The sequence below is a fragment of the Oncorhynchus mykiss genome, chromosome 11 (assembly GCF_013265735.2).
Source record: "Oncorhynchus mykiss isolate Arlee chromosome 11, USDA_OmykA_1.1, whole genome shotgun sequence".
In the NCBI taxonomy this organism is placed as follows: domain Eukaryota; kingdom Metazoa; phylum Chordata; class Actinopteri; order Salmoniformes; family Salmonidae; genus Oncorhynchus; species Oncorhynchus mykiss.
Window position 1 is genome coordinate 46,698,656 of NC_048575.1, and position 144,179 is coordinate 46,842,834.

Consider the following 144,179-nt stretch of genomic DNA (forward strand, 5'->3'; position numbering starts at 1 on the left):
ATCAAGCTACTCAAATTCACTCTATGCAAATGTTATAATCCACCTCATCTTTAAAGAGGTCCTGACTTTATGCAAAGTCCCATGTCAAAAGATTGGTAAAAGACGGCTAAAGAAAGGTGTGTGTGTGTTGGGGTGTGTGTGTGTGCGCGCGCGAGCGTGTGTTGGTGTGAATGAAATACACGTGAACCTTGACCATTTTGAACTCTTTAAGTACACAAAGTCCAGGGTAATGCTTTTGGTGAGGAGACAACAGCACAGAACAGAAGCTCTGTGGCTGAACTGAACTCGTTAGGGAAACCTAATTAAATGACCTTGTAATTGAATCCACCACTTTTAGCACTGTCCGATTTCAAAAGTCCTACAGAGTCATAACCAAATACACAGACTGTCATAATCTTGCAGGTCAATGAGTGGAGAGTGCACCAAATTAAGTTAGTTTGGAAAATGGATATGACAATGTGATTGGACGAGCAACATTCAACACCATCATGAACTTGTCACTTACAGCCAAATGGTAGTTCCTGCTGCCTGGCCTGTCTAAAGTGTCCTCCTCGAACATGCAGAGTCATACAGTAGGCTACTGATTCTATACTCTTGTTTTATACAAATCATTGAATTGAAAATGTTAGTAAATCGTTTTAGAGGGGAATACACAATAATAATCCCAAGGCTACATGATATTTGCAGTAGGCTTACTGTGAGTGTCAAAAGAGTTGGTCCCCTTTGCTACTATAACAGCCTCCACTCTTCTGGGAAGTCTTTTCACTAGATGTTGGAACATTGCTGCGGAGACTTGCTTCCATTCAACAAAAGAGCATGATTAAGGTTGGGTACTGATGTTGGGCGATTAGGCCTGGCTCGCAGTCGGCGTTCCAATTCATCCCGAAGGTGTTCGATGGGGTTGAGGTAAGGGCTCTGTGCAGGCCAGTCAAGTTCTTCCACACCGACTTCGACAAAACCATTTATGTATGGACCTCACTTTGTGCACGGGGGCATGGTCATGCTCAAACAGAAAAGGGTGTTCGCCAAACTGTTGCCTCAAAGTTGGAAGCACAGAATCATCTAGAATGTCTTTGTATGCTGTAGCATTAACGCTTCGAACACACCGACGTCCATCGGACTGCCAGATGGGGAAGCGTGATTCGTCACTCCAGAGGACAATTTCCACTGCTCCAGAGTCCAATGGAGGCAAGCTTTACAGCACCCGACGCTTCAGCCCTCGGCAGTCCTGTTCTGTGAGCTTGTGAGGACTACCACTTCGCGGCTGAGCCATTGTTGCTCCTAGACGTTTCCACTTCACAATAACAGCACTTACAGTTGACCGGGGCAGCTCTAGCAGGGCAAAATTTGACAAAAATTTGAATCCTATTTTTTTAATCCTATGATGGTGCCATGTTGAAAGCCACGGAGCTCTTCAGTAAGGCCATTCTACTGCCAACGTTTGTCTATGGAGATTGCATGTGTGCTCAATTTTATACACCTGTCAGCAACAGATGTGGCTGAAATAGCCAAATCCACTCATTTGAAATGGTGTCCACATACATTTGTATATATAGTGAATCTCATGGTGAGGACCTTTTTAGCAGCTCCTGTAGCTCAAACCTTATATTGCAAACATCAACCCACTGCTAAAGTTGTGACAGGAGACTGAGGATAGGGTGAACATCCAGTCAGGGAGAAACGCCATGTCTGCTCAGGCAAAGACTAGGGAGCCCTGAAGGCCAAACCACCACAGCCACAAATCCTTCACTATATGGCACTGGCAATCTTCTACATACAAGCCTGTCAATCTGCGTTGGCACAAAAGGGCAAAAGAACATCGGACTGACAGGGCCTTCCTGCACATGCCCTGGTGTCCATTAGAGACTGTCGACTCTGATCACACACGGACGTGTGCAAGATGGCGGCCTTGCACTCATATCTCAGGGGAGCTGTCACTGACATCAGTCCGAGCGATATGGATATGCACCGTTGTTGTTTTTTTTCTCGTCATTTTTTTGCACTTGTTGTTACTGGTCTTGTTCTTCTTTTGTGTCCCCGTCCTCATTTTCTTTTCCTATGCACCAGAAGCGCTGATTTATTTTTGGAACATTCTCCTGTGAATACATCCGTTCTGACTCAGAAGAATACCCTGTGTCTTGTTATCACTCTGAGTGGAAATTTCCGGCCATCTACTGGTGCTGTAGTCCACCTGGGCTTACAGTGGATTACAGGCAGGTGATGGTGTCATTTGGCAAAGTCATTCCTATGAGTTTTAAGGCAATTAGGCACCAAACACAAGAAAATGGACATTGCAAAACATTTTATTTTGTGTGTGTGTGCCTGAATTGTGTGCCTGAATGAATATAACAACCCTGTTGTGCTTTTTGTATTGCGCTGGCGTGAGCGCTGTGATGATGTGAATATCGATGGGCCTGCCATCCATGAGTAAGTGGATAGGAACTGGGTACACAGTGTAGTCAGGCAGAAGTCCTGGCATGGAATTAAGCTCACTACATTATCTAAAATAACAGTAATGAGTGAGTCATCCCAGGAAGGGAATCCCCGTGTTAAAAGTACAATGCAGAGTTTGTGCTGTCGGTCGACAATGATCATTCACAATAACAACATGATAATAACTCTCATTATCATAACATTCCTCAGAAATCAGTGGAAGAAGAGCACTGTCCAAATCCTTTTTAAATTTCACATAGGGATGGGGGGGGGGGGGGGGGGTATTAAATGGCACCGAGGCTGAGAAGAGCTATTAACAATAAAAATAATATTACTAGGCCTACAAAGAGGTATTAAATGGCACCGCCAGCATATCTACTTTGACAAGAGCCCTTCAATGACTATTTGATTTGTGAAATGAGAATGTAGGAGTATTGCTATTCCACACTCAGTTTCCTAGTTATCTAATTAAGACATCCATAGGAGATGGCAAAGAGTGTCAGGCTCTCCAGAGACGAGGGTTACAAAATCTCAGACAGTATCACTTTTCCTCTGGTTTATTTCAGCTGACCACTTTATGACCCTCTAGTATGTGAACATGTCTACATGTCATGATGTCAAGCATGTGTCTGCTCGTTGGTGTTTTGACAGGCATCAAGAAAGTAAAAACCCCAAGCTTCAGTGGGAGCGCGGGGGGAATCAAACATCCTCAGAGGGCGGAAGGGCAATGAGGGAGAATGATGGTCAAGGCCCACAGCATAGGAATAAGAGGCCTGTGTCTGGCCCTGCTAAGCAATGTCCACTTCCTCCTCTGTCATCCTGCATTACCTGTCTGCCCTTTCACCACCTGATCTAGCTGACAGGTTGGCCCCCCCTGGCCCCCCCATCTGCAGCCAGGGGCCAGAGGGAACCCAAGCTGCTCACACTCCAATGGGCTGCACCAACAAGGGTTTGGTCAAGTCCACACCCAGCACATCTACTGTACTACCGGTCCTCATCCTTAGACAATCCCAAACATAGAGGTTCACTTACCATGATGTCAGTAAATGATATATGAGGTCACCAAATGGAAGAAACTGCTGTAAAGTAGTGGTGGCACCTAAAATGATGCATAAGGAAACAATTGAGAATACTTTAGAATGACTTTTACATTAATTACAGTACATGCACCCAGGATTTGCCTCCATTTTGGTCTAGAAAAAAAGCTCCCTTTGGCACCTGAAGAAATAATTTCTAATGACACTATCACCATCTAATGGACAATGTGAACCATGCAAGTTGTTTCTTAAAAATGTAATTAAAACGTCTCAGGATTTCACTACTCAAAATGTTCCAAATTACATAAACTAGCGAATTGTTTTAGAAAACAACATACTTCCCATAGTGCAAAGACAATGCTGTAAGCCTACAAAAGCAGCTGATCTTAAGTAAATGCAGAATCATTCATGTTTTTATGATTTATGATAGCATTTCAGTGGGGGTATTAAATGGCCCGAGGCTGAGAAGAGGAATTATAATAAAAAGTAATATTATAGGCTAGGAAGAGGCATTAAATGGCACTTCCAGCGTAGCTACTTTGACAAGAGCCCTTCAATGACTATTTGATTTGTGAAATGAGAATGTAGGAGTATTGCTATTCCACACTCTCAGTTTCCTGGTTATCTAATAAAGACATCCATAGGAGATGGCAAAGAGTGTCAGGCTCTCCAGAGACGAGGGTTACAAAATCTCAGACAGTATCACTTTTCCTCTGGTTTATTTCAGCTGACCACTTTATGACCCTCTAGTATGTGAACATGTCTACATGTCATGATGTCAAGCATGTGTCTGCTCGTTGGTGTTTTGACAAGCATCAGAGAGTAAGGAAGGGCAATGACAGAAAATAGTGGTTCGGGCCCACAATGTAGGAGTAGTAGGCTGGTGTCTGACCCTGCTAAGCAATGTCCACTTCCTCCTCTGTCATCCTGCATTACCTGTCTGCCCTTTCACTACTTGATCTAGCTGACAGGTTGGCCCCCCAGGGCCACCCATCTGTAGCCAGGGGCCAGAGGGAACCCAAGCTGCTCACACTCCAATGGGCTGCACCAACAAGGGTTTGGTCAAATCCACACCCAGCACATCTACTGTACTACCGGTCCTTAACCTTAGACAAGCCCAAACATAGAGTTTCACTTACCATGATGTCAGTAAATTATATATGAGGCCACCAAACGGAAGAAAATGTTGTAAAATGTTGGTGGCACCTAAAATGATGCAGAAGGAAATAATTGTGATTACTTTAGACTGACTTTTGCATTAATTACAGTACATGAAGGTGTCAGCCTTCATCAGAGCGTGAAATGATTGTTTTTCATTTCAACGTGTTAGTTTTACAGTACATTTACATAGTCATTTAACAGACGCTTCATCCAGACTGATTTACAGTGCATTCCCATAGTCATTTAACAGACGCTTCATCCAGACTGATTTACAGTGCATTCCCATAGTCATTTAACAGACGCTTCATCCAGACTGATTTACAGTACATTTCCATAGTCATTTAACAGACGCTTCATCCAGACTGATTTACAGTACATTTCCATAGTCATTTAACAGACGCTTCATCCAGACTGATTTACAGTGCATTCCCATAGCCATTTAACAGACGCTTCATCCAGACTGATTTACAGTACATTCCCATAGTCATTTAACAGACGCTTCATCCAGACTGATTTACAGTTAGAACGTTCATCTTATGATGAGTAGGTGAGACAACCACATATCACAGTTGTAGTTGGTATGTTTTTTACTCAATAAAGAAGTTACCAGCAAGTTAGTTCTAGTAGGAAAAGACAAGGGAAATGATCAATTGTTTTGACTGAGATGTCTTCTTTAACATATTCTTTGAAGAGCGTTTGCCCGAAAATTGATTAATGGTTTAAAAAAAGTAAGGCATAGAGACACATACCAGCTCTACTGGTAATACTGCTACTACCAGAAGTACTGCACCTGTCGACGACACAAGTTGTTCTGCTTCCAAGAGCACATCCAATGCTAGCATCAGTAATTCTACATTTGTTGTTAGCCCAACTAGCATGGATGCTGACAGTTGTGAATCTGATGCAACCGAAGAGCTACTGCCCCCTTACCCAGAAAAGCACCAAACAACAGACAGGGACGTTGGACCACCGAAGAGGAGCAAATATGATGAGAACTACATTGATTTGGAGTTCACTTATATTGGAAGTAGTGCCTTTCTTCAGGCACAGTGTGTTATATGTGCAAAGGTACTCACAACTTGATGATTCCTTCACTCTTGCGCAGACATTTAGAAACAAAACATGCCAATTTGAAAAATAAGACACAGAAGTTTTTTGAGGGAGAATTAAGATGACTTTCGAGTAGTTAGACATGTATAAAAGCAACAGATATCATTAATAATAAGGGGCTAGAAGCGTCTTATATGGTGAGCTACCGAGTGTCTAGGACAGACAAGCCCCATACTATTGTGGAGGACTTAATTCTTTCTGCTGCCGCGGATATGGCTGGGACAATGCTGGGGGAAAAGGCCCAAAAAACTATACAGACAATGCATTTATCAAACAAAATGTTCCATGACGCATCAGTGACATGGCAGAAGATGTTTTGAAACGATTACTGCTTCGCATACAAGCCAGTGAATTCTATGTATTACAGCTGGATGAGTCAACAGATGTGGCGGGTATATGGTATATGCCCGTTATGTTTATGGGGGGTCAATTAAGGAAGGCATCCTCTTCTGCAAACCACGACAACAGGAGAGGATATTTTTTAAGTACTGGACAGCTTTGTGACATCAAATGGACTTTGGTGGTCAAGATGTGTTGGTATCTGTACTGATTGTGCAAAAGCCATGACAGGAAGACATAGTGGAGTGGTAAGTAGTTGGGGGTGCAAGAAGTTGCTCCCGACGCTACTTGGGTACACTACTTCAGCATCCACCGAGGGGCTCTTGCTGCCAAGGGGAAGCCTGTCAGCTTGAAAGACGTTTTGGACACTACAGTGAAAATGGTTATTAAAGCAAGGCCCCTGAATTCTTGTGTATTTCCTGCATTATGCAATTATTACCAGTTGATGTTATTCTTTAACAACACAGACCCCAAAACAAATCAGGAGGAGGAAAATAGGTTTATTCAAATAGGATCAAATCTAACGTACCTGGTAGTGACATGGGTCGACCTGTGACGACCTCAAACGGATTCAACCCTGTGTTTTTGTTATGTGTTGCCCGTATACTACATAATACCGTAGTCAGTGCATCTGGCCATGCCATCCCTCCTTTTGACGCAGCTTTGAAACTCTCTCTTTCAAAACTCGATTTGTGCATTCTACCTGTCCACTCGATTGAGCAGTTGCCGGTCTATGTTCAGAAGACAAGCTACCTGCTGACACACTTTCCCAGAGAAATGAGTGCCTTGGTCGGAATCTAATTGTTCCCGGAAGGGAATGATTTCTCGAATCAGAATTTTAGCTGTGTCTGGTGCAATTCCTTTCTTAGTAGGGTAGGTTTCAACCAATCGTGAGAAACGATCAACAACCACCAGCACATCTTTGTGTCCTTTACATTTGGGCAGCGTGATGTAATCATGCTCTAGACGTCTGAAGGGTCCTGGTGGGGCAGGCACTCGCCGTGTCTGTACTTCCACTGGTTCCTTGGTGTTGTTTTCCATGCAAATGTTGCAATTCGCCACAACAGCCCCACTTATGTGTTCACCTTATTTGTTGGATATGTAACAATTATTTACCTACATACACAGTGAGATATTTCTGTCCTGCTAATGCTGAGTTGTATGGTGTCCACTCTAGCACACTGCAGCCAGTCTGGGTGTTGAGGACATGGGTTCTACTAGAGATAGCTTGAAGCTGACAATTGATTGAAGTTGATGATAACCTAAAAGATGGCTTTCCAGTGACAGGATGTAGGGTGGTTGTAACTGGGGTAGAGAGGAGTAGAACAACGCCTCAGTGTCTAATCTTCCTGGCATCTGGGAAACTAAGTAAAACACCATCCTGTGTAGATAACCAGGGTGGCTTATGGGAAGGTTAGAAATGACTGACTAAGCAATCATGTTATCAGCTATATATGAACTGTGCATTGTCTGTATGATTCAGACTCTCAGCCTAACAGTCAGTCAAGACTGGTGGGCTGATGGTCTAATTATTGCAATAATTAAACCATATTAAATAAAGATTATTGTTTGAAGAAATGACCCAAGTCTCTGTCAGTACCGAATTTCCACAACAGTTTTCCTCCACAGCATCCATCAAACTCTGCTGCTGAGCCGGAGAGAGCTTCTTAAATTTCTGCATCAGCATTGTGTCATTGGGGCTGTTGTCAGGATTCCATTTTCCCAACCATCATGCATGGATTGCATCAGCTGATGAGTAATTGCCCCATTTTTGGAGGACTTGAGTGTATCTTCATCTTCCATGTCAGGTAACCCACTGTGTCTAACCACCTCTGTTCTAAACCTTTCTTCAAATTCAACAAACGCTTCTTTCGGTTTTAGAACACATTTGGTTATCTCTCCCCAATTGGTGGTTTCTTTGGTCAGACCCTTAAGGAAAACATGTATGGCTCTCCGTCCATCGGCCACATCTAGCTCTTCACCATCCACAGCTCTTTAAAACTTTTCTTCAAGTATACCATGTTCACGGTTGTTCCAAACAAAGTAACTGTAACCCATCATAAGGATGTAGATTGTAGAGATTCTTGTAACGCTTCAAATGGTCCCACGTTTTCATACCCACTTCTCGGGGATGTTTCAAGGTTTTCAACCATTCATCCAACTGTTTTGGAGATGCTGATTTATGTGTGATTACTGTCACAGGTGGGTTTGTCTTTGCCACCTTTAACAGCCAGTGTTTTGGTTGGCCCAAGACATCGTTCATCACCGCTGTCAGTATCTGTTGACTCAAAGCCAGGCAGTGCTGACCAGATGCTTGAAACCCGATCATCCTTGCGCAACTCAGCCTGAGGGTGGATTGAAGGAACAAAGGGTCCTCCACATGTTGGAGCCAAGTCTGGTTTTACAACCCTTGCATGTAATTGTATGACTTTTTTTTGTGTGCAAATGAACTCAAGCTTACGGACAATGTCAAATGTGATAAAGCGAAACACCTGAGTGAGTTGGGTGTGAATCTCTTCTTTCAAGGTCTTGATTTGTCCACCAAGAGCTTTCAAATTTTCTTTATCTCTCTGCAATGTCCTGTCATGATTCTCCTCAAAGATTTTCTCCTCCCTTTTTCTTACTTCGGATAATACAGTTAAAGACAATCGTGTCTTCGTCAAGGAATTAGACGTTCTCTGTATTTTTCAGGCAGATTCCATGTCAGACACACAGTCAGACAGATTCCATGTTCCATCTTTGTCAACAATGACGGAATATTTATTTATTATCTCTTGCCTACACTTCTCTACTTTGAAATGGTTCTTCATATCACCAGAGAGTGAATTTTAAATATTTGTCATGCTCACATCTGGAGGAGCTGTTCCGCCCCTTTCCAGATTGGTATTCTCACGTAACAATGGCATTATATTAACTTCAAACGTTGTATAGTATATGTCTCTATGTTTAGATATTTATCTAACCTCAAAATATATCCTCTTTTTTGAGGACTCAAACCTCTTCTAGAACACAAATTGTTTCTGTAGGGCCTGGCTACCCATAAAACCTGTGTTCACTTCAAAAAGCTTGTTGAAGCCTTACATTAACCACACGTCTAAAAAATTGCTACTCAACTAGAAACTCACTTCTATGCAACAAGGAGGTTTCACAACAAGAAAGGACTCTAACCTTTTAATAGGGGACTTGAACCCCTATAATAGAGAACAAACAAAACAGAGGACTCCAACCTTATACATCACTGGATTTAACAAAAGGACTCAAACCTTATATAGAGGACTCCAACCCCTATACATCACAGATACCTATCACTCATTGCATGCACTTATTTGAACCTGATTAGGTTTATTTAAAATGATGTTGGTCTAGACTCACCCAGCAATTATGCCATCAATGAGGAGATTAAGAATTGACTCCCAAAAGTGGGTTGTGGGGCAGCCTTCTCTCTTTCCTCTGGATCAACACATAGTTGATAGGTTTTTCTTGTTGTTGTTCAGACCAATCAATCCGGGTCATGGCACGAAATGTTACCAGTTGATGTTATTCTTTAATAACACAGACCCCAAAACAAATCAGGAGGAGGAAAATAGGTTTATTCAAATAGGACAAATAATTTACTGACCATCATTTTCACTTGTCTGACCGCTTGCATGATGACGAGTTTCTCACACCACTGGTCTATCTGGGTGATGTTTTTTCTCACCTGAATGATCTGAATCAAGGATTACAGGGACTCTCCGCAGCTACAGTATATTCAATGTGCGGGACAAAATTGAGGCTATGATTAAGAAGTTGGAGCTCTACTCTATCTGCATTAACAAGGACAACACACAGGTCTTTCCATCATTGTATGATTTTTTTGTGTGCAAATTAACTCAAGCTTACGGACAATGTCAAATGTGATAAAGTGAAGCACCTGAGTGAGTTGGCTGTGCAATTAACTTTCCGGAAACAGATGACAGAAACAACTGGATTCATTATCCCTTTCATGCCCTGCCACCAGTCTACTTAGTACCTATGTGAGAGTGGATTCTCGGCCCTCACTAGCATGAAAACTAAATACAGGCACAGACTGTGTGTGGAAAATGATTTAAGACTGAGACTCTCTCCAAAACAAACCAACATTAGAGAGTTATGTGCATCCTTCCAAGCACACCCGTCTCATTAACCTGTGGTGAGTTATTCACCATTTTCAATGAACAAATAAGGTTTTATATGTAAGATGCCTAAATAAAGAGCAAAATTATTGATTATTATTATATTATTATTTGTGCCCTGGTCCGATAAGAGCTCTTTGTCACTTCCCACGAGCCGGGTTGTGACAAAAACTCCCTCATTCTAATGTTTAATAAATGTATTGTATAGTGTGTGTGTGGCAGGCTTACAATGATGGCAAAGAACAATATTTGAGAGTGCGCTGACCCTGGTGCTAGAGAGGGGTATGCAGTTGGAGTTTCAATGTTTGAAGGGGTACGGGACTATAAAACGTTTAGGAACCACTGTTGTAGAGCATGAACCTGCAAGAGCAAGTCACTGCTTTGATGTTTGCAGAGAACGACAGGTGGTTTTCCAGGGTCACGCCAAGGCTCTTTGCACTCTGGGAAGGGGACATTATGGAGTTGAGGAATAGCAGCTCCTTCTTGTCGACGTTGAGCTTGAGGTGGTGGGCCGACATCCAAGCTGAGATGTCTGCCAGGCATGCAGAGATCCGTGTTGCCACCTGGGTGTCAGAAGGGGGGAGGAGAAAAAAGGTTGAAGGTCATCCGCATAGCAATCTTAGGAGAGACCATGTGAGGATATAATGGAGTGAAGTGACTTGGTGTAGAGAAAAAGGAGAGCAGTCTCGGTTGAATGACTCATCTTGAAGCCAGACTGGTTAGGGTCACAGAGATCGCTCTGAGAGAGAACAAGAGAGTTGGTCAGAGACAGCACGCTCAAGTGTTTTATAAAGAAAAGAAAGAAGGGGTACTGGTGTGTAGTCTTTGACGTCAGAGTCAAGTGATGGTTTCTTGAGGAGCAGCTGGCCATCTTGAAGTCAGAGGGGACGCAGCCAGTGGTCAGGGTTGAGTTGATGAGGGAAGTGTGAAATGCGAGTAGGTCTCTAGATATTGTCTGGAGAATGGAGGAGGGGATGGGGTAGAGGGGGCAGGTTGTCGGGCGGCCGGACATCGCTAGTCACAGGATTTCATCTGGAGAGAAACGAGAGAAAAAGGTCATAGGCGTAGGGTAGTTCTGTGTGAGTGGGACCAGTGGACTCGATAGGCTGAGTAAATGAGGTGAGGATGTCGTCAACCTTTTTTTCAAAGTGGTTAACAAAGTTGTGCGCAGAGAAGGATGAAGGAGGGGGAGGAGGACTAAGACGGCGATAGATGACAACAATGTTAAGCTTGAGTGAACAAGTGACAGTGACAGCATGGAATTCAAATTAGGACAGGTTGGTAGCTCACCACTCCAACCACTAGGCTACCCTGCCGCCCCAGATGCTCTTTGACAATGAGAGAACACGTAGTCAGATGAAGAGAGAGCAGCTGGAGTAACAGTGTTCTCTGGGGTAATCCATGTCTCCATCAGGGGTGCTAGATAAGGTAGGCTACTTAGCCCTACTAGCCAAGTACTCTACTAGCCAAGTGCTCTACCACCATCTACCACCCTCAGAATTACAGTTCAACATTTCACCACAAGATGGAGTAATAATAAAAGGAGAGGCTACTGACCGTGTGTCTAAAACAAATAGAAGTGGAAACTCCTTTTTATACAAACACATCAAGCGACATCATTTTGGTTCACCAATGAACCAATACTATCCCTGTGACATATTTCATTCATTCTAATCAATTTTAAAGGATGTTGTGTGCCCACTCTGCAACCTGAAGGCATATGGGATATATGTGGACTTGGATATCCTCACTAGACAGACTAGACTTGAGGTTTGTTGGCTCTCCCAGATTCTATTCACACCACTATATTTGTCCACAGCTTTTTGAACGATTCCTGACCATCACAAAGTTATTCAAGCTTAGAATACACCAAATGGTTCTTATGATTCGTATTGCTTTTTATAGTGCCCCAGGAAAATGGTGGATTATTTTCCAGTGAGCCCAGATCAATGTCTATAAAAAGCAATATAGATTTATCCAACAGTATATGATGCCATTTACCCCCAGAGATGGAAGCTGTAAGACCAGGACACCAGATCTACTGATGAGCTCAATTCGCTCTGCTAATATGTTTCAGGGGGTTGCTTAGCAAAATATCTTATTGGTGAGGGAAGGCTTCCGTGTGTTTGTAACCAAATTTGCTGCAGGACAGGGCCCAGTTATTAGAATGCTTAATTATTATGGAAATTAATGGTTCATGATACGCTCCTGACTTTACAGAAGAAGGCCATGTGAAGAATATGGTACCTGTTTGGACAAATTCAGGCTATTCAGTATTTAATAGGTTACATTATGCCTAAATGGCACTGTCTCTTTGATGAGTTAGACAATCCAAAAAGAAAATGTAAAAAATCTCCGCAAACGTATAAAATAGTCACTTTATTCTTCACAGGTATCAGTTTTATTTTGTGCTTCTGGGAAGAGTCTGTGGACCCGAGGAGGAAGAATCGAATTTAGTGATTGCTGTAGCTTTAAGAGGTGTGAGTAAAGCCTCAAGCAGTGCTCTCTGGTTCGATATAGTCACATAGAGCTGATGGTCTCTGTGTGAAGGAGCTACGCAAAGGGGACCCGATTCCATGCCAACAACAACAACAGCAGCAGCAGCAATGGCAGGTAAGAGAAAACACGACCGTTTAAAACATAACCAAATGATGTGTATATCATGTGCTGAAGATGTAGACGTATGGTAAAATAAATGACATGACACCTTTTCTGATATGTTTTAGAAGCAGAGATGCGTCAGAGGCTACTGTGCACCGTCAAGAAGGAGGTGGGTGTTACCTGACAGCCTGCAACAATGATCGAATCAGAAAAACGAACTATTTGGTTATGAGTTAACTTTCGACATTGCTAAAATAGGCCCGCTCTGACTAGATTGGCTATGTTTTTTTTGCGTTTTTTTTCAGTAACTTCAGTTACTTTTACAGTAACTATTCACATTTTCGTTTTGTGAGTACAGATTAGCCTACATACATTAATAGCTGGTAAAATAGCACTACATCCACTCATGTGTATTTGCTATCCATCATTGCAAATAAGATGAACATTGGGACAAGGTGTAATATCTATTTCAAAGTCGACCATGTTCTTAGAAATAATTAAGTGTTTAATTAGGGGTTTAGGGTAGGCTATATAGTATAAATAATATTTTTATAGGGTCCAGTCATGGAACTCTAGCCTATAGGGTCCAGTCATGGAACTCTAGGCTATAGGGTCCAGTCATGGAACTCTAGGCTATAGGGTCCAGTCATGGAACTCTAGCCTATAGGGTCCAGTCATGGAACTCTAGGCTATAGGGTCCATTTATTATTTGAGCCTTCATCAACAGATTGGCCCAAACTCATATGAGTTTTTGTGAAACATAAGGGAAATTGGCTGTTGTTAAACCCATTTATTGTTAATGTTTAACATCAAGTAGAATGCGTTATAATGCAGTCATTCAAGACTCTTAAGCCACGTTCTAATGTCGTAGTGACATCTAATTATGTTACTAACTAAATAAGCAATAGGTATGTTCAATCAATCCATTGAAGAGTTGTTGCATAGAAATCCATGTCATCTTAAAGGTATAGTGCATTTATTTTGCGTGGAAGCTATAGTTTATTTTTTGACATCCCAAACACGGCTCTTTACCCATGGTTTTGAATGCAATGCTAACTGACACAATCTGTGTTTACTAGTATTACTACCTTCTTCAAAAATATCTAGACAAGATATTCTGGAAATTAAAAAATGGAGGAAACAGCAACACCCTAGAGAAGTCTAAAATAAGCTAAAACTGCAACAACAACAAAAATGATTATCACTTCAATAATAAGTGTTTCTCCTACAGTATTTCTATTCTCATCATCGGCATCTTCTTCATCAAATCATTTCAATCTTTCCCAGATGTCTTTAGGTCAGATTGTTAAGCACCACTAACTTGGTGTAGTAGGCCGATAATGGATCAGAGAAACACGTTTACTTTCCTCTCCTGTCTTCAGGGGTTCTTTGAGATGTGATTAGTCGGTTTTGTCTATTTATCAGAGGACTCACTCTATCTTTATTGGTGTCATAAAAGTGCGAGACTTGTGTGTCACGCAAACAAAGACATCAAATCAAGTCTGTGTCTGAATGAAGGAGAGATTTCAACTCCTGTCACTTACTCCTGATCTTCATAAAGGCCTGTCACCAGCCTTATCAGTAGAGCACATACCCACCTGGTGATTAAAAACCTGCCTGTCTTGAGAGGCCCTACTGAGATTCGCTTCCCCCAAGATCCCACATTCGTTTCAGCTCCTCAGTGCTCAGCGCTTAAACTGCAGTGGAGCAGAGTGATACAGTGATGCAATATGATTATTATTAATATGAAAAAGCACAGACGCCTCTGACCTTGACCTTTGACCTTGAGCATCCTGCAGAGGAGGTTGCTGAAAGCAAATGGAACTTGAATCACTAAAAGTGAGCTGTTTTTTTGTTTTCCATTTCAATTCAAATAGTAGCTATAGAAGACAGGCAGTGGCCAGCTGTTGAGCTTTTAGCATCATGAACGTTCAGCTACTAGGCTACATGCATCAGAAGAAAAAATGGAATAGAAAGTAGTCTATGTAGACTTTGTTCTACAAGTCAAGTGTAGTGCGATGTCTGTAATCTGCCTTTGAGTCACAGCCTTAACTAGCTAGCTACATTGGTAACACTATATATTAAGGTCCCTTAATGAATTATTTATAAACGGTAATGTAAAGAGTTTACTTACCATTTATGAATCATTATTCCTACATTTACATCCATTTTTCATTTTCCATTGGTTTTGTCTTGTCTTCCTTCACACCTGATTTCATCAATTACATGTTAATTACATTCAATTACATGTTGTGTATTTAACCCTCTGTTTCCCCTCATGTCCTTGTCGGGGATTGTTTGGTTTGTGATGTGCTATTTAGTGTTGGGTTTTGTACCCACTTTGTTATTTTGTACATTTTGGTTGTTTTGGAGTTTTATCAACATTTATTAAACAACTCCGTTTGTACCAAGTTCGTTCTCCTGCGCCTGACTTCCCTGCCACCAACACGCACCCCTTACACCTAGCTTTGGGGTGAGTTGCTGCCGGATGCTTTAGCATTAGCTAGCCTAGCAAGCTGACGAAAAAGGCAGCTTAGTTAAAATTGTCTTTATATAACTTCTAAGAATATTTTCGACTTTAAAATGTATTTTACACCTTGTCCCAATGTTCATCTTATTTGCAATGATGGATAGCAAATACACATGAGTGGATGTAGTGATATTTTACCAGCTATTAAAGTCTGTAGGCTAATCTGTACTCACAAAAATGAAAATGTGAATAATGCTGAAAAAGGCAGTTCAATTAAAATAGTGTTTATAAATGCGTAAATGACATTTTACAAATGTAGGAACAATTATCAACAAATGGGAAGTAACCTCTTTATCGATGGTTTATTAAGTGACCTTAATAAAAAGTGTTACCACTACATCGGCTAACCTTTTTACAAGTAGCAAGCTGCCAAACTAATTATATCACCCACAAATGAGATCTATGTGCAGCACCAGTCTGGATCCGATCGTGAACGTACGCCTGGACATGATTTGTTGTACTCTACGCTCTGTTTGTATTAGTTTGTTCTTTCTCTCCTGTGTTAGCTTGGATACAGCTTGTCTAATGACGTGGCAGTGAATGCTTGAATGTTCTCCCTCTCCAACTGGCTACGTGCCACTTTGTACAATGTATACCTGGGTCTAGGCCAGAACATTATGCTTGTGGGGTTCAGTGAAGGAAGCATGTGAATAGCCTATACCGGACGTATCTGGGGCTCTCGCTCTCTTTCCCTCGCTCTCCCTCCCCCTCCCCCTCTCCTACACACACACACACCTGTGTTTACATAAGGTGAGAGGAGGAGTAGGGCACAGTGGGCAACAGCTCACCTTTCATTTGCTTTTCTGTATCAGACACCTTTTTTTGCCTGGCTTCTTACTTAGGATAAGGTTTCAGCAAGGTCGTAACCAATATATCGCATAATTATGATGCCCAGTCTCAGGGAAACCTCTCGCTGTGTCTCCAGGCTAATAGATATTTTTCATGGTCTCAAATCACACATGAATGGAAGACATTGTAGACAATCATATTATTACCTGGGTGCACAGAGACACATCACAAATAACAGGAAAGGAAAGCCTCTGTTGTCATTGATGAGGTGGTAATGATTGTGTTATCAAGCTTTGTGAATAAATGGTGGTTATTACTATTCTTGGCAACTGAATTACATACTACAAATTATAATTATAAAGGAGTAACATTTTGAAACGTACCCAACAATGCATCCATTTGTGATTATGAAATGCTGTGTTCAAACTGTCCATATTTAGCAAAGGAGACTGACAATAGCAAGGGAAATCGTTGAGGCCTTACAAGGTTCTTTGTTTGCTTCCAGTAGTAGGGAACTGACTTCAAGACATTTTGCAATAGGGTGTTTTGAATATTGAACTACCTTTTTTAACCAAGGCATTTCAATGTGAATTCATCTTGCCTCAAGTCTGTCACTTCTCAGTATTTGATTTTGGTGTATGAGTCATTCACTCTAATAATGCACAGTAGGAACTGTGAACAGATGATTTTAGCCAACGGCTTGGCTTATATAATTGCGCTAGTTGTTTTTCACTGTAACAGCCTATGGGGATTGGGAAAGGTGTATGGGCCTTAGTCTGTCTTCCCTCTTTTTCTGATTGTGGCTGTGTAGCAGGAGTTAATGGGAAGACTGTGTAAATCGACTCTATCCAAGCACCCTTATGCAGTAGTGGAGGGTTGCCAGGTTTGATGAGATTTTATCCTCACTGTGACAGCAGAGATGAAGAGTAATACTTGAAAGAGAATGACACCAGCGCTTGCTGTTGCAGAACACGACAGTAAAGATTCATATTGTGCATGGAAGTGATCTTGTTCTTTGGGCAATTAACAAGTTACCTATTAGCTGTCAAAAGTATTACTGCTCATAGGGGGCACCAAATATATTTAGCCTAAAGAAATGGAAGAGAAGTGTACTCTAGCGTCAAAAGTGCAAATAAGGTTAAACGTTTTTGGGAACTAGATTAATATACACAGTTTCAAGGGGCCAACATATTTATTGTTATAGAATTATAAAATTAAACACAGTCAGTATTACATGCTGATCAGACAGGACACGTCGCGTGCACGCGTGTCCATGTGATTCAATTATTGCACCCACACTGCTCGCGTGCGCCAAAGAGCGTCTGCGTTGCCAAGGGCTAAAATAGAAGTCCTTTGTATTTCTGACGCAGATCGCGCTGCAAGTCCTGCCTCTCCCTTCTCCTCATTGGTTTATAGAAGCAGATACCCACATGCCATCTCCTCACTGGTTATACCCACGTGGGTGATTGAAAGACAAAGTGTTTTGCCGGTTGTCGTGGTAATACTATGAAGGTGTAGATGCCAATCACCATATAAGTTCAAATATGAAAAAGCCTGGAAGGAGGAGAGATGACTAGAAACGATTCGGTTGGCCGTTTTATGTGTGGATTAATTGTCAGAGTAGAGGACCTTGTGCATTTCAGGTAAAATAACTACTCAATGTTTATATCCAAGGACAAATTAGCTAGCAACAGCAAGCTAGCTAAATAGGACAAATTAGCTAGCAAGTGCAAGCTAACTAGCTAAATTGCCATACATGTTTAATGCTTTTCGACCTGTCCCCAAATTAATGTCATTGGTTCAGTTTGTTTTAATATTTTAACCTGCGTGTTGTGATCGCGTTTGGTGTAGGGGGACAAAATACATTTATGCACGATAGAGCACGATGGCGCAAGCACACAGCCAGTTTGGGTTCTGTGTTAGAGGTCGAACGATTACGATTTTTCAGTGCCGATACCGATTATTGGAGGACCAAATAAAGCTGATGCCAATTTTATACATGTATTTATAGATTTTTTAATAATGACAATACTGAATGAACACTTTTATTTTAACTTAATATAATACATCAATAAAATCAATGTAGCCTCAAATAAATAATGAAACATGTTTTATTTGGTTTAAATAATGCAAAAACAAAGTGTTGGAGAAGAAAGTAAAAGTGCAATATGTGCCAAAAAAAATCTAACGTTTAAGCTCCTTGCTCAGAACATGAGAACATATGAAAGCTGGTGGTTCCTTTTAACATGAGTCTTCAATTTTCCCAGGTAAGAAGTTTTAGGTTGTAGTTATTATAGAAATTATAGGACTATTTCTCTCTATACCATTTGTATTTCATATACCTTTGACTATTGGATGTTCTTATTGGCATTATAGTATTGCCAGTGTAACAGTATAGCTTCCGTCCCTCTCCTCGCCCCTAACTGGGCTCGAACCAGGAACACATCGACAACAGCCACCCTCGAAGCATCGTTACCCATCGCTCCACAAAAGCCGCGGCCCTTGCAGTGCAAGGGGAACAACTACTTCAAGGTCTCAGACCGAGTGACGTCACCGATTGAAACGCTGTTAGCACACACCCCGCTAACTAGCTCGCCATTTCACATCGGTTACACCAGCCTAATCTCGGAAGTTGATAGGCTTGAAGTCATAAACAGCTCAATGCTTGAAGCACAGCGAAGAGCTGCTGGCAAACGCACGAAAGGGCAGTTTGAATGAATGCTTACGAGCCTGCTGCAGCCTACCACCACTCAGTCAGACTGCTCTATCAAATATCAAATCATAGACTTAATTATAACATAATAACGCACAGAAATACGAGCCTTAGGTGATTAATATGGTCAAATCCGGAAACTATCATTTCGAAAACAAAACATTAATTCTTTCAGTGAAATACGGAACCCTTCTGTATTTTATCTAACGGGTGGCATCCCTAAGTCTAAATATTGCTGTTACATTGCACAACCTTCAATGTTATGTCATAATTATGTGCAATTCTGGGAAATTAATTACGGTCTTTGTTATGAATAAATGGTCTTCACACAGTTCGCAGCGAGCCAGGCGGCCCAAACTGCTGCATATACCCTGACTCTGTTTGCACGGAACACAAGAGAAGTGACACAATTTCCCTAGTTAAAAGAAATTCATGTTAGCAGGCAATCTTAACTAAATATGCAGGTTTAAAAATCTATACTTGTGTACTGATTTTAAGAAAGGCATTGATGTTAATGGTTAGGTACACATTGGTGCAACGACAGTGCTTTTTTCGCGAATGCGCTTGTTAAATCACTCGTTTGGCGAAGTAGGCTGTGATTCGATGAGAAATTAACAGGCACCGCATCAATTGTATGCAACGCAGAACAAGCTAGATAAACTAGTAATATCATCAACCATGTGTAGTTAACTAGTGATTATGTTAAGATTGATTGTTTTTTACCTGCTAGCTAGAAACTTACCTTGGCTTCTTGCTGCACTTACGTAACAGGTAGTCAGCCTGCCACGCAGTCTCCTTGTGGAGTGCAATGTAATTGGCCACAATCGGTGTCCAAAAATGCCGATCACTGATTGTTATGAAAACTTGAAATCGGCCCTAATTAATCGGCCATTCCGATTAATTGGTCGACCTTTAGTCAGTATACCTCCATCTAACTGGTTCCTATGCTGATGAAGGGAAATGCGAACCAATGATCATGCATAATACCAGTTATCTGTTTTTCTCATTGATAAATGGGCTTGTTGACGTTCTCTGTCACTGTTGCCTCAGTCCCCACCAGCTACAGTATCTCTCAGATAGCTGGTGGGGACTGAGGCAACAGAATGACACGTGCCGTCGCCATAGAAACCTGCAGGTCGTCTGCTAATACCAGTTAGATTCTGTGATGACTGAATAGGATCATATCATCAATGAACAAGACATTATAGCTACATGCATACAGCATTATTAAAGCTTAATGAATGTATTTCATAGCATGTTGGTATCCATAAATAATAGATGATTAATAGAGGAAGCAGATTCTGCTTGATAACGTGATGTTATAAAGAAATATGTTTTACACTGAACGAAAATATAAACGTAACGTGTACAGTGTAGGTGTTGTTCACATGTTTCATGAGCTGAAGTAAAAGATCCCAGAAATGTTCCATATGCATAAAAAGCTTATTTCTTTCAAATGCCAAGATAATCCATCCACCTGGCAGGTGTAGCATATCAAAATGCAGATTAAACTGCATGATCATTACACAGGTGCACCTTGTACTGGGGACAATAAAAGGCCACTCTAAAATGTGCTGTTTTGTCACACAACACAATGCCACAGATGTCTCAAGTTTTGAGGGAGCGTGCAATTGGCGTGCTGAATGCAGAAATGTCCACCCGAGCTTTTGCCAAATAACTGAATATTAATTTATCTACCATAAACCGCTTCCAACCCCATTAGAGAATGTGGCATTACGTCCTACCTGCCTCCCAACCGCAGACCATGTGTATTGCGTCATGTTTGTGAGTGGATGTCAATGTTGTGAACAGAGTAACCCCATGGTGGCGGTGTGCTTATGGAATGGGTAGGCATAATCTACGGACAACGAACACAATTGTATTTTATCGATGGCAATTTTAATAAACAGAGATACCTTGACGAGATCCTGAGGCCCATTGAGAGGCCCAACAGATGCATGTCGTTATTCCCAGTCATATGAAATCCATAGATTAGGGCCTAATGAATATATTTCAATTGACTGATTTTCTTATGCAAACTGTAACTCTGTAAAATCTTTGAAATTGTTGCATGTTGCGTTTATATTTTTTCTCAGTATACTGTACATTACAACGTAGGTCTAGATTTGACATTTAATGTCCAGTTAGAGCTGACATTTGAGAGTGGAAGGAAGAGTTTGAGGCTGTGCAGGCTGTGAACCTTTTGTAGTAAGACGCAAGTTAGAGAAACAAGAGTAAGCCTTCATTTAAATACATCACAACATGTATTCCCATTGGTGAGAAGAGAGCAAGGTAATTATTGCCCAGGTATGCCCATAGGTTGTTTAGCATGCGTGATAAAGTTGCATTATTCAGCTGCTGTTCATTGGCCATAGAGTAATATGTGACTGACATTCTACACGTGGCTAAGGACTTGAGCATGTCAACATCAGATATTACTATATACCGGTATTGATGCACGGACTGGTTTGGGTTTTTGCTTTACCTTCTATAATGGTATTTTAATGTTTGGTTTGTTAAATGTGATATGCCGTGTGTAACGTCCATTTTTATAGTTTACTCCGCCACTTGAGTCATCTCTCTCTCTCTCTCTCTCTCTCTCTCTCTCTCTCTCTCTCCATGTTGCTTTCCACACAGATCTAGCCCCGCCCCCTGTCACTCAAGGAGAGCATTTGTTGACCATGAGACATTTGAGTTCAGTCTGCATGGTTAATGCAGCACATGCAACAATGTTGATGACAACGATGCTGTTTCAACTTTGCGTCTTAATATAAATCCACAAGCGTTCTATAATTACACTATTAGTTTCAGCTAGTTTGTATTTTCTTAGAAAGTTGTGGCTAAGCCGTGTTAGCCGCTAATGCTGATCGCTAGCTAGCTAGGCAAACATAGCTATACAATCTAATAACAGTGATGGTGTAGGCCTAAATCAGCATGTTGTTTGTGCAACAGTTCTAAATCAAAGAGGAATAGGCAAAGCATGAATATGTGTCCTACATGAAGGTGCTAAGAGAATGCATTTAATGTAGCCAAAGATAGGGCTCCCTAGGAAACACTGACCAAGACTTTGGTTCCAATTACCCTGTCACAATAACTCCTCCCTGGCATTTTAATTAATTGTCATGACAAACAACACTTTATTCAAAGTGCCCAATATTATCATCTAACTAGTTAAATAAAGGTTACATTTTAAAAAAAATGAATTCGAATATTCACTAATTTCCCATGATTCTAACAGTTCACCTCATTGTTTTGATCTAAGTTGTAATTGCAACATGTAGTTAAAAATAAATCCTGGATTTTTTTGCCCTTATCATACAGCCTTATGTGTCCGTGTGGAAATGATCTCAAATGAGTGCAGAAGTTCATGCAAATGCTGAAAGTTATTTTTGGTTGAAGTTTAATTGAACAGTATACAATCAGCAGGTCTGCTTGTACATACAATCAGAATGGAGAGGGACCCATTGAAATCACATAGAAGGTATGTGTTGCCACCCTAGGGTCACACACTACTCATAGAAAATGTGTAACTTTTATTATTTAAAAACATAAAATACCGTCAAAACAATTTCAAATGTGTGTGCACATGGAGAGGAAACAATGTGAATATGTTATTATTTTGACCTTTATTTAACTAAGCAAGTCAGTTAAGAACAAATTCTTATTTACAATGACGGCCTAAGAACAGTGGGTTCTGCCTTGTTCAGGGGCAGAAGTACAGATTTTTACCTTGTCAGCTCGGGGATTTGATCTAGCAACCTTTTGGTTACTAGCCCAACGCTCTAACCACTAGGCTATCTGCCGCCCCATAACCGACCGTCATGCGATCGCCATTTTTGGACACAAATGCAAGCCATTTAGACCGCCTTACCGATTGAACCAACATGATCTAGATCTCAATCGAGGACAGGCGATCTGAATGAACAACAAATACCAAATTAAAGAATAAACATTTTGTTACAATTGTTTGGGGAGGGGCCTCATCTCCGAGGGATGATCCTCGGAGTCAGATGTTGTGATGCTGGTAGCCCTGTGCGGGGCAGCTGGCATCGAAACACCCCCAGAAAGAATGTGAGTTACTCACCAGGGAGAAGGGACAAACCATGCAACATTTTAACCAGGGAGATGGGACACGTCCCAAGCAACGACTGGATCTAGAAATTGGAAACAAATGTATTAATTATATGGAAAAGATATCCATGCAAAGAATGAGTGCCAGAATTGAACATCTGCTGATGTGTTTAGATGAAATGCAGGTCTGCTTGTACATAGAACCTAACCAAATGCTATGTAGATGCAAGTAGAACCTAACCATGTATGTGGTAATGTGATTTGAATAGATAAATTAATTATGATGACGCATGGCCTGCTGAGCACCAGAATCTTAGTTTCAAATGCTGCATCTACTTCTACGTAGAAACCGACTGAATGCTACGTCTGCTCGTACCTAGAATCGAACCACACATGCTGTAATGCGAGGAGGTAGGGACACATGTCAATGCAGGCCTGTAGAGTGCCTAACATTGTTCAATTTGAGAATGTGTAATAATGAATAACCACCTTTTCATTTACTATCACAATAATCACAAATGTTTGTAATTGGATACTCAACAACTGTGGCTACGGAATGAGAATTATATGAACGAAGCAGTAATGAATGACCAACAACTCTATATACATGACTAATTATTATTCACATGAAATGACAAACTATCCAATAACTATAATTTGAGGTATCGTGGAGCCATTATGAAGTTGATTGATTGAGCCTAACAAATGAAAGGTAGGCAGAGGACAACCAATCAACCTACAGTAAAGTGTTGGAGAGTGAGGGTACATAGTCTACACCAGGTATCATTTTTCTTGAGTGTATGGTCAGGGGTCCGGAACAGAATTACAAATAATTTATAGACTGCCGAAACATATAAACTCAGCAGAAAAATAAACGTCCCTTTTTCAGGACCCTGTCTTTCAAAGATAATTCGTAAAAAATGCAATAAAGTGGTGACTGTGGGACCAGCCGTTGTTAGCTGGGTAGGATGTGATTAGGGTTCTTAGAGCGTATGTAATAAAAACACATAGGAGAGTGATGAGCCCTACGTGCAGCCAATTTATCCAGCTATACTAATTGTGATGTAAAAATAACTTTAAGACGCTGAAGAAGTTAATAATAATGCAACGTTGAAGAGAATAGCTATGAATTAGCGGGATCATGATGTTAGCTCACCCTTTTGAAAATGAAAGTACTAGAGTTCGTAATGCTTCCAAATACGATTTCACAAAATCGTCAACTAAATAGAGTCTTCGAAATCCAAATTAGTTGAATGAGTACTCAAGTAATCTTGAAGCTTGGAGCACTGGCCCCAGATATGGAAGGAAGTACGCCTTGTGCTGCAACTACTTTGGCGATTAACTACGAGACTGTGCTTCAAAGACGAGAGACATGATGTTCAGCAGTAACCTGTTTAGTGACGAGAGCTTGTGATAGAAGTTGGCCGCCAGGCCCAATTTGCGTACATAAATTATCAGTGGCATGACCGTGTGACAAACAATAAGCTATGATCACGCTAGTTACTTTGACATTGTATGGTGTAGACTGATAGCCGACCTGTCTATGCATGGTGTTTGGAAGATTCCCAAAGGTTGGAAAGCAGCATCGGTCATCCCCCTCTTCAAAGGGGGGGGACACTCTTGACCCAAACTGCTACATACCTATATCTATCTTACCCTGCCTTTCTAAGGTCTTCGAAAGCCAAGTTAACAAACAGATTACCGACCATTTCGAATCCCACCGTACCTTCTCCGCTATGCAATCTGGTTTCAGAGCTGGTCATGGGTGCACCTCAGCCACGCTCAAGGTCCTAAATGATATCATAACCGCCATCGATAAGAAATAATACTGTGCAGCCGTTTTCATCGACCTGGCTAAGGCTTTCGACTCTGTCAATCACCACATCTTTATTGGCAGACTCAACAGCCTTGGTTTCTCAAATAATTGCCTCGCCTGGTTCACCAACTACTTCTCCGATAGAGTTCAGTGTGTCAAATCGGAGGGCCGGTTGTCTGGGCCTCTGGCAGTCTCTATGGGGGTGCCACAGGGTTCAATTCTTGGGCCGACTCTCTTCTCTGTATACATCAATGATGCCGCTCTTGCTGCTGGTGAGTCTGATCCACCACTACGCAGACGACACCATTCTGTATACCTTTGGCCCGTCTTTGGATACTGTGTTAACTACCCTCCAGACGAGCTTCAATGCCATACAACTCTCCTTCCGTGGCCTCCAACTGCTCTTAAATACAAGTAAAACTAAATGCACGCTCTTCAACCGATTGCTGCCCGCACCTGCTTGCCCGGCCAGCATCACTACTCTGGACGGTTCTGACGTAGAATATGTGGACAACTACAAATACCTAGGTGTCTGGTTAGACTGTAAACTCTCCTTCCAGACTCACATCAAACATCTCCAAACAAAAATGTAATCTAGAGTTGGGTTCCTATTTCACAACAAAGCATCCTTCACTCATGCTGCCAAACATACCCTCGTAAAACTGACCATCCTACCGATCCTCGACTTCGGCGATGTCATTTACAAAATAGCCTCCAACACTCTACTCAACAAATTGGATGCAGTCTATCACAGTGCCATCTGTTTTGTCACCAAAGCCCCACATACTACCCACCACTGCGACCTGTATGCTTTTGTTGGCAGGCCCTCGCTTCACACTCGTCGCCAAACACACTGGCTCCAGGTCATCTACAAGACCCTGCTAGGTAAAGCCCCGCCTTATCTCAGTTCGCTGGTCACCATAGCAGCACCAACCCGTAGCACGCGCCCCAGCAGGTATATCTCACTGGTCACCCCCAAAGCCAATTCCTCCTTTGGCCGCATCTCCTTCCAGTTCTCTGCTGTAAATGACAGGAACGAACTACAAAAATTACTGAAACTGGAGACACTTATCTCCCTCAGTAGCTCTAAGCATCAGCTGTCAGCGCAGCTCACAGATCACTGCACCTGTACATAGCCCATCTGTCAATAGCCCAAACAACTACCTCATTCCCTACTGTATTTATTTATCTTGCTCCTTTGCACCCCAGTATTTCTACTTTGCACATTCATCTACTGCACATCTACCATTCCAGTGTTTAATTGCTATATTGTATTTACTTCGCCACCATGGCCTATTTATTGCCTTACCTCCCTTATCTCACCTCATTTGCACAAATTGTATATAGACTTGTTTTTCTACTGTATTATTGACTGTATGTTTGTTTACTCCATGTGTAACTCTGTGTTGTTGTATGTGTCGAACTTTGCTTTATCTTGGCCAGGTCACAGTTGTAAATGAGAACTTGTTCTCAACTTGCCTACCTGGTCAAATAAAGGTGAAATAAATTAAATTAAAAATACAACCGTGAAGGGAGATCTGTGATTGCTACCAGTAGTTGTGGTATGACTGCCATGGCGGGCGAAATCAGAGGCTGAAGCTTGCAGGGAGATGCATTCCCCCAATTCAGTACAGGAAAGATGAAGCCCGGTCCTTTGAAAGCTGAAGCACCACATGTAATGATAAACAATTTTATTAGACAACAAGCATGAAATCTAGCATGTAACAAACTGCAGCTCACAGCCACAATCGTTAATTCATAAATTCCAGTCAATGACAGCCCTGCCACTTGGTTTGCTACTGGGAGGGCTGAAACTAGGTTCAAGGAACGACATAACAAATTGAAGTTAAGTTGTTTGCTGATACCGATGAACGATTACTGCTTTTTGAGGTCGGTTCGGTTCTGGTTTGATTATAAAGAAATTGTGAAGTTTTTTTATTTTGGCTTTGATCATTTTTTTAAACATTTAAATGAGCTATGTATTATGTGGGTCGAATGCTGTAAAACCACAGAATAAAACAATTATTTAAAGTTCCATGATGGTATTAACTACACATTACTGCCTATCACTTCTAAACCATTATTATTCACATTACTTTAATCAAATATTTCATTTGTTTTATTTGATGACTATTATTTAATTCCAAGTCATCATCTCTGTAGAACTGCTCCTGTCTGACAAAATAACGATTTTAGTAGTTCTTCAAAGTAATTAAGGCACACTTTTATGACTGCTGAACACCAACTATCAATCACTTAGAGCATGTATTTTCAGTTAGAGATTCCTTGTGAAGCAACTACTCTCTCCAACTTGATCGCGCATCTTCTGTCTCTTTTCTCCCAGATCGGACAAGTAGGCACGCAATGGATTATGGTCATTGTAGTTAATGACCACGTGTTCTGCCCTAAACAATGTCAAATATTGGCCTGTTGGAAACTCTACTACTTTGCACAGTTCATGCTTGATCTCTTGAGAAACTGTGCATTGAGCTCACAGAAATAAACCGGTAAATTATAGTTGTTTAAAAATGACCGAAATATCAGTTAATTGGTAAATTGCTCAGATAAACACTTTGTTGGCAACAATGAATAGTGATGAGAAAATAAGCAGTAGGAAGCATACTGAGCTCATGAAGCATTAATTCAATATTCCCCACTGAAATGTTTTAGGTTAAAATAACAGCGATATTGCAAAACACCACTGTGAAAGTTGGCTACAATTAGACCTATGCATTTAGGCCAACATTACAATGTAAAATCTGGACGATAATGCCTACAGTCCTTTAGGAAAGGCTAGATGTTGCCACAGATAGCTAGCTATACAATACCGATCCATGATTGCAGGCCATAGTGTCAGCGCTATAGGCTACAGTCAAAGACTGCATAACGATTTTTGGACAGGGTGCAGGATTTTGTTTTGCCTGATTTAGATAGGTTTCTGCCAATAGTTTCCGACATTTTGGTAGGCTATTTGTTAGTCAACTTGTCTATAATTAGAAGCATGCAGCTTCTCTTTTGTCATTATATGTTGCCCTATTAGACTAAATATACCATTGCTCAACAGAATAATGTAATTATAGATTATATGATAGAATGAATGCTTCAATCTAGTTGACAACGGTAATGTTTCTGTCATCTTTTGCAAAGCAGAGATGAGAAAATAGAATAAAACAACAACAAACACAAATATTTTCTGTGCAAAATGTCCAAATGACATCAGTTTGACCAGTTGTAAGGAAAAAGAAAGCTGTGAAAATGACCGTGTTTCTGATAAGATTTCAGTTTGGCTTCGATGCACATTTTATCTGGTTGAAGTACTGTCAGCTTTTATGATGCTTTTATGATGAAGACAGCACCCCTACAGATCTTGTTCCCAAATAAAAAAAAATGCCTGCATTTGGTGTATCATTTTGCTGCAAGAAATGCTTAATTCTGCAGGAGTTATTATTAAGGCTATAGCCCTATTCGAATTAGGATTATTAGAGAACGTTGCTTATGTATGTATTACTCCAGAATGCCTGTTATTCCAGAGGACGATACAGACGGAATAAAACATTTTCCAAACGACCCCCCCTGTAATTCTATTTAAAAAAATAAAAAAGATTGACAGTTATGACGGCAGCCTGGAGGTTTTTTTTCTAGGTGTGAAGATATTTCTAGAAGTCCAGGTTATAACAGGATACACTGATAACTCAAGCTTGGTTTCTAAATCATACCAAACCATCGTTGGTATAGTGTCGCCATAATATTTTCTGAATTGACGAAGTGTGATCATAATCATTAGGATATTTTAGTGATCCACAGTAGAAGACGTCCTAAATGCCCCCCTGCCTTCAGATGTGAGCTTAAACAGCTAACTTGCACTTGATGCGTTTTTAGGCTATGGATGAGAAAGTGAGTTTGTTGTGTGCTGCTTTGTGATCTATAAACATCAAGGGTTGGATTATATTTTTTTATGATGCATTTGGTGATGTTCAATTAATTCACACAAAACATAAACACCTTCATTGTGAAGGTTGATACATGTAGGCCCTTCCATATACAGTTGCTGTCGGAGGTTTACTTACACCTAAGCCAAATACATTTAAACTCAGTTTTTCACAATTCCTGACATTTAATCCTCGTAAGAATTCCCTGTCTTAGGTCAGTTAGGATCACCACTTTTTTTTAAGAATGTGAAATGTCAGAATAATAGTAGAGAGAATTATTTATTTCAGATTTTATTTCTTTCATCACATTCCCAGTGGGTCAGAAGTTTATATACACTCAATTAGTATTTGGTAGCATTGCCTTTAAATTGTTTAACTTGGGTCAAACATTTTGGGTAGCCTTCCACAAGCCTCCCACAATAAGTTGTGTGAATTTTGGCCCATTCCTCATGACAGAGCTAGTGTAACTGTGTCAGGTTTGTAGGCCTCCTTGCTCACACACGCTTTTTCAGTTCTGCCCACACATTTTCTATAGGATTGAGGTCAGGGCTTTGTGATGGCCACTCCAATACCTTGACTTTGTTGTCCTTGAGACATTTTGCCACAACTTTGGAAGTATGGTTGGGTCATTGTCCATTTGGAAGACCTATTTGCGACCAAGCTTTAACTTTAACATCAGTATTAACTGATGTCTTGAGATGTTGCTACAATATATCCACATACGTTTCCTCCCTCATGACGCCATCTTTTTTGTGAAGTGCACCAGTCCCTCCTGCAGCAAAGCACCCCCACAACATAATGCTGCCACCCCCGTGCTTCACAGTTGGGATGGTGTTCTTCTGCTCAAGCCTCCCCATTTTCCCTCCAAACATAACGATGGTCAGTTCTATTTTTGTTTCATCAGACCAGAGGACATTTCTCCAAAAAGTACGATCTTTGTCCCCATGTGCAGTTGCAAACCGTAGTCTGGCTTTTTTATGACGGTTTTGGAGCAGTGGCTTCTTCCTTGCTGAGCGCCCTTTCAGATTATGTCGATATAGGACTCGTTTTACTGTGGATATAGATACTTTTGTACCTGTTTCCTCCAGCTTCTTCACAAGGTCCTTTGCTGTTGTTCCGGGATTGATTTGCACTTTTCGCACCAAAGTACGTTCATCTCTAGGAGACAGAACGCATCTCCTTTCTGAGCGTTATAGTGGCTGCGTGGTTCCATGGTGTTTATAATTGCGTGCTATTGTTTGTACAGATGAACATGGTACCTTCAGGCATTTGCTCCCAAGTATGAACCAGACTTGTGGAGGTCTACAAAATAATTTCTGAGGACTTGGCTGATTTTCTCATGATGTCAAGCAAAGAGGCACTGAGTTTGAAGGTAGTCCTTGAAATACATCCACAGGTACACCTCCAATTGACTCAAATGATGTCAATTAGCCTATCAGAAGCTTCTAAAGCCATGACATAATTTTCTGGAATTTTCCAAGCTGTTTAAAGGCACAATCAACTTGGTGTATGTAAACTGGAATTGTGATACAGTGAATTATAAGTGAAATAATCTGTCTGTAAACAATTGTTGGAAAAATGTATTGTCATGCACAAAGTAGATGTCCTAAACGACTTGCAAAAACTATAGTTTGTTAACAAGAAATTTGTGGAGTGGCTGAAAAACGAGTTTTAATGACTCCAATTTAAGTGTATGTAAACTTCCGACTTCAACTGTATATGCTATGCACTTCAATTTATCGAATCAGTTATTGTATTCTTGCTCAAACCGCCAGCAACAGCTGTAAAACTCAGACATTTCTCTCAAAACAGGGATGACGATTCGCACGGGACTAGTTTTATCAGAGGATTTTGGAGTTTGCCAAAATACAGTAGATTATTCTGGTTTGTCAATGTCCAGATTCCACTTTCCATTTAACCCATCTAAACAGTAGGCTACAGTTCCCTTGACATGCCAAGGCCTATTTGAAATCCCGTTTTGTGACTGTCGAATTTGTATTACACCTCACAATCATCACACATAACATAGCTGCAGTAGCGGATTTAGGTATAGGCGACATGGGCAGCCGTCCAGGGCGGCATCTTGCCGTGGGTGGCATTGGGCGCCCACACCCAAAAAAATCAGGAATGGTGGCATTTGCGCGATCGGTTTTCTATCGGTCATTTGCACATCACGTCGATGATATCATGTCACCGTGTGGGACTGTGGGTCACGTAACCTTGTCGGTGTGGGCGCCCTGATTCTAGTTTGTGAGCTAGGCAGGCTACTGCCTGGGAAGGTCTCCCACTCAGAAGTACGAGATGGAGAGGGGGGCGGGGTTAGGTTGACCTCGGGTCTCCCTACTGGAAGTCCGAGGTAGGGGGAGCGCGGGAATCTATCAGATAGCGCACCTCTAACTTTGTACAGTACTAATGCAATAAATAAAATCAGTCAGGAAGAGAGGAAACGATGTGAACATGGGATGACGTCAAAGCAGCACACCATTCAGACCGCCTTACTGATTGAACAACATACAATCAGGTCATTCCACTTAAGTAGGCAAAACAACCATAAACAGTGCATTCGGAAAGTATTAAGATCCCTTGATTTTCCCCACATTTTCTTACGTTAATGTCCTCATTAATCGAAACACAATAATACCCCATAATGACAAAGCGAAAACAGGTTTGTATTTTTTTGTGCAAATTGACCACATGTTGTTTTGAAATTCCTTATGTACATAAGTATTCAGACCCTTTGCTATGAGACTCGAAATTGAGCTCAGGTGCATCCTGTTTCCATTGATCATCCTTGATGTTTCTACAACTTGGAGTCCACCTGTGGTATATTCAATTAATTGGACTCGGCGTTGCCTTAGGGCATGAGGGTATACCACACCAGCTGTTTGAGCAGCTGCCCCTGGGCCCTGATGACACACAGCTCCACCACCTCATCCTCTCCTATGAAGAAAAGGTCACGTGGGCAAACCAAAGGGGACAAACAAGGGGTCAGAAGTGGTGCTGTTATTGATGTAGGTAAGCCATTGAGAACACATGGTCATTTGCAAAAATCAATATTCAATATTCAGGCCTTCATCTCAGTGGGAATGTGGGTTGTGGGGGAATTTTAAAACAGCTAGCATGTACTGTTAGTAAAACAACAAGGAGATGCACTTCAAAGCTTTCTGCAAAAATCAAGTATTTTCACCAACTTAACCTTAAATTTAAAAACAGTGAATGAGTAAATTCCTTGTATTGTCTCATGTTCAGTATTGACAAGAGGCCTGATGTTTGAGCTGCTCTGATTAACTGTGTCACTCTGCGGCCTCCTGAGCCTCTCTCTCTCACAGCAGGGTGGGCCCCTAATGAGCAAGGTGTGTGTGTGTGTGTGTGTGTGTGTGTGTGTGTGTGTGTGTGTGTGTGTGTGTGTGTGTGTGTGTGTGTGTGTGTGTGTGTGATCAGACTTTGGGATTGCTATTGTTATCGTGATGGCAGCATGAGTCATGTTTGTGGCTGATTTTTAACATTGCGGCCGACGCTGACAAGGTTGTGAACTCAGATGGCCAAAGGCAGGGCTTTTGGTTTGAAATTGGTATATAGCATTTCTATTTTAATGCTTTCAGGGGGCCAAAATTGAATATGCGCTGTATTTACACATTAGTATCATCAGTTGTATCCAAGCCTTAGTTAGCATACTTTAATTACCATGGTTCAAGTCAAATATCATATGAGTCACCAGTTTTTTTCCCTTCTCAGTAAACTATGTAAATGGACTTTGGGTCCTAGAAAAAAATCCTACATAAATCTAATGTATTTTTATTAGCATTTTTATAATGAGGAAGGATGAGTATTTCTGAGTGCATCTTGTCGTGGTAATTTCCTGTATTACTAAACATTGAGAGAGCAAACCACACACAAGTCAGAGTTATATTATAAAGTCCATCTTTAATTATATATGAGCTTCACCATAGCCCCGTGACTCTCAGATCAACTCAGTGTCTATAAATGAATTCTCTGAGAGTGCTTACAAAATAATTCTTAGCATCATTTATAGCCAAGACACACCCCTCTCAACGAATAACAGATCTTAGGAACATTACAAAGGAAGACTTTTAATTGAGAGAGGAGTATCCAATAGCCAGACAGCATTAGCTATAAATTACTGTTCTAATTCTAATCTCGTTCTTGCCACCACTTAGGACCAAAGCATTACCTCATCCAATGGCATATATCAATTGTCAATTCTAGATACCCCCATCTCAAATACAATCCCTCCTGGACAAGCTCACGGAGACAGTGAGCCTCTTAGGTCATATACTAGGTCAAGATAAGGGCAACCTCAGAGGGGACATACAATAGTTTCAGACACATTCCCATAAGAAGACAAGCCTCCATTCTGTCCTCCTCCCCTTCTGATATTCTTCATAGCATCACATGGTTTAACAGATACATTGACATATGAAGACAAGCCTGACCTCTCCCCTCTCTGGGCCCCAAGTGACTGAGCCCTAGCTGAGAAGGGATAACTGCAACTGCCAACAGTATAGTCCAAAAGAAGACATTCGAATGACAAAAATAAGATAAAACATCTTATTTATCTATGTTACCTAACTAATTCTGATTCAGCCACGACATTCCCCTCTCAAGGGACATTATCCCTTCTGGAGAATCAGAACAGTAATTACATACTCAATATTTAAAATAAAATAAAAAATAAAATCCCTTCAATGTCAAATATCTTAGCTTATATGTAAGCTTTTTCCCTTCTGAAACTAAGTTTGCAACCTTTATTCTACAAGACAAACTTGCACAGGTTTAATCACACAGAATAATCAATTGTTGAGAAAAATACAAATAAAAACATAACATAGAAATACTCCCTAAGTTACATGAGAACCAGTGTCTAAACACAGACGTCATCACAACATATAGGACAGGCATCCCTCTAAGTCCTTATGCTCAGAGATGTAGTCAGGAATAGAGAATAGGTCAGGGAAATCATTCATATTCCAAATCATAATTAAAAAATCTAATATTTATCCAACCAAAATGTAGAATGACATTGCTCAGTGATTCAAATTGGTCTAATCACTCTTAGTAAAAAACTCACTTCAACACACATCAATATTAGCAGAATTTACATTCATATTAACATTCAGTGTAATTATCCCATAATTCGACTATTAACTTTTTTAATCCCGATTATAATACAGATCAGTATCTCAATGCATTCTTAATCTAAATTACTATAATTTTACGTGGTGTAGACCTCTACAATCAACCTGATACCTCAAAAGTCTAAAACAATTTTATCGGCACAGTTGACCAACCCCCTCTCTCAGGCACTGATTCTTCTGGCGTCCTTTTCCTTCTTCTTCAGATAGCTTTACAGTTCAAAGTGGATGGCCCATGATAATGTCCCAATTTCAATGTTTCATCTTTACCACTCATTATTATGTCTTGTCCATTCGTCAACCATGATACCAGCAACATAAGAAAAGTTTAGAACAGATTTCTCTCCATCCTCACTCCACGTGGACTCCTCTCACACTCCTGAGAGAAACATGAAAGAAAAGCAGTTGATAGCTTAGATTGGATACTGTACACCGATTCCTGGCTTGGTTCCTTTCTCCCGGTAGAAGTGGTCCAGACAGGGCCTTATTCAACGCCTCAATAGCCTATATTATATGTAGCCTTAGAAATACAGTGTATTCAGGAAATATTCAGACCCCTTGACTTTTTCCACATTTTGTTATGTTACAGCCTCATTCTAAAATGTATTAAATTACACACAATACCCCATAAAGACAAAGTGAAAACAGGTTTTTAGAAATGTTTTCAAATGTAAATAAAAAACAGACCCTTTGTTATGAGACTCGAAATTGAGCCTCCCGAGTAGCGCAGCGGTCTAAGGCACTGCAGTGCTTGAAGCGTCCCTACAGATCCGCGTTCGACTCCGGGCTGTGTCACAGCCGGCCGCGACCGGGAGACCCATGAGGCGACTCACAACTGGCCCAGCATCGTCTGGGTTAGGAGAGGGTTTGGCCTGGTGGGATGTCCTTATCCCATCGTGCTCTAGCGACTCATGTGGCAGTCCGGGTGCATGCACGCTGACACTGGCTTCTGGGTTATGCGCCCAGTGTGTCACGAAGCAGTGCGGCTTGGCAGTGTCGTGTTTCATAAGGACGCATGGCTCTCGACCTTCGCCACTACCGAGTCCATACCGGAGTTGCAGCGATGGGACAAGACTGTAACTACCAATTGGATATATCATGAAATTGGGGAGAAAAAAGGGAAAAAATATAATTGAGATGGTTTGTGATGAGTTGGACCGCAGAGTGAAGGAAAGGCAGTGAACAAGTGCTTAGCATGTATGGGAACTCCTTCAAGACTGTTGGAAATGCTTTCCAGGTTGTCATTGTAAATAAGAATTTGTTTTTAACTGACTTGCCTAGTTAAATAAAGGTTTTATCAAATAAAAAATCCAGGGGAAGCTGGTTGAGAGAATGCCAGTGTGTGAGTGTGCAAAGCTGTCGTCGAGGCAAAGGGTGGCTACTTTGACGAATCTCAAATATAAAATATATTGATTTGTTTAAGACTTTTTTGATTACTACATGATTCCATATGTGTTCTGTCATAGTGTTGATGTCTTCACTATTATTATACAATGTAGAAAATAGTAAAAATAAAGAAAAACCCATGAATGAGTAGGTGTGTCCAAACTTTTGACTGGTACTGTGTATATATAAAAATATATATATAATTTATATATTTACAAAAATAATATGGGGGATTGGAAATGATGCAGACAATTGCATTGATGGAAGCCAGTCTATCTACAATATTAAATCTGATCTACCCCTTGTTCACCCATGGCTGCGTGGCCACATATGCCTCCAACTCAATCATCAAGTTTGCAGACGAAACAACAGTAGTAGGCCTGATTACCAACAATGACGAGACAGCATACAGGAAGGATGTGAAGGCCCTGGTGGAGTGGTGCCAAGAAAATAACCTCTCCCTCAATGTCAACAAAAACGAAGGAGCTGATCATGGACTTCAGGACTTCTTGAGAACATCCTGTCGAGGATGGTGCGGTCGGCCCAACGCATCACACTGCCTGCCCTCCAAGACACCTACAGCACACTGCCTGTCCTCCAAGATACCTACAGCACCCGATGTCACAAGAAGCATAAAAAGATAATCAAGGACATCAACCCCCTGAGCCATGGCCTTGATTGGAGTCCACCTGTGGTACATTCAATTGATTTGGACATGATTTGAAAATGCACACAGCTGTCTCTATAAGGTCCCACAGTAGACCAGTGCATTTCAGAGCAAACACCAAGCCATGAGGTCGAAGGAAATGTCCGTAGAGCTCAGAGACAGGATTGTGTCGAGGCAGAGATCTGGGGAAGGGTACCAAAACATTTCTGCAGCATTGAAGGTCCCCAAGAACACAGTGTCCTTCATCATTCTTAAATGGAAGAAGTTTGGAACCACCAAAGCTCTTACTGGAGCTGACCGCCCGGCTAAACTGAGCAATCGGGGGAGAAGGGCCTTGGTCAGGGAGGTGACCAAGAACCCGATGGTGGTTGGGAGATGGGAGAACCTTCCAGAAGGACAACCATCTCTGCAGCACTCTACCTTTATGGTAGAGTTGCCAGACGGAAGCCACTCCTCAGTAAAAGGCACATGATAGCCCGCTTGTAGTTTGCCAAAGGTGCCTAAAGGACTCTCAGACATTGAGAAACAAGATTCTCTGGTCTGATGAAAGAAAGAATGAACTCTTTGGCCTGAATGTTAAGTGTCACATCTGGAGGAAACCAGGCACCACTCATCATCTGGCCAATACCATCCCTACGCTGAAGCATGGTGGTGGCAACATCATGCTGTGAGGATGTTTTTCAGTGGCAGGGAGCTTGTCCAACTTGACAGATCTTGAGAGGATCTGCAGAGAATAATAGGAGAAACTCTCCAAAGACAGGGCTACCAAGCTTAGTGTCATACCCAAGAAAACTCGAGTCTATAATCGCTGCCAAAGGTGATTGAAGAAGGTATTGAGTAAAGGGTCTGAATACTTATGTAAATGTTATATTTCCGTTTTTAATTTGTAATAAATTTACAAATGCCTAAAAACTGGTTTTTGCTTTGTCATTATGGGGTATTGTGTGTAGATTGTTGAGAGTTTAATAAAAAAAACTATTTTAGAATAAGTCTGTAACGTAACAAAATGTGGAAAAAGTGAAGGGGTCTGAATTTTGTTGATGTTGATGATTCAACCCTTTGCGCGTCTGCAACCACAGCTAGTGAAATCTCTGCAACCCTAAACAATGAGTTGTAGTCAGTTTTAGAATGGGTGGCCAGTAATAAACTGGTCCTTAAGATCTCTAAAACTAAGAACATCGTATTTGGTACAAATCATTCATTACCTTAGTTCTAGACCTCAGCTGAATCTGATAATGAATGGTGTGGCTGTTGAGCAAGTTAAGGAGACTAAATTACTTGGTGTTACCTTAGATTGTAACTGTCACTGTAAAAAAATATTGATTCAATGGTTGCAAAGATGGTGAGAGGTCTGTCTGTCATAAAGAGATGCTCTGCTTTTTTGACACCACACTCCACAAAGCAAGTCCTGCAGGTTCAAGTTTGATCTTATCTTGATTATTGTCCAGTCATATGGTCAAGTGCTGCGAAGAAGGATCTTGTTAAGCTGCAGCTGGCCGTGAACAGAGTGGTGCGTTTTGCTCTTCATTGTAATCAGAGGGCTAATATCAATACTATGCATGCCAGTCTGTCTTTGCTAAGAGTTGAGGAGAGACTGAGTGCATCACTTCTTCTTTTTACAAGAAACATTAATGTGTTGGAAATTCCTAATGGTTTGCGTAGTAAATGTACACACAGCGCTAACACACCCGCTTGGGGTATTTTCACAGTCCCCAAGTCCAGAACAAGCATTTTGTGACACTCACAATAACATCTGCTAAATGTGTATGCGACCAATAGATTTGGATTTGAACACATTCAAGGAAAACATACAGTATTATCCAGAGCCATGACTGCAGGGAACTCCCTTCCATCTCATATATGCGCAAGTGAACAGCAAACCTGGTTTCACAAAACAAATAAGGCAACACCTCACGGTAAAACGCATCTCTCCCATGTAAACCTACTTTTTGTGTGTATGTACCATTGGAAAATAATTTTGGTTCCAACCAACCAATCATTTCATTCTGAACTGAACCATCATTTTTAAAAATTCTGTTTCATTTTTTAACTTTGAATTCTAGAGTTTTTTTTAACCTTAATCTCATTAAATGACTTCACCAATTAGTGCGGATAGAGCAGGCAAACTAGTTGTTTACGTACATGATGGACAGACAAGTGTAGCCTATGGCGCAAGATGCGACTGAAATGTTGCAGGTGGGGAGAGAGCGAGAGAGGGTTGAGGAGGAGGCTTGAAGAGCTGGGCATCTTTTTATGGCATGCATTATCTGAGTTAGGTCCACATAATTATACCTAGAGGATTGGCTTCTATGAAGGCACTTTGAATGTCCTTTTTGAGCTAGCTAGCTAACAAGCTTGTGTGCAGAGCTGCACCAGAATTGAAAAAAAAAAAGTTTTACATTTTAGTAGTTAATAAATCTAACGTGAAACATGATAAGTAGGATAATATAGTATAGTGACCACCTTCAGTGTTATGTAGCAAAATTTGAAATTGTGTTTTTGACATTGGATAAAAGCAGACACAGAGCTACAAAATGTTATATCATACACTGCATTTTATGAACAATGGGAAAGTAATTCTGCTTTGAAAGTTGATGAACTTGTAATCCCACTTTTGAGAAAGTGGCCATTGAATGTTTTGGTACACCTACTGGAGAGAGCTTTGTCTACACCTATTCAGCATTGTTCACACCCTCTTAAGCCAGACCCACCCATCTCTTTAAGGATTCACATGTGAGGTCATGTGCTAAACAGTGAGTAGTGTAGTAAAGATTCAGACTAAAAGTGGTAAAAGTTGTAGTCTACAATAAGAAAAATTTCCAGGTAAACAGAAAGTGTCCAGATAACAAATATTAGATGATTCTTACCCAGACACACTTGTCTAAATTGGTGAAAGAAATGCTCTAACCCCCAGCCACATCTAGCTTAGTGGATGGGTCACTACAGAAGGTGTAAACGGTACAGTAAATAGTTACTTGCATAGTAGCAATATCAAAAATAGATGGTGTCAACATAAAGAAAATATAAGAAAAGGTGTCAATGCCAGTAGAGAAAGAACAAAATAATATACAGTATGTACAAGAACAATAGCGATATCGTTGATACTGGTGATAGATGCACACAATCGGGTAAAGTGCCTGAGCAGCAGGATAACAAAATAAATAGTAGCCTTAATGTATGGCGTGTGTGTTAGGAGAGTGAATAGAGGCACTGCAGATCGTGCTGATGACTGGGAACTCGCCCCCCAGTGATGAACTGGTCCGTTCAAACCACGCATGAACAAGGGAATCTAATATTCGGAGAGCCTGTTTCTGTCCTGCCCTTGACTTTGGTGCAGGGCATGTGATGTCCATAGTCTCTTCATCGCAAAACTCCCTGATCTTCTCAGAAATGTACGTTTGTCTAGCTGTTTCCAGTCCAAGTGGTGCTTGTACAGGCAGACCATCTATGGGAGGAATGATGTCGGCGTTGCGCAGGAGCTGAAATCTGGTCCCGACTGAGTCCGAACGCTCCTTGGCAACAACAACACCAGGCTCCAGAGCATCAAAGTTGTAAAACAGGAAAAAAGAAAACAAATTGAGAAGAAATTACAACCTTGCAAAACATCAATTCACCTCTCAAGTTTAGATAAGAAGAATAACCTTATACAATGCAATGAAAATGATATTCTCCTGAAGTGTTGGTACTGCTTGATCTGTGGCAGCGGCCTGAAGTACGGAGTCAGGTGTTGTTGCCAGCCATAGCTTTCCACTAGTACCGTACAATCCTCTAGTCCAAACAGCTATGGGATGTTGACCTCTGTCGCAGTGCTGTCCTTCACAACACCAGCAATCTCGAGACCACAAACTTGTTATTTTTTTTCACCAATGCAGTTATCACAATTCAGGTCCACATGTGTTTCCCCAATTCCGTAGTTGGTGAAGAAATGGTGCAAATACAGAAATAATGTGAGATCAATAAAATTAGTGCCAATCATGTTGGATGTAAATTAAACAATCAAAACGTGTTGTTTATGCTGATGCTGAAAGACAAATTCTAGATACAAATATTTTAGCATAGCATTTTAGCATAGTAGCAGGTTGCCTAGTTGTTAGAGCTTTGGGCCAGTAACCAAAATGTTGCTGGATCGAATCCCCGAGCTGACAATGTAAAAATCTGTCGTTAGCTGGTTAGTTAGCTAACATTAGGCTATAACTAGCAATGCAAATGGCTTTCTGAGATAATATTACTTCACAGATCATACATGTAATGTTAAAGTGCCAGCCACCTAATGTTAGCTAGCTAGCTAACAGTAAGCTTTAACTTGCATTGAAAACAACATTCTGACAAAATTAGAAATGTATAATATCGGAAACTGTAGATAGACTCTTACCCGTGTACATGAATGAACGCTTCACAGCAGACTGCAATCCCTTTCATTAAATAAGACGTCCTGTGTAGTTTCCGTTTTGTTTGTACAGCTTGCTTGGCCCGTTTTGTCAAGTCACTCTGGTTCACACTGACCATGTGCAATGCCACAAAAATCGTCCTCCTGAAAGTAGTCCATCACAACTTTTTCCCACTGACCTTTGTCAATAGCGCCTGATAAATTCATAGCAGCAATATTATTGAGAGCAGTAGCAACACATTTGCAGTTTTCCATGGCTAACTTTATATCTTTTGCAAAAATGTTTAAAAAAAAACTGTTTTTGCTTTGTCAGTATGGAGTATTGTGTGTAGATGAATAAGGGGGAAAGCAATTTGATCTCTTTTAGAATAAAGCTGTAAATGTAACAAAATGTGGAAAAAGTCAAGGTGTCTGAATACTTTCCAAATGCACTGTCTGCAAATAGGTCCCGTGTTTGTGTTTTACACCTCCAGCAGAATAGTTACATTTGTGTGCATGATATTCAGTTTCCCTGGCATATAGTACGTTCTATGGATGGTCTTAAACTGCAGTCATTTATGTCTGGGATGATATAAACATGACTGGGAATTCAAACGTATCTGTATCCATTCATTATCATCAGTATTGTCTCCTAGGTCTTCCTCACATTTTTGTTTTACTTGTTGTGTGTCATCAGGAAAAGCCTCTATCAACCCTTGATACAGTTTGGAAATCAACTTTAGAGGTTTGTCAGACTGCCTTAAAATAGTTTGAAGCTTCTTGCTTGTCCAGTGTTTGCTGCACAGAGAAAATAGTGTTGTATCTGCAAAAATTCCCTTCAGCTCCATCACCAGACTGGTCTTCCCTGGCTGCCTGACCCTGATGAGACCCCTGTCACCATCTGATCCTGCTCAGATGAGGCATGACAAAGAATTACATTGGTGTACATTTATACGTTATATTATCCATGAATATAATCAATGGTTCAACAATCTAAATAACCATTTATCCCAGACTGTAGCCTACCCATCAACTCAAGATGGAACTTTGTATCCATTCACTGATTATAATATACTGCAAAATGTACCTGAGCTCTGTAGAGTGGTCTTCCCTGGCTGTCTGACCCTGCTAAGACATGATGAGCTTAGTGTTGTGTACTGACTGTGCACTATGAAAGTGACACCTGTAGAGCTGTTTATACCGTGTCTGTGTGAAAAGTAGGGAATTAGCTGTGAGGAAACTGACAGATTGATAACGTTACATTGCTATACTGACTAATAAAATGCAGAAAAACGTCAGAATATCGATCTTCAACCATTTGGCTGCTGGTTTCATCGTTTGATTCAGGTCTAGTGTAATTGAGTCAAAAATAATAGCTAAAGTCAGTGAGCTAGCTAGCTAGCTAACTTTAGCTAACATGTCAGTTACATTAGTAGCTCAGAACTGTGAGTAAATATGTATTTTTCTGTCAAACAGCAGTTACCTTGCTAGCTACATCAGTCAACTAAAGAGTAGCCTGTTTCAGCTCTGCTTGCTTTTACAACTCTGAGAAAAAGTGCAACACAGACAGCAGCTGCCTCTGTTCATGTCTCCTATGCTGGTCCTATACGCCAGCCTTTCCAAAGCATTGACTTCATACAGCTGGCTGATACCGGAAAACAGCCTACCTGACCTCACTGAGGTGTCCGCATGGTCCTAAAGCATACCGGTGCCACGTTTTGTATCACAGCGCAATTAGAAAACTATATCAGAATGTGGGGAGGTCATGTCACCCCTGTCCCTAGGTGAAAATAGACAACCAATGGCAAGTTGTTGATGCCTATGATAATGCTTGTATCATCCCAGTTAACCAAAGAGGTACCAAACTGTTGGACCTTGACACCCACTACTGTTCAATAGACATAGGCTTCTACTACTTAATCTCCACCACTTATCTGCGTTTCCTCATCCTGATGGGGTCCTTTACCTACCATCTCCTGAGATGGAAGGTGGTCTATGCCTACCACCTCTTCCTGGCTTGTCTCCACGATACAAAGAGGAGGAAGACACATGCGCCTCATTGAGGTCAGTACGATGCCATTGTCTCCTACAATGCCCACGATGAGCCTTGGGTCCTGGGGGAGCTTCTGCCAAAGCTGGAGAGAGAGCAGGGCTGGAGGTTGTCTGCACCACCGGTTCTTCGAGCCAGGCAAACCCATCATAGACAACATCACAGACGCCATCTCCGGGAGCCGCAAGACCATCGGCGTGATCAGTCGTCGCTACCTGGAGAGTGAATGGTACTCCCGGGAGATGCAGATGGCCAGCTTCAGTCTGTTTGATGAGCAGAAGCATGTGTTGATCCTGGTGTTTCTGGATTAGCTCCCGGACCAGCAGCTATTGCCCTACCATCGCATGATGAGGCTGGTGAAAAGACTCACCTACTTGAGCTGGCCCAGAGCTGGGGAGCAAACTGGGATCTTCTGGGAGAAACTCCGGGTGGCTTTGGAGACCAGGGACTGCCCTGCTGAGGAGAAACCCATCCTCTCCGGGGTAGAGAGGGCATGATAGTGACATTCTAAATGTAAAGCCAATTGACCTGAAGCTGGACAAAAAAATATGTATAATAAGTTAAATACAAGTCTAAGTGTATAAACTGCAATATTATTTCCAACAGAGGGATTAACTAATGTGTATATGTACTATAATGTACTATTATCAGAAACTGAGTTGGGCAAATGTTATGCAATTTCGTGATGAGATGTACAGATAATTAATTTGACCCATATTGCCAGAGCAAAATAATCCTGCAGCAACAGGATTTGAACGTTTGGTCCATAATGTTGCTTTATCGGTGGTTAAACTATTAGCTTGCCAATGTAACTGTTATGAAAGTTGTATTGTCAATTTGTTTTTTTATTTAAACGCCACTTTAAACGTGTACATGACACTGTATCGTTTTGACAATATCGCAATATTATTTTTGCAATCGTTGGCTGTACCTGCAACAAAACTCCATTATTTCTCCTTCATAGCTTGTTCTCCATCTTCTTTGTTTTCATCTCTTATTTCCATGACTGATCAAAACTCATTTTCACATGGCTCCCTTGTCCCTCTGCAGCAGACATGGTAAACAATATGTTTGGACCATGGAACCGCAATAAAATCTCAATGTTGCTATCGCAATACATATACAAGTGTGAGAATCGCACGTGTTAATGCGTTAGTGTGGGTTTTCAGTGAATTTATGTAAATCACTAAGCTCATCTGCATTTCCTGCAGTGCAGGAAAATTCTCAGCAATGAAAGAGTGATTATATTCAGGTCCTACATCTGTAGAATATGATGTTTTCACTTCCCTAATTTTCTCTTCACCTCCCTACCCTAATCTTTCTGTTTTGTCTCATTTATTTAATTATGCAAACTCTAGAGATCGGCAGCCTAGTGGTTGGAGCGTTGGGCCTGTAACCAAAACGTTGCTGGATCGAATCCCCGAGCTGACACGGTAAAAATCTGTCATTCTGCCCCTGAGCAAGTCAGTTAACCCACTGTTCCCCTGGCGCCGAAGACGTGGATGTCAATTAAGGCAACCTCCCCGCACCTCTCTGATCAAATTAAAGTTTATTTGTCACGTGCGCCGAATACAACAGGTGTAGACCTTACAGTGAAATGCTTACTTACAGGCTCTAACCAACAGTGAAAAAAAAGTGAACAATAGGTAAGTAAAGAAATAAAAACAACAGTATATAAGACATGGAAAAATAACAGTAGCGAGGCTATGTACAGTAGCGAGGCTATAACAGTAGCAAGGCTATATACAGGCACCGGTTAGTCAGGCTGATTGAGGTAGTATGTACATGTAGATATGGTTAAAGTGACTATGCATATATGATAAACAGAGAGTAGCAGCAGCGTAAAAGAGGGGTTGGGGGGCACACAATGCAAATAGTCCAGGTAGCCATTTGATTACCTGTTCAGGGGTCTTATGGCTTGTGGGTAAAAACGGTTGAGAATCCTTTTTGTCCTAGACTTGGCACTTCGGTACCGCTTGCCATGCAGTAGTAGAGAGAACAATCTATGACTGGGGTCTTTGACAATTTTTAGGGCATTCCTCTGACACCGCCTGGTGTAGAGGTCCTGGATGACAGGCAGCTTATCCCCAGTGATGTACTGGGCCATAGGCACTACCCTCTGTAATGCCTTGCGGTCGGAGTCCGAGGAATTGCCGTACCAGGCAGTGATGCAACCAGTCAGGATGCTCTCGATGTTGCAGCTGTAGAACCTTTTGAGGATCTCAGGACCCTCTTCACGACTGTCTTGGTGTCAAATGCGGAAGACACATTTCAGTTGATTGCATTCAGTTGTACAACTGACTTGGTATCCCCTTTCCCTTACTTGTTATCTATACAGTGGGGCAAAATAGTATTTAGTCAGCCACCAATTGTGCAAGTTCTCCCACTTAAAAAGATGAGAGAGGCCTATAATTTTCATCATACACTTCAACTATGACAGACAAAATGAGAAAAAAAAATCCAGAAAATCACATTGTAGGATTTTTAATGAATTTATTTGCAAATTTGGTCACCTACAAACAAGCAAGATTTCTGGCTCTCACAGACCTGTAACATCTTCTTTAAGAGGCTCCTCTGTCCTCCTCTCGTTACCTGTATTAATGGCACCTGTTTGAAGTTGTTGTCAGTATAAAAGACACCTGTCCACAACCTCAAACAGTCACACTCCAAAATCCACTATGGCCAAGACCAAAGAGCTGTCAAAGGACACCAGAAACAAAATTGTAGACCTGCACCAGGCTGGGAAGTCTGAATCTGCAATAGGTAAGCAGCTTGGTTTGAAGAAATCAACTGTGGGAGCAATTATTAGGAAATGGAAGACATACAAGACCACTGATAATCTCCGTCGAGCTGGGGCTCCACGCAAGATCTCACCCCGTGGGGTCAAAATGATCACAAGAACGGTGAGCAAAAATCCCAGAACCACACGAGGGGACCTAGTGAATGACCTGCAGAGAGCTGGGAACAAAGTAACAAAGCCTACCATCAGTAACACACTACGCCGCCAGGGACTCAAATCCTGCAGTGCCAGAAATGTCCCCCTGCTTAAGCCAGTACATGTCCAGGCCCGTCTGAAGTTTGCTAGAGAGCATTTGCATGATCCAGAAGAAGATTGGGAGAATGTCATATGGTCAGATGAAACCAAAATATAACTTTTTGGTAAAAACTCAACTCGTCGTGTTTGGAGGACAAAGAATGCTGAGTTGCATCCAAAGGACACCATACTTACTGTGAAGCATGGGGGTGGAAACATCATGCTTTGGGTCTGTTTTTCTGCAAAGGGACCAGGACGACTGATCCGTGTAAAGGAAAGAATGAACGGGGCCATGTATCGTAAGATTTTGAGTGAAAACCTTCCATCAGCAAGGGCATTGAAGATGAAACGTGGCTGGGTCTTTCAGCATGACAATGATACCAAACACACCGCCTAGGCAACGAAGGAGTGGCTTCGTAAGAAGCATTTCAAGGTCCTGGAGTGGCCTAGCCAGTCTCCAGATCTCAACCCCATAGAAGATCTTTGGAGGGAGTTGAAAGTCCGTGTTGCCCAGCAACAGCCCCAAAACATCACGGCTCTAGAGGAAATCTGCATGGAGGAATGGGCCAAAAAAACAGCAACAGTGTGTGAAAACCTTGTGAAGACTTACAGAAAACGTTTGACCTCTGTCATTGCCAACAAAGGGTATATAACAAAGTATTGAGATCAACTTTTGTTATTGACCAAATACGTATTTTCCACCATAATTTGCAAATAAATTCATAAAAAATCCGACAATGTGATTTTCTGGATTTTTTTTCTCATTTTGTCTGTCATAGTTGAAGTGTACCTATGATGAAAATTACAGGCCTCTCTCATCTTTTTAAGTGGGAGAACTTGCACAATTGGTGGCTGACTAAATATTTTTTTGCCCAACTGTATGTCACAGTGCATTTGCACTGAGCAGGGCTAGAACTCTCAACCTTCTGCACCACATCACACACCATTCACAGCCAACCGTCTTAGCCAACACATCAAGGAAGTGTGGTGCCACCAATGTACTCCAGCCATCATGTTATGGGCAAGATTTACATCCACAAACTGAAATGGCTGTGTGTTTGTTTGTGACCCGACTTCACGCCAAAAGACTCCCCACTGATCTAAGCCTAAGAATTAGGAAGTTACTGTACAGGTCTCAGGCAAGGCTACTCTGTTACATTTATGACAGACAATAATATTTCCACATCTGTTTAACCATACTAGATTTATAATCAGAGATACACAATCAAGTCATTTCTGCTTCTGCTTCAATGGAACATTGTGAACTTTTAATCCGCCCTCCGTAGTGATATTCAAAGCTCCTCTGTCTGCACAGCTGTGCGTGTGTGTCTGTGTCTTTGTGTTCTCTAGGCAGGCACCACCTCTCTTTGTGCAGGGTAATATCTCCTCAGAGGAAAGACTCATTACAACAGGAAATTAGTGCTATCTGAGCTTCTCTCTATGCAGGCTGATTTCCCAGATGTAGAGCAGTGGCAGTGCTAGGAGATGTCCCCGTATTCACCAGGGTCAGAGTTATCAGTCATCTGGGGTGCAGGTCTGATGTTGTCCCTGCGAGGACAGCCTGTGTCCAGGTCCGCAAGGGGGAAACCATGGTTTCGATAAAACCAAACCCTTCAAATGAGTCGTACTCTGACCCCCCCCCCCCCCCCCCCCCCTCTTGCTTTTTTTCCCCGAAGCTGTGTCTGCACGAGTGAGGTTTCTGCTATATCTGACGTCACTGACTCAATTGCAGGTGTCGTATGGTGCCAGCCTCAACGATACATGAAAAGCCGGCGACACTGTGCTCTCACGCTCTCTCTTTCTCCATTCACATCTCTAGAGATTTGATTATAAAGCCAGGCTGTGAGGTGGGCCCTAGAGGTGTGGGTATAGTAGCCCACTCACCTAACCATCCAACCTCAACCCTCTTCAGCCCTATCCATCTGAGATCAGCTTGATGCAAGCTGGGTGACTCATTCATCTAACTTGGCGTGTACTCTTGGCACGCACTCATCTCATTCTCTCTCACTCTCTCCTTTCCTCCTTCCCTCCACCCACCTATCTCTTACCAATGTTGAAAAAATGCAGTAGAAATTGACTGGTAAATCCTTTCCTTGTTTCCGTAGACTAGTGGTTTTATCGAGAATGTCTGAGTGTCTCCCTCTGTCATTCACAGGTGAAGCAGATCATGGAGGAGGCTGTCACCAGGAAGTTTGTGCATGAAGACAGCAGCCACATTGTCTCGTTTTGTGGTGAGTTTCGACTATTGGGACATATTTGTTCATTAATCACCTAAATATATAATCTTTGGTCATTGTGCCAATCAGAAGGAACAGGTCTCCTGTCGGACATGAGTCAGTCAGCTTCCATTGGCCAGGTGTTTTTTCAGACGTACACTGAGTGGACAAAACATTAAGAACACCTGCACTTTCCATGACATAGACTGACCAGGTGAAACCAGGTGAAGGTATGATCCCTTATCTATGTCACTTGTTAAATCCACTTCAATCATTGTAGATGAAGGGGAGGAGACAGATTAAAGAAGGATTTTTAAGCCTTGAGACAATTGGAGGCATGGATTGTGTATGTTTAGCATTCAGAGGGGGAATGGAAAAGACAAAATATTTAAGTGCCTTTGAATGGGGTATGGTAGTACGTGCAAGGCGCATCGGTTTGTGTCAAGAACTGCAACGCTGCTGGGTTTTTCACACTCATCAGTTTCCCGTGTGTATCAAGAATGGTAAACCACCCAAAGGACATCCAGCCAACTTGACACAACTGTAGGAAGCATTGGAGTCAACACGGGCCAGTATCCCTGTGAAACGCTTTCAACACCTTGTAGAGTCCATGCCCTGACGAATTGAGACTGTTCTGAGGGCAAAAGGGTGGGGGGTGCAACTGATTTTTTTGTTCCTAATGTTATATACACTCTTATTATATTTGGTATAAGAATAATATTGGTTTCCCATTTTCTGGTACCTAAAAATATGTCTATAAAACCTGACATCCCAAAGAAAATCTGTCAGAATCGCGTCATTGCAACTACTGCTGGGAAGCCTCTTATGTAACACAGGCAGGGAACAAGGTCGTAGAGCCCTGTGAAGAGTTTAGGGGATTTAACACTTTAGTAAAAAAAGGCTTGTTGTAAGCATAAGGATAGGTGATAATGACAATCTGTTGCACTGCATTGGGGTGTGAAAGAATCATCTCACAGTCACTGACGTGGGGGAGGGTGGGTGACATGTTAGTCATCAAGCCTCACTGACATCCTACCGAGGTTCGCAGGCTATTTTATCAACTGATAAAAGTGGCAAAGGAAAATACCAAGTCTGCATATCACGTCAACCTGTGGGTGGAACGTTTGAGCGGCTGCTAGCTGACAACTGTGAGATCCATCTCTAAGGAAAGGCTCTCCCTTCCCACAGCAACAGTAGAGTAGCTTGCCTTTTAACAGACCTGGAAGTAAGAGCTTTCCCTCGAGCTCATACACCGTGGTGGGTGTTAGCTCCCCCTTGCACCCCCCCCCCCCCCCCCCCCATGGGCTCTCTGTGTTGTTGTGGCTCTTTTACTCCCACATATTCTACTCTGCTCACGTTGTACACCAAGCTGTCACAATAGAGATGTGTCTGTGCAGAGATCACAGGATGGACCGGCAGGGCGAGGGGTGGAGGAGAGGACTTGCTTGGGAAGGTCACCAGGGAGTAATTAGCCTCTATCATCATGGTCACATTTTACAAGTCGCTAAGGCAGGAGCGCCTGGGAAAATGTCAAGAGTTAGCCGTTTGACACGTCTCTTCATCCTTTTCTCCTCACCAAAAGAGCTATTATTCGTTTCACTGCTGTGACCGAGATGGTCAACAGTCATCCAATTGTTAATTAAGCTTAGTATTAAAGGTGTGGTCGTGACGTAGCCTGAGTCCGATCTGTTTCTGCTCTTTTGCCAACTCCATAAGGCACCCAGGATTTTGGCACATTGAAGAATTCATCTAAACCAATATGGTGGTTGGCCATATTTAGAATGTGTTCATGTCATTGTGCTGAAATCGCCTGTGAGTGTAGCACTAGATGAGCCGGTCCGGGTCAGTAGCAACACACACGGAGTCCCCTAATGTGCTCTGTTGCCACAGACACATGCTGATTAGGGGTCATTACTTCAGTAGCTGTGATTACCTTTTTAATAAGAGTGCCTGTGTAGAGAGAGGACCGGGTCCAGCCACTCATTTCCTGTGACTGCTTCAACCACAGGGTATGTTTGACGCGGTGAATATTGCTTTGGCTGCATCGTCCCCGGGTTATGTTGAGCCAGAGTATCACAAAGCCAAGTAGGTTTCACCCTCTGGAATATTGTTTTCAATATTTGAAATGGTTTTGTAATAGCTGGAAAGACAAGGGGCATCCTATTGAGACCTCTTGAGTTTTATTACAAATGGCGCTTCTCTCTCCCCTGTAATAATAAGGAAAAGACAACAGAGATAATGAGAAAGGAAGAGAGAGAGAGTAGATACTGTATCAGTGAGTGTATGCAGAAAACTGCTCCAACATTACAATTTCAAAGCTACTGAACAACTGGAAAATATGATAACTCTGATTCCATGGTTTCATTTATTATTTGCAGATCTGTGTAAACTTTACAGTTGTTGCTATTTTTATACATGATACGTTATTCAGTGCAATAATGGACATGGTATGGTAATGATTTTCATATGGGCTATGTTATGAGGATACTGTAGAGCCGGTGGGCTAAGTTGGTAAAAAAAAAAAAATGCATCGCAGACTGACATTTTTTCAGGAAGTCATGGTCAGGTTTTATTATCTCAATATCAAATAGTTTTTGGTACCTTACTGTGATTGCTTTCAATTAAAATGGTTTTAAAAAAAGAAACCAACATTGCTTCTTAGCAAAGAGCAATTTCTCAAGCAAGAATTTAGCTAGAACTGTCTGGGAGTGGTCTGAGTGAAGAAGGGAAAATGGAAAACTGGCAGTTATTGGCAGAGGTGTTTGGAACTCTCTTACTTATTGGCCTATTTTTTGTCCCCGACCCCCAAAAAATCTTGGTTGACAGAGTCATCTGTTCTTTTGACCAATCGATTGGTTAAAATGTTGGTTAAAATGTTAAAAGTGAATTATTCCATATATAGATGTTTGAATAAAATCAACTATATGTAGGCTGCTTTGTCTGATGCTTTAAGCACTGCCATTAAAAATTAAGACACACAAAATACCCTAAGAGGGAGCCAAAGATAAATATAGCCTAACCAGAAGAAAAACAACCTGTCTCTCCTCCTCCTTCCGTTGCTACTGGCCTTAGCAGATTCTGCCATTATGCTCCTGAAGTTGCTGGGAATAGGCTACACCAGCGGTCGGCAACCTTTTGCATTTGGAGTGCCATGTTATCGTACATTTCTACACATCTGCGTGCCACTTATGATTTTCAAATGCACATTTCCTTGGAACAGTTTCATTTAATTTATAATAATGTCGAAATATCTCAATCAATGTCATGTGGTTAATCAAAATTCTATCTAAAGGAAAATGATACAAATGTAAAAGTATTGCCATTGCCAATATGTAATATGTCAAAATAAAAAATAAAAAGACTATGTAAAGCCAACAAATAAAAACATTGCAGGTAGAAAATATCCTGATAAAAATAAATATCCTATAAATCACATTGGCTACACATGGCCTGTCTGCAAGGAACTTGAAACATTGTATCAACTATTAACTTGGATCTGGCCTGAAGCTCACACTGGCAAACTTGGAACATTTTATAAAAATCTCTGGGCCCTGGAGACAGTGATCTCTGGACAGACACAGCTTTAGGCTAATTGCACAAGGGATTTTTTCATTTTTAATTTAACTAGGCAAGTCAGTTAAGAGCAAATTCTTATTTACAATGATGGCCTACTCCAGCAGTGCTGGGCCAATTGTGCACTGCCCTATGGGACTCCCAATCACAGCCAGATGTGATATAGCCTGGATTCAAACCAGGTACTATAGTGGCACCTCTTGCACTGGCATGCAGTGCCTTAGACCGCTGCGCCACTTCGGGAGCCCCATAAGAAGTAATAATAAGGGATAAGAAGTAATCAGGTGGGCCCTTTTTTATGACATGTCCACTGGATCAAAGCCTGACATTTTTTCCCCTTTCATGCTGAGTGGTTATCGAAAGAGAGAGCTGGAAAGATTTTTCAAATAGGCTATGTTGTGGAGCTAGTGTCATTCTCTATAGATGTGAAAACAGACTTTGTTTACTTGCTTTTTGAGGTGAAGAAAAAATTACTTTGAGAAGCTCCACGGTGATGGTGAGTTAAGTCAATCAGAAATAGTATCAGATCCCCAAATGGGCACATTTATAGGCCTACATTTGCGCGGAGGCCAGGTAGCCTAGGCCTAGTTCTATGCGTAATCCGGTGCATGTCAGTACTCAAGATGGACAGGAGCGCTCCAAACAACAGACAATGAAATAAACCCAAACTTTTTCCTCACAAGTGTAGCCTAGGTTGTGCGCTCTGCAAACAACGTGCCCACTTCTGCAATGACAACGGTAAGACTAATAATAATATAATTGAATTCATTAACAGAAATGTCTGTAACCCAAGCAAACGTTGTAGATGAGAACTTAAAATGATGGTGCACTAGTACTAGTGATACTAATTCTCCGCAATGGACAGGTGTCTCGTGTACCATCGTTTTGCTTTTAGATATTTGCCACTGCTCGACAAAAAAATCTTGATCGACCAAACAAGTGGACTAAATGGGGTCAACCCTATGGTCTACTCACTAATCTACCACATGACGATGTCACCATGGACTAAAAGGGCATTATCATAGTTTTCACAATATTATTCCAACCTCATAGTGTGGAAATGATATATAAAACATAGGGAAATCACGTTTTTGACTGCACTTGTCCTTTAACATGTATTTTTGTAGTCCTAAAAAAGACGCCTTTATCCTGTTGTAATCTAGTCAGAGAGAGGGAGAGAGCCCTCCACTGCTCTCTCAGTCCCAGTGCTGAAGCTCTCCATCAGCAGGGGTTTCCATGACGACCATGGCCTTCCCCATGTGAGCAGAACAACAGGATTAGTCCTGAGAGAGAGCTCAAATGTCAACACCGCTCAAGGCATGCCACATAGGCCTTATAGGAAGATGTGTGTCTCTGTACTGTATGGATGTGTGTGTCTGTGCACTTGTATTTACTGCAAAGCTCACGTTTATGGATAACCTGACAAAAATTATTGGCTTCTTTGAGCCACTCATAAGAGCCTCAAGCCGCAAAGCTTTGTCTGAAGTGTCTATCATGCGGCTGAGTCATAATTACACAGAAGTTAACCACTAGGCACAAACTGGTTGAATCAACACTGTTTCAACTTAATTTGTCATCCTATTGTGAAATGGAATCTACATGGAAAATTTGGATTTAAAAAAACGAACTTGTAACCAAAATTCTACATAGACAAACCTTGTTGAAAATATGCTGAATGTGTACCATTAAAACAACATCAGATCTTCAACGGTTAAATCCACTATCAGAAAAAATAAATAATTGGGCAGCACTTCCTACTGGAGCATTGACCTATCTACAGCAAACTTTTGGTCTCCCATCCAGAGTTTTAACCACACCCAGTTTAGCTATGCCATCTGTCACTGACTATTACCAATGTGCTATCGTGAGAATGATTGTTGAGCGATCTCCACTGAAAAACAAAATAGATTCACTGTTGCTATCGAAGTCATTCCAAAGGGTAGGTTTAACAGAGCAAATGAAATGTGACAATAGTTTATCACCCATAACATCAATGACGCAATTTAGGCCTGTATAGCATTTGTCAAGTCATCAACAGTTATTGTTTTGAATTCAACAAAAAAATAGACAATACAATTTGGCCAAGGCAATGTTCCCTAGCGCAGTAGCCCGAGACTGCCGCGCAGCTCCAGTGCAGAAATATCAACCCACAGATATTGAACTTTCTAGAGCAGTGGTCACCAACCGGTCGATCATGTTCCAAGGCGTTCCTAGTTGAGTGCCAAACATTTCTGTTAAAAACCCAACGATAAAGCCCTGTGTTCCTATTATTATTATTTGTATTCGTCTCGGGCGATCATGTTCCAAGGCGTTCCTAGTTGAGTGCCAAACATTTCTGTTAAAAACCCAACGATAAAGCCCTGTGTTCCTATTATTATTATTTGTATTCGTCTCGGGCGATCATGTTCCAAGGCGTTCCTAGTTGAGTGCCAAACATTTCTGTTAAAAACCCAACGATAAAGCCCTGTGTTCCTATTATTATTATTTGTATTCGTCTCGGGCTGTTGGGCAGGTAGGCGAACTGTTGCGATTTTGAACCATTTCATGTGTCTGAAGGTACAAGCTCTGCCTTCCCGGCGGGCCCAGAGCGCAAATCAAGTGCACTATAGGGCTACCGCTGGCCAATCGGATGGCTCAGATGCCCGTGTACGCAGTAAGGTGGCAGGCATAAGAGAAAGCTACAGCAAAGTTGATACTGTGAGATTTCAAAACGTTTAAAACCATGACTAGAGAGAGGCTGTCAACGAATACAACAAAGAGATGCTGTTTAAGATCTTACTCAGCACTGTCAACACTTTGTATTCAAAGACATTTTTTTTGTCTTAAAGGGGCAGTTTTGTATTTTGAGACATGCTTGAATAAGCTAAGTAGCGAATAGGCAGAGGGTAGCATTATTTGTCTGATTCTCTGTAATAATGGCATGGGAATAATAATGCATTTTATTTTGTCTGAAGGACAAGTGGATAAACAGGTTCATGTTTTCTCAAAAGTCTCATGGATTGTAGGCCTACGTTGAACAACACACATTGGCTGCTACTGTAGGCTGAATGATAGAACAGCTATTTCCATGTTAAAATGTTATGGGATGCGATTTTCATTGTTTTTGGTGGTTGACCTCTCGGGTAGGCCTACAATATGATCAAATAGCTACAATAGCCTACGTGGCCACTGTTAAAACTGTAACTTAAAGTGGCTACAGCCTCAGTGTTCACAGTAAACGCACGCTGGAAGATGCACAGAATTTTCAAAACAATCAAGTTTGCGCTCAGCAGACCTGAATATAAATGAGTGGGAATATTGGCCCTAGGGTTTCAACCTCTGATTTCAAATGTAATGATATTTAGTGGTATTGAATTGTCGAAACAACCATAAATCAACATTTGAAGGAGATTTATCTTCTGCTTGGATAACTCCGTCTGTGCCACTGACTTAGTCTGGCTTTAAGTCCAGTTTGTCTACAACCAAACACAATTCAATATCACTTATTACAATAAATATCCTATTAACTTGTCGACAAGTTAACAAATAATACAAGTAAAGGAAAATGCAGAACGTAACCTTGTCATCACGATGAATACTTTCAGTGAACTCTCCTGTGGTGTTTCCCATCAATCTTTAGAAGTTACTATTATTTGTGTGTGTGTGTGTGTGTGTGTGTGTGTGTGTGTGTGTGTGTGTGTGTGTGTGTGTGTGTGTACACAGCTGCGGTGGAGGCTTGCGTTCTACATGGGCTTAAGCGGCGAGCGGCGGGATTCCTGCGTAGCAATAAAATAGCAGCGCTCTTCATGAAGGTGGGGAAGAGCTTCACCCCGGCAGAGGAGCTGTGCAGGAAGGCTCAGGAGCTGGAACAGATCATAGAGAGCAAGTGAGAGCACACACACACACACACACCATATCCACACACACACACCACCGGATCCCTGTACAGACAGACTGTAGCACTCAAAATCAAAGAGCTGTTACTGTATAGTACTTCTAACAAGTCCTTGTCACGATTTCTGTCATACGGCATCTACTCACACATATTTATAGTTTACTGATGCAACAAAGATGTAACATACTGTAATACAAAGGAAACTGCTGGGTTCCTCCTTCCCTCAGGCGGAACCAAAGCATGCCCAACCAGGACAGCGTACGGAGACTGCCCAGGCTGTCGAGCCTCAGCCCGCAGGTGGTCAGAAACCTGTGGATCCGCACGGCCCTCTTCGAGAAGGTGCTGGACAAGATCGTGCTCTACCTCGTGGAGAACAGCAGGTGAGTCATATTGGGGGAGGGGGGCGGGGGGTGGAAATGGCATGGTCACCTGCAAGGAGGAGGAAATTAAAATGCAGAAATTCATGGCTCACCTCCATCACATCTTTATGTTCCAGTAAATTCTACGAAAAAGAGGCCATTCTGATGGATCCGGTGGACGGACCCATTCTGGCCTCTTTGTTAGGTAACATTGTTAAGCTTTTACTCACATGCATCTCATCTCAGACATTATATCAGTGTAGGGAAGGGGATTCTACTCACACAGGGCACCAATTGATGTAAGGGATTCTCCTCACGTGCATCTTTTCATGCCATTGTTCTGTACTCTGGCAGTGGGGCCCTGTGCCTTGGAGTACACGAAGATGAAAACGGCGGACCACTTCTGGACAGACCCCTCAGCAGACGAGCTGGTCCAGAGACACCGCATCCACAGTGGTCACTGCAGACAGGACTCCCCCACCAAGAGGCCTGCCCTTTGTGTAAGGTTCCTGGGAAGAGTAGGGGTCTGAATCTCCTCCAACAAGTCTACCAAACTCCCCCAAATAGGATTGGCCATGAGCACATTATCCCATATCGCTTTATTGATTATTTCACAACTTTGTTTGGCTGACACTGCACACAATTAGCTCAGTTATCAGTGACCAATCCTGTCATTGAAGCCAACCTCAGCTTCTCTCTTTCAGTGGAAGAAAGACCTGCTGTTGTCAATGCATTAAGGAGCACAGTGCGTCCCGTGAGAGAGGACAAGAGTGTATTTTCATATTGTCAATGACCCCTGCAACTAGAAACCTCTCGCCATCTATCCCACTCCCATGTTACGTTGACAATGGAGAGTTGCTTATTGCAGCATTGTATCCTTTTTTACCCCAGAGGCAAATGTAATGGGCGTTGTCAACACAAACAAAGTGGCGAGATGGTTTCCCATTTAGTTTTTCTTCAAGCAAGCAAATGCAAGTGTAGCAACCTGACTCAAATACAGGGCTTAAAGGGTTCTTACAGAGCTGAATAAGTTGAATCATCGCTAATTCATTCCCAGTGGATCATTTTTGTGGACATTAGTATCAAACAAACTAAATGCGCTAAATGAACAATATTTTTTACATTTAACTAGGCAAGTCAGTTAAGAACAAATTCTCATTTACAATGACAGCCTAGAAACAGTGGGTTAAGCTGCCTTGTTCAGGGGCAGAATGATAGATTTGACATTGTCAACTCGGGGATTCGATCTAGCAACCTTTCGGTTACTGGCCCAACGCTCTAATCACTAGGCTACCTGCCACCCAATATGGCACAATACATACATTTTGTACCATTGATGTGTAGGGTGTCCAATCAAAAATGCATATTTTAACCAATGGATAAAATGATATATTAATTGTGTAGATAATTCTCCAAGAAAATTAATGGTCCAAACCTCATGTCTCTATCATACCCCATTCAAAAGGTATCTGAGTTTTTACCTGTGTAGGGATGATCAAAATTAGGGTGACTAAGTTAGAGGCCAGAGGAAAAAAGTTTTAAAACATCTGTAAAATAGCAGCCCGTCAGCAAGGCTGGATGCTGTGTGAGAATTAAGGCTACCTGTGAGGCTCACCATTGAACTCATCATCTTTCTTCTCAAATCCAGAGGACATAAAACAATATAGAGTTAAGATATTAAATGCAGCATTTTCATGTTCATATTAAAGGGATACTTTGGGATTTTGGCAATGAGGCAGATGAACTCGTGGACATCATATTTATGTCTGTATGCAGTTTGAAGGAAGTTGCTAACTAGTGTTAGTGCAATGCGCTAATGCTAGTTAGCGTAGGCTCGCAAAACTACCTCCAACTTCCTTAGTACTGGCCATAAAAATGGTATTCAATGAGTTCATCTGACTCTGGGGAAGTAGATAAATGGCCTCCTTGCCTTAATTCTAAAGTATCGAATTAATGTGAAGTTCCTGTTCCTTTTCACAAAAACAAGCGTATCTCTGTGAAATGTCAGCGGAGCACTGAGCGTACCAAAAGCTTTTTATTTCCAAAGCCTTTTGCTCTTAATTCATGCTAATTTAGCTATTTGTGACCCACGGAAACAACTTGGAAGATGACGACAAAATGAAAAATCCCAAAAAGTTTCACTGCAACCCTCTGCACCATCGGTGCTTATTAGCGGATGTATTAGATTACGAATATATAAGGAAGTGAAATGTCGTCACCAAATCACGTTTTCACCTACAAACTAATTTGCCAATATAGGGAAGCTGGATGGTTGGATGGATGAATGGATGGAGTGGAATGGGGGTAAAAACATACACATGGTCTGCGTTTCCAGATCCAGAAGAGACATTCAAGTAGCAGCATTGATGAGCGACCTTCCCCCTCGCCCTCAGCCCGGGACTATGTGGAGTCACTGCACCAAAACAACAGAGCCACCCTTCTGTTTGGAAAGAACAACGTGCTGGTGCAGCCGGTAAACATTTCATCCTTCTCCCATCTCTAGGAGTGTTCTACGTACTGTACAAATAAGAAATTAGCATCTCTAGATATGCTCAGAGCCATATAAAATATGCAGAGAGATTGGCCATATTGTCGTTGCTTGTCAGTGCCCGGACTCCTCCATATTTATGATAGCTTTCAGAAACTCTCAAATATTCAGTGAAAGCGAATACACCCGTTGTTAACACCACAAAACAGTAGACCCATTCGGTGACACATTTCTAATGTCAATCTGTAACAAAAAGTGTTAAACTGTGAAAGTGTCAAACATTTCTTCATAGTTCACTATAGAAAACAGATCGTCAAACTAATATCCTTCTTGGTGTTACAGAGGGATGACATGGAGGCTATCCCAGGATACCTTTCTCTCCACCAGACCGCCGACATCATGACGCTGAAGTGGACGCCCAATCAGCTGATGAACGGCTCTGTGGGAGACCTGGACTATGAGCACAGGTGTGGAGAGCAATTCACTAACGATCATGTCTCTTATTTATGTACGTCAAGATGGCACAACAGAGCGATGACATGCACCACCTGTGTGTTGCAATTGGTGCAGCAGCTCAGTGTCACTAAATCATGCAGCGTGTCTGTCTGAGTGAGACTAAGGAGGGCTCTCTGTCCTGGGGTCAACTCTGGAGAGGGGGATATAATGAGGGTTGCTTTCAGGGGCAGCAGGGGAACGGTTTTGATGGGGAAATGTTCATGCATATTTCAAATCAACCAGTCTTATTATTTTAGTGACTGTGGTTCTTAGGCCGTAATGTTTGTGGCTGTATTAACCTTTTCACACGTGAGTTCCAAAATCTCTTAATGGTCACACCCAAGGCGCAAGTTTTTTTTTTTTATGTGGGTGATGTCAGAATGCACTCACTGTTCCAAAATGTGATTGTTATGCCACATGACAGTTAACCCACGCTGCCCTCAAACCAAGGCCCGCTGCCTGCCAATTATCTATAGGCGATGTTTCAACTTGTCAATTATATTTGAACAAGTTTTATTTTCTAACAACAATTTGAATTGAGGTGTGTTCCGCCTCCTCATTAATTCACATAGACGTAGCCCATTTCGCTGTTGTGGACAATTTACGTTTGAGGCATTACTGAGCTAGACAAACTCTTTTGACGAGAGCCCAAGCACAAACTTTTTCCTCCCTGGCACATTTTCCATCTGGCGCCCGCATTGCCTTCACTACTAATAATATGTGTGTGGATATGTGTGTGTTCCTATCAAAGTTAAGTGCCTTATTACGGTATCTTTAGAGTTTATGTATATCGTGTTGTCGTTTCTACTGTAGCACACTGTATGTATGGAGCATAATGTATTTACTGTTTTATTCACGTTTTCAAGTACTGGTGACAAATCATGCATTCCGATTATTGCATAGATTGTAATGGACACATATGATGTCTGTAAAATACTTTTTGGAAGGTTGTACTGATTATGATGAGCTTATGCTAAGCTAATTTCCAGCTATGTGTAGCTCCATATTTGTTGACATGCAATGCATTCTGGTTGTTACGTAAACGTCTGTCAGACCAAAGATGTTATAACAAAACCAAGTGAAAGGATGGTTCACTCGTCTTTCAAGTAAAGTGAATGACGGAAGTGAATGATGGTAGACCACACCCTCCCTTCAACATGCATACTGTAAACAGACCCAACTCATCTTGTAACCTCTAAAACAAAAAAAAAACGAACATGGCGGTGTGCACAAACGACGCATCGTCGGATAACTTTTGATTTTTAATCAATTATTTAGATCACTGGTGAGGTCACCCGTGATGTGATGAATTGTAAATAGTTATTGCTATTAGCTAATTCATATAATGTAGCCTACATTTTCCAGTTTGGATGAGAATTGTCTGGTACTGTTGCTACTGCTATGAATGTCTGAACATTGCATCCAAAAATAAACTGCTCACATTGAGGACATAACATTGTAAAGACTGTGCTTGTGCAAAATGTTTCTGTGAAAAAAACAGCGTGGCCAGCTCAAACGCTGACTGTTGCGTCAATCGTAACTAGACGTTCTAATGAAGTGTTCTAATCACAACGGATTGAGCGTACGCTGCAGGGACCACTGTAGAATGATCACACCTGTATGTTCGTACGTGTCAAAGCGTTAAAGAAACATGTAAAACACGCATCTGGTTCTTAGTTCTACAGATACCAAGAGTAATACAATACACATATCCCATTGGCCAACTTTGTTGTTCAGCTCATTGTTGCTAGGTGAGTGATGTCTCAATAACCCCAGCTTTGATTCCATCTCTTTCAGTGTGTACTGGGATTACGCTATGACCATCCGTCTGGAGGAAATTGTTTATTTGCACTGTCATCAGCAGGGTAGGTTCACCAGCAGAGGCTAGTGGAGGTAAACATTCAGAGGACAGGCTCAATGTAATGTCTGGAATGTAATTGGCGTGTCTTTTATGGAGCTAGTCTGCTAGCTACTGATATCAATAGCTAGTTCTGGTTTGTTTATAAAGTTGTTCATATCCTTACAATGGATAATCCATTTGCACATTTTCTTCACAATGATTTTCCCATAAAAACTGCAATAATAGGTTTAAAAGGTCCATAAAAGGTATACTATTGTCTCTGCAGTGGACAGCGGGGGCACGGTTGTGCTGGTGAGCCAGGACGGCATCCAGAGACCCCCGCTGCGCTTCCCTAGAGGGGGGCATCTGCTCCAGTTCCTCTCCTGCCTGGAGAATGGCCTCTTGCCCCATGGCCAGCTGGATCCTCCGCTCTGGTCCCAGAGAGGAAAGGTCAGCCCTGGATGTCTACTCACAAGGGACTATCTGAGGGGTGACACATGGGGGGATGCTCTGTTTAGTCATCCAACAGTTCAATACAACCATGTGAATGGGGGGTCCAAGACAGAGCTAAATATTATTTAATTGAATTATTTGATTTTTGGGGGGGGCAAATATTGGGTTATTTTGGAACATGCACATCAATGATATGTATATGTACTGTATATACACTTGACTGATAGGTGGGCGCACTATTGAAGCCACCGTGACTCCATCTTTGCACTCTTCCACTATTATAAAATATATTTTTAAAGCTATAGAAATGCATTTCTTAATGTCTACATTAGTTTTTACAACGTTTACTCTATTACAGACACCCTAATGTATTCTTTTAAATTATATTATGTGAACTAAACATACAAATGTAAATATATTTTTCAAAAATCCTTAATGTTAAATACATGTAATTTTGTCAGTTAAACATTGAATTGAAATGCTGTAGAATTCCATTCATTCCTATGGAGGACTGCTCCTACTGGGGAGTACCAATATGGCTGAATGCTCCTACTGGGGAGTACCAATATGGCTGAATGCTCCTACTGGGGAGTACCAATATGGCTGAATGCTCCTACTGTGGAGTACCAATATGGCTGAATGCTCCTACTGGGGAGTACCAATATGGCTAAATGCGCCTACTGGGGAGTACCAATATGGCTGAATGCTCCTACTGGGGAGTACCAATATGGCTGAATGCTCCTACTGGGGAGTTCCAATATGGCTGAATGCTCCTACTGGGGAGTACCAATATGGCTGAATGCTCCTACTGAGGAGTACCAATATGGCTGACCGGTGGCTTCAAAGCCTCTCAATGGCCAATACATAGCGTCAGCAATCCAGGGTTAAAACACCCCTAGATGTAACATTTTTGCTGCCTTAAAATTAAATGTAAAAAGGGATACAATTTGATGTTTTTCCATCAGATCTACACAAGCTGATCCACATGTTCAAAGTGAAAGAAAAAGTATAGAAAATTATAGAAGTACAGAAAAAGGTTTTCCTCTAGCTTTTTCCCTGTGCTTATTTATTTTGATCCTGACCAACTCCTGATGTCCCTACCAGTGAGAAGCGTACCTACAGTGGGGAGAACAAGTATTTGATACACTGCCGATTGTGCAGGTTTTCCTACTTACAAAGCATGTAGAGGTCTGTAATTTTTATCATAGGTACAACTGTGAGTTGACGGAATCTAAAACAAAAATCCAGAAAATCGCATTGTATGATTTCGAAGTAATTAATTAGCATTTTATTGCATGACATAAGTATTTGATCACCTACCAACCAGCTGGGACCACAGTCTCAAAGAAAACCATTAGTAACACACTACGCCGTCATGGATTAAAATCCTGCAGCGCACACCAGGTCCCAGAGCATGTCTAGGCCTGTCTGAAGTTTGCCAATGACCATCTGAATGATCCAGAGGAGGAATGGGAGAAGGTCATGTGGTCTGATGAGACAAAAATAGAGCTTTTTGGTCTAAACTCCACTCGCCGTGTTTGGAGGAAGAAGGATGAGTACAACCCCAAGAACACCATCCCAACCGCGAAGCATGGAGGTGGAAACATTATTCTTTGGGGATGCTTTTCGGCAAAGGGGACAAGACGACTGCACCGTATTGAGGGGAGGATGGATGGGGTCATGTATCGCGAGATCTTGGCCAACAACCTCCTTCCCTCAGTAAGAGCATTGAAGATGGGTCGCTGCTGGGTCTTCCAGCATGACAACGACCCGAAACACACAGCCAGGGCAACTAAGGAGTGCCTCCGTAAGAAGCATCTCAAGGTCCTGGAGTGGCCTAGCCAGTCTCCAGACCGGAACCCAATAGAAAATCTTTGGAGGGAGCTGAAAGTCCGTATTGCCCAGCGACAGCCCTGAAACCTGAAGGATCTGGAGAAGGTCTGTATGGAGGAGTGGGCCAAAATCCCTGCTGCAGTGTGTGCAAACCTGGTCAAGAACTACAGGAAACGTATTATCTCTGTAATTGCAAACAAAGGTTTCTGTACCAAATATTAAGTTCTGCTTTTCTGATGTATCAAATACTTATGTCATGCAATAAAATGCAAATGAATTACTTGTTCTCCCCACTGTATAACAAGATGCTACCACCACAACACTTACAAATATACACTGTGATGTGTTTTATTGGATTTGTCCTTAACCTGCAGCTTTTATTTTAAGCCAAAAGGTTCATTTATTTGCCATGATGTCTTCCAGTATTACTTAAGGGCCCTTTTGCAAACACAATGGATGACTTGAAATATATATTTTTAACACAGGCTTCCTTCTTTTCACTTTGTAAAAAAATCCAGTAATATGAAGTGAATGCAATGTTGTTGATCCCTTTTATATTTTCAAGTATTGTGGGGGCAGCATCATGTTTTGGGTATGCTTGTCACCAGCAGGGGCTGGGGAGTTTGTCAGGATCAAAATAATGTGAAAGGAGCAAAGCCTAGGTTTAAAGCTAGATTAAAACTTGCCCCAGTCTCCTGAATACACAACCCTGGGATATAATTACATTTTTCAGCAGGACAATTCCCCCCTCAAATTATGCCAAAGAAAGAATGGCTTTCCAAGAGGTGTTGAGTGTTCCTGAGGGGTCCAGTCTCAGTCCTGACATTTTATCTTCTTGAAAATCGAAGACAAATTTTGAATATTGCTGTCCATTAATGATTCCCAACCGAATTTACCGATATTGAGGAATTTTTACAAAAATAGTGCATCTGGAAAGTATTCAGACCCGTTGACTTCCACATGTTACGTTACAGCCTTATTCTAAAATTGATTAAATCGTTTTTTCCCCCCTCAATCCCCTTACCCCATAATGACAAAGCAGCCTTCAGACACTTTACTCAGTGCTTTGTTGAAACAACTTTGGCAGCGATTACAGCCTTGAGTCTTCTTGGGTATGACGCTACAAGCTTGGCACACCTGTATTTGCGTAGTTTCTACCATTCTTCTCTGCAGATCCTCTCCAACTCTGTCAGGTTGGATGGGGAGCGTCACTGCACAGCTATTTTCAGATCTCTCCAGAGATGTTAGATCGGGTTCAAGTCTGGGCTCTGGCTGGGCCACTCAAGGACATTCAGAGACTTGTCCTGAAACCACTACTGCTTTTTCTAGGCTGTGTGCTTAGGATCATTGTCCTTTTGGAAGGTGAACCTTCGCCCCAGTCCAAGGTCCTGAGCACTCTGGAGCAGGTTTTCATCAAGGATCTCTCTGTACTTTGCTGCGTTCAACTTTCCCTCGATCCTGACTAGTCTCCCAGTCCCTGCTGCTGAAAAACATTGCCTCAGCATGATGCTGCCACCACCATGCTTTACTGTAGGGATGGTGCCAGGTTTCCTCCAGATGTGACACTTGGCATTCAGGCCAAAGAGTTCAATCTTGGTTTCATCAGACGAGAGAGACCATCTTGTTTCTAATAGTCAGAGTCCTTTAGGTGCCTTTTGGCAAACTCCAAGTGGGCTGTCATGTGCCTTTTACTGAGGAGTGGCTTCCATCTGGCCACTCTACCATTAAGGACTGATTTGGTGGGGTTCTGCAGAGATGGTTGCCCCTCTGGAAGGTTCTCCCATCTCCACAGAGGAACTCTCTGGAGCTCTGTCAGAGTGACCATTAGCTTCTTGGTCACCTCCCTGACCAAGGCCCTTCTCCCCGATTGCTCAGTTTGGCCGGGCAGCCATCTCTAGGAAGAGTCTTGGTGGTTCCAAATGTTTCCATTTAAGAATGCTGCAGACAATCCTGTCTCAGAGCTCTACGGACAATTCCTTCGACCTCATGGATTGGTTTTTGCTCTGACTTGCACTGTCAACTGTGGGACCTTATATAGACAGGTGTGTGTCTTTTGAAATCATGTCCAATCAATGGAATCAAGTTGTAGAAACATCTCAAGGATGATCAATGGAAACTGGATGCACCTGAGCTCAATTTTGAGTCTCATAGGAAAAGGTCTGAATACTTTTATTTTTAATACATTTGCAAACATTTCTAGATGTATTGTGTGTAGATTGAGGAGTAAAAAAATATATTTCATCCATTTTAGAATAAGGCTGTAACGTAACAAAGTGTGGAAAAAGGGGTCTAAATACTTTCCCAATGACCAAAGGTATGTGGACACCTGCTTGTTGAACGTCTCATTCCAAAATCATGGACATTAATATGGAGTTGGTCCCCTTTTTTGCTGCCATAGCAGCCTCCACTCTTCTGGGAAGGCTTTCCACTAGATGTTGGAACATTGCTGCAGGGACTTGCTTCCATTCAGCCACAAGCATTAGTGAGGCCGGGCACTGATGTTGGGTGATTAGGCCTGGCTCGCAGTCGGCGTTCCAATTCATCTCAAAGGTGTTTGATTGGGCTGAGGTTAGGGCTCTGTGCAGGCCAGTCAAGCTTTTCCACACCGATCTTGACAAACCATTTCTGTACAGACCTCGCTTTGTGCACGGGGGCATTGTCATGCTGAAACAGGAAAGGGCCTTCCCCAAACTGTTGGCACACAGTTGGAAGCACAGAATCGTATAGAATGTCATTGTATCCCGTAGTGTTAAGATTTCCCTTCACTGGAACTAAGGGACAGCCCAAACCATGAAAAACAGCCCCAGACCATTATTCCTCCTCCACCAAACTTTACAGATGGCACTATGCATTGGAGCAGGTTCTCCTGGCATCCGCCGAATCGATTGCCAGACGATGAAGTGTGATTCATCACTCCAGAGAACTCGTTTCCACTGCTCCAGAGTCCAATGGCGGCGAGCTTCATACCACTCCAGCCGTCACTTGGCATTGTGCATGGTGATCTTAGGTTTGTTTGCTGCTGATCGGCCATGGAAACCCATTTCATTAAGTTCCTGAACAGTTGTGCTGCTGCCGTTCTGTGAGCTTGTGTGGCCTTCCACTTTGCGTCTGAGCCTTTATCGCCCCTAGATGTTTCCACTTCACAATAACAGCACTTACAGTTGACCGGGGCAGCTCTAGCAGGGCAGAAATTTCAGGAACTGACTTTTTGGAAATGACATTGCCACGTTGAAAGTCATTGAGCTCCTTAAAATAAAAAAGTAATTGAGCTCTTCAGTAAGGGCATTCTACTGCCAATGTTTGTTTATGTAGATTCCATGGCAGTGTGCTAACGGGTGTGGCTGAAATGGCCTCTTCACTCACATACTTTTGTATATATAGAATATGTTTCCTTAAGAGTTGTACAGAGTAGAATATTATTCAAATTGAATTGCATCTGTAAAAAAAAAAAGAAATTGCTGCCTAAGCTGCTTCCACCAAGTATTACATCTTGAATTTTAAATTTAGAAAGTGTTCTATACTTTTTCTTTTACTTAGAAAATGTGGAGCAGGTTGTGTAAATCTGTAGGGGGAAAAATCTAATTGAATGCCTTTTTTGACAATTGGGAAAGGAGTTTGTAGACTTTCACTAGGCACTGTATGAGTTAGACTGTAAAGACTACATCATGTCTACTGAGCAAAATAAATGATAAAAACTAACCACACATGGCTGCTTTAAGACAGACCTTATTAAATATGGCTTATATAGGCAGTCCTCCTGTTTGGTGAAAGTGTGGATGTTTAAGACATCTAGGTACAGATTTAGCTACAGTTTACCACCTTCTAACAATGTTTTTGTTGGCATTTATTGTATGTACTATTCACCTAATTTCTGATTACAGGGGAAGGTGTTCCCTAAACTGAGAAACAAGTGTTCACAGGGCTCCTCGGACTTAGTGTCCGATAAGGAGGAGGATGAGGCCACAGACTATGTCTTCCGCATCCTGTTCCCCAACAGCCAATCAGAGTTTGGTAAGTGACTTTGACCCCTCCTCCAGAGCAACGGTAATATCCTGGTTCTCATTTGCTCCATGACACCTATTATCCGACTGTTAACTTCAGGTGGCCCCGGAGTGAGGTTTTTTGTTTATTTTTGTTATCCAACTGTCCTCATTGTCCGTTCCAGTGACTATAACACACCCTCCCCGTGTTTCCCCGGGGGCTCCTCTCCTGTCCCGCTCCTTCTCCCTCCATCTGAGAGGACAGCCCCTGACCAAAGGGATCTTGGTGGTCCCTAAGCGCTCCTGCAGCTATCCCAGAGACCACTCCTCAACCACCACAGGGAACAGCTGTAATGTTGCCACACCTCAGCTCCTCCATCTGTCTGTCTGTCCACTTCCTTTGCTTCAATCACCGCCTCGCACTCTGTCTCCTCCCTGAAAACCTTACAAATGAGTCCCCTAATCATGCACTCTCTGTCCCCTTTCCTTAACCTCAGTCCCTCTTGGACAACAGGTTGCTGACCACGGGTCTTCCAATCAAAAAATCTAAACGTTATGTCAAGGTGCATAGTGGTTTAGAGTAGTAGCAAAATAGAAAATGTTGAAATTGACATGTTAAAGGCTGAATCCTAAGTTCAGGTGCACACACAACTCAGAAATGCATGCCTTGACGTCTATGAAACATTTGCGTGAAGAACTTTAGTATGTGTGGGCTAACAGAATAAAGAAAGCCCAATAAGAATGTCGCCATTACGATGCCAACAGACAGTTGTACACCCTCCACAGATTGACATGTTTTGATTCCCCAAATGTCCTTGGTGATGTGCTTGATTTGTTCTCCAATACCACCTAACCTCTATGGCAGCTATTAACCTATCCTCTAATCTCATGAAGGATCATGTCCAGTATCATACCCAATCTGTCTAATTCAGCTGTGCTCGTGTCTTGAGAATCATCTCCAGAGGTGTCCAAATCATGATGGTGCAATGTGACTGTGTCTGAGAGTTTGAGTCTGTGCAGTTACAGTATAGGTCAGAGTTTGACCAGGGTCAAATACAGGTATCTGCCAAAATAAAGGAAACACCAACATAAAGTGTCTTATTAGGGCATTGGGCCACCATGTGCTGCCACAACAGCATCAATGCGCTTGGCATAGATTCTACAAGTGTTTGGAACTCTATTGGAGGGATGCGACCCTGTTCTTCCATAAGAAATTCCATGATTTGGTGTTTTGTCGATGGAAAACGCTGTCTCAGGCAGCGCTTCAGAATCTCCCAGAAGTGTTCAATTGGATTGCAATCTGGTGACTGAGACACACTCACACACCCTTTAAACCTCACACGCCCTTTAAACCTCACACGCCCTTTAAACCTCACACGCCCTTTAAACCTCACACGCCCTTTAAACCTCACACGCCCTTTAAACCTCACACGCCCTTTAAACCTCACACGCCCTTTAAACCTCACACGCCCTTTAAACCTCACACGCCCTTTAAACCTCACACGCCCTTTAAACCTCACACGCTCTTTAAACCTCACACGCCCTTTAAACCTCACACGCCCTTTAAACCTCACACGCCCTTTAAACCTCACACGCCCTTTAAACCTCACACGCCCTTTAAACCTCACACGCCCTTTAAACCTCACACGCCCTTTATGCTCCTTTGAGACCCCTCTTTTGAAGTCACTAACCACGTTTCCATCCACAGTTTTTATGCAAGTTAAGATATACCTTTTTAAAAACAAAATCCCAACAGCTATGATGGAAACAGGATGTTTTGGTGCAAATTTATAAATGCAACAGATTTTTTTAGTTTGACATGGTGGGATCTTTTTGTGTCTGTAAAATGTACAGTTGGAAGTTTACATACACCGGAAGTTTACATACACCTTAGCCAAATACATTTAAACTCAGTTTCACAATTCCTGACATTTAATCCTAGTAAAAATTAGGTCAGTTAGGATCACCACTTTATTTTAAGAATGTGAAATGTCAGAATAATAGTAGAGAGAATGATTTAGTTCAGCTTTTATTTATTTCATAACATTCAGAGTGGGTCAGAAGTTTACATACACTCAATTAGTATTTGGTAGCATTGCCTTAAACTATTTAAAATTGGGTCAATCGTTTCGGGTAGCCTTCCACAAACTTCCCACAATAAGTTGGGGGAATTTTGGCCCATTCCTCCTGACAGAGCTGGTGTAACGGAGTCAGGTTTGTAGGCCTCTTTGTTCGCACACGCTTTTTCAGTTCTGCACACAAATGTTCTATGGATTGAGGTCAGGGCTTTGTGATGGCCACTCCAATAACTTGACTTTGTTGTCCTTAAGCCATCATTTTGGAAGTATGCTTGGGGGTCATTGTCCATTTGGAAGACCCATTTGCGACCAAGCTTTAACTTCCTGACTGATGCCTTGAGGTGTTGCTTTAATATATCCACTTAATTGTCCTTTTTCATGATGCCATCTATTTTGTGAAGTGCAGTCCAGTCTCTCCTGCAGCAAAGCACCCCCACAACATGATGCTGCCACCCCCTTGCTTCACAGTTGGGATGGTGTTCTTCAGCTTGCAAGCCTCCCCCTTTTCCTCCAAACATAACGATGGTCATTATGGCCAAACTGTTCTATTTTTGTTTCATCAGACCAGAGGACATTTCTCCAAAAAGTATGATCTTTGTCCGCATGTGCAGTTGCAAACCGTAGTTTGGCTTTTTTTAATGGCGGTTTCGGAGCAGTGGCTTCTTCCTTGCTGAGCGGCCTTTCAGGTTATGTTGATATAGGACTCGTTTTACTGTGGATATAGATACTTTTGTACCTGTTTCCTCCAGCATCTTCACAAGATCCTTTGCTGTTGTTCTGGGATTGATTTGTACTTTTCGTACCAAAGTACGTTCATCTCTAGGAGACAGAACTCGTCTCCTTTCTGAGCGGTATGACGGCTGCGTGGTCCCATGGTGTTTATACTTTATACTTATACTTGTACAGATGAACGTGGTACCTTCAGGAATTTGGAAATTGCTCCCAAGGATGAACCAGACTTGTGGAGGTCTACAAAAAAATGTCTGAGGTCTTGGCTGATTTCTTTTCATTTTCCCATGATGTCAAGCAAAGAGGCACTGAGTTTGAAGTTAGGCCTTGAAATACATCCACAGGTACACCTCCTTGACTGAAATGATGTCATTTAGCCTATCAGAAGCTCCTAAAGCCATCATCATTTTCTGGAATTTTCCAAGCTGTTTAAAGGCACAGTCAACTTAGTGTATGTAAACTTCTGACCCACTGGAATTGTGATACAGCGAATTATAAGTGAAATAATCTGTCTGTAAACAATTGTTGGAAAAATACTTATGTCATGCACAAAGTAGATGTCCTAACCGACTTGGCAAAATTATAGTTTGTTAACAATACATTTGGGGAGTGGTGGAAAAATGAATTTTAATGACTCCAACCTAAGTGTATGTAAACTTCCGTCTTCAACTGTATTATGCGAGAAATTGCGATGGAAATATTGATATAATAACCATCATATCAAAGTGAACTTGGAGTCACGTGATGATATCTAGTGTGGTCGTCCCACTACGACTCAATAAACCATGCAGTTTATTTGGCTACAGATTAAATAAATGATGATGAACTTCACGGGTTGGTGAAAGAGCAAGGTGATGAGTTTGATGCTCCTTTCTAGTAAATATCGAGAGTCTTATTCTGGTGACATGATGATTTATGCTTGTCTGCCGTTTTGACCACTAAAAATATGAATAATCTCATCATGTAGACCAGCCAACTCACGCAGCCTACCTGCACTGTATCTGTGAGCTGTTGGCTAGAGCGTACGTGTCAAGACCAGAGTGGTCACATTTGCTATTTTAACGCAACAGTTTGTGACAAAACTATCGTTAGACTTGAAAATGCAGTGGAAACACATTGAACTTTTGATTTTTATTCAGTACGTGAAAACTTAGTGCACACAAAATGTACCTTTTTTTGCTTATGTTATCACGCACTGATTTTTATCCGCAACAAGTCAGTTTGGTGGAAACACAACACTGGTGGGAAAACATGCACATTTACTTCATGCTGATTGTTTTGAATATTCGCCATGAAATGGATATTCGCCAAGTGGATGGAAACCTAGCTACTGAGATCTCTTCTAGCCATGGTAGCCAAAATAATGGGCAACTGGGCATTTTTATATATGACCCTAGGCATGATGGAATGTTTTAATTGCTTAATTAACTCAGGAACCACACCTGTGTGGAAGCACCTGCGTTCATTACATTTCCTTTATTTTGGCAGTTTCCTGTACACATAAGTCATATACTCACAAATACTTGAGCTTTGCTTGATATAGTTTGCCCAGTACAATGGCAACTCCAAGCTAAATCAGGTACACCTCAAATACTTTCAAGTATTTGATTTATGTACTTGACGTGGGGCTGATTTCGCGGGGATGATTTCAAACCTCATACTGTGCGCTAACCATGATGCTTGTGTGCGTTGTTCTGTGATGCAGTGGCTCCAGAGCTAATGGACCAGGGGGCCAACATCTGGCAGCCCATCCCCAGGAAGTCCTCCTACTCATCCTGTACCCAGGGCAGCTTCTCAGATGGAGGACCCGCCAACGGTTGCAACCATGAAAGGTCAGAGACGGGCACACACTGGTGGTTACCCAGACATCATCCCTGGCATTTACCGATTCCACTGACCTAAACTAGTGTTTGAACCCGGGTCTGTGGAGCTCGTATCCTTCTCAGGTCAGTAGGATCGGTAAAGGCTGAAGATCGAAGAGAAGGCATTATGGAGGACACTTTGATTTATATGCCGTTTCCCTCTACAGAGCCCCTTTGAAGCTGCTGTGTGACCAAATGAAGTATCAGATCATCTCCCGGGCGTTCTACGGCTGTACGTGATTGTGAACACAACTCTTCTATCTTTTCTACCCCTAGATGATTTGCAATGCGTTGCAATGTATTCTAATTTCAAACTGTTCATCAATTAGCCTAGCGTCCAACTAATAATTAGGTGTCCGATGTTTGACCGCCTTATTAAATACTTTATCTCAGAAATGAGGAGCATTTGAAAGCTGTTATGTTTTTATATTCCAGGGCTAGCTTATTGTCGTCAACTGTCCACTGTACGTACACACCTCTCGGCCCTGGTCAACCACACTATCGTGGCACCTGATGTGCCCTGCGATGCCTTCACGGGCCTCACCGCTGAGGTGTGGCAGAGGTTCCTTCAGGACTGCACTGTAAGTATCACCATCACATGATTAGCATTGTTGCTAACATCATCAGAGATACACACTGTACAGTACCAACCAGCCCAAACCCCCTGGCGACAAGATGCACGTGCACATACACACACACACACTCATCTATATTCACCCATTAATCATCAAATCACTCACCACATTCTTACTCACACAACCAAACGTATGCAAGGGTGGCTTGCCATTAAGATCAACAGCAGACATTTGCATGGGTGGGATTCAGGTGACTAATCAACCAATGAGAGGGATTCAGTTGACTAATAAACCAATGGGTGGGATTCAGTTGACTAATCAACCAATGGGTGGGATTCAGTTGACTAATCAACCAATGGGAGGGATTCAGGTGGCTAATAATCTATCTGGTTCATCCATGTGTGTCCAATCCTGTGTTTGTACAGTCCTACTGTCTGTATTCAATCTGGGCATTTAGCTAAAAGGGCTAGATTATGGGCTCCCGCACAGCGGTCTAAGGCACTGCATCTCAGTGCTTGAGGCGTCACTACAGACACCCTGGTTCGATTCCAGGCTGTATCACAACCGGCCGTGATTGGGAGTCCCATAGGGCGGCACACAATTGGCCCAGCGTCGTCCGGGTTTGGCCAGGGTAGGCCGTCATTGTAAGTAAGAATTTGTTCTTAACCGATTTGCCTAGTTACATTTTTTTTTTCATTATGTATTATACATTATTCAACAGTGAATTAGGACCCCCACTGACATCCAGTGTACACAACCATTCTGCAGAATAATTGATCTACTCTAGATAAGCCACTGGCCGGCTTTTTTTTGTTTTGTACACAATGTGTTCTTGTGAATTGTTTTAGGTCAGTGTACTGTATATGTAAACGTTAGTCTATTCATGTGTGGGTACGTCGTTGTGTGTACTGTACAGTATATTCCGACCTGGGCTCACCTGGCACAATAGAACCAATGGAATAGTTCTAAAAGTGAAACCCGCACTCTAGACAGGCTCGATCAAACTCACAAAACTAGTAACTTAAAGAAAACGACAACTACTGGTATTTGAACCCAAGTCTGTACAGAGGAATTTCTATATCTCATTGACTGAGGTCTGTCCCTCTCTGCTCTCCAGGCCTATAACGAGCAGGAGCTGCTGCGCCTGGTGTACTTCGGCGGTGTTGATCCTTCGCTGCGTAAGGAGGTGTGGCCCTTCCTCCTGGGCCACTACCAGTTTGGCATGTCTGAGTCTGACAGGAAAGAGGTTGGTGTCACACTTGCCATTTAGATGTCACCACCAAAACCCCTTGACCTCCAACCCCTGACCCTTGCCCTGTGACACTGCAGGTGGATGAGCAGGTGCGGGCGTGCTACGAGCAGACCATGAGCGAGTGGCTGGGCTGCGAGGCCATCGTGCGGCAGCGGGAGAAGGAGCAGCATGCAGCGGCGCTGGCTAAGTGCTTGTCTGTCTCGGCCAGCGTGGATAATCCCAACCCTGTCCAGAGGATGCTGCACCATGACTCCAGCATCAGCAATGAGGTGACGCGCGCGCACCTGTCCACACGCACACATAGCCTTGTGGCACACAAGATACCCGGTGGTCCAATATGTTGTTTTGACCAAGATGTTAGATCTCCAACGCCTCAAAGTACAAAGCATATAGTGAAGTGTTCACTTGGGTCACCAATAATACACGGCCTTTATGACAGTTACGTATCATTGCATGCAGGCCTACAGAATCACTTGTCCACATTAGAATGTTGTGTTGTGCCAGGTTTTTATTGACCTGTTTTCTCCCCTGTTGGTTCTCTGGTACTAACCATGCCAGTCCTCCCGGAGCTGCAGCTCAGACAGACAGAGCCTGGCTCGCCTGCAGAGTGACTCCAGCAGCAGCACCCAGGTACCCCTCATGCACTCTGAGAGTCCTATTAAATACTGTAGATGAAATGTTACATTGATTTTGTATATCATTCTATCCCCCTCTATGCTCACATAATTGAAAGTAGGAATTATTCCTAATAATTAACCATACGAATAATAACACACACAGGGCTGAATACACACTTGCCTGTATACAGGTGATTCTACAAAAGTTTAGCAAATTACAGTCCCATTCCCGCAAAAACAAATTAAAAAACGCTTAAGTCTCCAAACTTAGGACATTTATTTACATCATGATATGTTCTAATTCAATCCAAGGCAATAAAACATATTGTACAAAGTAATATAGTACACAATTTAGGAAAAAGTAATTGTTTATATTTAGCGGTGGCTGTCCCGAACCCTGACTCCTGAACTTCATAGAAAATAAAGCAATTAATGATTTGAGTTGTATCGTTACATTGAAATACACTGATCTAATAAGTAGTTTGGTTTCTTTTTAAACAGCTTTCTCAGAAAGGCTGTCCCAACTTTTGATGTCACTACTGAAACACACATGTTAGAAGACCTTAGAATAAATGTGCCTTAAGTCACACCCCTGCAGATGTCACCAGGTGACGAGACTGTACCCCACATGGTGAGTAGTCTGTCCTGCAAACCTTTAGGAGAAAATCAGTGAGCAAGTTGGTAAATCTTCATGTATTTTTTTACAGTGTCACTAATGTATCAAGAAGTATAAGAAGTACGCCTTTGTGACTAAAATATATGTTTGCTGGGATGTACATCCGTCCAAATGGAAGATAGCTAACTATGGGGATTATTTTAAATACAAAATAAGTCAAAATTGTACAAACTGAAATGGTCACAACAATTACTACCATTAGAGATATATTTGTATCTGCGGCAGTATGGCGTTTGTGACAGCATGGGCAGCGCCATTGAGGATAAGTCCCTTCTAAAGTTGCATGTGACGTGCTCTACCAACTGAGCTACAGAAGACCACCATGTGGGTAGGGGACAAGTGTACACTTCAGGAAAAAGTATTGTATTGAAATGTATAGCCAGCAGGGGGGCTCCCAAATCTATTTGGCCAAAACATAGATGTCTATAATGTGCTCTACTGTACTATACTGTATCCTACTGTACTCAAATTTACTCTATTTGAGTTTCTTACGATTGAAGAAAGGGCCTATGGACTCTTGATTTAGTGGTCTTGGTCTTGAGACATAACAAAAATAAAGTCTTATCTCACTGGGTCTGGATCTTGGGACCAATGTCCTGGTATAAATATTGGTATTGGCCTGGATATTACCTTAGTCTTTGGTTTACAAACCATAGGCAACCCAATTTGAAGAAGGCAATGCTCTCTGATGATTGGCTGATCACTCTCAACCCATAGCAATCCCCACCCATTGGACCCAAGTCATAATTGAAACATCTAACAACATCATTAATTGGATGTATAAGTAATTCAATCAATTAACACGTTTCAGATTCATACAGTCAACAGAGAACAATAGAGATTATATTTCTATAAATTCAATTTAAAAAATCTAGTTAAATGGTATGCAAATAGCATTTATAAAATGTACAGTATCAGTCAAGTTTGGACACACCTAATCATTCAAAGGTTTTTCTTTATTTTTACTATTTTCTACATTGTAGAATAATAGTGAAGACATCAAAACTATGAAATAGTGTCACAGTCCCCGGTTCGATTCCAGGCTGTATCACATCCAGCCGTGATTGGGAGTGTCACGGATCCCTCCGGAACTTTCATTACGCACACCTGTCCCCTATTCCCACTGATTAGTACTTGTATAAGTGTGCCCTTTGATTTCCATCCGTTGGTGCGTGTGAGTACCTGTGCTGTGTGGTTTGGACTTTTGTGCCCTTGTGGATTGCGCAGATGATTACGGGTCTCGTCCCGTGTGTTAATCATTGTGCACGTGTTATTTATTCGAGGTACTCCTCCCTCTTTTGTTTTGGGTTTCTACCTTGTTTTGTTACGTGTTTGTTTGGTCTTCGTCCCTGTGCCTTTACACGGGACGCTGTAATTTGGGCTTAATAAAAAACCCTATTATGCGTTCCTGCGCCTGTCTCCAGAATCTCTTCATACCAACGTGACAGGGTGTCTCATAGGGCGGTGCACAATTGGCCTAGCATCGTCTGGGTTTGGCTGAGGTAGGCTGTCATTGTAAATAAGAATTTGTTCTTAACTGGCTTGCCTAGTTACATAAATATTGGCATAAACACTCTTGGCATTCTCTCAACCAGCTTCATGAGGAATGCATTTCCAACAGTCTTGAAGGAGTTCCCACATATGCTGATCACTTGTTGGCTGCTTTTCCTTTACTCTGCGAACCAACTCATGCCAAACCATCTCACTTGGGTTGAGGTTGGGTGATTGTGGAGGCCAGGTCATCTGATGCAGCCCTCCATCACTCTCCTCTGTCAAATAGCCCTTACACAGCCTGGAGGTGTGTGTTTTGGGTCAAAGGATAGTCCCACTAAACGCAAATGGGATGGCATATTGCTGCAGAATGCTGTGGTAGCCATGCTGGTTAAGTGTGCCTTGAATTCTAAATAAATCACTAACAGTGTCACCAGCAAAGCACCGCACACAATCACACCTCCTCCTACATTCTTCAAGGTGGGAACCACACATGCGGAGATCAACCGTTCACCTACTCACAGAGACACGGAGGTTGGAACAAAAAATGTAAAATTTGGACCAAAGGACAGATTTCCACCAGTCTAATGTCCATTGCTTGTGTTTCTTGACCCAAGCAAATCTCATATTTTTGGTGTCCTCTAGTAGTGAGGCACTTTGAAGCAATTTGACCATGATGGCCTGATTCACCCAGTCTCCACTAAATAGTTGATGTTGAGATGTCTGTTACTTGAACTCTGAAGCATTTATTTGGGCTGCAATCTGAGTTGCAGTTAACTCTAACTTATCTCTGCAGCAGAGGTAACTCTGGGTCTTCCTTTCCTGTGGCGTTCCTCGTGAGAGCCAGTTTCATCATAACGCTTGATGGTTTTTGTGACTGCACTTGAAGAAACTTTAAAGGTTCTTGACATTTTCCAGACGTTCATGTCTTCAAGTAATGATGGACTGTTGTTTCTCTTTGCTTATTTGAGCTGTTCTCGCCTTAATAGCTATTTGGTATTTCACCAAATAGGGATATCTTCTGTATACAACCCCTTGTCACAGCACAACTGATTGGCTCAAACACATTAAGAAGGAAAGAAATTCTACAAATGAACTTTTAACGAGGCACACCTTTTAATTGAAATACATTCCAGGTGACTACCTCATGAAGCTGGTTGAGAGAATGCCAAGAGTGTGCAAAGCTGTCAAGGCAAAGGGTGACTACTTTGAAGAATCACAAATATAAAATACATTTTGATTCGTTTTACACTATTTTGGTTACTACATGATTCCATATGTTATTTCATAGTTTTGATGTCTTCACTATTATTCTACAATGTAGAAAATAGCAAAAAATAAAGAAAAACCCTTGAATGAGTAGGTGTGTCCAAACTTTTGACTGCCACTGTATCTGTAATAGAAGGTTAATAAAATTACTACTGTGCATGGTTCTCCCTTCATTGCAACTTTCTCACTATGTTTTGGTAGTGACAAATTTAGTGGGGTGATAAGGAATTCAAGTAAATATGGTATATACTGTATGTTGGAATAGTACCACTTCTGTAGCATGACTCATACACTAGACCTGCTTAGTCCCACAATACTGAAAAGTGTAGAACACAATCACTATTTATGGAAACATGTTGTATTATGGCTTCAAGATAAGCATCTTAGAGCGCCTCCAAAAGCTAGACATTGTTCCGACACACAATTTGTTGCTTTTTTTATACATTTAATCTTTCAATTTTTGTCGTTTTATACAACTATAATATTCCTAATGTTGCAAACCTATGTAAAAAAGAAAATGACTGGGATGGGTAAAAATCCTGGGATTCCAGTGTTGGTAGAAACAAATGTCAAATCTGTATCAAGTAAAGAAAAGCCAACTGTCCTAGGTGAAGCATTTGCAGTGGTTCGTAGATGTCAGCACCTGTATGATGAGACTTTGGGGAAAGTTAAAGGAGCGTGGACACGTTTTTAAAGAAAAAAGGGGAGTAAGGAGAAGCTATGGATGCAGAGTTTTCTCTGTATGATATGACAAGGGCGTTGGAGGGATACGGACGGACTGCTCCTTGAGAAGATAGGGTGTGTTATGTGATGTTTAACGTGCACCGGGCAGTGCGTTGGAAGCAGTGTTAGGGTTGTATAAGAAGGTGCTGAGGACTGGGGTGATACCTGCTGGGTGGAAACGTGTGGCGGTCCAGAATTGTCAATGTGGTTTGAAGTAGACGATGGTTCTTCTCAGGGACGTGTGGTTAGTCCTGTGTTGTTCACCCTGATGATAGATTTATATATTTAAAAAGGTGGGACAGGGACTGAGTGTGGCCTTGTATGCTGATGATGGGGCTGGATGGGAGAGAGGTAGGAATGTGGAATATGTGATGAGGAAGAACCTGTGGGAGTTGTGGAAGATCGGTCTCTAACATGGTGGTTTAGGACGTCTGTGGCCAAGACCTGCTTTATGGTGTTTGTATAGGAGGAAGGTTAAAGATGTTAGGCTGCAAATATACGTTCAGGATATAGATCGGGTGTCTGAGTCAAAGTATTTAGAGTATGTGGTTTGATGAGAGGCTTACGTGGAAGAGACATGTTGAGTATATTGAAAATAGGGGATGAAGGTGTAGAACCTCATGAGGGCAGTGGCAGGATGTGATTGGGGGTCGGATAGACAAACACTGTTGTATATGTATCAGGCATTGATCAGGTCATCTTGGGATTATGGGTGCTTTGTATATGGATCGGCAGCCAAAACGGTACTACAGCGCCTGGATAGGATACAGTCAAGGGCCCTGAGAGTGTTTGTTGGTGCCTTCAGGACGACACCACTTCTTGAGGCATTGCAGGTGGATAGTGGGGAACTGGCACTGAGGATAAAGCGGGACAAACTTGCATTAGCGTACTCGGAAAGGTTGAAAAGGAGTTCAGAAAGATTTCCTGTCATAGCAAATGGGGAATGTTGGGACCGAGGAGTGGGTAAGCAGAAGGGTGGACAATTGGGCAGAAAGTGGTAGAATATGGACCAGGGGAGAGTGAGAAAGGGCCGGCAATTGCATTGGGGAACGTTCCTCCGTGGTTGTTTCCGAAACCAAGTGTAGCTGTGGATATGATTGAGGGAAGGAGACGGGGTGTGGAGATGTATACATATATACACACTACCGTTCAAAAGTTTGGGGTCACTTAGAAATGTCCTTGTTTTTGAAAGAAAATACCTTTTTTTGTCCATTTAAAATAACATCAAATTGATCATAAATACAGTGTAGACATTGTTAATGTTGTAAATGACTACTGTAGCTGGAAACGGCTGATTTTTAATGGAATATCTACGTAGGCGTACACAGGCCCATTATCAGCAACCATCACTCCTGTGTTCCAATGGCATGTTGTGTTAGCTAATCCAAGTGTATAATTTTAAAAGGCTAATTGATCATTAGAAAACCCTTTTGCAATTATGTTAGCAAGGCTGAAAGCTGTTATGCTGATTAAAGAAGCAATAAAAACTGGCCTTCTTTAGACTAGTTGAGTATCTGGAGCATCAGCATTTGTGGGTTCGATTACAGGCTCAAAATGGCCAACAAAGAACTTTCTTCTGTATCTCGTCAGTTTATTCTTGTTCTGAGAAATGAAGGCTATTCCATGTGAGAAATTGACAAGAAACTGAAGATCAGACTTGTGGAGGTCTATGATTTTTTTTTCTGAGGTCTTGGCTGATTTCTTTTGATTTTCCCATGATGTCAAGCAAAGAAGCACTGAGTTTGAAGGTAGGCATTGAAATACATCCACAGGTACACCTCCAATTGACTGAAATAATGTCAATTAGCCTATCAGAAGCTTCTAAAGCCATGACATAATTTTCCAAGCTGTTTAGAGGCACAGTCAACTTAGTGTATGTAAACTTCTGACCCACTGGAATTGTGATACAGTGAAATAATCTGTCTGTAAGCAATTGTTGGAAAAACTACTTGTGTCATGCACAAAGTAGTTGTCCTAACCGACTTGCCAAAAGTATAGTTTGTTATCAAGAAATGTGTGGAAATTTGTGTAGTGGTTGAAAAACTAGTTTTAATGACTCCAACCTAAGTGCATGTACACTTCCGACTTCAACTGTATGTATGTTTTAGAAAATCATTTTATTTGTTTTTAAGGAGATACAGTGCCTTGCGAAAGTATTCGGCCCCCTTGAACTTTGCGACCTTTTGCCACATTTCAGGCTTCAAACATAAAGATATAAAACTGTATTTTTTTGTGAAGAATCAACAAGTGGGACACAATCATGAAGTGGAACGACATTTATTGGATATTTCAAACTTTTTTAACAAATCAAAAACTGAAAAATTGGGCGTGCAAAATTATTCAGCCCCTTTACTTTCAGTGCAGCAAACTCTCTCCAGAAGTTCAGTGAGGATCTCTGAATGATCCAATGTTGACCTAAATGACTAATGATGATAAATACAATCCACCTGTGTGTAATCAAGTCTCCGTATAAATGCACCTGCACTGTGATAGCCTCAGAGGTCCGTCAAAAGCGCAGAGAGCATCATGAAGAACAAGGAACACACCAGGCAGGTCCGAGATACTGTTGTGAAGAAGTTTAAAGCCGGAATTGGATACAAAAAGATTTCCCAAGCTTTAAACATCCCAAGGAGCACTGTGCAAGCGATAATATTGAAATGGAAGGAGTATCAGACCACTGCAAATCTACCAAGACCTGGCCGTCCTTCTAAACTTTCAGCTCATACAAGGAGAAGACTGATCAGAGATGCAGCCAAGAGGCCCATGATCACTCTGGATGAACTGCAGAGATCTACAGCTGAGGTGGGAGACTCTGTCCATAGGACAACAATCAGTCGTATATTGCACAAATCTGGCCTTTATGGAAGAGTGGCAAGAAGAAAGCCATTTCTTAAAGATATCCATAAAAAGTGTCGTTTAAAGTTTGCCACAAGCCACCTGGGAGACACACCAAACATGTGGAAGAAGGTGCTCTGGTCAGATGAAACCAAAATTGAACTTTTTGGCAACAATGCAAAACGTTATGTTTGGCGTAAAAGCAACACAGCTGAACACACCATCCCCACTGTCAAACATGGTGGTGGCAGCATCATGGTTTGGGCCTGCTTTTCTTCAGCAGGGACAGGGAAGATGATTAAAATTGATAGGAAGATGGATGGAGCCAAATACAGGACCATTCTGGAAGAAAACCTGATGGAGTCTGCAAAAGACCTGAGACTGGGACGGAGATTTGTCTTCCAACAAGAGAATGATCCAAAACATAAAGCAAAATCTACAATGGAATGGTTCAAAAATAAACATATCCAGGTGTTAGAATGACCAAGTCAAAGTCCAGACCTGAATCCAATCGAGAATCTGTGGAAAGAACTGAAAACTGCTGTTCACAAATGCTCTCCATCCAACCTCACTGAGCTCGAGCTGTTTTGCAAGGAGGAATGTGAAAAAATGTCAGTCTCTCGATGTGCAAAACTGATAGAGATATACCCCAAGCGACTTACTGCTGTAATCGCAGCAAAAGGTGGCGCTACAAAGTATTAACTTAAGGGGGCTGAATAATTTTGCACGCCCAATTTTTCAGTTATTGATTTGTTAAAAAAGTTTGAAATATCCAATAAATGTCGTTCCACTTCATGATTGTGTCCCACTTGTTGTTGATTCTTCACAAAAAAATACAGTTTTATATCTTTATGTTTGAAGCCTGAAATGTGGCAAAAGGTCGCAAATTTCAAGGGGGCCGAATACTTTCGCAAGGCACTGTATATATATATATATATATATATATATATATCACACACACACAGATGGTTCAAAGGATCCAGTCAGTGGTAGGGAGGGGGCAAGAGTGTATATCCCAGATTTCAATGTTAGAGTATGTAAGTGGTTAACTGATTGTGTCAGTGTAGGTGGCCGAGTTGATGGCCATGATTCTAGGTTTGAGATGGGTGGAGGAGGTGAAACCAGAGTGGTGATCTGCTCTGATTCAGCTGCAGTGTTGAGTAGTGTGAAGACGGGCAGGTCGGATAGGGGAGACTTGTGTATGGAAATGATGGAGCTGTTAATGGGATTGGAGAGGATGGGAGTGGTGGTAAAGCTTTTGTTGGGTTCCTCCCCAAGTGGGTGTGGAGGGTAATGAGAAGGCTGATGTGGTGGCTAAGAGTGCGGTGAGGAGAGAGGGTAGATATTCAGGTCCCGTTGGGCCGTAGGGAAGTTAAGTACTTGATCCAGGCAAAAGGGCTCAATCTTTGGCAAAGCGAGTGGGAAGCTAATAGTGAGAGGAGGCAATTTTATTGCATGCACCAGTCAGCTAAGGAAGAGGTGGGGAGTATGGGATGTAGTGCTGAAGAGACTACAGTTTGGGCACACGGGTTTGAATGCCATTTTGTGAATGATTGGGTGACATGAAACAGGTCTGTGTGATGAGTGTTTAATGGAGGAAACAGTGGACCTTTTGTTGATATTTTGTGAACTGTATGACGTAGATAGGGAGAGGTTGTGTGAAAGGGTTAGAGAGGCTGGACGGGGTTGGGGTTTAGGTGATGTAGTAGGGGAGGAAAGGGGAGGGAAATGTTGTCTAGGGCTCTATTTCATTTTCTTAGAGAAAATTGAATGAGGTAGGCCGTGACTGGCCTCACACTCCAGTACAGTAGGTGGCGGTGTATGCACCTTAAAAGTGGGTTGGTGGATCGCATCCAAATCTCAAAGAAGAAAAGTTTGGGAAACGCTGCTCTAGTCTATTACAGTTATATTTATATTGTTATATTATGTGTAAAGGGATCTTTTTGGAACCAGTATTCCTCAACCCCACATTATCTCGCCTGCTCAAAACCACACACTCTCGCTTGCTAGTTCTTCAGTTCACATCCTCCCTTCCCTTAGCCTGCTTCCCTCTGGCTTGTTCTTTTAGGTGTTTGAGTCTGTGGAGGAGGTGGATCAGATCGAGACCGAGCCCAAGAGCAAAGAGGCCAAGCAGGTGCCCAAGATCCCCAATGGAGGAGCCCTGCCCAATGGGACCAGCTCCCCAGACTCGGGGCACCCCTCCTCTCGCAACTTCTCAGTCACCTCGGGCCTGTCAGACCGCTCTCTGAGCACAGAGGACAGCACTGCGCCTGACACCACCCCTAAAAACATCACCAGCACTCCTCCACAGTTGGCCCCAGCCCCACAGAGCCCAGTCAAAGCCCATGAGGAAGAGTTGGAGGCACATAGCCCAAAAGCCCAACCCCCGGCCCTGCAGGAGGAGAAGGACCTCCAGGCCAAGGACCCACCAGAGAAGGAGGAAACAGAGAGTGCGACCGAAGTGACCCAGGAGATTGAGGGCAACGAGACAGAAGTGCCAGATATAGAAATAGACAAAAATACAGTGACAGTAGAGCCAGTAGAAACAGAAATGCGAGAAGTAGAACTTGACAAGAAGACAGAGGTGCTAGAGATTGAAATGGACAAAAAAACAGAGACAAGGGAGGACAAGGCAGCAGACTTAGGTGCGTTAGAGAGCCAGAAAATAGAGGAAGAAAATACTTCTGTGACTGGACCTGCCGAGACAGAAGAGGTAAGGATCAATGAAAAGGGGGACATTGAGTTACCGAAAGCAGAAGTGGATGCTGTAGAAGAAACGGTGAAGTCCAAAACAGATGAGTTCAAAACAACGGAGGCTAAAGAGCCTGAGACAGAAGTGGTGAAAATGTTGGATGGAGAGCCAACCATGCGAGCAGACACAGAGGAGTTGCAGTCACTGGAAGCAGAGACATTGAAAACTCAAGAGTCAAGAGAAACAGAGGACGAAGGATCAGAACCAGAGTATGTAGCTCCAGAAGAGAATGAAACATCCCAAACAAACCATAGAGAGCCAAAAGAGGAGAAGGCATTGACATCAACTATGACTGCAGAAGCAATGGAGGACAAGACATCAGAATTCGAGGTTAAGCGAACTTCAGAGGCTGGAGAAACAAAGAGTGCTGAAACATCGGAAGTAAAGGAAGCTGAAGGAAAGATAATGGAAAAGACAGAAACTGAGAAAGAAGTAGAAGCCAATGAGACTTTAAAATTTGAAGAGGTAACCGAAACAAAGGGGGTTAAGACGATGTCACACGAAGAAGTTGCAGAGGAAAATGTGGCGGACATTACAAAATCTAAGGAAGTGGGAAAAAGAGAGGAGGAGACCAAGCGGTCAGCGATGGAGAAGAATACAAGCTCCGTAGCAGACACCAGGGTGGCAAGGGCAATGGAAGCATTTGGTAGCACCACCCAGAGTGAGGAGGCTCTGGCCACCACGGAATCTGAGGAGTCTCCTTCAGCCATTGAGATGGCAAACGTCTCCATTGCCCCACTGTGGGACCGGATTGGTCCGTGCGACAGTTCTGGGGGCGGGGCTGCTCTCTCTGAGGGCTCAGTCCCCCATCTGGAGCTCCAACTGGAGGAGGAGGAGCAGAGCAAAACCAGCCCAGAGGGCACAGAGTCCAACTTGTCAGAGGAGCCTGAGATGGAGAGCATCTTCCCACAATTTGACTCCCTGACCGTGGGCAGAGAGCTGACAAACGAGGACATCTCTCCAGTGTCATCCATCAGAACCACCTATTCTGTAGGCACCTGCCATTTTATTTTCATAATAATCAAGATTTATTTTGCTTTTTGTTTTTACAGTTATGAGTAAGTTATGCTTAAACATTTTGTGTGTGTGTGGGGGGGTTGCGCCTTTGTTGTAGCAAGAGCTTTTGGACATGTACACGATGAACCTGCACCGCATTGAGAAGGATGTCCAGAGGTGTGACAGAAACTACTGGTACTTTACCCCGGCCAACCTGGAGAAACTGCGCAACATCATGTGCAGGTAAAATAAAAACCATGTCTTTCATGATTCTCTAGTGCTCTTTTGCAGAAAGGTTTGGCAATAATCTATAAGTCATTATGTTTTGTGTGGAGCTCAATGTCAAATGGGAAAATAGGAAGAATGAATGAGTTACACCCGCACGTGATGCCGACTTCTCTTCTCAGCTATATCTGGCAGCACCTGGAGATTGGCTATGTGCAGGGCATGTGTGACCTGCTGGCTCCCCTCCTTGTCATTCTGGATGATGGTGAGTTAACGCCGTTGAGGCAAGGCTGTGACTGTGTGTGTTCCTACCTCACTCTCCTCCTTGGTATTTGCGATATGAATTTTGCGATGGAAGAAAAATGTGTCAACCTTCATGACTATTTTGCCTTCCGAAATTTGATTTGATCAGTCCTTTTTTTTTTTACTCGCACACATACAGATGTAGGATCTTAATTTGATCACTCTTTTGTTGCTGAAAATTGCAGGAAGTGAAGATGAGCTTCGTGATTTACATAATTTCACTGAAAACCCACACTAACGCACAGTTATATTAACGGTATTTCACTTCATGTAGCCTACTTTTGGCCAGTTAATAGCCTAACCACCAATCAAGGAACATAACTGACTAAACATTCAAATCCTGTTTTGACAAGATTATTTTTCTGTGGCAATAGGTCAAATTAAGATTCTATATAAACTTAGTCAAACGACAATCAGTCAATGAGGCTCATTATAGACTCTCTATATCATACGGCAGTATTGGAATGTGAAGAAAGAGTACAATGAATATAATCTTATGAAACAGAGGAATGGGATACTGTTGGGCTTCAGGGAGGACAACAGAAATGGCGATGGAAGTGGACCGCTCAACATTTCTGTCTTTCCTCAATCTCTCTCCCGGTCTTTCCTCATCTCTCCCTGTGTCTTTGTTCTCTCTCTCTCTCTCTCACTCTCACTCAGAGGCCATGGCCTTCAGCTGTTTCACTGAGCTCATGAAGCGGATGAATCAGAACTTCCCCCATGGCGGTGGCATGGACACTCAATTTGCCAACATGCGCTCTCTCATCCAGGTGAGGCCACGGAGACACTTTGTAACTTCTATATATACACTAATGTATGTATTCAGACCCTTGACTTTTTCCACATTTTGTTACATTACAGCCTTATTCTAAAATGAAGGGAAAAAAACAATTGAATTCATCAATCTACACACAATAGTCCATAATGACAAAGCAAAAACTGGTTTTTAGAAATGTTTGCACATTATTTGTAAATGAATACAAAAATAAACTGAAATATCACATTTACATAAGTATTCAGACCCTTTACTCAGTACTTTGTTGAAGTACCTTTAGCAGCGATTACAGCAGAGTTTTTTTGGGGTATAACGCTACAAGCTTGGCACACCTATAATTGGGGAGTTTCTCCCATTCTTCTCTGCAGATCCTCTCAAGTTCTGTTAGGTTGGATGGGGAGCATCTCGGCAAGAGCTATTGTCAATGTCTCCAGAGATGTTTTATTGGGTTCAAGTCTGGGCTCTGGCTGGGCCACATAAGGACATTCAGAGACTTTTCCCGAAGCCAAGACAGCGCAGGAGTGGCTATGTGCTTAGGGTCATTGTCCTGTTGGAAGGTGAACCTTCGCCCCAGTCTGAGGTCCTGAGCGCTCTGGAGCAGGTTTTCATCAAGGATCTCTCTGTACTTGGCTCTGTTCATCTTTCCCTCAATCCTGACTAGTCTCCCAGTCCCTGCCCCTGAAAAACATCCCCACAGCATGATACTGCCACCACCATGCTTCACTGTAGGGATGGTGCCAGGTTTCCTCCAGACATGATGCTTGGCATTCAGGCCAAAGTGTTCAATCTTGATTTCATCAGACCAGAAAATCTTGTTTCTAGTGGTCTGAGAGTCCTTTAGGTGCCTTTTGGCAAACTCCAAGCGGGCTGTCATGTGTCTTTTATTGAAGAGTGGCTTCCGTCTGGTCACTTTACCATAAAGGCCTGATTGGTGGAGTGCTGCAGAGATGGTTGTACTTCTAGAAGGTTCTCCCATTTCCACAGAGGAACTCTGGAGCTCTGCCAGAGTGACCATCATGTTCTTGGTCACCTACCTGAGCAAGGCCCTTCTCCCCGATTGCTCAGTTTGGCCGGACGGCCAGTTCTAGGAAGAGTCTTGGTGATTCCTAACTTCTTCCAATTAAGAATGATGGAGGACACTGTGTTCTTGGGACCTTCAATGCTGAATACATTTTTCGGTACCCTTCCCCAGATCTGTGCCTCGAAACAATCCTGTCTCGGAGCTCTACGGACAATTCCTTAAACCTCATGACTTGTTTTTTTGCAATGACATGCACTGTCAACCGGGAGACCTTATAGAGCCAGGAGTGTGCCTTTCCAAATCATGTCCAATCAATTAAATTGACCACAGAAACATCAAGGATGATCAATGGAAACAGGATGCACCAACAAAGGAGGGACCAACTCCATATTAATTCCCATTATACTTTTAGTCAAGTATTGTATATTTTGGCATGCATCCAGTTTTCATGAATAGTAGGATACAGTGAATATAACACATCCAACTTTGTTCAACTAACCTCCCCCTCCTCTCTTCCCCGACCCTTTTCCTCTACTCCCCCCAACCCAACCCTCTTCCTTCAACTGTCTGTTTGCCCTCTCCCCTACTCCTTCCTCTCTCCTCTTACCCCTCTGTAGATCCTGGATTCTGAGCTATTTGAGCTCATGCACCAAAATGGCGACTACACCCACTTCTACTTCTGCTACCGATGGTTCCTTCTAGACTTAAAGCGTGGTAATAATTACATCCTGCTATTAGGGGATTTTATACCATAGAAAATGCCAATTAAACTGAGTGTTTTCATACCGTCAACCAAATGTCAAACAGCAAAGAAGAAGGCTAACAAGACCTAGTTCTAATGAGCCGTTTCCACATCAAAGATATGGCAAGATCACTCAGGAAAAACAGGCCCACCTGGGTAACTAGGGGGCCGTGCCTTGGTTGGGTAACTGATTCAGGGTCGGTCCTAGCCTTTTGGGGGGCCCTAAGCGAGAATTGGTTGGGGGGCCCACCCACCTGGCAAAATATTTTAGTCCCCCCCCCCCCCCTTGACGGCAGAGAGAGAGTTAATCTTCTCCAATTGTACACATTTTGCCATGTGGCGGAGAGTCATTTTCTTTTCAGTTTTAAAGCCAATTACCTGAAATCCGACACATTTTGCCATGACTTATGCCATGTTATTGATATCTGAGTGAGAGTGACGAACAAGATCAATGGGGGCCACCCGGGGGCCTATGATTTGTTAATCCGGCTCTGCCATACCCCAACCACACCTGACTTCTCCATCCACTGTATCTTTTTCTTTCTCAGAGCTGGTGTATGACGATGTGTTTGCGGTGTGGGAAACCATCTGGGCAGCAAAGTACGCCTCCTCTGGCCACTTTGTCCTCTTCATCGCTCTGGCACTGGTGGAGGTCTACCGGGACATCATTCTGGAGAACAACATGGACTTCACCGACATCATTAAGTTTTTCAACGGTACACCGTCTTAACAATGAAATCAACATTCATTCAGTTGTTTGTGGAGCATTGGAAGTCTGGAGTCTTTCTTCACACAGTTGCACTAGTTTAAAAGTTACCCTTCACCGCGACACAGGTGGTTTTTTTAAGAAAATCAAACTTAAAATTGAGCCTGCTCCCACAGTGCAGTGACGCTAGCAAAAGAAAAACTAAAACGTTTCAACCAGCATATGGAGAGTTTAGGACTGTGGAATCAGTGGAATCACAGTGGAATCAACACTACGTGTTGTTACTCGACTGTCGAAGTGTATGTATGAGTGAAAAAGACATGGGTGGGGCCTCATCATTCTTCCCAGAATGCTTTGTTGCAGGTAGATTTTTTTATAATAGATTGTTTTAGTATCTACGTTTCTGCATGCACATTGATTGATTAATTGATCTTATACTATACAAAGATAAGTAACTTACATTTTTCTAAACTAATCCAATCTGTAAATGGTTGGATTTATTGCACCTGTTACTAAAATGGTTGTTCCAGTTTAGATGGTTTAGGTCATCTTTGTTTATCAAGTCCTTCACCATTGCAGTCATTCTGAATGCAGGTTGTGGGTGATAAAATATTCATAGTGTTGAATATCCTCGCTCTGGCTGGATTCCATTAGGAATTACTAATCACTCACTAACCATCTTAGTGTGACTTGCAGGTCAGATGAGGCACTATATTCAGACCACAATGTTGGGGATAACCAGGCCACAACTAAAGGCCTTATAAAATGTATAATATATGGTCAGAGGGTTTACTTTGAATTTAAACTCACTCACTTGGGCAATCACTTGGTTAAGGCTTCAGGACTAGTTATTGAATGCAACAACCATGGCTCTGTCACTAACAACACAGTCATGGGTGGGTATCTCTCACATTCACTTGAAAGGCATGCTGGGAAATATGCAACAACAATCCTTTACTTAACTAGGCAAGTCAATGACGGCCTAGGAACAGTGGGTTAACTGCCTTGTTCAGGGGCAGAACAATAGATTTTTACCTTGTCAGCTCGGGGATACGATCTTGCAACCTTTTGGTTACGAGTCCCACTCCTCTTTCTATTCTGGTTAGCGCCAGTTTGCATTGTTCTGTGACTGTAGTACACAGCTCTGTACGAGATCTCCAGTTTCTTGGCAGTTTTTCGCATGGAATAGCCTTCATTTCTCAGAACAAGAATAGACTGACGAGTTTCAGAAGAAAGTTCTTTGTTTCTGGCCATTTTGAGCCTGTAATCGAACCCACAAATGCTGATGATCCAGATACTCAACTAGTCTAAAGAAGGCCAGTTTTATTGCTTCTTTAATCAGAACAACAGCTTTCAGCTGTGTTAACATAATTGCAAAAGGGTTTTCTAATGATCAATTAGCCTTTTAAAATTATAAACTTAGGTTAGCTAACACAACATGCCATTGGAACACAGGAGTGATGGTTGCTGATAATGGGCCTCTGTACGCCTATGTAGATATTCCATTAAAAATATCTGCCTTTTCCAGCTACAATAGTCATTTACAACATTAACAATGTCTACACTGTATTTCTGATCAATTTGATGTTATTTTAATGGCAAAAAATGTGCTTTTCTTTCAAAAACAAGGACATTTCTAAGTGACCCCAAACTTTTGAACAGTATAATTTTAACATTTATTGTAGCATATAAATGAATAGGCTACTTTATGGCCAACAGAGGCAAATGTACAGTATCAGTTTCATTGAGGACTTTTCCCTATAAAATGAACCACGCAAGGGAGTTCCAAAACTTCCATTTCAAATTTCAATTCGGGCAGCCCCCGAGACCCAAGAACTGAGCATGCATAAAACACTTAGCTTGATACCGTTTTTTTAAGCAAAGTCAACATTAGAATGCAGTTTAAACCAAGTCAACATTAGAATGCAGTTTAAACCACCTCAGAGCAAATGTATGTAATTCGCTACAAGTGCGCCCAAAGACGTTTCCCACTGTTGATTTGTCTCCACTAAGTGTGTGTGTGCTGCTCCCTCACCTCTCGCTCACACGACTCAGACAAGTTTCCCATCAAAGTGGAAACTTGTGGCCCAACATAACAATCCGGTCACAACAGACAATGCAAGTAATATTGTGAATGCTGAACATCGTGAATGGGATTATATTTACCCGCTGTATCCAAACCCAAAATTGTATGTGTACAGTACTACAGTATACCTTTATAGTAAACTGTCTACCACCTTGCAGCAGCTAATATGAAACACTCGAATAGGGCAAAAGCTGTAGATTACAGATTAATTTTTGATGTGGAGCGTTCCACTGCTTTAATTTCCTAGAGAAATCTAAAAGTGCTTTTAATTTTTTGGGGGTAATTTCCCACTTTGTCAATAGCTGAAAGGCAAATAATAATGTTGAATGAGTACCTGTGCTGAGTAAGTTAATGGTTCAATGCATAACACACACACACACACACACAAAATAAATATGGTATTATAGCCTTGTGCATCAATGTTGGAAGTGGTCCAGCGGGAATGAAATCTTCTCATCTCCTTTCAGAAATGGCTGAGCATCACAACAGCAAGCAGATCCTGACACTGGCCCGGGAACTGGTGTGCAAGGTGCAGACTCTCATTGAGAACAAGTGATCTCCAGGAGTCCACTTCCACTTCTCTTCCTCTTCCCCAACAGTCTTTCTCAAACATAGAGATAGATAGAGGACTCATATTTGTATCTGTTCTATTATAGCGTCTGTGACAGCATGGGCAGTGCCGTTGAGGCTATCTCCATTTCAAAGTAGTCCATTTTCTTCTTTACGATTGGCTGATCCCTCCTGATTACACGGTGCTGCCCATGCTAAAACAGCGTTTTGGCTAATAGAGACCTCTATCGTTCTCTATGGTCAGTTTGAACAGCTGCAACCGAACAGAGAGATCAGGGTCCAGTTCATTAGGCACCAAATGGAATAAAACAGACGTAGGGAGGCACTACTTAGACTAGTCCTATAAGAAACTGTCAATTTCATTTTCAGTCACAAAATGTTTTCAATTGCGTGCCTTGATGAACATGACTGAGATGTGCTCCACTGTTCACTGCCTTCTCCTTATCTATGTAATACCAGCCGGTACTCTGTCATTTCAGGTCATGTCATGGAACATCAAGGGAAGGGTCACTTTTACCTCCAGTTATTCTGTCAGGGAAACAGTTTGATTTATTTTTAATTGTTAACTGTGACATATACTTAGTCATCATAGGATGTATGTGGTATGCCTTGTAGACACTGGCCTGTCTTGATTGAAGTGGGGTTAGAATTAGAGGTCGACCGATTAATCGGAATGGCCGATTTCAAGTTTTCATAACAATCGGAAATCTATTTTTGGGCCCGATTTAAAAAAATATATATATATATATATTTAATTGTTTTATACCTTTATTTAACTAGGCAAGTCAGTCAAGAACACATTCTTATTTTCAATGACGGCCTAGGAACGGTGGGTTAACTGCCTCGTTCAGGGGCAGAACGACAGATTTTCACCTAGTCAGCTCGGGGGATCCAATCTTGCATCATTACAGTTAACTAGTCCAACGCAATAACGACCTGCCTCTCTCTCGTTGCACTCCACAAGGAGACTGCCTGTTACGCAAATGCAGTAAGCCAAGGTAAGTTGCTAGATAGCATTAAACTTAGCTTATAAAAAAACAATCAATCATAATCACTAGTTAACTACTGGTTGACTATATTACTATATCTAGCGTGTCCTGCGTTGCATACAATCTGACTGAGCATACAAGTATCTAAGTATCTGACTGAGCGGTGGTAGGCAGAAGCAGGCGCGTAAACATTCATTCAAACTTTTGTGCGTTTTGCCAGCAGCTCTTCGTTGTGCGTCAAGCATTGCGCTGTTTATGACTTCAAGCCTATCAACTCCCGAGATGTGGCTGGTGTAACCGAAGTGAAATGGCTAGCTAGTTAGCGCGCACTAATAGCGTTTCAAACGTTACTCACTCTGAGCCTTCTAGTAGTTGTTCCCCTTGCTCTGCATGGGTAAAGCTGCTTCGATGGTGGCTGTTGTCGTTGTGTTGCTGGTTCGAGCCCAGGGAGGAGCAAGGAGAGGGACGGAAGCTATACTGTTACACTGGCAATACTAAAGTGCCTATAAGAACATCCAATAGTCAAAGGTTAATGAAATACAAATGGTATAGAGGGAAATAGTCCTATAATTGCTATAACTTAAAACTTCTTACCTGGGAATATTGAAGACTCATGTTAAAAGGAACCACCAGCCTGTTCTGAGCAAGGAACTGAAACATTAGCTTTCTTACATAGCACATATTGCAGTTTTACTTTCTTCTCCAACACTTTGTTTTTGCATTATTTAAACCAAATTGAACATGTTTCATTATTTACTTGAGGCTAAATTGTTTTATTGATATATTATATTAAGTTAAAATAAGTGTTCATTCAATATTGTTGTAATTGTCATTATTACAAATACATTATTTATTTTTTAAATCGGTCAATTAATCGGCATCGGCTTTTTTGGTCCTCCAATAATCGGTATCGGCGTTAAAATCATAATCGGTCGACCTCTAGTTAGAATATACATACAAGGCTGGTTTCACAGACCCAGTTCAAATGAATATAGAAAAAAAAGTCTGCCATAGTTACTCAAGAACTGAATATCGGTTAACCATTTTATTTCATTTAAAAAAAACAAGATGAACAATTAGTCCTGGAATATTTTAAGATGTGATAGTTACCATGAATCTTTATTAAAGTGCAATTCAGTACAGGAGTAGGATTAACCTGGTTGAGTGAAATGTCCATAATGTTGGAGTTTAAACTTATATTTACAGCCTGTCTGGAGCAGTAGTTTTCCTCTGTAAATTAGTTAACAGGTAAGGTCCCTGCCAGATGTGCCAAAGGACAGCATTAGGGAGAAAATTAAATCAGCTTCAATTTTCTACTGTGTTGAATAAGTAGACTACCTCGCAAGTAACCTTGTCCCAAGTAAGTTGTTACTGCATGTAGGTAGGTGTTATATCACAATATATTTGAGAATTTCTTTAAACTGAAATGAAGGAAAATAATTAATTGGGTTGCTTAAAGCTGCAATCAGCAGTAGAAACAATAACAAAGCAATTTCCCCACCCCTGTTTTGGTAAAAATCTGATGGATGGGGTTTGAGAAATGTAACCACTCTCAAATTCATAGACAGAGCTATGGATGCAGGGACTGATCCTTCCATGATACATTTATTTAACTAGAAAAGTCAGTTAAGAACAAATTCTTATTTACAATGACAGCCTACCCCGGCCAAACCTGGATGAGGCCAGGCCAATTGTGCACCGCCCTATGGGACTCCCGATCACGGCCGGATCACCCTTTAAAGGATAGAATGGTAACTTCTTACGGGGAGACAGTTAAAATAGTATTTTCCTCTTCCTTCCATCTTTGATTAAATCACTGGTTTCTACATCATTTATATTTGTTAAACTCCCAAATCAGCCAGGTCCTAACAGACACCTGCCACTTGTCTGTATCACCTGTAAACCTGTGTGTATGGGCACGACGTGTGGCACTGCACACTGGTAGGAGTCATGAATCAGTTGGAACCATGTCAGTAATGGGCAGTTTTGATTTTCTCATTCTGCCTTTTGTCTATTCTATATTATGTCTCTGTATACTGTTGTGTATGAATGGTACTTTAATGAGAACTAGACAAAGGTCATTTTAAACCTTCAAAACATATTTATGATACATATATGATCGTACATGTGACTTATAGTTGTCTGAGCAGAAATGAGTCCCAAAAAAACAGTTGACTATTTAACATTGGTCTTATTTATTTTTAAATGATTGATATACTCCAGTGAGCCACTCTATATTCTGTCAGTTGTGTTGCTTTCTCAGAACCTCGTCTTCTGGCATTTCATGTTCCACTGTTCTTTTAGTCCACTTCTTAATGTTTTTTTGTTTTTCTTTTGGAGAAGTGGTTGGCTGCATTTGCAGAGAGAGTGGAAATAGGATTCCAAAAATAATGATGTATTCAGTTTTGCTTTAAAAGTTGGAACATAATGGTGAATATCCTATTATATCGCCCAGCTATTGTGCTCTGTGACAATTGCCAATCATGGTTGCCAATTTAAGGTTGGGGGATGCTTAGATCCCAGGCTGGCAAGATCAAGATGGATATGAATTTGGCCTTAGAAATCCATCTAAAACGGGTGAATCTAGGAAACAGATGAAGGATTAGGGTGTTTTACTATATCTTGAAGTAGCCTGGCTAGTAAAGATTTTTGTGGGGGAGAACATGTGTGCGCTTTCATTCCCTTAAACTAATGCTAATTGTAAATGAATATGTTTCGTGAACCACCATCCCTGTGTTCCATTGCCTAGGTAGAACATCATTTCAGTTCTACCAGTGTTGTTTCATGAATGTGTTGACACCTGTTGCATTGAGTATTTATGGTTCTCTGTGAAGGCAAACTGCTGTATGTCACACCAGAATAAGAAAACCAAACAATTGTATTATCTTGTAACATCTATTTATTTGTTAACATATTTATTTATTTATTCATGAAGTTTCTGCTTTTGTATGTAAAGGTCATATACTTGTTACTTTGTGGTCAGTAAAAGAAAATACACTGCTCAAAAAAATAAAGGGAACACTTAAACAACACAATGTAACTCCAAGTCTATTACACTTCTGTGAAATCAAACTGTCCACTTAGGAAGCAACACTGATTGACAATAAATTTCACATGCTGTTGGGCAAATGGAATAGACAACAGGTGGAAATTATAGGCAATTAGCAAGGCACCCCCAATAAAGGAGTGGTTCTGCAGGTGATGACCACTTCTCAGTTCCCATGCTTCCTGGCTGATGTTTTGGTCACTTGAATGCTGGTGGTGCTTTCACTCTAGTGGTAGCATGAGACGGAGTCTACAACCCACACAAGTGGCTCAGGTAGTACAGCTCATCCAGGATGGCACATCAATGCGAGCTGTGGCAAGAAGGTTTGCTGTGTCTGTCAGCGTAGTGTCCAGAGCATGGAGGCGCTACCAGGAGACAGGCCAGTACATCAGGAGACGTGGAGGAGGCCGTAGGAGGGCAACAACCCAGCAGCAGGACCGCTACCTCCGCCTTTGTGCAAGGAGGAGCAGGAGGAGCACTGCCAGAGCCCTGCAAAGTGACCTCCAGCAGGCCACAAATGTGCATGTGTCTGCTCAAACGGTCAGAAACAGACTCCATGAGGGTGGTATGAGTGCCCGACGTCCACAGGTGGGGGTTGTGCTTACAGCCCAACACCGTGCAGGACGTTTGGCATTTGCCAGAGAACACCAAGATTGGCAAATTCGCCACTGGCGCCCTGTGCTCTTCACAGATGAAAGCAGGTTCACACTGAGCACATGTGACAGACGTGACAGTCTGGAGACTCCTTGGAGAGTTCTGCTGCCTGCAACATCCTCCAGCATGACCGGTTTGGCGGTGGGTCAGTCATGGTGTGGGGTGGCATTTCTTTGGGGGGCCGCACAGCCAGAGGTAGCTGTCATTAGGTACCGGGATGAGATCCTCAGACCCCTTGTGAGACCATATGCTGGTGCGGTTGGCCCTGGGTTCCTCCTAATGCAAGACAATGCTAGACCTCATGTGGCTGGAGTGTGTCAGCAGTTCCTGCAAGAGGAAGGCATTGATGCTATGGGCTGGCCCGCCCGTTCCCCAGACCTGAATCCAATTGAGCACATCTGGGACATCATGTCTCGCTTTAGTCCAGGTCTGGGAGGAGATCCCTCAGGAGACCATCCGCCACCTCATCAGGAGCATGCCCAGGCGTTGTAGGGAGGTCATACAGGCACGTGGAGGCCACACACACTACTGAGCCTCATTTTGACTTGTTTTAAGGACATTACATCAAAGTTGGATCAGCCTGTAGTGTGGTTTTCCACTTTAAATTTTGAGTGTGACTCCAAATCCAGACCTCCATGGGTTGATAAATTTGATTTCCATTGATCATTTTTGTGTGATTTTGTTGTCAGCACATTCAACTATGTAAAGAAAATAAATATTTCATTTATTCAGATCTAGGATGTGCTATTTTAGTATTCCCTTTATTTTTTTGAGCAGTGTATAATGAAAACAATCCAATTCTAAATATATAGATATTAAATGGTATATGTATTTGTAAAAAAAAAAAATTATAGAATGATTCTTATTTTTTTGGAGCCGTCAAATCGGTGAGCAGCTGCTCTTGCGATCATTGTCATTCAACATCTCATTCCAAAATCAAGGCCATTGATATGGAGTTGGTCCCCACTTTTCTGCTGTAACAGGGACTTGCTGCAGGGATTTCCTTCCATTTAGCCACAAGCATTAGTGAGGACGGGCACTGATGTTGGGGCGATTAGGCCTGGCTCGCAGTCGGCGTTTCAATTCACCTCAAAGGTGTTTAATGGGGTAGAGGTCAGGGCTCTGTGCAGGCCAGTCAAGTTCTTCAAAGTCGATCTTGACAAACCATTTCTGTATGGACTTCGCCTTGTGCATGGGGGCATTGTCATGCTGAAACAGGAAAGGGCTTTCTCCAAACTGTTGCCACAAAGTTGGAAGCACAGAATCGTCTAGAATGTCATTGTATGCTGTAGTGTTAAAATTTTCCAACACTATTATTCCTCCTCCTCCACCAAACTTTACAGTTGGCACTATGCATTGGGGTAGGTACCGTTCTCCTGGCTTCCGCCAAACTCAGATTCGTCCGTCGGACTGCCAAATGGTGAAGTGGGATTCGTCACTCCAGAGAACTCGTTTACATTGCTCCAGAGTCCAATGGGGGCAAGCTTTACACCACTCCAGCCGACGCTTGGCATAGTGACTTTAGGCTTGTGCGCAGCTGCTCAGCCATGGAAACCCATTTCATGAAGCTCCCGACGATCAGTTCTTGTGCTGACGTTGCTTCCTGAGGCAGTTTGTAACCGGTAGTGAGTGTTGCAACCGAGGACAGATGATTTTTACACGCTATGCGCTTTAGCATTCGGCGGTCCCGTTCTGTGAGTTTGTGTGGCCTACCACTTCATGGGTGAGTCGTTGTTGCTCATAAACGTTTCCACTTCACAATAACAGCACTTGCAGGTAACCAGGGCAGCTCTATCAGGGCAGAAATTTGACCAACTGACTTGTTGGAAAGGTGGCATCCTATGACGGTGCCAAGTTGAAAGTTACTGAGATTGCATGCCGGTGTAGTCGATTGAATACACCTGTCAGTAACGGGTGTGGCTGAAATAGCTGAATCCACAAATTCTAAGGGGTGTCCACATACTTTTGTATTTACATTGTAATTACACTCATATTGAAAAATCATTCAACTAAATAATGAGGATTTCTATCATCCTAAAGGAGGTGTAGATTACATCTCACATTACACTGTTTCAACGTGGCTGAATGGGATGACTTCATGTGACTCCGTGCAGCTAATGGCAATGTCCAGCTTTAGGTATACTGTCGTGAGCCACTTTTAGATTTAACACCTCTGCCAAAACAACCACTATGTGGATGTCGGCTAAAGCGGATCTGATTGAAAAGAGCCTTAGTTTCAACTAACCTGTTCTTCTAGATTAGTGTGGACGAAGGAAAGAAGTGGTCAGTATGTGCTGGAGCCTCATGGTCAGTGTTCCGGGGCACTTCGATGGAGTCCTCCTGGAATGAGCCTCTGCTGGCCCTCAGGGTAGAGTGCCTCCTAGTGCTGCAGAAGGCAGAGGGTGAGATCTGCCTCGGCTCTCTACAGGACAGACGGACCGGGGCCAGCTCCACTCTGGAAATCTGCGGGCTGGGGCTGTCCAATGCTCCGTCGCTGGCCGCCTTCCTGCCCTGGGTCTGCAGGTCTGGAGCCTGGGGGCGGAGGGAGTCGGTGACTAGCTCTCAGAGCTTCCTCTTCAGCTTACGGCTGGAGCTCTTATAGAAGAACAGGTCTCTCTAAAGCTGCTGCAGCATAGCATGGAACACTTGTCCACTTGTCTCCTGAGCCACCCTCTACACACGAGGACAAAACGAGCAGTGAGAATACTGTAAAGCAGACAAACACAACGAAGGGGCAGGAATACCCCACACTCATAAACATTTATCACATTGACGCATACAAACTGACCTTGGAGCTGCTGCATTAGTATCTGTATGTCGTGCTGGTGCTCTTGATGCTGCTCAGTGAGCCGGTGTTCTGTGTCCAGAGTGAGGTGCTGTAGAGCTGCCTCCATCTCCCTGGTCACCGCCTCCTGCTCGCCACTCTGCAGCTGCAGCCGCCGCTCAGACTCCCGCAGACACAGCACCTGGAGGGGCAAAGGGAACGCTTTCAACTATCCACTCAGTTATTGACGGGTAGTTTAGCAGGAGGGTAATGGAAGGTTAGGAGTGCAGTGAACCATCTCTTTCATGTTTGCCTATGGAGAGCTTTTAAACCAGTCCCACTTCTGTCCCAAACCCTTTTCCAGTTTCAATTCTGCCCCAAACCCTTTTCGACCCCCTAATCTCAATCCCAGCCCCCCAGCCTTTCCTCAAATGCGGGTTCTATTGCAGAGTGTACTGTCAACTAGAGATACTACTTTGTAGTAGGCATCACCTAGTTCGCCCATTGTGAGTGTTTATTCCAAACAGCATGCAAAATAGCATGTTCACTATCCAGCAGTGTTAAAGCTAGCTAGGCTAGTAAGACCCTCCCTCCCCAGACTGGTTATCACACTGCAAAATTTCTGATGATGATTTGCATTGAGTTTCACTTTGAACAAATCTGGTCGTATCGCTCGCCAATGGTCAAATCACTCTCCTCATGTCGCCTCCTTCGTCGAAAATAACTGAATTACTGTAGCTTGGTTGCTCAAAGTAGTTTGTGGTGAGTGTGTGATGGGACTCTGACCTTGTTGAAGTATTTGACCAACAGTGCCGAGGCCTCTGGAAGCGACAGCTCTTTCGGGGCCCTCATGACGTCATTGTGGTCGTCTCCGTGTCCCCGAGGTCTCTCTGTCTCTCCCGGATGGAATAGTTCTTAAACTCTACTGCAGCATCCAGAGCCTCCAAGACCTCCTCCGACTGCAGCAGAGCATGCTCCTCCTATACACACACACACACACACACACACACACCATGTATTTCCACATCAGCCCCCTGTAGTCAGTGTGACATCCACTCTGAAGGAAAATAGGCAACGTTAAGGAGCTCACCTCTGGCGTGAGCACCCTGCCGTCCCTCCTCTGACGCAGGCCCTCTCTCTCTCCTTCAGCAGCTCCTCCGCGGACACTCCACACAGCCCTGCTGCAGAGGGGGACAGTCGCCTCTCTACCCCTCCTCTCTCCTCAAGCTCCTGATCCAGATCTCCCAGACGGGCCGACATGCGCAGCAAGTCCTGACTCTCAGAGCCTGAAGAACACACGTGAACGTATGCATACGCACTTTCAATTGCAGACAACAACATTGGAATGCCGTAACTTACACACACACACACACACACACACACACACACACACACAAAATGTATGGTTCTTTTTTCTTATTTTTCATACGTCAATACTTTGGATATCTAAGCCCCGCTCTGTGTTTACCTGGCTGGAGCGAAGCTTCTTGATCTGCAGCTGGTTCCTCACCTGGACACAGGCCTCTCGGTGCCGCAGCACCTTTCTCTGCACCTCAGCTCCTCCTCCAGCTCCTCTCCAGAGCACACTCCTCGTGTTCCAGCCACACACGTCTCTCAGACTGCTGGGCATCGTACAGGGGCAAAACGAACACATCAACACGTCAAAACACACACACAGTTTGCTTATTTTCAACTATGTTGAATATCCAACTGAGATCTAAGGAATCACCATGACTGCAAGGAGGGGCAACTCAAACCTGTGATCCCTTGCCGATGTAATATGGCCACACTTAATTCTGGAACGTCATTCTACCTTTTCCTCTGATTCTTTAGAGTCTCCATTTTGAAAGACAGCCTTGTTGTCGGTCCTCGGGTCCTGCAACACAGCAGCATCTAACCCTTTAGCATGCTGATCACAGGATGTATTCTCTTTAATGAAAGACAACAAAATGGCAGCCCCACCACTTGGTTTGCTATGAGGCTAAAGGATGGGACTGGAGAAATGTAACCACATTCACAGATGGGGCTATATGGATGCAAAGACTGACAGTCCGAAAGGTCAACAGGAGTTCTGTATTAATGCTCCTTCAATACTCTATTAGTGCTGTATAAATGCTCTATGAATGCTCTGAGAGCTGTATAAATGCTTTATGAACACTCAGAGCTCTATGAATACTCTGGGTGATGTATGAATGCTCTATGAATGCTCTGAGAGCTGTATAAATGCTTTATGAACACTCAGAGCTCTATGAATACTCTGGGTGCTGTATGAATGCTCTGAGAGCTTTATGAATACTATATGAATACTATAAGTGCACTATGAATGCTATATGAGTGCTGTATGAATGCGCTATGAATGCTCTATGAATGCACTATAAATGCTCTGAGTGCTGTATAAATGCTCTGAGGTCTGTATAAATGCTCTATGAGTGCAGTATAAATGCTCTGTTTAATGCTCTATGAGTGCTGTAAAATGCTCTGAGGTCTGTATAAATGGTCTATGAGTGTTTAATGCTCTATGAGTGTTTAATGCTCTGAGTGTTTAATGCTCTATGAGTGTTCTCTGAATGCTATATTGTTAGCACTGACCTTGTTCTTGTGCAGATTACTGGAGCCACTGGTCCGCAGGCTAGCCCTGCTCTGTGTCTCCGCCTTCTTTAGGCGCAGCAGGTTCACCGTCTGACTCCGCCTCTCTCTGCGCTCCTTGCACCCTACAGAAGGCACAGGCCAGTCTTGGCAATGAAACAGAAATTACAGGAAATATTCCCCCCAAGACTCATAACTGTATTTACCTGTAGGGCGTTCTGACGGCTGAAGTAACTGGAGCCCGTCCTGAATCTGGTCCAAACTAGTATTTTGTGCCTGGTTCTGGTCAAAGCATGCTGGATTCTGTTTGCTTGTCAATGTGCGGTTCATAGAGCGCCTGCGATATATCCATCTGATTAAAGAAGTAGTCTGTCTTGAGCAAACAGAACAATTACATAGCTCTGAAGCAGGATGTTACAGTATTACAGTCTTGCTCACCTGAATCCCTTTCTCCCCCCCTCCTCTTCCTCATCTTCGCTCCTTTCCTTCAGTGTTTTTTGAGGGCAGTGGACCTCATCTCTCTCCTCTATCTGAGCCAGCAGCAGCAGAGGCAGCCATCACCCTCTCCAACGAACAGGCCGGAGGACTAGTATGGATCTACATAAGAAACACACTAACAGAAACTCCATTGTTGCACACATACCGCCACACCGGCGGTCACGAGTCATGAAGGCAGTCAAATTACCATTTAGTAACAGTAATTAGTCTTCTCCAAACTCTGATGCTGCTGCTGGTCATTAGTGGCCTACAAAACGTGCTAACTGCCTGGTACTCAGCACTCTATTGTCCCTCTAATCAACTATGACATCAATGCAAATGTATTTGGAAATCTAAATCAAACACTTAATGAGAGCCCATGAGCTCATGTTTCGCAATATTTCTATAGGCTATGCAATTGAGAAAACAGAGTGATGGCCTCTAATAAAAAGAAGAGGATCCCATCAGCTTTCTATAGGCTAGGCCTACTATATTTATTACTCAACTTCACTAATATTAAGCACATTACTACTCTTTACAACAGCAGTATAGCCTACCTGGCTGGCATGAAAATAAACCACAGAGAAAAGCATCCTCCCTTCGCTATTTAAGTGCATAGATGACATTTTTTCCTGCTGCCCCTGTTTCGATACAGGTGCATGATAGTGGTCTATTCTAAATCAAAACAAATATGTTATTTAGTATATGTAAAGACAAGATTAAATCTAGAATAGTCTGATGGGTGACAATATTAACCAATCACTTGTGAATGATACATTATCACTTGTGAATGATGGCCAGCGTAAGAAACAACTTTTTCAAATCATAGTCGCAACCCTCATGCAGCCTAGCCGATAGGCCTATTATATGTTTGAGGTTTGTATCACAACTAAAGTGGCCAAATAACTTCTTAAAATTAAGCACATCAATCCGCTTTACACGGGGTGTAGATCCTAACTGGCATATATAAGCAGCGTGTGAGGTTCAAGTTTGGGGAACATCATTTTCACCATAAAAATGCACCTTCATAATAAAAGCATTACATGCATAATTGCATTTGCGGTCACTTTTGATAATGGTGTGTTCCACTAATGGAACAGTCATGCTTATAGCCTACTACCATGTGCACATTGCTGCGCTTATAATGTGAAGAAATAGCCTTATAGTTTATCAACATTTTAAGCTAAACGTTCTGATCTGTTGCGTCAGCCACATTGCATAAAAAATATTTTTTTTATACTAGCGGTTGTATTAGTTTGGGATCTATCGGATCCCACAACTGTCCCAGACTGTTTGGAATATTTATTTCTCGCACAGAATAGAATGGGTCGACTTTTGTACTATGGGGGATAGTAGACTGACATAGGCTAGTGTTATTGCTGTTCGTTTGGGCTTCTCATCTTGTTGGCTGATGAAAAGTAAATATGGTCAATTTCTTCAAATCCTCATTAGAGTCGCATCATGCAGCCTTACAATGTATTAAAAATCAAAACATATCGTTTGTAGAACAACTAAAGTTACATTAATAACTCTAAATTAAGCATATAGGAAGACCTATTCCTTTGTTAACCGCTTCACACAGAATAGCCGAATGTGCGCACTCCCTCAAATCCTTTGGAGAAAATATTTAGATTTTATTGAGCTTTGCTCAATTGTATTCTTCATACTATAAAACAATATAAAATAATGCCACGGAATTCTAAACAAATCTTGTCTGCTAAATGAACAAGTGTAGCCCACAGCCATTTGGCATAGCCACATCAGAACAACTCAGAGTATACTGTACTATTATTTTCTTCTGAAATACACTACAGTTTCTTCATATCATGCTTCTTTAGACCTGTCTAAAATAAACAATACATTTATTGTGAAGGTGTAGGCTATATTACATGGATGTATTAGACTTTTTAAAATGGCTTGTAGGCTATGTGTGGAAGCCAGGAGATGCTAAATGTGTTTATGTTAATTAACGGGCAATTACCGGAGACTGACAGTTATTTGCTTGACAATCACCAGCTGACAATCATTTTGTGACTGCCACAGCCCCACACAAACAAACACACACACACACACACACACACACACACACACACACACACACACACACACACACACACACACACACACACACACACACACACACACACACACACACACACACACACACACACACACACACACACACACACACACACCTTCCTCGTACAACCATGGCCTTAGCTGATCATGGGAACACTGAGGTCTCCTCGCTGACTTTCCAGAAGCCCCAGTGTCCAGCGAGGGTCTAAAGGATCCCATCCTGAAGGTCAGGAGGTCACCACAGAGACGATCTATCAACAGCTGCTGTTCCACCAGCTGCTCCGTCTGCACGCCCAACCAACGGAAAAAACATCAGTCATCACCCACTGTAGAAATGCCCTATTCAATCGTCGTATCTCAATTTCTCGCTATCCTCTCTCTACCTTAATTTGTCTGTGCTCCCTCTCCTCCTGTAAGGACTGGAGGTGTGTCTGTTTCTCCTGTAGCAGTGTCTGCACCTGCCTCTACACCTGCTCCAGCTCAGATTCCCTCAGGTCAAACACCTGCTTGTCTATAGCCAGAGTATCCTGATGGAAGAAGGGAGAGTGGGAGAGAGACTGAGAAAAATAGAGTTGGGGGGGAGGAGAAAAAGAGAGACAAATACAATTTATACCTATGTTTAGAATATCATTTGTAAACAGATTATATTGAGCAAACAAAGCTGAGAAACAGAGTCCACTATACACACTACCTGGCAGTTCTTGAGCTCACGTCTGAGCTGGAGGATGGTGATCTGTTGAGACTCATCCCCTGCACCCCCCACAGGTTGTTGATAGCCAGTGTGGCCGGAGTGGCTAAGCTCCCTGTGTCTCTCCAGCCATTCCTGCAAACGCTGCTGCAGAGCAGGACTCCGGGTGGAGTTCTGGAGCTTCTCCAATAGGAAGGCAGCGTCCTGTGCAAGGCAGCGGTACTGGGACTCCTCCACTAGAGCCGCCCCCCTCTCATCCCGCTCCTCCTGAGTGGCCTGTTTGGTGCTGTCACTCAAAGCAATCCCTCTCCTTGTCTTATCCTTCTCTCTCAGTGCCTCTCTCAGAGTCTGGACCTCCTGCTCCAGCTCCCCCACACGAGCCTCTCCAGGCTGCCAGCCGAAACACGCCCTGGCAGGACACAACCCAGGCTGGTTCTTCACGTAGCATGGCCATGAGGCAAACTGAAGCACACTCAGCGTCTCTGCGAAACTGTGGTGGGAAGGGCTGACGCAGGCCACTATCAGTGTGTGGGCAGAGCCGCCCAGTGAGTCCCGGACGATGCGCGGGGTACGGCACATGGTTGTGGCGGCGATTGGAAAGTGCGGGTTGGAGAGTGCGAGGATGACGTTGCCCAATACCAGCAGGCCTGTGTTCCTGGTGCGTGCAGCCCGCTCTGACCCAGACAGATTCACCAGGTGGAGTTTAGAGGAGCGGAGGGAGCCATTGTCGTGGTCATCCTTCGTCAGCTGTAGGGTAACGATAGCATGAGAGCGGCTGGAGCGCCCGTTCATCTGAGAGGGGCCAGTGTGCTTCAGGGCATTGCCAGCCTCCAGGACGCTCAGCAACTCCTCAGCGGAGGTATTCACAGTTTCTCTTGCCACAACTACCACATAAACAAACCCACACATTACAGTCAAATTCCATACAGCATGTACAGTGCAAAGATCTGGAAATCAGCATTTGTCCTACCACTTTTAAAAGGGGGAGATCCAACTCTTTTAAATAATTATAGGCCAATCTCAAAGCTGTCACCCCTGGTGAAAATACTTGAAACCCTTGTGAGTGAACAGCTAAGAGTTTTTATTTACTAACTATTTTATCAATGTACCAATTTTTATTTACTAACTATTTTATCAATGTACCAATCGGGCTTCAGGAAGAAGCATAGCACAATTACAGCAGCCATGAAGGTGTTAAATGATATCACTGAAGCCCTTGACAAAAAACAGCAGTGTCTCACTTTTTATTGATCTCTCTAAGGCTTTTGATACAGTTGATCATGCTATACTAAGGCAGAGATTGTCGAGTGTAGGTCTTTCGGAGCATGCAGTTGCATGGTTTGCTAACTATCTGTCTAATAGAACTCAGTGCACTCAATTTGATGGGCTTATGTCTGTTAAATTGTCTGTCTTTAATGGTGTGCCCCAAGGCTCTGTAATTGGTCCTCTCTTATTCACTATTTATATAAATGATTTAGACAAAAATGTCCAACATCCGCAACTTCATTTTTATGTTGATGATACTGTTATTTACTGTTGTGCCTCGTCTCTGACAGAAGCTTTCCAGAACTTGCAAACTGCTTTTTATACTGTTCAACATACCTTCCGTCAATTGAAGCTTATCCTCAATATTGACAAAACTAAACTAATGTTGTTTTCTAAAGCAAGAAATAGACCTCTGAACCTTTCACCTATTACTACCTGTCAGGGCAAGGAGATTGAGGTTGTAACCAAATATAAATATCTTGGAATTTTAATTGATGACGGCCTCTCTTTTAAATTGCATATTCAACAACTTACAACAAAATTGAAGCTGAAATTGGCATTTTATTTTAGGAATAAGGCCTGTTTTTCTTTTGAAGCCAGAAGGAGGCTAGTATCAGCTACATGTATGCCTTTACTAGACTATGGGGATATTTTATATATGAATGCTTCCGCTCAGTGTTTGAGATCAATTGACACCCTTTACCATGGCACTTTGAGATTTATTTTAAACTGCAAAACCCTTACGCACCACTGCACTTTGTATACCAGGGTTGGCTGGCCTTCTCTAGCCACTCATAGGCTCAGTCACTGGTATACTTTTATTTACAAAGCCATTTTGGGTTTACTACCTTTTTATTTGGGCATTTTTATTGTTCAGAAATGTGGTGGGTACTCTCTTCGTTCGCTGGACTTTATCCTGCTAACTGTTCCAAATGTCCGAACTGAATTTGGTTAAAAGGCTTTTATGTACTCTGCGCCAACGTCTTGGAAAGCCTTACAAAATACTTTTAAACTGGAAGAACTCGCCCCGATTAGTATTTTTAAATCACTGATGAATGATCTTGAGACTGATTCCCTGACCTGTCAATGTTTTTAATTTGCTGTTTTTGTTTTGTTTTGTTATACTCTTGTGAATTATATGTTTTTTTACTAGATTATTTGTAGTTTTTCCATGTTGTTTGTCTGTAATTTTTGTAATGACTTGGTGCTGCCGATCTTGGCCAGGACGCTGTTGAAAAAATAGATTTTAAATCTCAATGAGCCCTTCCTGGTTAAATAAAAATACATTTAAAAAATTCGGAAAGTATTCAGACCCCTTGACTTTTTCCCCCATTTTGTTACATTACAGCCTTATTCTAAAAATGATTCAATTGTTTTTTCCCCTTATCAATCTATACACAATACCCCATAATGACAAAGCAAAAACAGGTTTTTAGAAATGTCATATTTCTGTTTGTTTTTTTACACATTTGCCGAAATTTCTAGAAACCCTGTTTTTGCTTTGTCATTCATTATGGGGTATTGTTTGTAGATTGATGAGGGGAAAAAATGCTTTAATCAATTTTAGAATAAGGCTGTAAAGTAACTAAATGTGGAAAAGTCAAGTGGTCTGAATACTTTCCGAATGCATTGTACTTCCATTCATTTTTTCAACTGGTACCGGGGGGACCTTCAGACGAGTCCCGTGAGCATCCTAGAGCAAAACATGTGTGTGAGAGTCTCACCTTTGTGCAGAGGGGTCATATTAGTGTGTAGCCCTAACAGTTCGGACACCACAGAAAGAAGATGTCAGATTGGTTGTACCGACTTCAGACGAGTCTCCTGAGACTTGTGGAGGGCGTAGAGAAAACCGGAGAACATCCTTGTGTTCTTGAGAGTCTCATCTTTCCATAGTTTTGTAGGCCAAACCGTTCTGATGATACAGATGATTTTGTGAGAAGACCGATTTTCGGGATGTCTTATGGTCTGACAAACCACGGTCTAGCTCTGTCACCTTTCACCAGAGATGCGGAAGTACGACATAGGCAGATGCAGTGGATTGAGACACATCCCATGCAAACTGACAGATTTTATGGGGCGCGGATATCGGCCTTAGGGGGTTAAACACACACTTGACACGTCACACACACCCTAGCACAGACAGAGCGAGGGGTGTTACCAGTGTTACCCCTGTCATCCTCTCTGACATGCAGCTCCTTGTTGCCAGTCTGGACCTCCAGCAGGTCCCTGAGCTCCTCCTGGTACAGTTCCATGTAGGACACCCTAACGTCTACCGCAGCCCTGGCATCCGCAGCCCTCCTCTCCCCCAAGAGCACAAACAGATCTGCTGCAACCCGACCAATGATCCCACTCTCCTCCTCCGGCAGAGATGCTAACAAGGGTACAAGTACAGAGAGAGAGCAACTTCCTTGGTGAAAACACAAAAGCAGAGTTCTCTGATGATAATATAATAGTGTAATTGTATAATCATAAGATTCTCTGCATTTGCCTCAAATGACAGTTCAGGGTAGAATCATAGTAGATAGATTATTCAAGGATTCATGTCAGAACATCATCATCCCTCAATGCACTTGGCATCTGCATGACGTCAAAGAGTACAATTGGGCTCACACTTTTAAAGGCCCAGTGACGTCAAAACTAGATTTACCTACGTTTTATATATATTTCCACACTATGATGTTGGAATAATACTTTGAAATGGTGAAAATAATGACAATGCCCTTGTCATGAGCTGTTTGAAAAGCGCCTGAAATCTGTTTTTGGTGGGATGGAGTTTAGCCTTCCATGGTGACATCAACCACATTTTCAGGTTTCCCCACCCAGACCCCTCCCTGACAGTCTAGCTCTTGAAGCGAATTGATTTTTTAATTGTTACTCAGAAAGTACTTGATATTGAGATAAAAGCGGCTGCATTGGACCAATAACTTACCTACATGTCCCCCACCAAGGGTGCATGTCTTTCCAGACCCGGTTTGTTCATAGGCGAACACTGTAGCATTGGAGCCGTAAACTAGAGATGCCACCAGAGGTTTGACACAGGACTTGTAAACCTGACCGTGCCGTCGGTCCAAAGGCGTGGTCGATCGCTACCCAGCATCACCTGGACGGTGTCGGGCACCACACACAGCTGGTGGTTGTGGAGCACCTTTTTGGGAAACAACGGTCTGACCCGAACCGCAACCCGCACACACACCTCTCCCATTACCAAACCCGTCACTGGTAACGTCTGATACTAAATGAGTCACCCTGTCTACCTCTCGGGAGTTTCACACAAGACACCCACTTTGTTTTCTCGATAAAGGCATGCTGAAAGAAATAAGTCTAACGTTACTTGTACAGTAACTTGTTAACTTCAGAAACCACTACTTTTTCGCACTTTGGACTGTGAAACGAAAAGCTGTCATATCTGGCGTTGTTGATTTGAAAGAACAAAGTTCAACTTCAACTTTTTAACTTGAACAAATAACTGTTCGAGCTGACCGTTGATTGCTGGGTTCGCAACAGTACCTAGCTAACGTTTAGTTTTCCACTATCTTACCGTCCATCTCCATTGTTGTTACTTGTAGTCCGACTACTTTTGTTGTCTATCTCTAGTTGCCATGGATTTCACCGATAAATCAAGGAAAGCTTGTGCTTTTCTATCCAAGGAAAGAGACTCGCTGTTAGACACAATCTGATGCTACAGTGCCGCCCTACGGCGTGGTTGTGCTACTGCAGGCAAATTCTAAGTAATCAAATACACAATTCAGACACCGGCATTACCGGTAAAAATAAATAAATACAAGGCAACCCCCTTTCAAACAGCTCTTATTTGAATAGTTTCTTGCAGGTATATACCCCTTTTATACATATCAGTGGGTAACTGGAAAATTGGGAAGTGTTGTTAAACCATGGGGTCTGTTTGCAAATTAGGAAGGTATTAAAGGTCCAGTGCAGTCAAAAACGTGTTTTTTTCCCCCTGTGTTTTATATTTATTTCCACACTATGAGGTTGTAATAATACTGTGAAATTGTGAAAACTATAATAATGCCTTTTTAGTGTGGGAGCTGTTTTAAAAGACCGCCGAAATTTCAGCCTGTTTTGGTGGGATGGTGTTTGTCCTGCCTGGTGACATCCCCAAGCAATAAATTAGTTAATAGACCAAATAAGAAAATGTTCCAAACCTCTCTGCCAATAACAGCTAATTTTCGGTTTCCACCTTGCCACTCAGACCACTGCCAGACATATATAAAAATTGCTCTTGCTAAGAAGCTATTTTTTTTCTTATGACAATTTTGTTTGAAAACAATCACAGTACGGGGTTACCCAGAAATGATTTGATATTGAGATCAAAACGGCTGCATTGGGCCTTTAAGCAACGAAACTAGTCACAGACCTGTATTTTAGTTGCAGGGTCTGTGAAAATGCAGGAATCATGACTAGGTCTTTCGTACTCATTTCAGACAGAAGATGTGGTATATCACATGTAAAAAATACAAGGCAATGTTTACCGTGCTTTCAGAAACTATTCATACCCCTTGACTTATTTCACATTTTGTTGCGTGACAAACTGAATTCAAAATTGATTAAATATTTTTTTAAATCTCACCCATTTACACACAATACCCCATAATGACTAGGTGAAAAAACGTTTTTTTGTGTGTGTGCAAATGTATTGAAAATGAAATACAGAAACATCTAATTTGCATAAGTATGCTATTTACACCCCTGAATCAATCAATACTTTGTAGAAGCACCTTTGGCAGAAATTACAGCTGTGAGTCTTTCTAGGTAAGTCTCTAAGAGCTTTGCACACCTGGATTTTGCAACATTTTTTTTAACCTTTATTTACCTAGGCAAGCCAGTTAACAACAAATTATTTGACGGCCTACCCCGGCCAAATCCAGACGACACTGGGCCAATTGTGTGCCGCCCTATGGGACTCCCAATCACGGCCGGATGTGATACAGCCAGGGACTGTAATGACGCCTCTTGCACTGAGATGCAGTGCCTTAGACCTCTGCGCCACTCGGGAGCCCAGTCTTTGTTAGACAATCATTTTCAGGTCTTGTGATTTAAGTCAAAACTGTGTCCTGCTTTAAATGAAGTGCAGCTTATAAAGCCTTCATAAACACTACATGTGTTACAAATCATCTACAACCGCATGTCATGCTTTATAAAAGGTTAATAAATGTGGCATAACTGTGTGCCATAACCACCAATGTCAAATGTGAAAAAAAACACTATGTCAAATAGAAAAGGAAAGGAAAGGGAAAAGGGGGATACCTAGTCAGTTGTACAACTGAATGACTTCAACTGAAATAAGACATAAACCTGTGCTTTGTAAAGGGTGACATAAGCACCCCTTAATAAAGGCCTTATAAATCATATTAAATTGAGGCTTCACAAAGCATTTATAACCCTGTCATGCATCTTGGTATTCCCGGGATCTACCAAACATAAACATGTATTCACGCATGACTGTAAGTCACTTTGTGTGTCTGCTAAATTGTATATATATTATATTACTCTAAATGGATGGCCCAACGTAGGATGGCCAACCTCTTTTCCTCTTGGGTGCATAGTCAAATTGGACCTGACCTCAACCTTGCCCAAAATGCTGTGCTGTGGGATGACACACACTAAAAACGTTAGTAGGGCCTTTTATATTCTGTACATTTTTTTGTCTACTTCAGTTTTTTCTCTTCAAAATTCAGTTTTCTCTTTTGTTTTTCCATTATTCAGATTTCCCCCATTTGTTCTATTTTCCCCAGTTTTTTCACACTTTTTTTGTTGTTGTATGAAAACAACTACATTTAGATTTTCTGCTGTTTTTTAATCACTAAAATAGTCAGTTTCTCTGTGTGGGCCTGTGTCAGAGCTAAAGAGTTGATATTGTAGCTTTGGCCATCTCGCTCTTCAACCAGACTCCACAGGTGCACCTTGATCCTCCCACACACCAGATACAGCAGACACAAATCGCCACATTTCTACTGTTGCTTGAGCTGAGCAACTCACCTGAGAGAAGAAAGAAGGTACATGCACACATAACAGGGGAAAAATACTTACAGTTTCTTAATGTCTCTGTCAGGGTGTCTGAGTAGTGAAGTGCCCCCAGGTGGACTAGGCCCTGTTGTTCGCTGTAGTCAGCAGAGTAGCCTCCTCTCCCCTAGCCTCCATGAGAACCAGAAAATCAGCCACAAGAATCTGAGCTCCCCACAAAGGCAGTTGCCACCACTATTTCAACGTAATTTCCCGTCCTAGAGAGAACATGCATGTTTGGGTTCTGTTGTGTACTGATGTGACTTACTGAGATAGGATGTCACCACGTCGGTAAAGGAATGTGAGGGGTTACACGGACCGTGATGGAGTAAAGACATGTTGAAATTGACCTCTGAGTCTGGTTGATTTAATTCAATATAATATGTAAGCATAAGATTGAACAGGTTCCTGCCTCCAATTGACGAAGGCTACTTATACAAATTCACAAATTGAGTGTGGGAATGTCCATGTGAAGTTGATAAACATTAACAAATAGGGCACTGACAGCTGTAAGTGTAGCTGGCTAGCATGCTAACCTTATCTAGCTAGCATGCTAACCTTATCTAGCTAGCTAATCTCATCTGTTGCTTGTTTTTTTTAACTACACCATATTCAAAAGATTAGCCAGCTGACTCTCTGGCTGTTTCTGGAGCTGGATTTGTCATAAGCATTAATTTAGGGAAAACTTCACAACAGATGGAAATCACTGGCCTGTCTTTGACCTTGCCATCTATTGTTATCTCCAAAGTTTTGGCATCTTCCACAAATTGTGGCTGCGAATCCACCATAGAAATAGTTAGAAGGAATAAGTTTGACGCTCCGGTAATATGGATAACAATTGAAAGATGGCTGATATGAGTTTTTCTACATTGTCTTGGACACGGTGCAACCTTCAATAGGTAGGCTGTTGGCAAAGCCAAGTTAGCCCATGCTTATGGTTCTCACAGGGGAAGTGAAATGACAGGCTACAATGACTTTTATCTTTATCATGCATGCAGGTGCCTTTTCATTATCTGGTTTCTAGCTAATGTTACACCAATCAAAGAAGTGGAACGTGTAGTGAAGCAACACTTTAGTGGTCAATGCTATCATATCACACAATTATGCCATTTTTAAGATGGTCAGATTTATATAATTTTTCTACAGACTAGCTTGAAAATAAGTGAAAATTGACAAATTATCCAATGGATTATGATAATTTTCTGGGAAAGAAAACAAGTGGATGTGCAAAAACACACATGAGATTTTTTTTCCATGGTTCAGGCGGATGGACACAAGGCTGTTTGGCTCATCTCAGTCATGAAGGGAATAACTTTGCAGCTGTTTCTGAATAATTAACAATGCCATGTTGGTGGGTGTGTTGAGGAAATTACCACTAAGGATCCCAAAGTCAAGTTTAAATGAATTTATGTTAATTCACGCCAGCGAAGCCATTACAAACAGCACTTCACACTACAAGTTAGTCAGAAGCTCTGAGGAGGTACTTCCCCCTCAGGATATTTATACTATCACTACGTGCATCCTTTCTCAGCAAAGCGTTTGCTCACAGAGAATGGCTGCCCAGGAGAAGAACACCTGGCAACCAAACCTTATCTAGCAATCTGGGTGTTCAGCCAATGTTCCAATCCTACTGCGCCGACCTTTTGAGAGCAAACCTCAGGCACCCTGTCTGTCTATTGTAGGCGCATTTCTAAGTATGCAACAGGTCAAACATGTATGATAAGTGTGACACACTAAGCAGAAAGAGACACAGTAAAATTCCACTACAGATGGTAACATTCAAATAAAACCCAGCCGTGAAACCATAGCCGTAGGAAAGCAGTTTGGGGTTGGGGGTGCTTAGAATGTTTGGCAAAACATGTTTGACTTGTTTTTTAAATTATGATTTTTCAGGGGGTCCTGCAGCACCCTCAGCATCCCTACTTCCTGAGGTTATGCCTGAAACAAAACTTAGGCTGAAAATAATTTGTATGTCATGTCTTAGGAAAAGACACCGCATTCACACGGATTTGCAAGAAGTGGGCAGTTCAGAACTGTGGGCAGTTCAGAATTGGTACTTCAAGCCCAAAGATATCATACTTTGACTAAAACAATGACTTGTTGACCTAAATCCTTGTGTAACTTGGCTAAGCTCTATAGTCTTTCAGCTCTAAAAGATGGATTTCCAGTTGTGTGGGTGTTTAACCAAATGTAGGATGTCTATATGCCACTGTATAATCAATAAGGTAATGTATGTATAGCATAGTATACTGTATTGTGTGTAGTTGAAAAGCGGTTTAACCCCTGCTTCCACAGGGCACCATTTCCACATTACTCCAACTGCATTTGAGGCCAATTTGTGCTTCAAATAGCCACTCTCCACACATACGTTATGTTGGATAGTTTGTGTTGTGTGCAGTAGCGGTGCGTGGGTAAAAGTCACTGAGGATGCCCAGCCAGGGGAAAAAAAGCCATATTACAACCTATGTTGTGATACTTGCATTGTTTTCTCTATAACCTGTTAGTTCATATAGTAACACTGTATGCTGACAGTCGGAAAGCAAGTTCAAGGAGTGAATACATTTCATAAATAACTGAACAAAACAAGAAACACAAACAGCGCACCGACATGACAAGAACAGATACAGGAACAATGGCGACTGGGGAAGAAACCAAAGGGAGTGACATATAAAGGCCAGGTAATCAAGGAGGTGATGGAGTCCAGGTGTGTCATTATGCGCCTAATGCTGGTGACAGGTGTGCGCCCTAACGAGCAGCCTGGTGACCTAGAGGCCGGAGAGGGAGCACATGTGACACGTCCCTTGTCACAGTGATGTATAGGCCTAAGGACGAGAAAATAAGAAGACACCGTGCTAGAATAAATGATTTGTTTAATCACAAATCCGGAGAGGAACATCTGTCCGGTGAAGTCCAAAAACAAATAGTTACATGACCTACTACAGCACGGTCAAGCAAGTTAATGTTTCAGAGATGTTCGGAATGCTTAAACAACTATAGATTTAGAACCACAAGTCGCAATGAAAACAGGAGCTGCCTCCACTATTCCAACACCATTTCAACTTCAATATTTCAACATCATCAAATCACCTATGCTTAGTCTAATACAGTGACAACTAAGATACAGTGACAACAGGTATTCCTCACGTGTCCTGAGGGATGCTGCTCTGTGATGGGCAGCTATAATACTATTACGGTACATATATGAGTTATCAAATGAAGTTGTTGTCAAGTACAGTTTTATTGACATTTACAGACATTAAAAGGTTAAAAGGTTCAAGGACAATTTACAGTGCCTTCAGAATGTATTATTCATACCCCTTGACTTATTCCACGTTTTTTCTCACGCATCTAAACACAATAACCCATAATGACAGTGAAAAGATGTTTAAAGAAATTCTAGCATTTTTTTTATTTACATGCATACCAGTCAAAAATGTGTACACACCTAACTTTTGAACACACCTAATATTTTACATTTGAAGAATGTCAAATATAAAATATTTTGATTTGTTAAAATATTTAGACTTGTTTAACACTTTTTTGGTTACTACATGATTCCATATGTGTTATTTCATAGTATTGATGTCTTCGCTATTATTGTGATGAAGCACACAGTTGAAGTCGTAAGTTTACATACACTTAGATTGAAGTCAATAAAACTCGTTTTTCAACCACTCCACAAAGACTATAGTTTTGGCAAGTATGGTTAGGACATCTACTTTGTGCATGACACAAGTCATTTTCCCAACAATTGTTTACAAACAGATTATTGTGTTGTGGGGGTGCTTTGCTGCAGGAGGGACTGGTGCACTTCACAAAATAGATGGCATCATGAGGCAGGACAATTATGTGGATATATTGAAGCAACATCTCAAGACATCAGTCAGGAAGTTAAAGCTTGGTTGCAAATGGGTCTTCCAAATGGACAATGACCCAAAGCATACTTCCAAAGTTGTGACAAAATGGCTCAAGGACAACAAAGTCAAGGTATTGGAGTGGCCATCACAAAGTCCTGACCTCAATCCTATAGAAAATGTGTGGGCAGAACTGAAAAACCGTGTGCAGGCAAGGAGGCCTACAAACCTGACTCAGTTACACCAGCTCTGTCAGGAGGAATGGGCCAAAATTCACCCAAATTATTGTGGGAAGATTGTGGAAGGCTTCCCGAAACGTTTGACCCAAGTTAAACAATTTAATGGCAATGCTACCAAATACTAATTGAGTGTATGTAAACTTCTGGGAATGTGATGAAAGAAATAAAAGCTGAAATAAATCATTCGCTCTACCATTATTCTGATATTTCATATTCTTAAAATAAAGTGGTGATCCTAACTGACCTAAGACAGGGATTTTTTACTAGGATTAAATGTCAGGAATTGTGAAAAACGGAGTTTAAATGGATTTGGCTAAGGTGTATGTAAACCTCCGATTTCAACTGTATATCTGATGAAGGGTATTAAACAATTGTGTTGAAAGTTTCCAAGGGCACAGTGGTCTCCATCATTGGGAAATTGAAAAATTATAGAACTTCCCAGACTCTGCCTAGAGCTGGCCGTCCGACCAAAATTAATAACTGGAGAGGGATCTTGGTCAGGGAGGTGACAAGAACCCATTGACCACTCTAACAGAACTACAGAGTTCCTTGGCTGAGATGGGATAACCTGCCGGAAGGACAACAGGCTCTACAGCACTTAACCAATTTGGGCTTTATGGGAGAATGACCAGACAGAAGCCACTCCTGAGAAAAAGGCACATGACAGCATGCCTTGAGTTTGCAAAAGGGCACATAAATGACTCAGAGTATAAGGCAAGAGATTCTGTGATCTGATGAAACAAAAATGTATCTCTTTGGCCTGAATGCAAAGCACTATGTCTGGAGAAACCAGATACAGCTCATCACCCATTTAACACCATCCCTACTGTGAAGCATGGTGATTGCAGCATCATGCTATGGAGATGCTTTTCAGCGGCAGGGACTGGGAGACTGACAATGAACAGAGACAAATACAATCAAATCCTTGATGAGAACATGTTTCAGAGTGCAAACGACCTTAGACTGGGGTTAAGATTTATGTTCCAACAGGACAATGACCCCAAGTTTACAGCCAAATCAATGCAGGAATGGCTTCAGAACTATAATGTGAAAATCCTTGAGTGGCCCAGCCAAATCCCAGACTTGAATTCCATTGAAAATCTGTGGAAAGACTTGAAGATTGTTGTTGACCGCCACTCCCCATCTAACTAACAGAGCTTGAGAAAATCTGCAAGGAAGATTGTGTGTAAATCCCCAAATCCAGATGGCAAAGCTGATACAGACATACCCAAGACGACTCAAAGCTGTAATCGCCATCAAAGGTGCTTCTACAAAGTATTGACTCAGGGGTGTGAATACTTAAGTAAATTAGATATTTCTGTATTTCATTTTAAATACATTTGCGAACATTTCTAAAAACATGTTTTAAGTTTGTCATTATGGGGTATTGTGTGTATTGGGTTGGGCGGTATCATACTGTCATTCTCTCATCCCGGATTTACGGTATTACCGGCATGCTAACAAATTTAGCACAAGTAATAGCGAATTCTTATGGAGGCTAATAGCTAATTATGATAATGAGTGCAAACAAAAATATACAAATTGCAAAGACGGCAATCTAGCTGTCATGTATTGTCATGTTGTGTCTTGTTTCTGTCCTTTCCCTTCACCCTGTCTCCCTCTGCTGGTCGTTATTAGGTTACCTTTTCTCCCCCCCTTTCCCCCAGCTGTTCCTTGTCTCCTCCTAACTAACTTGTTCACCCCTTTTCCCACCTGTTCCCTTTTTCCCTCTGATTAAGTCTCTATATCTCTCTCTGTTCCTGCTCCTGTCTTTGTCGGATTCTTGTTTGTGTTATTCATGCCTGAACCAGACTATCGTCATGTTTGCTGCAACCTTGTCCTGTCCTGTCGGAATCTGCGGGTCCATCTGAGCCTACGTTTGTTTTGTTATTAAAGAAGCTCTGTTTACGTTAATTCGCTTTTGGGTCCTCATTCACGCACCGTAACAGAAGAATCCGACCAAGAATGGACCCAGCGACTTCGGATCCTCTCCACTCAGCCGTCGAGATCCAGGGAGCGATGCTAGGCAGACACGAGCAGGAATTGTCTGCTGCTCGACATGCCGTTGAGACCCTGGCCACCCAAGTCTCCAACCTCACAGAACAGGTTCACCATCTCCGCCTCGATCCACCGGCCACTTCCAGGGCTTTCGAATCTCCGGAGCCCAGAATCAATAACCCGCCGTGTTACTCTGGGGAGCCCACTGAATGCCGCTCGTTCCTCACCCAGTGTGATATTGTGTTTTCTCTCCAGCCCAACACTTACTCCAGGAGCACTGCTCGTATCGCCTACGTCATATCTCTCCTTACTGGACGGGCTCGTGAGTGGGGCACGGCAATCTGGGAGGCAAGGGCTGAGTGTACTAACCAGTATCAGGACTTTAAGGAGGAGATGATACGGGTTTTTGATCGATCTGTTTTTGGGGAGGAGGCTTCCAGGGCCCTGTCTTCCCTATGTCAAGGTAATCGATCCATAACAGACTACTCTATTGAGTTTCGCACTCTTGCTGCCTCCAGTGGCTGGAACGAGCCGGCTTTGCTCGCTCGTTTTCTGGAGGGTCTCCGCGCAGAGGTAAAGGATGAGATTCTCTCCCGGGAGGTTCCTTCCAGCGTGGATTCCTTGATTGAACTCGCTATTCGCATTGAGCGACGGGTTGATCTTCGTCACCGAGCTCGTGGAAAGGAGCTCGCGTTCTCCGTTGCCCCCCTCTCCGCATCACTACCATCTTCCTCTGCCGGCTCGGGTGCTGAGCCTATGCAGCTGGGAGGTATCCGCATCTCGACTAAAGAGAGGGAACGGAGAATCACCAACCGCCTCTGTCTCTATTGCGGTTCCGCTGGTCATTTTGTCACTTCATGTCCAGTAAAAGCCAGAGCTCATCAGTAAGCGGAGGGCTACTGGTGAGCGCTACTACTCCTGTCTCTCCTTCAAGATCCTGCACTACCTTGTCGGTCCATCTACGCTGGACCGGTTCGTCGGCTTCCTACAGTGCCTTAATAGACTCTGGGGCGGAGGGCTGTTTTATGGACGAGACCTGGGCTCGGGAACATGACATTCCTCTCAGACAGTTAAGGGAGCCCACGGCCTTGTTCGCCTTGGATGGTAGTCCTCTCCCCAGGATTCAGCGTGAGACGCTACCTTTAACCCTCACTGTCTCTGGTAATCATAGCGAAACCATTTCTTTTTTAATTTTTCGTTCACCTTTTACACCTGTTGTTTTGGGCCATCCCTGGCTAGTTTGTCATAATCCTTCTATTAATTGGTCTAGTAATTCTATCCTCTCCTGGAACGTCTCTTGTCATGTGAAATGTTTAATGTCTGCTATCCCTCCTGTTTCCTCTGTCTCTTCTTCACAGGAGGAGCCTGGTGATTTGACAGGGGTGCCGGAGGAATATCACGATCTGCGCACGGTGTTCAGTCGGTCCAGGGCCACCTCTCTTCCTCCACACCGGTCGTATGATTGTAGTATTGATCTCCTTCCGGGAACCACTCCCCCCCGGGGTAGACTATACTCTCTGTCGGCTCCCGAACGTAAGGCTCTCGAAGATTATTTGTCTGTAGCTCTTGCCGCCGGTACCATAGTCCCCTCCTCCTCTCCCGCCGGAGCGGAGTTTTTTTTTTGTTAAGAAGAAGGACGGGTCCCTGCGCCCCTGCATAGATTATCGAGGGCTGAATGACATAACAGTGAAGAATCGTTATCCGCTTCCTCTTATGTCTTCAGCCTTCGAGATCCTGCAGGGAGCCAGGTTTTTCACTAAGTTGGACCTTCGTAACGCTTACCATCTCGTGCGCATCAGGGAGGGGGACGAGTGGAAGACGGCGTTTAACACTCCGTTAGGGCACTTTGAATACCGGGTTCTTCCTTTCGGCCTCGCTAACGCTCCAGCTGTCTTTCAGGCATTAGTCAATGATGTCCTGAGAGACATGCTGAACATCTTTGTTTTCGTTTACCTTGACGATATCCTGATTTTTTCACCGTCACTCCAGATTCATGTTCAGCACGTTCGACGTGTCCTCCAGCGCCTTTTAGAGAATTGTCTTTTTGTGAAGGCTGAGAAGTGCACTTTTCATGCCTCCTCCGTCACATTTCTCGGTTCTGTTATTTCCGCTGAAGGCATTAAGATGGATCCCGCTAAGGTCCAAGCTGTCATTGATTGGCCCGTCCCTAAGTCACGCGTCGAGCTGCAGCGCTTTCTCGGCTTCGCGAACTTCTATCGTCGTTTCATCCGTAATTTCGGTCAGGTGGCAGCTCCTCTCACAGCCCTTACTTCTGTCAAGACGTGCTTTAAGTGGTCCGTTTCCGCCCAGGGAGCTTTTGATCTCCTCAAGAATCGTTTTACATCCGCTCCTATCCTTGTTACACCTGAAGTCTCTAGACAGTTCGTTGTCGAGGTTGACGCGTCAGAGGTGGGCGTGGGAGCCATTCTTTCTCAGCGCTCCCTCTCTGACGACAAGGTCCACCCTTGCGCGTATTTTTCTCATCGCCTGTCGCCGTCGGAACGTAACTATGATGTGGGAAACCGCGAACTGCTCGCCATCCGCTTAGCCCTAGGCGAATGGCGACAGTGGTTGGAGGGGGCGACCGTTCCTTTTGTCGTTTGGACTGACCATAGGAACCTTGAGTACATCCGTTCTGCCAAACGACTTAATGCGCGTCAGGCGCGCTGGGCGCTGTTTTTCGCTCGTTTCGAGTTCGTGATTTCTTATCGTCCGGGCTCTAAGAACACCAAGCCTGATGCTTTATCTCGTCTCTTCAGTTCTTCAGTAGCCTCCACTGACCCCGAGGGGATTCTCCCTGAGGGGCGTGTTGTCGGGTTGACTGTCTGGGGAATTGAGAGGCAGGTAAAGCAAGCACTCACTCAAACTCCGTCGCCGCGCGCTTGTCCCAGGAACCTTCTTTTCGTTCCCGTTCCTAATCGTCTGGCCGTTCTTCAGTGGGCTCACTCTGCCAAGTTAGTCGGCCACCCTGGCGTTCGGGGTACGCTTGCTTCCATTCGCCAGCGTTTTTGGTGGCCCACCCGGGAGCATGACACGCGTCGCTTCGTGGCTGCTTGTTCGGTCTGCGCGCAGACTAAGTCCGGTAACTCCCCTCCTGCCGGCCATCTCAGGCCGCTTCCCATTCCCTCTCGACCGTGGTCTCACATCGCCTTAGATTTTGTCACCGGACTGCCTTCGTCAGCGGGGAAGACTGTTATTCTTACGGTTGTCGACAGGTTCTCTAAGGCGGCTCATTTTATTCCCCTTGCTAAGCTTCCTTCTGCTAAAGAGACGGCACAAATCATCATCGAGAATGTTTTCAGAATTCATGGCCTTCCGTCAGACGTCGTTTCGGACAGAGGTCCGCAATTCACGTCTCAATTTTGGAGGGAGTTTTGCCGTTTGATTGGGGCTTCCGTCAGTCTCTCTTCCGGCTTTCACCCCCAGTCTAACGGTCAAGCAGAACGGGCCAATCAGACTATTGGTCGCATCTTACGCAGTCTTTCTTTTCGCAACCCTGCGTCTTGGTCAGAACAGCTCCCCTGGGCAGAATACGCCCACAACTCGCTTCCTTCGTCTGCGACCGGGCTATCTCCTTTTCAGAGTAGCCTCGGGTACCAGCCTCCGCTGTTCTCTTCTCAGTTCGCCGAGTCCAGCGTCCCCTCCGCTCAGGCTTTTGTCCAACGTTGCGAGCGCACCTGGAAGAGGGTCAGGTCTGCACTTTGCCGTTATAGGGCGCAGACTGTGAGGGCTGCTAATAAGCGTAGAACTAAGAGTCCTAGATATTGTCGCGGTCAGAGAGTTTGGCTCTCCACTCAGAACCTTCCCCTTAAGACCGCTTCTCGCAAGTTGACCCCGCGGTTCATTGGTCCGTTCCGTATTTCCCAGATCATTAATCCTGTCGCAGTTCGACTTCTTCTTCCGCGATATCTTCGTCGCGTCCACCCGGTCTTCCATGTCTCCTGTGTCAAGCCCGTTCTTCGCGCCCCCGCTCGTCTTCCCCCCCCCCCCCCCCATCCTTGTCGAGGGCGCACCCATCTACAGGGTCCGTAGGATTTTGGACATGCGTCCTCGGGGCCGTGGTCATCAGTACCTAGTAGATTGGGAGGGGTACGGTCCTGAGGAGAGGAGTTGGGTTCCCTCTCGGGACGTGCTGGACCGTGCGCTGATCGATGATTTCCTCCGTTGCCGCCAGGTTTCCTCCTCGAGTGCGCCAGGAGGCGCTCGGTGAGTGGGGGGGTACTGTCATGTATTGTCATGTTGTGTCTTGTTTCTGTCCTTTCCCTTCACCCTGTCTCCCTCTGCTGGTCGTTATTAGGTTACCTTTTCTCCCCCCCTTTCCCCCAGCTGTTCCTTGTCTCCTCCTAACTACCTCGTTCACCCCTTTTCCCACCTGTTCCCTTTTTCCCTCTGATTAAGTCTCTATATCTCTCTCTGTTCCTGCTCCTGTCTTTGTCGGATTCTTGTTTGTGTTATTCATGCCTGAACCAGACTATCGTCATGTTTGCTGCAACCTTGTCCTGTCCTGTCGGAATCTGCGGGTCCATCTGAGCCTACGTTTGTTTTGTTATTAAAGAAGCTCTGTTTACGTTAATTCGCTTTTGGGTCCTCATTCACGCACCGTAACACTAGCAGTACAGGTAGGAGCTACCGAATGTCATTTTTGGTGAGTTTGGACATATCACAAGTGAATGTGAACGAGACTGTGAAAATGTCTTGACGCATGCTTGTCTGAAGGAGGAACAGTACTGGCTCTGGAGCAGCATGTGTACACACTGTGTCTGTGTTGAGTCTGGAGTCGCTAGGGCAATGGGCCTGCCCACTCTGCTCAGAGAAGAGGAGGGGAGGAGCAGAATGCCAGAGAAGGGAGAGGAGAAAAAAGCGCAAGGAAATCAAGATAATAGTGGCAGCTGTACAGATAACTCTCATCCAAAACGCTTTGACTTCTCAGACACATCAGAAAGCTAACACAATATGCTGTCCCCGTCGCCTTATTAATTAAGACACTTACTTAGATAACTAGCAAGTTAAACTTAGGGGTCGCGGTAATGCAGAATGATGCGTTTTCACACAGAATAAAATAATAAAATGCTTAACAAATATCTTGCTGCGTTTTTGTAAAGGCAGATCAAAAATGTTTGGCATCAGACAAATTTTGTGCTTCAGTTGCGGTTTCTCCACTCATGATAAGAATTCACAAATGGGCATTCTATCAGCAGACAACGCTCTGGCTGATGTGTAGCTACTTTTCTCCTGTACTTTTCTCGGCGTAGCCTACTTTTCTGTTAAAATGGCAGATTAAAATGCAAGATTAACTTGATGCAAAACATTAGAAATAGCTGATTCTATGGTAAACAGATTCATTAGCTGATTCTATGGTAAACAGAAATAAAAAATACAGTGCTTTTTCATTGTAAGCTCCTTTGCTTGTGTGGCTGCCAGCCAAATAACATTTTAGTTCTGTTGTCATCTGATGAAGCTATTTTCTGCCAAATGTGTTGCACTAATGTATTTTCTTGAAGTAAAACTATAGTTGCACGTCCCTGATCACTCTATTGAAGCAACAGAAATGGTTGACTTTCAGTAGGACTCACCTGCTCCTGCTTCCTCACTTTATTTACAAACACACATGTGACTGGCTCAACTGTTCTGGGGAACTACGGTAAGCTTCATAATGTAAAATAATGTGACAGGTGAAATGAATGTGATCTGCTTCATCTTCCAACGTATTGCACAGGTTGACTGCAGGTACAGTGCCTTGCGAAAGTATTCGGCCCCCTTGAACTTTGCGACCTTTTGCCACATTTCAGGCTTCAAACATAAAGATATAAAACTGTATTTTTTTGTGAAGAATCAACAACAAGTGGGACACAATCATGAAGTGGAACGACATTTATTGGATATTTCAAACTGTTTTAACAAATCAAAAACTGAAAAATTGGGCGTGCAAAATTATTCAGCCCCCTTAAGTTAATACTTTGTAGCGCCACCTTTTGCTGCGATTACAGCTGTAAGTCGCTTGGGGTATGTCTCTATCAGTTTTGTACATCGAGAGACTGAAATGTTTTCCCATTCCTCCTTGCAAAACAGCTCGAGCTCAGTGAGGTTGGATGGAGAGCATTTGTGAACAGCAGTTTTCAGTTCTTTCCACAGATTCTCAATTGGATTCAGGTCTGGACTTTGACTTGGCCATTCTAACACCTGGATATGTTTATTTCTGAACCATTCCATTGTAGATTTTGCTTTATGTTTTGGATCATTGTCTTGTTGGAAGACAAATCTCCGTCCCAGTCTCAGGTCTTTTGCAGACTCCATCAGGTTTTCTTCCAGAATGGTCCTGTATTTGGCTCCATCCATCTTCCCATCAATTTTAACCATCTTCCCTGTCCCTGCTGAAGAAAAGCAGGCCCAAACCATGATGCTGCCACCACCATGTTTGACAGTGGGGATGGTGTGTTCAGCTGTGTTGCTTTTACGCCAAACATAACGTTTTGCATTGTTGCCAAAAAGTTCAATTTTGGTTTCATCTGACCAGAGCACCTTCTTCCACATGTTTGGTGTGTCTCCCAGGTGGCTTGTGGCAAACTTTAAACAACACTTTTTATGGATATCTTTAAGAAATGGCTTTCTTCTTGCCACTCTTCCATAAAGGCCAGATTTGTGCAATATACGACTGATTGTTGTCCTATGGACAGAGTCTCTCACCTCAGCTGTAGATCTCTGCAGTTCATCCAGAGTGATCATGGGCCTCTTGGCTGCATCTCTGATCAGTCTTCTCCTTGTATGAGCTGAAAGTTTAGAGGGACGGCCAGGTCTTGGTAGATTTGCAGTGGTCTGATACTCCTTCCATTTCAATATTATTGCTTGCACAGTGCTCCTTGGGATGTTTAAAGCTTGGGAAATCTTTTTGTATCCAAATCCGGCTTTAAACTTCTTCACAACAGTATCTCGGACCTGCCTGGTGTGTTCCTTGTTCTTCATGATGCTCTCTGCGCTTTTGACGGACCTCTGAGACCATCACAGTGCAGGTGCATTTATACGGAGACTTGATTACACACAGGTGGATTGTATTTATCATCATTAGTCATTTAGGTCAACATTGGATCATTCAGAGATCCTCACTGAACTTCTGGAGAGAATTTGCTGCACTGAAAGTAAAGGGGCTGAATAATTTTGCACGCCCAATTTTTCAGTTTTTGATTTGTTAAAAAAGTTTGAAATATCCAATAAATGTCGTTCCACTTCATGATTGTGTCCCACTTGTTGTTGATTCTTCACAAAAAAATACAGTTTTATATCTTTATGTTTGAAGCCTGAAATGTGGCAAAAGGTCGCAAAGTTCAAGGGGGCCGAATACTTTCGCAAGGCACTGTATTAACTTAAAAAGTAGCAACAAATATTCACATTTATTGAAACAATTCAAAGAAATAGTTTCAACGGTATTGATGGTATTAAGTATTTTGGGTATGACGCTAGAAGCTTGGCACAACTGTATTTGGGGAGTTTCTCCCATTCTTCTCTGCAGATGCTCTCAAGCTCTGTCAGGTTGGATGGGGAGCGTTGCTGCACTGCTATTGTCAGGTCTCTCGATCGGATTCAAGTCCGGGCTCAGCCTGGGCCACTCAAGGACATTCAGAGACTTGTCCCGAAGCCACTCCTGTGTTGTCTTGGCTGTGTGCTTAGGGTTGAAAAACACGTGTCAAACAAATGTTTCACATGCGTTCCAGGAAGTCTCTCAATGTTGCATCTCTGGGTTTTGAAACTGACTTTTCAGTATCAAAGGATACGCCGTTTCAGGTTGCTGCTCCTCATCCAAAATGAATCGCTCTTATCTTATCAGTTAAGTGTAACAAGCTAAATGGAGCTATTACGTTTGGATTCCCATGCCATATTGCACCCTAGATCCGTTATACAAGCAGAGAGGAACATTGTTTGGACATTGAACCCTTTGTTGCTTGGCCATGACTCTGAAACAGTGAAATTAGCATGAACATAAAGTTGAAAGTCTGTCAAAACACTAGATGAGTATGGTGATCATGAGAATTTTGTTCCAGGACATCTAGTCAATTTCTTTGTGTGTATGTATACATGTATACATATATATACTGTATATATATACACACACACACACACACACACACACACACACACACACACACACACACACACACACACACACACACACACACACACACACACACACACACACACACACACACACACACACACACACTAGGTTGTGTACTACACATAACCAGTGGCATAAACTTACATTTCATAATTTTCAACCGTGAATTGAATTTGGTGAAAGGTTCAGCACACGCATACTCATGCTGGCTCTCGTTCAGGCAAATGAGAAATGAGTGCACTCAGGCTATCCGGAAGGCCAAAGTTAGTTACTTTAAGGAGCAGTTGTCTCTCTGTGGGTCTAACCCCAAGAAGTTCTGGAAAACAGTTAAAGACCTGGAGAATAAACCCTCCTCCTCACAGCTGCCCATGTCCCTTAATGTTGATGATGTGGTTGTTACTGACAAGAAGTACATGGCTGAGCTCTTTAATCAACACTTCATTAAGTCAGGATTCCTATTTGACTCAGCCATGCATCCTTGCCCATCCAACATTTCCTCATCTTCCACCCCTTTTAATGCGACTAGCCACAAAGATTCTCCCTCTTTTCCCCCTTCCCCGCTACAAAGTTTCTCCCTGCAGGCAGTCACTGAGTCCGAGGTGCTAAAGGAGCTCCTGAAACTTGACCCAGATGAGGATTTAGATCCTTTCTTTTTTAAGTTTGCTGTCCCCATCATCGCCAAGACTATCTCTGACCTCTTTAACCTGTCTCTCCTTTCTGGGGAAGTTCCCATTGCTTGGAAGGCAGCCACGGTTCTTCCTTTATTTAAAAGGGGGAGATCAAGCTGATCCTAACTGTTATAGGCCTATTTCTATTTTGCCCAGTTAATCAAGTGTTGGAAAAACGTGTCAATAATCAACTGACTGGCTTTCTTGATGTCTATAGTATTCTCTCTGGTAAGCAATCTGGTTTCCGCTCAGGTTATGGATCTGTCACTGCAACCTTAATGATGTCACCATTGCCCTTGATTCTAAGCAATTTCTATATTGTATTTACTTCGCCACCATGGCCCTTATCTCACCTTATTTGCTCACATCGTATTTCTACTGTATTATTGACTGTATGTTTGTTTTACTCCATGTGTAACTCTGTGTTGTTGTATGTGTCGAACTGCTTTGCTTTATCTCAGCCAGGTTGCAATTGTAAATGAGAACTTGCCTACCTGGCTAAATAAAGGTGAAATAAAATGTAAAAAAAAAAAAAAAGTTAATTGACTTACCAAAGCTTTTGATACAGCAGACCATTTCATTATTGGGGGCTGGTTAAGGAGTATTGGTGTCTCTGAGGGGTCTTTGGCCTGGTTTGCTAACTACCTCAAAGAGTGCAGTGTATAAAGTGCCCCAAGGCTCAATCCTAGGCCCCACGCGCTTCTCAATTTACATCAACAACATAGCTCAGGCAGTAGGAAGCTCTCTCTATCGTAAGCTTTCCTCTATCGTAATCGCTCCTCTTTCACCCCAGCTGCCCAAATAACCCTGATTCAGATGACCATCCTACCCATGTTAGATCACGGAGACATAATTTATAGATCAGCAGGTAAGGGTGCTCTTGAGCGGCCAGATGTTCTTAACCATTTGGCCATCAGATTTGCCACCAATGCTCCTTATAGGACACATCACTGCACTCTATACTCCTCTGTAAACTGGTCATCTCTGTATTCCTGTTGCAAGACCCACTGGTTGATGCTTATTTATAAAAACCTCTTAGGCCTCACTCCCCCCTATCTGAGAGATCTACTGCAGCCCTCATCCTCCACATACAAACACCCGTTCTGCCAGTCACATTCTGTTAAAGGTCCCCAAAGCACACATCCCTGAGTTGCTCCTCTTTTCAGTTCGCTGCAGCTAGCGACTGGAACGAGCTGCAACAAACACTCAAACTGGAGTTTTATCTCAGTCTCTTCATTTAAAGACTCAATCTTGGACACTCTTACTGACAGTTGTGGCTGCTTTGCGTGATGTATTGTTGTCTCTACCTTCTTGCCGTTTGTGCTGTTGTCTGTGCCCAATAATGTTTGTACCATGTTTTGTGTTGCTAGCATGCTGTGTTGCTGCCTTGCTATGTTGTTGTCTTAGGTCTATCTTGATGTACTATTGTGTTGTCTTTCGTCATGATGTGCGTTTTGTCATATATACAGTGCCTTGCTTAAGTATTCGGCCCCCTTGAACTTTGCGACCTTTTGCCACATTTCAGGCTTCAAACATAAAGATATAAAACTGTATTTTTTTGTGAAGAATCAACAACAAGTGGGACACAATCATGAAGTGGAACGACATTTATTGGATATTTCAAACTTTTTTAACAAATCAAAAACTGAAAAATTGGGCGTGCAAAATTATTCAGCCCCTTTACTTTCAGTGCAGCAAATTCTCTCCAGAAGTTCAGTGAGGATCTCTGAATGATCCAATGTTGACCTAAATGACTAATGATGATAAATACAATCCACCTGTGTGTAATCAAGTCTCCGTATAAATGCACCTGCACTGTGATAGTCTCAGAGGTCCGTTAAAAGCGCAGAGAGCATCATGAAGAACAAGGAACACACCAGGCAGGTCCGAGATACTGTTGTGAAGAAGTTTAAAGCCGGATTTGGATACAAAAAGATTTCCCAAGCTTTAAACATCCCAAGGAGCACTGTGTAAGCGATAATATTGAAATGGAAGGAGTATCAGACCACTGCAAATCTACCAAGACCTGGCCGTCCCTCTAAACTTTCAGCTCATACAAGGAGAAGACTGATCAGAGATGCAGCCAATAGGCCTATGATCACTCTGGATGAACTGCAGAGATCTACAGCTGAGGTGGGAGACTCTGTCCATAGGACAACAATCAGTCGTATATTGCACAAATCTGGCCTTTATGGAAGAGTGGCAAGAAGAAAGCCATTTCTTAAAGATATCCATAAAAAGTGTTGTTTAAAGTTTGCCACAAGCCACCTGGGAGACACACCAAACATGTGGAAGAAGGTGCTCTGGTCAGATGAAACCAAAATGGAACTTTTTGGCAACAATGCAAAACGTTATGTTTGGCGTAAAAGCAACACAGCTGAACACACCATCCCCACTGTCAAACATGGTGGTGGCAGCATCATGGTTTGGGCCTGCTTTTCTTCAGCAGGGACAGGGAAGATGGTTAAAATTGATGGGAAGATGGATGGAGCCAAATACAGGACCATTCTGGAAGAGAACCTGATGGAGTCTGCAAAAGACCTGAGACTGGGACGGAGATTTGTCTTCCAACAAGACAATGATCCAAAACATAAAGCAAAATCTACAATGGAATGGTTCAAAAATAAACATATCCAGGTGTTAGAATGGCCAAGTCAAAGTCCAGACCTGAATCCAATCGAGAATCTGTGGAAAGAACTGAAAACTGCTGTTCACAAATGCTCTCCATCCAACCTCACTGAGCTCGAGCTGTTTTGCAAGGAGGAATGGGAAAACATTTCAGTCTCTCGATGTGCAAAACTGATAGAGACATACCCCAAGCAACTTACAGCTGTAATCGCAGCAAAAGGTGGCGCTACAAAGTATTAACTTAAGGGGGCTGAATAATTTTGCACACCCAATTTTTCAGTTTTTGATTTGTTAAAAAAGTTTGAAATATCCAATAAATGTCGTTCCACTTCATGATTGTGTCCCACTTGTTGTTGATTCTTCACAAAAAAATACAGTTTTATATCTATGTTTGAAGCCTGAAATGTGGCAAAAGGTCGCAAAGTTCAAGGGGGCCGAATACTTTCGCAAGGCACTGTATGTATATTATTTTTAACCCAGCCCTGTCCCTGCAGGAGGCCTTCTGTCTTTTGGTAGGCCGTAATTGTAAATAAGAATTTGTTCATAACCTACTTTCCTAGTTAAATAAAATAAAAAGAAGACAGTCATTTTCTCTACAGCAGGGCATGGGCCAGGCTGAAGTACTTCTTTGACCTATGGGGTCACAGGAATGTCAGAGAGACATTGGCTACATCAATAACATTACTAAGCAGGATCTCCATAAGACTTAGCCAAGCATCTGCAGACGTTTCAATCTTTATTAAAAAAAAAGTTTAAAAAAGGATTCTAGAAGAAAAGCCTAACCCCCTAGGAGATGCATACACCAGACATTGCTTGTAACCATATTATCATGTCCCATGCCACAAATAAGGACTTTTCAGCATGGCTAATAAAGCAGGCTTTATGGCATGACTATATCGCCAAGACTAAAAAAAAAAACAGTCCTACAAAAGTGTACAGCCAGGAAATGTGATAAGAATACTTGTGTATAATCCCCATGTCACCCCGATACATCCTGAAACATTTCATTAAAATTAAAAACATGACAAATGACAATTTTCTACATTTATTTTTTAAAATCATAAAAATGTTTAAAAAAAAGAAAAAAAAAAGGCGTACACTCTGCATGTTGCACGGAGTGGTGGTAAGGGGTGTGTGTGAGTAACTCCTATACCGACAGAAAGAAATAAACACATGGGACAGTCGTACTCTACTGACAAACACACCAATAGAAATCAACCCATCCAAAAATAAAGATAATGTTCACTTGTCTGTCAGGAGACTCCAAATATTTTTGACAAATGTTTTATTTTATTTTATACAAATACAAGAGATGGAGTAGAGAACTACACAAAAAAATGCAGAACTTCTACATTTAACATAGGAATGTTGGACCTTAAAATAAAAAAATTAACAAAATGCCCACAAACCGGGACAATAAGATGGGATTTGCTTCAATCTGAGTCTCCTGGTTTAGAGGAACTGACAAGAGTACTGCTTCACACTGAAAGAGTAAAAAGAAAATTCACAGGAGTCAATAAAGATAGAGGGGTTGGGGGTGGGAGAGGTGGTTGAGGGTGGGAGAGGGGGTTGGGAGAGTCTGAGATGGGGAGAGAGCACGTGATGCGGGCCTAGTCGGAGGCGAGGGTTAGTCCTGGTGTCCGAGCAGGTGCAGTGCGCTGGGGGAGGAGGAAGGGAGACAAGGTTAGTCACCATGGCTACGAGGCAGCGTTAGCATTTCAGCATCTGCGCAATGAGACACGCTGACGGTTGCCGGGGAGACAGAAGAGGAGGAGCCTGTGCCGTTTGGCAGACTGTGATTTGTTGTCGATTCATCTAACTAAAAACAACAAAATCACTAGTCTTCCACACAGCAACAGGCAGGGAAGAAGTCCACTCCCTGCTTCACAACGAAAAGGCTCTTAGGTCATAAAACCAAACATTTCACCGATCATATTCTTCAAAAATATGACATGTTGAATGATTAACACAAACAAATATTGACCTACAGTTTTGAATCAATATAAGAATACTTGTACAAGTATTTTGTACAAATTGTGTACAGATTTTAATACAGACATTTCACAAGAGGAAGCTGAAACTACTTTCACATTGCATGGGAGGAGAGAGGTTAGTCAACATCAGCAGAGACAAATACAATAAGAGATTAAAAAGAGGTAGATACGCGTACACGTATATATTTTGAGATCAAAATGTGGCTATAAAAACAGGAAGGTATAGAAAAGGCAGACATGAAACTCTATTCACTCAGAGGGCGTCCAGAACTTGCCTATTCTGCAATAGGTACTGAGCGTTTTGGATCTGGTCCTGGGTGCCGCTGATGGTGATGATGCGATCCTCAGAACCCTCCAGTGGCTCGTCGATCTTAATGGAGGCGCCAGACTCATGCCGGATCTGCTTGATCCTCTGACCTCCCTTACCAATGATGGAGCCGGCCAGCTGTAGAAAACACCAGGGTCAACTGATTGTCATGCACAATAGTGTGAAAATACAGGAAAAGTGTGTTCTGTGTGTGCGTGTGAATGTTGCATAAGGGTTTCATAGGCCATGGGCCGAGCCATTTCTGTGTGAGAACATAGTGTGTGGGTGTGTGTGTGAGAGGTAAATGGGGAGTCCCCCCTCTTCTGGTTATACACACATCTTTAGGGATCGTCACTTGTGTGGTGATGACTGGCCCTCCCATATCATTGTAGGAACCGCGTCCACCTAACACACACAGCGCATACAGTGACATACACACAAGGAGAGATCAGAGAAACAGCTTGAGGAAGTGTTTAGGCTCTAACAACACCATAACCTAACATATTGAATACCAAGCTGTGGGAAGTGCTTCTACAGACTCACCAGACTGATAGGAGTCCCAGGAAGAGTTGTTATCTGTTTGAAAGGTGAGAGAGAAAATAGAGCTACAGTTAGGGAAAGTTTTTTTTTTTTTAAAGAAAATATGCTAAAATGTACACATCCACTGCAGACTGGCACCATAAACAAACACGTATTTTACCAGCCTGATACAGAGCAGGCCAACACGTTTCAAAGAGGATCTTCCAATAAACAGTCGAAATGACAAAACAAAGATAGTCGACAAGTACACTGGTGCAAAACAATACACTCAAGGCTGTTGAGTATTATATCCTATGCTGCCTTGATTGTGTAACTGTCAGTCATACAGGGTCCCCTTGTAAAAGAGACTAGCTTGGCACAGTAGACCAGCTGAAATCAGGTTCCATAACATACACTGGAGAACCACTGGCCCTCTACGTTCTATGAAAGCTGCTCGGCGTAAACTGGAAAGAAGTTGGAGGAAAACCAAACCCAACTATGCATGCCCAAGCCCTGGTATATCATCAGATTGCATACAGAGGTACTGAACACTGCACGCAGTCTCATTGCAAATTGTGAGGGGAAACCCCAGAATGCTATTTTCTGTGCTAAAAGAAATGTAAACCCCCAGATAACTCCTCCATCGAGCAATGCAACAGTTTTCTTGATTTTTTCCAATTCAAAATTAAGTACCGCACTGTACAAACTAACCCTTGCTTGGGGTGTGCCCCTATGCTTCATACTGAGCCTCCTAGTTGCAGTTTCAACAAATTGTCATGGACAAGCCCAACATCGGTCTCTGAAATTGTCCAAAATATGAGGTCAACTACCTGCCCCTTCAACCCTATTGCCAAAGCAAAATCCAGCCTCACTCTTCTCAGTCCAACAATAACCAAAATCGTAATTGACTTAATTCAGGCACTGTGCCTAATTCCCTGAAAACTGCCTCCATTATACAAATCTTGAAAAAACCTGGACTTAACACCCTAAGCAATTACAGACCAATTTCCAACCAGGTGTAAAGTACTTAAGTAAAAAATACTTTCAAGCACTACTTAAGTAGTTTTTTTTGGTATCTGTACTTAACTATTTTTTTGACAACTTTTACTTCATAACATTACTAAAGAAAATGTACTTTTTTACTCCATACATTTTCCGACAACTAAAAGTACTCCTTGTATTTGAATGCTTAGCAGGACAGGAAACTTGTCAAATTCACACACTTAAAAAGATAACATCCCTGGTCATCCCTACTGCCTCTGATTTGGCAGATTAACTAAATACAAATGCTTTGTTTGTAAATTATGTCTGAGTGTGCCCCTGGCTATCTGTAATTTAAAAAAAGAAAATGGTGCCATCTGGTTTGCTTAATATAAGAAATTAGAAATTATTTATACTTAAGTGTATTTAAAATACCTTTAGACATTTACTCAAGTAGAATTTAACTGAGTGACTCACTTTTACTTGAGTCATTTTCTATTAACATATCTTTGCTTTTACTCAAATATGACAATTGGGTACTTTCCCACCACTGTTTCCAACCTACCCTTTTCTATCAAAGATCCTTGAACGTGTGGTCTCAATACAGCTACAGAACTACCTTTAACCAACAATCGCCATGAACCCTTCCAGTCCGGGTTGCATGTACAGCACAGCACAGAGACAGCCCCGGTAAAAGTTACACATTACTTCTTGATGACAGCTGATGGAGACACTAGCATCTTTTTTACTTTTGGACATCACAGCAGCCTTTGTCACAGAGAATCATGCTATTATCAGCAGACTTATGAACTAGCTTGGATTCTCTGGCACATCACTCCTGTGGTTTAACTCCTGACTTACAAACAAGAATTTGTGATCCAACCCTGCCAGTCAGTCAAGGGGTTCCACAGGGCTCTGCTATGGGGCCACTCCTGTTCTCTATACACACCCACGCTGCCACTTGGTATACTTATACGGAGATTTGGACTAAATTTGAATTTTTACACTGATGACACAAATATGTGAGGACAAGTCAGACTAACAATCAAACTAACAGACTGTCTAGATGCAATCAAGAGATGGATGCAGTTGAACTTCCAAAAGCAAAACAGAGCTTGTGTTTATTTGCTCTAAGAGTACACAGAGCAAAATGAGCACATTCTCCATTCCTCTGGATGATGACTCCATCACAGCCACCTTGTATCAGGTCTTTCTTGTTCACTGTGGATGCTGAGAAGCGTGTGCATGCCCTTGTAACATCTCGGCACTGCTGACAGTAAGGCTCCCTGTCAACTCCAGATGATCCAGAACGCAGCTGCCAGGATGCGCTCACAAACTACACAAAAAAAACTCACATCGCCCTGTTTTACTCAGCCTCCATTTGCTTCCTGTTCAATACAGGATCACATTTAAGATTCTGCTGCTCACCTTAAAAGGCCCTCAAGGGTGATGCATATGCCAACTTCTAAATGCATATGCCAAATTCTAAAGAACTATTCCCCAGCACACCGCTATGATAACCAGACTCAAACTGCCTGGACACAAACCTGTGCAGTACGGGTGATAAGGCCTTCTCACATGTGGCTCCTGAGGTCTGGAACGCTCTACCTGCATGTCAAGGAGGCAGCTTCCATTTCCTTGTTTAAAACACATTTAAAGACCTACCTTTTCAAGCTAGCTTTTAATCTTTGATTGCTTAATCTGTTCACAGTCTATTTTTTTATTAGCAGGTAATTGTTTATTGTATTGAAATGATCCTACTTTTTGATGTTTTGTCGTTGAATTTGGTTTGGTTCGTTTTCTACCTGATACGCATTGCGAATGGGATATGCGCTTTACAAATGAAATACTATTGTGCCACGGGGACAGCGTGACAAACTGAACTCAGACAGATCCACATAGGGAGAACGGAACAACTCACCATATCCACCCCCACCCTGGAGAAAGAGAAAAGAAAGGGAGAGCAGGGTTAAACACACATTCCCTTGTGATTTGTTGTATACACTCATGGATGCAAGCAACACTTGCATGATCAGGATTAGGGCAGGGACCTCAAGATATAATATTACCTCGATACTTAGGTGCCGATACATTATGTATTGATTCTCACAATTCTATATGTAGTGCGATTCGATACTGCGATTGGATGTCCAAACATATTGCTCACTGTAAGTCTGGTGCAGAGAGACCGGAGGATTTTTGATCAGCCATGGAAAAAAGGTGCTATTGGCTCACTATTTAAAAAGAAGACGGAGAACATGCTATAGAATCAAAAAGAATTGCAGAGTTTAGCAACATGGTAGCGTAAAATAAAACAACGACACTTGGAGTCAAAGTATCAATATAATATTGTCCAAAATAATATTGGGATATGTAACTATCGATCCCTCCGATCAAGTCAGGGTTGAGGAGGCCAGGTCGTACAAAAGCCCCTATTTGATGCTGGAGACCCCTGCCCCCTTCTCCGCTTGCATCCATCCGCCACTCACTCCACAGCTTTCACCTGCTATTCGGCGGCTCAGTCACCAGGGCAACAAGCGATTCAAAAATCAGTTGCCGAGCAACCGGAGGCAGTATCCTGCCAGCTCTCAAAGATAACCTACCAGTCTGTCAACAAAGCATTATTATTAACAACTAGCAACCCCCCCCCCCCAACCACGATTACATAGATGGTAGTGGTCATGGTGGTATGGGTAATTATTACTGAAGTTACCCATTACCCATGTTTATGGTTTGGTCATATGGTTAACTATGGTCAAGTAATGTTTATTACATGTTAGTGGTAAAGGTGTTGTTGGGTTTTATAGTGGGGTTAGCTGTGGCTATGGCGATGAGGTTATTATCAGGCAATCACAATCATTGTCTAGGAAAGACCAACAATTGTTTCAGCATATGATGCTTCAGCCAATAGATACCAAGACGACAGCGACATGCATTTAGTTAAGGGTCACTAACCATGTTATCACCATAGCGATCTCCTGGTCTCCCTCTTCGGTCACTGCTAAGAGAAAGACAGAGAAAATGAAAGTCTGACTTGAGAAAAATATTGACAAGGCAGAGGGCTTTTCAGCAGCTCTCTGATCCAAGACACATTCACAGACCCACGTAGAACACAAAAGTGAGCGGTGTTGACAGACTAATGGCAGGGCTGAAACACTGACGAGGCCAGTAATCAGAGGAACAGACTCAGGTTAGACTGACTGACCACAGCACCGACTGAGGACGTTTACATGCAAAGTAGTAATTCAATATTAACCAGATTATGGCAGATTATGTAGTAGTCATGTAAAAACCTTACTCGGCTTATCTTAATTTGCGTAAAGTCAAAATCGAAGTAAGTATAAGCCGATTAAAACCTGGTTTTCTGAGCAATCTTTCAAATTATTAGGAAATGTGAAGACCTTAAAATCGGCGTTCCAGCAGTGCATTTGTTCTGCGCATGTACCAGCCAAGCAAGCTGTGAACTACTTTTAAGACGCGTACATTCAGTTGTTCCGAACTCACTTCGGAGGTCTTCAGAGCGAGTGAAGTGAGTTCGGGACAACAATGTACGCGTCTTAAAAGTAGTTCACGTTGAAACGGTATATAAACTCCGAAAATATGCGTCACAAAAAACAACATGGTAGAATGTTTATTTTGATTGCCGATTTTCTGCATTTATCAGTGGCATCAAGTACCCCGATTTCAGATGTGTTCATGTAAACAGTATTATTACAGAAATCCTTCTGGCAAAGTATAGTACCAGTCAAGAGTGTAGACACACCTACTCATTCCAGGGTTTCTCTTTATTTTTTAAACAATTTTTTACATTGTAGAATAATAGTGAAGACATCAAAACTATGAAATAACACGCATTGAATCATGTAGTAACCAAAACATATTAAAATATATTTTATATTTGAGATTCTTCAAAGTAGCCGCCCTTTGCCTTGATGAATGCTAAGAGTGTGCAAAGCCTTCATCAAGGCAAAGGGTGACTACTTTGAAGAATCTCAAATATAAAATATATTTTGATTTGTTTAACACTTTTTTGGTTACTACATGATTCCATAGTTTTGATGTATTCACTATTATTCTATAATATAGTAAAAATAAAGAAAAACCCTGAAATGAGTAGGCGTGTCCAAACTTTTGACTATGTAACGTTTTAATCAAACTTTTATATTAATCTGAATATCAACAATAATGGCATTTTGTTGCATGTAACCGTACTCACTGACTCCAGACCAGTGGCCTACAAGGCTGGAAAAGGACTTACTTGGGTCTGGCATCTGCACTGCCCCGATAGGAGTCATAGGAGTACTGGTCATCTCTGCAAACAACGTGGAAATGGAACACACACGAGCCCACACACACTATGAATGAAAGACCATATGTCCCTGCACTTTTGAGCGCAAACTGATGTAGACAAAGCAAAATGGACAGAAAGAGGTGTAGGGAAAAAGAAATGGAGATGAGCGATGGTGAAGCTCTCTTACCCTCCTCCTCTGTGTGGTGGGGCCAGGTTGCGGTCACGACTCTCACCCCTCCCCCCTCTCACTGGGTGGGGAGGCGGGGGTCCACGACGGGGGCTCATCTCCTCGTAGTCCCTGCGGGCGGGGGGCACGGGCCCCCCTCGACCCCCTCGTCCAGAGGGCCCTCGGTCAAAACCTCCGCCACCTCGTCCCCCTCGCATGTGGAAGCCCCCCATGGGGCGCCGGCTGCCGCCACCCCCGCGCTCCTCAAACATCAGGGTGAAGCCGCCGTAGTCGTATGTCTCGTCGTAGAAGTTGGGGTCGTAGGGCTGGGCGCGGCCTTTTATGGGAGCCTGACGGGGATAGGATCACACATCATTTCTACAGTCAGCTGGCTGTGGTATTTACAGCTCAGTCAAATGGTTCGACAACAGAACCAACAGTTTGATAAGAGCACCAACTTCAGCGATGAGCTCCAGCATGATCTTGATGCACTCAACGACGCGCTCAGACTTGCCGCCGACCAGAACCACGCGGTCCGTGGACTGGGGACAGCATTCCTGGAACAGCTTGATGCTGGTCTGGGTGTTCTACAACAGTTGAGAGTCAACACAGGTCAAATTAGACAAAGTAAGGCCTTAGGACTGAGAAGAACCCACAGAAAGACTGAATCAGGGTCACCTTCAATAAGCTCTAAACGAGAGTAAAACATTTGCATTCTTATTGGACAAGTTCAGGTAGTTAGGCCCATCAAGTATTTAAAAAATGTACTGGACATGACCCAGGTGAGGAGAAAAGAGTGGGAGTAGTTCAGAGCGCATAACTGTACCTCTCGTAACTCTTTGATCTTGGCTCCCTTCACACCAATGATGCTACCTGCCAGGCTCTGGTGGATCAGTAGCCTCAGCTCACAGTCAAAGTCCATCCCATTGTACTGTTGGTACTAGGGGGAGGGGGGGGGGGGGTAAAACTTTAGCATGTTATATCTATATCCCAATGGAAATGGTATGTTTTGTTTTATCTGCACACTCAATATCTAGTAGTACCACACAGGACTATAACTGAAAAATATAGGCAGCCATAATGCTGGTCTCATTCTCCCTCATCTCCAACTGCAGGCTCACCTCCTCCAGAGTAGGGATGATCTTGAGCAGGATCTCTCCCACGGTCTCGATTTCAGCACTGATGCTCAGAATGCTTTAGAGCCACCAATCACAGCGCAGGATATTCCCAGGGGGACCAATCAAATGGTGACCAGGTGTTAGAGAGGAAAGAAACAGTATTTCAAAACCAAGGTTGACTCTCCCTCAGCAGAACTTCAACCATAACATCTGACAATAAATGAAGACCCCCCCCCCCCCCCCTTTCATCCGGTCCCAGCCGTGGGGGTTAACCGGGTAGCTGTTGTGGTACAGTCCCATAGAAATAGAATTACTAGAATGGACATTCCCATTCAAGTCAATGTTCTGTGATGATTGGACCAGCGGCCATATGTAGTAATTCTGGTTCTATGTGCAAACCCCATTCAAATTACAACAGAGGAATAAGAGGACAGAATACCCCATAAGCAATTTATATCTATAACATATCAGCAGGTATCCATAAATACACAAATAAAGAAAATTACCCCCCCTCCCCCCCCAAGTGTGTCTGACAAAGGAGACCACAATTTTATTTTTTTTGTTAAACAGGTAAAAGGAGCCCAACGTAAGCAGGTGTGTTTTAGTGACCACTGGAAGGGGGGGGGGGGGGGGGGGGTAAGGAAGGAAAGGTTGGGGGGGCGGTGGCGGTTTGCACCGATGGTGCCTGCTGCCAGAGCACTAATGCAATGTCATTGTAACAAAACATGGGGTAGAAAAAACACCAAAAAATAACAAAAGGTCAATAAAAACATGACAGTAGTACGCTATGCTAATCAAAATAATCAAACAAGGAACAGTTTTAAAGTAAACTTAAAGATGGGTGAGAGATGGCAGGGTAACAGTGCGTTATGCTCCCACCAATGGACAGGAGGATGTTGAGGGAAGGCAAGGAGGAGCGACATGGGTCACAGGGATGAGGTGACAAATAAGTTAACTTTCAACAGTTCCAACCACGGCAAAGGTGATATGGAGAGTAAAGAAGGGAAAAAGACATACAACACTTGAACCCTAGCAGCTCTGCCTGGAATAACAGTCTTACGTAGTTATAGTGGTCCAACCCCCCCCCCCCACCCCCTAAAAAAGATCTGTGGTAACAAGGAAGAGGAAGATGGTAGGAGAGAAATGTGAGGAGCTAAAACAGATCAGTACACCAACTCTGAGAGGGGAAGGAGGGAGGTGAGGAACGTTGAAGGGAGAGATACTATCATTGAAATAAAATAGAATGCTGAAATACCGTCACTAGAACAAAGGCAGGTTTAAAGTATTTGTTGAAACCCTCACTGAAAACAGAGGCTTATAATGCTGTCACTGAACAAAAGTTGACATGTTTGTCACAGGAACAGAGGCAGGTTTGTTTATTTTCTGAAGTCAGGCAGTGAGAGGGAGGAGCTTAGGGACATACCGCTCAGGCCCACTGCTGTCTGGGACTGACACACTGGCATTGAACTGCAAGGGCCGTGGGCGTGGCATGGGCAGGGGCCAGGGCCATTCGAGCACACAGATGTCAATGAAGTAAGGCGCCCATTTAGGGAGGGGCACGATTATGGGCAGGGCCAGCCAGGGTGTCAGGTGGGCGGGCGCAGGAGGGGCGATCCAGAACATGGGCAACAGAGGAAGTGGGCAAAAATAAACAAAAATAAAAAACAGGAGAGGGAAGAGGGAGGGGGAAGAGGAATACATTTTAATACAGGCTAATATTCTTCATTTTGATATTCTCTCAGAATGTTTTTTTTTTTTTTTTTTAAAGAACAGAAGGAGATAGAAGAGGAGACAAAGGTATTCAGGTAGAGATAAATAGTTTGGGGGTAGAATGGGGTCAGAAAAGGAGGGGGAGATGTAGACAGGGAGATGAGAAAGAGGGATAGCGGTAGAGGAGAGAGGGAGAAGAGTGGAGAATGATGGAAGGTGGAGAAAGAGAGAGGGGTAATGACATGAAATGAGTTGAGAATTGGCCAGGCTGTTTATATATAAGACATTTCCTATAGGTTGAATTGGTGTCGGGTGCTATAACAGCTCCACCCTAAAATACACTGGGCCCACTCAAGCATTAATGACAGTCTTAGCGGTGCTGATGGCTGGTAGTAATATCACTATTCATTACGCAAACAAAAATACATTTCAGCTAAAAAGGCCATGGGTTTCGTATTGATTAGGCGAGGCGGGGGGGTATTTTGATAAAAGACATTACACTTTCGAATGATGACACCACAACAGGTGTAGAGCAGGTCTCAATACACAACATATCCCACCATTAACAGTTACCCAAAAACCTCACAGCTATACTTCCCCCAACCATAGTTAACAAGACCCATTTTCTTAAGCCCAACCTACCAATTTAGATTGTATGCAAAAGTTGAGGCAAACTAGTCAAATCAGACACTCCCAAAGTACAACCACGGAAGGGGGGGGGGGGGTACTGTAAATTCCCAGACAAAAAGAGTGGTGTAAATGTACTCACGTCTGTGCGCAGGGATTTGATGTTTTTACCACCCTTCCCAATCACTGCTCCTGCATTCTGAACCGGAGAAAACAAAGTCAGGTGATACCTAACTTATTGTGATATAACAAAGTTTTAAAAAATCCTCCATAGATCTGGTCAAAAAAAAAGGTTAAATAGATAACTGGGGAGGGGAAAAAAGATAGGCTACATAGGAGGCTAAGTCACTGAAGAGATTGTGGCTGTTGAAGGTAGGCAGGGGATTGTGAATGAGGAAGAGAAAGAGGACTGACTTTGCTCTGCAGGAGTATGCGGAGCTCCACCATGTCGTCTGTGTTCCTGGAGCGCTTAAAGGACTGCTCTTCCTCCGCGTCCTCTGCGGGACGCTTACCTGAGAATGAAAAACAGAGTCTAATCTTTCTCTCACACACACCAGGGCCCCAGAATGCGACCGTTTAGTCGTATTTTTCAACCTTTTGACTTCGCAAGTTACATTTTTTGGGGCCACATGGGAACGAGCTGGTCACCCCAATCAAAAGTTTAAAAAGTCCTATTTTTTCAGGCAGCTAAAACCACGATTTGGTCAAACAGTAAAGTGCATTATCCTCATGATTCCCTTCATGCAAGTTTCGAAGTAACTGTTTCACTGGACCCTGCTGCTGTGATGAGTAGAGGTCGACCGATTAATCGGAATGGCAGATTAATTCGGGCCGATTTCAAGTTTTCATAACAATCTAAAATCTGTATTTTTGGCAGCCAATTTTTAAAAATATTTTATACCTTTATTTAACTAGGCAAGTCAGTTAAGAACACATTCTTATTTTCAATGACGGCCTAGGAATGGTGGGTTAACTGCCTCGTTCAGGGGCAGAACGACAGATTTTCACCTTGTCAGCTCGAGTAATCTTGCAACCTTACAGTTAACTAGTTCAACGCAATAACGACCTGCCTCTTTCTCGTTGCACTCCACAAGGAGACTGCCTGTTACGCGAATGCAGTAAGCCAAGGTAAGTTGCTAGCTACCATTAAACTTACCTTATAAAAAACAATCAATCATAATCACTAGTTAACTACACATGGTTGATGATATTACTAGATATTATCTAGCGTGGCCTGCGTTGCATATAATCTGACTGACCATACAAGTATCTAAGTATCTGACTGAGCGGTGGTAGGCAGAAGCAGGCGCGTAAACATTAATTCAAACAGCACTTTTGTGAGTTTTGCCAGCAGCTCTTCGGTGTGCGTCAAGCATTGTGCTGTTTATGACTTCAAGCCTATCAACTCCCGAGATGGGGCTGGTGTAACCGAACTTCTTACCTGGGAATATTGAAGACTCATGTTAAAAGGAAACACCAGCTTTAATATGTTCTCATGTTCTGAGCAAGGAACTGAAACGTTAGCTTTCTTACATAGCACATATTACACTTTTACTTTCTTCTCCAACACTTTGTTTTTGCATTATTTAAACCAAATTGAACATGTTTCATTATTTATTTGAGGCTAAATTGATTTTATTGATGCATTATATTAAGTTAAAATAAACGTGTTCATTCAGTATTGTTGTAATTGTCATTATTGCAAATAAATGTAAAAAAAATAATAATAATAATTTTAAAAAAAGAAATCGGCCGATTAATCGGTATGGGCTTTCTGGTCCTCCAATAATCGGTATCGGCGGTGAAAAATCATAATCGGTCGACCTCTAGTGATGAGTGAGCCAATCTTTCTACCTTTTCCTTGATGTGCGCTCCCCACACACACAAAACAAAGGAGGGTTCTGATTGTATAACATTTCAAAATCCAATTTCAGGTAAAACACAGCTTTAGAAGCAACTACTGTTGAAACCGTTGACGAGAGGATGTCCAGCTTTATGTGGGTATAATATCTATTTCTCAATATTTTATATTGAGCTCAATAGTGGCCAGCAGATTCCGACCCAACCATTATGCTTGTTTTACACTGAGCGCACTGAGGTTGGAATGCAATCATGGTTAGACACCGCAGAGCCCGCGCAAGATATGGGTCAGAAACATACCTCAACCCAGGGATGGGATGTGCCGCTGTATTTCACCTACATCCAAACTGATACCTTGAGAAGATTGAAATACTCGTTTTTCCAGAAAATATCCCTTTTTGTTCTCATGCTAGCTAGCAGTAGCCACCGCCGGCCTTTTGGAATGGCAGTGTCAGCCAATCAGCTCCTTTGTTGTTCAGCGCAACATGCCATTCCATAATGGCTGCTGTGGCTACTGTTTACCAAGCATGAGGACATTAAATGTACTGTTAGATTAATACATGACTACTAGCAGTAGGCATTATATTTGGTGTTAATGATCTATACTGAACAAAAATATATTTGTAACATGGAACAATTTTAAAGATTTTACTGAGTAGAATTCACAGAAGAAAATCAGTCAATTGAAATTAATTCCTTAGGCCTTAACCTATGGATATCACGACTGGGCAGGGGCGCAGCCATGGGTGGTCCTAGGAGAGCATAGGCCCACCCACTGGAGAGCCAGGCCCAGCCAATCAGAATGTGTTTTTTGCCACAAAAGGGCTTTATTAGAGACAGAAATGCACCTCAGCACCCCCCCTTTCCCTCTTCAGATGATCCACAGGTGAAGACGCCAGATGTGGTGGTCCTAGGCTGGCGTGGTTACACTTGGTCTGCAGTTGCATGTACTGCCAAATTCTCTAAAACGGCATTGGAGGTGACTTATGGTAGAGAAATTAACATTTAATTCTTTGGTAACAGTTCTGTTGGACATTCTAGCAGTCAACATGCCAATTGCGCGCTCCCTCAAAACTTTGGATAAAGGTGGCATTGTTTTATGTGACAACCCTGCCAATTATAGAGTGGCCTTTTGTCCCAGCACAAGGTGCACCTGTGTAATGACCGTGCTATTTAAATCGGCTTCTTGATATGCCACATCTGTCAGGTGGATGGATTATCTTGGCAACGGAGAAATGCTCACTTAAAGGGATGTAAACACATTTGTGCACACAATGAGTTAAATAAGCGTTTTGTGCGTATGGAACATTTCTGGGATCGTTATTTCAGCTCATGAGAAATTGGACCAACACTTTACATGTTGTGTTTATATTTTAGTTCAGTATTGCCAATATGTTTTGAGTTCACTTCCTCATGTGGTGAATTAGCCCAAAATAAATTAGTGGACATAAACACACACAAATTCACCTGTATTGAACAACAAACTACAGACAATTCTGGAGCCCTATTTTAACAGTAAAATATTACAATACCCTACTGTCAACCCACAATTCATGACAATCAATGGATTAGATACCACATCAAAAATATATTCAATAATGCATTCCTACCTGGACATGTTAAATATACAACTTGTTTCTTGAATAGCCTACCAGCTCTAGTCTAGTACACTGTCTAAAGCACTGTGAATTACTTGAAGGTGATTATGACTATGTTGTTCTATTGCAAAAAAAAACTATGGTGCAACCAAATCATAGGCTGGTGCAACCAACTGAAAAAGTTAGTGTCACCGGGGGAAAATGTTAGTCT

At 42.6% G+C, this 144,179-nt stretch overlaps 3 protein-coding genes and 1 long non-coding RNA gene across 14 annotated transcripts in view; 1 reads left to right on the forward strand and 3 right to left on the reverse strand.

The window, feature by feature from the left end:
* The first annotated feature begins 12,769 nt into the window (after positions 1 to 12,769).
* Positions 12,770 to 91,454, forward strand: LOC110535772 (small G protein signaling modulator 1). Its single transcript, XM_021621022.2, has 25 exons — positions 12,770 to 12,847; positions 12,961 to 13,004; positions 47,495 to 47,570; positions 54,831 to 54,993; positions 55,230 to 55,382; positions 55,499 to 55,566; positions 55,716 to 55,861; positions 57,697 to 57,834; positions 58,192 to 58,316; positions 60,142 to 60,209; positions 60,471 to 60,634; positions 66,352 to 66,481; positions 70,963 to 71,089; positions 71,287 to 71,351; positions 71,555 to 71,700; positions 72,812 to 72,940; positions 73,024 to 73,215; positions 73,505 to 73,576; positions 82,626 to 84,299; positions 84,424 to 84,548; positions 84,713 to 84,795; positions 85,494 to 85,603; positions 87,247 to 87,343; positions 87,920 to 88,087; positions 90,631 to 91,454. Exons 1-25 carry the CDS (start codon positions 12,811 to 12,813, stop codon positions 90,717 to 90,719), a joined length of 4,389 nt encoding a protein of 1,462 aa, XP_021476697.2. The 5' UTR covers positions 12,770 to 12,810; the 3' UTR covers positions 90,720 to 91,454.
* A 6,797-nt stretch (positions 91,455 to 98,251) lies between these two features.
* On the reverse strand, positions 98,252 to 101,624 carry LOC110535032. Of its 5 annotated transcripts, none has more exons than XR_005034644.1 (8): positions 101,211 to 101,624; positions 100,979 to 101,124; positions 100,776 to 100,897; positions 100,000 to 100,062; positions 99,655 to 99,805; positions 99,277 to 99,472; positions 98,973 to 99,166; positions 98,252 to 98,388 (listed from the first exon to the last, which is right to left on the reverse strand). It is a non-coding gene; the product is annotated as an uncharacterized LOC110535032 (long non-coding RNA). The 5 variants fall into 5 exon arrangements; XR_005034642.1 differs by having other exon boundaries at positions 99,655 to 99,808; XR_005034645.1 differs by having other exon boundaries at positions 99,944 to 100,062.
* Positions 101,625 to 101,958: 334 nt separating this feature from the next.
* On the reverse strand, positions 101,959 to 108,942 carry LOC118936390 (kinesin-like protein KIF27). The gene is given in 6 exon segments (XM_036935570.1): positions 101,959 to 103,613; positions 103,712 to 103,855; positions 104,020 to 104,900; positions 107,441 to 107,653; positions 108,212 to 108,361; positions 108,364 to 108,942. Coding segments are annotated over 5 exon segments (1,428 nt in total). The 5' UTR covers positions 108,485 to 108,942; the 3' UTR covers positions 101,959 to 103,613; positions 103,712 to 103,792.
* A 20,578-nt stretch (positions 108,943 to 129,520) lies between these two features.
* LOC110535773 (heterogeneous nuclear ribonucleoprotein K) overlaps positions 129,521 to 144,179 on the reverse strand; it is a 17,023-nt gene continuing 2,364 nt past the window's right edge. For 4 of the 7 annotated variants that reach the window (XM_021621023.2, XM_021621024.2, XM_036935572.1 and 1 more), the window contains exons 4-17: positions 140,925 to 141,022; positions 140,653 to 140,709; positions 139,597 to 139,640; positions 138,177 to 138,249; positions 137,882 to 137,995; positions 137,514 to 137,642; positions 137,077 to 137,405; positions 136,857 to 136,910; positions 135,554 to 135,599; positions 134,520 to 134,535; positions 131,642 to 131,674; positions 131,436 to 131,503; positions 131,067 to 131,236; positions 129,521 to 130,455 (exon numbers count right to left, since the gene is read on the reverse strand). In XM_021621023.2, coding sequence (XP_021476698.1) covers positions 130,425 to 130,455; positions 131,067 to 131,236; positions 131,436 to 131,503; positions 131,642 to 131,674; positions 134,520 to 134,535; positions 135,554 to 135,599; positions 136,857 to 136,910; positions 137,077 to 137,405; positions 137,514 to 137,642; positions 137,882 to 137,995; positions 138,177 to 138,249; positions 139,597 to 139,640; positions 140,653 to 140,709; positions 140,925 to 141,022 — 1,262 coding nt within the window. In that variant the 3' untranslated portion in view covers positions 129,521 to 130,424. The remainder of the gene's footprint in view (positions 130,456 to 131,066; positions 131,237 to 131,435; positions 131,504 to 131,641; positions 131,675 to 134,519; positions 134,536 to 135,553; positions 135,600 to 136,856; positions 136,911 to 137,076; positions 137,406 to 137,513; positions 137,643 to 137,881; positions 137,996 to 138,176; positions 138,250 to 139,596; positions 139,641 to 140,652; positions 140,710 to 140,924; positions 141,023 to 144,179) is intronic. The other 3 variants (XM_021621025.2, XM_021621027.2, XM_021621026.2) reach the window with 3 other exon arrangements.

Bases quoted from the DNA above. Each gene is read 5' to 3' on its own strand.
- LOC110535772 (XM_021621022.2), top strand. From the start codon at position 12,811: ATGCCAACAACAACAACAGCAGCAGCAGCAATGGCAG. The intron at 58,317-60,141 runs GTGTGGAGAGCA...CATCTCTTTCAG, and splicing joins GACCTGGACTATGAGCACAG to TGTGTACTGGGATTACGCTA. The intron at 73,216-73,504 runs GTGACGCGCGCG...TAACCATGCCAG, and splicing joins ACTCCAGCATCAGCAATGAG to TCCTCCCGGAGCTGCAGCTC.